General features: G+C 32.9%; 1 protein-coding gene and 1 pseudogene across 1 annotated transcript in view; one reads left to right on the top strand and one right to left on the bottom strand.

Annotated features, from left to right (window-relative positions):
- Window positions 1–24,007: 24,007 nt before the first annotated feature.
- Window positions 24,008–122,343, top strand: LOC146993197 (uncharacterized; annotated as a pseudogene).
- A 19,174-nt stretch (window positions 122,344–141,517) lies between these two features.
- The window catches only part of LOC146993196 (uncharacterized), a 3,819-nt gene continuing 1,157 nt past the window's right edge, over window positions 141,518–144,179 (bottom strand). Inside the window, exons 1-2 of the mRNA XM_085808166.1 lie at window positions 144,069–144,179; window positions 141,518–142,614 (exon numbers count right to left, since the gene is read on the bottom strand). The exon at window positions 144,069–144,179 is cut by the window's right edge and continues 1,157 nt beyond it. Of these exons, the coding sequence (XP_085664292.1) occupies window positions 144,089–144,179 (91 nt within the window). The 3' untranslated portion in view covers window positions 141,518–142,614; window positions 144,069–144,088. The remainder of the gene's footprint in view (window positions 142,615–144,068) is intronic.

Genomic DNA, 144,179 nt, shown 5'->3' with positions numbered 1-144,179 from the left:
TATCTGTTACTTTAAACAATTTCCATCGACTGAAAATGAAGTCCAAAAATTCTTACAAATCTCAAAAGGAAACGATGCCAAAGAATTTTCACATATGGAAGACAGAGAAGTCAAACAATGAATCAGAAAATTACAAAAGAAGAAATGGGGTCTTATAAAACCCCTTGATAATAAAAGCGCTCATTATGAAGAAGAGCTTTTAACTGAAGATAAGATGAATTGTTAAATAACACAAAAGCAATGTCTGATTTAGCGGAGAATGACCCAATTAAGGAAGAAACAGGACACTTGGAAACATGTGCTCTTTACAGCGACACCCATACAGTTGCATCAATCATTCTTATAAGCAAAAGACATCAGCTTTCTCAAAAAATAATTCTGTCATGCATTTGCCAAGAGAACGGAAAGAAGTCCAAAAGAAACTTTCAGAGTGCTTTGCAAAACAAAGTTGAAAGTTAATCTGCAGAATTTTACTTCGATAATAATAAAACATCTGATTTTATTTCAAAACGAATTTTTATTTGTGGAATCAATTTTAAATAGATCTTCGCAATTAGGTTCATAAAACTTCCCAATATGCCAAAATAGTTGAGATTAAGGGGAAAATATTATAAAGTGTGCTTAAAACAACTAATAAAAACACATTTTGAGCAGCCTTAACAGAAGATAATTTGGCCCCACTAACTTTCTTTATGAGTACTCATTAAATTTTTATTTACATTTCTTTTTTGTTCAACATTTAACTTTCAATGGTTTTAAGAGAAACAGCACTTCATAGAGAGAATCTAAATTCGGAAAAAACTGAAACAAAATTGGTTTATACACAGGAAGTGCAATTACACTGACCTGTTGGGAAGAGAAGACCCCATTAGGCAAGGAAAATATTAGGCCAGACAGAGAGGAAAATGCTTAGCCTCCTCCTCGTAATTGTAATATTTAATAATTTGTAAATGGTAACATTTAATATTTAGTAACTTGTAATTAACAATACTTTGGATACAGATTTGAAAAATAGAACTATGCTGGTATTGCAGTTCTCTGTGATTATACATTCTAAGATTGTAAATAAATAGTTTCTAAAAGGTAAAAGTGTACCCTCAATTGCTTTAATTGATTAATTTTATATGGTGTCAGGAGTGTTTTGCTTTCATAATGGAAAGTTTAAAACCACCAGAGCTGATGAAATTTGATGGAAATCTAGCTTGGAATTGGCAGAGATGGCTGCAATCATTTGAAATATATGAAGTAGCTAGTGAATTACATAATAAAGAAGAGAAGGTAAGAGTTAATACTTTTCTTCATGTAATAGGAATTTGTGGTCTTGAAATATATAATACATTTCCTATAGAAGAGGGTAAAGAAATTAAAGTAAGTGAAATTAAAACAAAATTTACGGAATATTGTATTCCTAAGAAAAATATTACATATGAAAGACATTTATTCTTTACTAGAAATCAAACCGCGTCAGAAACCATAGATGAATACGTAACTGACCTTCGAAATAAAGCTAGAACATGCGAGTTTGCACAATTAACGGATAGTTTAATAAAGGATAAAATTGTTTGTGGTATTAAAGATGATATAGTGAGAGCAAGATTGTTACATGAAACAGAATTAACATTAGAAAAAGCTCTTGATATATGCAGATCTGCTGAAATAAGTACACATCAAATGAAAATCGTAAAAGATGAGGAAACTGCTGTAAACTTAGTGAAAAAGAAACTAAGTAAACATAATAAGAATAATTAAGACACAATAACATGCCGAATAAATACTAATTCAGAAGTCAAACAACAAAAATCAGCATTATACCTACAAAATTTTCACAGGACTAGTTTCGATGGTTTTACCGAACCATCATCTTCAGCTGCAAAACCGCAAATGAACAAGATAGGAAATAATGATTAGATAAGATAAGAAAGCCTGGACATGAATAAGCAAGTGGCGCCATCTGTTGGCGAAACCAGAACTAAAACATAATTTCTCTAAAAGCCGAAGGCAAATTTGGATTGGAATTAGGATCGTTAACTAGAACAGAAAGATTTTTATGAATGTGAAATGCCTCTAGAAAATCCAGTTCTCCAATGGAAGATGCCCTTTGAATAATTTTGGCAGCAGAAAAATTGAAAGTGTGACTTTCGGACCAACAATGTTGAGCAACAGAAGACCTCTGTGTTTCCTTTTTTCTAACATATGCCTCATGTTCCTTGACGCGAAATTTTAAGGCTCTCTTAGTTTGGCCAATGTAAATTAAACCACACTGGCAAGGAATCCTATAAATACCCCAGGAATTCATATCCGGAATGGGGTCCTTGAGTATAGAAGTTGGAATTTTATTGATGGGAGAAAAAACAACCCGAAAGTTAAATTTCTGCAAAATATGTGCAACTTTATAGCTAATTGATGGAAAGAAGGGAATGACAACAGAATTTTTATAATCTCCTAAAATAAGAGTGTGGCTTTTAGTGTGTTGAGATGAGAATTTTTTAACTGCTTGATTAATAATGTTGGGTGAAAAGCCCCTGTCAATAGCTATTGCTTTTAAATAATTTAGTTCTTCATCAAGGGCTAGTATGGAGGAGCAAACTTGAAGAGCACGGAAAACATAGGAATAAAATGAAGCTAACTTTTGTTTAGTCGGATGACATGATTTAAAGTGTGGTGGAAGGCAAACCGATGAAGGTTTACGGTAAACTGTAGTACTGAAGTTGGATGTGTTACGTGTGACCAGAATGTCGAGAAACGGAAGAGAACTGCAAGTCTCAAGTTCAAAAGTGAACTGAATAGCAGGATCAATAGAATTCATTGTTGAAAGAACTTTATTTAAATCATCTTTATTACCTTCAAACAGGGTAAAAGTATCGTCTACGTAGCGGAACCATGCCGGGAAGTTTAAAGTTGGCCAAAAAGCTGGCCACTAGGCTATTTGATAAATTAAAAATAAAAATAGAGTTCTTAAAACTATTGCCTATTTGAATAATGCTTATAATTTTCAGCAAAATCATATGCAAATTTTAAAATATTTTAAATGCATTTTTAAACATTTCTTGAAGACCAATTTCCTGTATTATGAGTTAACATTCTTCTTGACGTCTTGTGTAATTCAAGTGTGAAGAATCACAATATTAAAATAATATCACTCCTAAATTTTTAAAAAGCAAATCTTTCAATAAACTAATAATATGTTTTTAATTTTTTAAATTGATTTTCCAAATTGACAAAGACATCAAAGTTGTGTCAGCTAAATTGTTCTAGTATCGTATGGCAAATTAAACTTCCATATGGAAAATATATGTAACTTTTTTTTTTACTTTCCATTTTTATAATTTTTAAATGAGAATTATTTTAAGGTTTTCCAAAAACTTTTTGCTTTAATGTAATGTTATTTGAAAAGAAGTTAACTTTTTAAACTTTATTAATTTTAGACGAAATTTTAAAAGTGCTATTTTCAAGACTAATACCAACGTTGGTTGATTACAAACGTATACTAATAAGATTGGTAACATTTTACATTTATAGTATAATCGCAAAAAATCATATACTGCAAATACCTACACAAAAATTACTTTGCGAATAATCTAAATTTATGCCAAAACTGTACAATTCTTTTCTTCCCGTTACTTCTAATTTAATACAATTCTAATAATAATAGTAATAATATTAACGTATCACTAGCATTACAAGAGAAAAATAAAGCAATAGGCAACATCAGATGCCTTTCCTGTTAGATTATGTTGAGTCATCAGCACTTTCATTTCAGTAATGTTTTTCTGATGATATTAAACGACCTAAACAAGTAAAAGGATTTAAATAATTCCATTACTTGGCTAACAGAAGTTTCACGATATACTTTCACGAAAGCTCAATTTTAATATGCTATGAAATCTTATGAGTTTTATTTTCTGATATTTAAGAACTAAGTCCTTCAGTGAAATTAAAAACCAGATTATCGATACTAAAATAACTTTCATTACCTCAAAAAATTAACAATTCTGCATTAACATACTGTCAATATCTCTTCCGTCTTTTAACGATACCATTTCACGGAGCTTCCTTTCTGGCATGGCGTCAACCGAGAGACAAATTCATGCCAAATATGTTCGCCACAGTTGCCAGAAAAACACAGTGGAGCTTCCTTCATTTAACGCAGGCCGGGCTTTGTAAGTGTTGACAGAGGCTGTGTCTATCCGTACGACGTCGGACGTTTAGCTGAAACATGGTAAAAATGCTAAACGTACGACTAGTTGCGCAGAGACACTTTCGTGATTTCTGCGCGTTCCGACCAGTCGTAAAGAGATGTTTATTTACATTTGTGTTGATTATCGGAAGGGTGAATTGCTTATCCGTGTAGGGCTAGAATGTCAAGAAAAAGTTACTTTTTATTTCGTTTGATGACTAATTACTATCATTCTTTGATAGATATCTAAAACATTATACAAAATAAAGAACTTTAAATATATCTGAATATTATTTCTTGTTTTAAATTGCTAATGTTTGATCATTTTATACTGATGCGGAGTTTACACAAATAATGAAAATTTCTTGAAATTCTTATCAACAGATTTAAATAAATCATGCATGCAAACAGTAAAATCACATTCTTATGAAACGAAATTGAAAAATCGTCATAAAACCTTGTGTAACTTTTCTGTCATGCGTAGCTAAATATTTCTATAAAATTGCATACAGAAGCATTTATATACATGAAGAGTGTGTTCAGGAGATTAATTCAGAAATGTATGTGCATATGCTTGTATGTACGGATGTAGGTGTTCATGTAGCATATGTATATGTGTGTACATACGTTTGTGTGTGTGCACAGATATACATGCATACATACATTTTTGAGTCTGGTCTCCAAAAGTCAAGCTGAAAAAGAATGTAAACAAACCACCCAGCTCCTAAAAAAAAAAAAAAAAAAAAAAAAAAAAAAAAAAGTTTAGATATTTTTTATTATAATTTTGGTTTCTACTGCAAATTTTTGTATGTGGGTTTGTTTTAAACTCTTAGAAGTACTCAAATTTTAATATAAAGACGTGAAAATTTTTGACCTTTTGATAGTGTACCTGATGATCTATTAAAAACACAATTGACTCTCTTCTATTTAATATTGAAAAGAAGGAGGGGGATATGTACAAAATTATAATAAAGATAATTCGAAGGTATTTTTTATAAATATATGTGACTGATTACACACTCTGAAAATAGAAAAAATAATCGCTTACAAATGACTTATGCAGTATTTGTTTTATTATCATATCCTACCCCCATAAGCTAAAAAATAAAACTTTATACAGGAAAGTCATTTTACCTCCAAATATATTTTATGGTATTGAAGTATGATAACAGATGATTGTTTTTGTTAGAAAAATTATAATGTTATGAATATTTTCTAAAAAAATATTTTCCTGAAAATAATTATACATTATATTCAAGCATATTTATATATTAATATATATATATTATATTCAAGTAATAGATGACATATTTATATATTCTATTTAAGAAATAAATGGCAGCACTATGTCTTGTCGTTAACTTTATCAAAAGAACTTATAGGTTCAAAGTACCTAATTTCTAGTATAAGAACTGTACTTCGAATGTCCTTTTCTTTCCCCCCCCCCTTTTTTTTTTTTTTTTTTTCTGTAAGAGTTTTGCTTTATACTATTTACAGATGACATCTAAAAATGCTTGGCCTATCCAAATATCTAAATATGGAAGTGTGAAATAATGCAATATATTTGTATGTATATAGAGTAAAATATTAGTAAATTCTACATAAGTACATTATTATTCTAAGATAATGTATTTAAAAATATTCAGTTTAATGCAAATATGTGAATCAATTTATACATATAAATTTTAAGTGTATGACTTCTGTTGGATGTTTTAAGTAAACAATCAAAAAAATTAACCTTTTTATCAACTTATCTTGCACATATATACATTATTACTTTTTTTCCTATAAGAATAAACTTAATCTAATATAATAATCTAAAAATAAATAATACACAACATCTATTAAGGCAAACCATTTTTAATACAGTAACAAATAATACAAGCAATATAATTTAATACTTTCAGTCGTCAGAGAATGAAGTGAGGTTTGTGAAGCTATTTAATGAACAAATATGAAAACAATTTTTGATGTTTCTAAAATACAAGTTCTAAAAGAATTAAAATATGTACATGAGATAAATGCCGCTCTTTTTGTTTTAACCCCTTTGAATAAATTTTAACCAATTTGATACTTTTTGTACTTCTTTTCAAAACCTTGAAATACTCGTATATAAGAAACTGATTTCAGGACCAACACATTTCAAGAAATATTGCTAACTGCAATGAATCAGCACACATGTATGACTTCATCAGAACCATCAGAATGTCTTGTATTACCTTTATTTATTTATTTAAAGTTACTAATGGATTTATATGTAGAAGAGCTGAGATTTCTAATACAGTTACCACACAGGCATTTTTAATGATCTTTTCACTAATGATTTAAAATCTATATATATTTTTTGATTATTATTCAAATGAAAAGTTTTTGTTTATTTGTTTCCAAAATAACAGCTACTTCCTAGTTCAATTATTATTTTTTTAAACTGGTTTGTCTGGTGAATTTTTTTTTTTTTTTTTTTTTTTTTTTTGTGAATACATTAGTTCTGTAATTTGTTGTTTTCAGTTTTTAATTTCTCTTTTGAAAAGTTTTCTGCAGTTTAACTTAATAGCCTTGAAACTTATGATCAACATTCAAAATCTAACTTCCATTTTAAATTTCATTGTTTACCTGGATTCATAACAAGTGTATTATTTTTAAATTATTCAGACAACTTGACAATGAGTTCTGTGTCTTACATCTTCATAATGGTAGAAAATTTCATTGTACAGCCTATGTACATTTTAGTTTTGTCATGTCATGCCATTTGTGAAATATTCCTTCTCTCTGCTTAATTTTATTCCATATATAGAGATATTCAGTAAGTTTAAGCATAATAAATTTGTAGAAGATAAATCTCTAAAATTCCATTTTCAGTTTCCTATGCAGACTTAAATGCATTTAGTACAGCAATCAATTACGCATTGAATTCTAATATAAAAATATTTTTTATCACAGCCTTCAGATCATTCCTGAACATCATTCAAATCATCATCAGACTGCAGTATGAAATATACAAATATTTCTACTGTTTTTGAAACAAAAAAGAAATCATTTGATGACAAGGTCTGGTGAACATTGTGCATAAGCTGAAATTATCATTCCTGGAACAGCAATCTGGCAAATTTTAGTCTTGTGTGTTGCAAAGCGGAATTTTACTGCTGAGTTTGCTACACAGTTTTATAGTTAATAGGAATTGTATTATTACGTCAAAAAAATGTGAGAACTATCTGTCTAAGAGAAGATATGCCTTTTCAAAGGAACAATATAAGGGAAACTGGCTCTGATTCACTTTATACATGAGGAAAACAGCAAAATCTCCTCTGCAGCCAGCCTATTCCTCAAGATAAAACTCTGAGCGAATTACTAGCAATAAGCGGATTTACCTCTCGGCCGCTGGTGGGCCTAGTACAAGTTAAGTCAACAGGTTAGCGTAATAAACTTTTATCATGATATTATGTGACCTATAATCTATAAGCAATGCTCTTCATAAAAAATGTTAATTCTGTTTGCTTTCTGGATTCTGAACTTAGCTAGTATATGTGATCTATGCTCTATTCTCTTGTTTTGAGATCTGCTCATCAAAACAGAGCAACAGGTCAATTAAAGAAGGATATGCATGCAGTGCAATCATCTTCAGTACGATCTCAAGTCATAGTCATGTCTTTAATCCACCTAAAATCCAGTCCCAGTACTTTTCACTCTTTGAGCAAAAGTATAATTCCAGTTGGAGTCTAAATTAAGATGAGTTCCGGTATTTCAATTTTTCTACCGAACTATTTTCATTAATTAAATTGAATTATCTAATTTTATTTATTAATTTACATTAAAAAAAATTTTTTTTTTCTTTATTTTTATCTTTGCTGACGACCTTTCATAGTCCTTCTTCTTTTAGAAATTAAGTACTGACCACAATGCATTGAGGCACAAAATTGAACAGGCACTCATATAATCCTATGGCAAACATTCCACACTTGCTAGATAATGTGTTTCACATTGAGGACATCGAAGCAACTGAGCCTACGCAGACCAGATAGAGCTTAGGTCACATTATTTTGATCACGGCAAAGCACGCAAGGGCTTTCTGCCTAAGAACAGGGATGCTTTTGTGGAGCACTTTTTAAAGGTTTGATTTGGTTTGTTTGATTTTAGAAAAGCACTTGAGAGCTATTTGTCTAAGAAGAACAAAGATTCTTGATGGCTTCATGATGGACGTTTCGAAGAAAACTAGCTGGCATTCACATTGCACAAGTGAAAACATCAAAAACTCCCATGCGACCAGCCTGTTCGCTGGAATTTCAAACCATACGAACTAACAGTATTCACCAAACCAATTTTACTGGTAGGTTTATGCTCAATAGGGGATATATTCGTGGATCAGGTACGTCGTGTAAGTGTCAGTAAATAACGTAGCCAGTCTTCGGCAATAAGCTATGAGTGGCGTTCATTATCCTACTGAAATATCGTACTTGGATTCTTTGTCAGGTATTGGTGTATATTGGTAGAGACAGACAGATTTTGACATGTTAAGGTCTCATGTGCAAGCAGTAATTAGAATGGTGCAAAGCATAGTATAACATAGTCAACGTATTAGACAATGAGAAATGTTACAACACTGACTAAGAAAGGAATGCAAAGGATACAAAAGCAGATTCGAAGTACATCTGTATTCTGCTCAGATCAGAAGGTGAAGGCTCATATGATAAGGGTAACACAAATGCATTTATCACTAGGGGATATAATCCTACTTAATTGTGATGCAGCCTCTCTACTGTATATTCATGCTCTGTACGAGATCGTCCACGATTTTCTGAGAAATTATGTTCAATTCTTCTTGCAGGGCTGATTACAGCTATGAAAGCATTGAAAGGCACTGGCGACGGGCTGTCAAAAGTCCCTAGACCATACACCATATATTAAGCTGGAGCATACGACAGCCTTCAGAATGCCTACGCTAAGACAGGTGCTATATCTTTACTCCTTAACAAGCTAGCGACAGTTTGTATATCATGAGGTGTAGCACTATTGTTCGCGAAGAATCTTGGAAAAGATGCACGTGAGGAGAAGAACATTAGCACAACCGCATTCAGTATGAATTAATCTTCTTCAGATGTATGGAGCTTCATATAGCGACCAAGCATTTCACTTCCACAAACGAAAATTTGAGCACTTGCAAACTGTTTCCTTTCGATGATGTTAGAGGGACGACTGCGTAATCTCTGCTTTATCTAGATATTTAGACGTCCATAATGGCTAGATAATCTAAATATCGGAAGATTAAAGCTAATTGTAAGATTAAAGCTGTTATCTTATTCTTGAACCTGGATGATAATCCCTGATATAATATTGCAGCGGCTGCTCTATTGTACTAGAAACTGGATGACACCCCCAGCCCCTGTTTAGTCTTGCCAGCGACTGCTCCTATCATCATTAAAATTCAACTCCATTGCTGAGCTACTCAGTGGCGTAGCGAGGGAAGCTAGGGCCCCGAGCGCCGCCAAATGGTCTCCAAACAAGATTTTCATCATATCACTGTGTTCTTTTCGGGGATAGGGAGCGCCAAAAAGGTATTTTGCCCCGGGCGCCAGTAATGCTCGCTACTCCACCGGAGCTACTCAGATCTTTTGTTTGCAACACTACAGAAGACACTGCCTCCGACGAGAAGGCATCAAGGTCCGCAAAGCGATCAAAACACCATCAGATTGTTTCGTAGTGATATTAGTGGTATAGCTAGAGACGGTCAAGGGTGGACATCTATCCCTGGGCGTAATATCAAGGAAATACCAAACTGACGAAGTTTTAGAATGAAACAGTTTCCATACTTAGAAAACAGAAGGGTGTACGAAATCTGCAGTTGTCTTTAGGCACTGAAAACTCTAGCTAAGTCTTTAGCCATATTGGATGTCCAATCCGAGTGCATGCACCTTAGGATTTCACCCACCGTCACCACCACCAGATGATGGGGGTCATTAGCATAGATCTCCCATCATCTAAATATAGCTCTCCAGTGGCCGAGCGGTAAAGCCGATGAAATCGGGCCGGGGTTCGAATCCCGGCGAGCAGACTGGCTGCTAACTAAGCGTTTTCATGGTTTCCATATGTGTAGCCTATATACAGTCCAATATCCCTTAGAAAGTCTTTCACGAAGGCATCCCTTCCCTTAGACAGGTAACCCTCGAATGCTTTGCCATAACTAAATAAACTGAACCCAACTCATCATCTCTAAGAGAAGTGGGATTAGGTTATCCACTTAAGAACTTAAGAACAGGGTTACAAGTTAAGTTCTGTTAAGTGGGGATTAGGTTACCACCTCCCCAACTGCCCTTTAAATGGGGAAGAATGTACGGAATTTTCTTTTTTCTTACCCCTTGCTTTCATAATGTAATTGGAAGCACTTCTGGATGGCAGTCTTTAAGCCCAGATTTCGAATCCGGGATAGGCCATTTCTAATATTTTTTTTTCGCTCCTAAATAAACCTAATACTATACATAACCATTCTATGGTGTTCTATACTCATCTACTGTAGCACAATCGCAAATAGAGCAGCTACCAGTGCTTTAATATCGAGATTAGCGTACATAGTGACTCTGCAATTGCAGTTTCGATGGTAATGGTTCAGAGGCACATGTTCTACTGTAGTGCGGATTAGGTCAACATAATCTATATACAATTGGCTCACAATCCTATAAATTTTAGAGATGTCTTTCTGGAGCTGTTTCCAAAGCTGAAGGGTGCTGACCATTCAAGAGATTTAAGGCGAATGATAAGACCTTTACCGAAGCTTTTAAGTTGGGTAAATCCAATGTCTACAAGATATTTTTTCTGATTACATACTTTTTGTTTTGTGTCATATGGGGATAAACTGTATACTAGTTTTTATGCCTGCTTTGAATCAGAAAATAATTTATATTTGCAGCACCACTATAGGGTTTGCAGTCATACCCTGTTACACGACACTTGAACCATCAGCATCTATGTTCACATATTGGTCAATTGTTTTATTAGTTACAGTTTATGTGCATCCATTTCTTTGCTGAGTTGTAGCTCGGGTTTTCAGCGCCCAGGGACAACTGAAGATTTCGCACCCCCTACTGCTTTCCAAGGAGGGAAAACATTTAATTCTAAAATGTCGTAACATCAGTGTGGCGCCCCTTGGATTCTGCGCCCGGGGACAGATGCCCCCTCTAGCTACGCGCCTGTTTCTTTGTCATACATGTATGTATTTTAATAAGAATCTTTTCTAAAAATAAAATTAGACTTGCATATATGCTTAGGCAAGCTAGTTTGCTATACGAAAAGAAAATAAAATTAAAAACCCTGATCCTTAGAACATTTCAACTTGCTGTTTACCCAAGTCACATATATTGCTATAGCACCAGAGGTAAAATAAAATTAAAAACCCTGTTCCTTAGAACATTTCAACTTGCTGTTTACCCAAGTCATATATATTGCTATAGCACCAGAGGTGAAATTTAAATCGACCACTTCATTTGAAAGTTATAAATGGACATTAGTATACTATGTTATCTTTTAGTACATGCTCAGCTGTTGAATTTTTAAGGCAAAGGTCCTGAGGGCTATCTGCTTAAAGGAAAAGATGCCATTCTTTGAGCACTTTTTGAATGAAACTGACTTGTATTCATATTAAACATAGGGAAAACTGTAAAAACAGAGATGTAGTTAACCCATTTGATAGAATTCAAACCTAAATTGTATCATCAGTATTCTGTGGTCTTATTTATTCGAGAACCGATACCGGTGGAATTCTTCTAAAGCAAGATTTTGGTTTATGTTTGTATATAGATATTACTTATGCAGTAGATCATTATCAGACATATAAAAATAGTGATATAAGTGAATGAAATTTAAAAAAAATAATAATAATTCCATTTTGCTACAAACTTCATACGCAGAAAACAAGAGAAATAATGCTTTGAATTTTGCTCATCAGAAAAGCATTAAATAATACAGCACTTTTTAATGAGCACAGTTAATTAGCATGTATATGTGTTTTATACAGTGAGCTGTTCTAAGAGATTTTTCATGGAATGGTCAGACTTTCTTAATTTCTCAATCAGATTAGCAGCATTGTTCATCTGACATGAGACAAACTTAAATTAAGCTATACATAATTTTTAAAACAGGGCACATAAATTTCTATATAATGGCTAACATAAATTATGTTTTATGTTAGCCATTATATAGAAAACTGGCTAAATAAACAGAAAATCTGTAAAACATACAGCCTCCTATTCCACAAACAAAAAAAAGGACAAATAATCTTAAAATAAAACTCAATGATTGCAGACTACAGTAATAACAATTTATTCAAAATGAATGTAGATGCAATATTTTACTTTCAAATATGTCAAGAAACTCGTAGTGATCATCCAGCTAATTAAGTTTGCTTTTAAAAAAGTGTGCATTGAAATAAAAAAAAAAAAAGGGGGGACAAGATCTTTTCATTATTAAAAACTGTTATGACTTAGAAGAAATCTAATCACATTACCATCCATTCACACCAATCACATAATCATCCAGCTAGTTTGAGAAAAATGGTTTGAGGTGATGAATGTATTTTGCTTTCATTAATTCTCCTGATATGAAACTCAGCCAGATCAGATTCGTGAATTTAATTGTAAAATATGGGTATTATTCAGAAGAAACTGTCATTGGTGAAGGGCTTGGGCATATTGTAGATGACAGTAGGAATCTGCTCAGGAGCTGGCCCATAGTTACGAATGGATAGAGGACTAATGTCAGTTTCAAAAATATGTCTATTAATTAATCATGTGAGGGAGGTTTGTTGCATTATGAAAAATGAGCACTATTAATGAACAAACAACTTAAGATACTTAACAGTAATTTATCATCACACACATCACAAAAAAGAAATGCATCTCTTTGAGTGTGCATATTACATGCCTTGGATATTTAAAAAAAAAAAAAAAAAAAAAAAACAAAGAAAGTATATTTTATTTAGTATTATAATATATTATTCTTTTTCTTATTTTTATGTTAAATGATAATTCTTAAATAGATAAGAATGAATGCATTTATAAAAACAGTCATCTCAATCTTCATAATAAATGACACCTAAAGGTTTTCCCAAAATTTAATACAGTTATTCTACATACATGTTGATTTGGCATTCATAATTGTTATGGCCAAACAATTATAATGCAAATAACAGAAGAAAAAAAAATCAAAATACAAAATGCATTTTAAGTGAGAACAGGCCACATCATACCAAAATAATTTGTCCTGAAATTCCAATCATAAGCACAAATATACAAGCATAAAATAAAAAAATATATATATATATATTGTTCCGACATCAAATACAATACTGCTTAGTACTTAACATTTTATTCAGGGTTAAATTAAAACATGAAAATTCTCAACATTAGAGATACAGAAAATACATTTAAAATGTATATGATATAGTATACAATCCCAGCATGCACAATTTAACAATTAAATTTGACTTCATTTATACGTATTTTTCAAATCATGAGAAACAGTTTTTGACTGTTTTTTGTGATGAAACACTAGAAGATATTTTCCAAGAAGGGATGCTTTAAGGTAAACTGGCTTGCATTCATATTACATGCAAAAAAATCATGACAACGCCTACGCAGGCTGTCCATTCAGCAGGATTCAAGATATTAGTGTTCAGCTTCTCATCAGATTGTCCACTGGCACACAACAGCCTCTTGTAATATATTATCTGCAAACATGAAATCCTTCTGTATTTATATGAAAAGAAAAAGTTATACATTCAATATTAATTACAAAACCCATTTTCATACATGCATACTGACAAATTATAAGTAATCCTCAACTCATAATGAGTATTGTTCAAAATGTTCCATCATAAGTTCAGACTGATGTAACTCAGGGTCTTAATAAAATTAGACCTTGGTATGTTTCATTATATTGTTATGAATAAGGCTTCTGTTTCACATGAAAATAGTTTAAGAACATATAAACTTATGTGACATTTATAAACAATTTATTCGCATACATTCACATGAATTTTATAAAATTAATACATATACATCCCTTTCATTACTTGATAAGAACAAAAATATATACAAAATTCTTTTAATTAAAATAATGGATGAGTAATTGTTACTCATTTGAAAGAATTATTGTAAAATACAACTTAGTGAAAAATTATTATTCTGGTATGATCAGAATCCTATAAAAACAATGCATGTATGCATAAGCTGTTTATATTTTTCTGTAAAATAAACATTTGATCTGGACAACTGCATACTTTTATTTCAAGATGCTTTTTTAGTTAGGACTACCTAATATACACTAATGTTTGTGAAAATCACAACCATGAAGGAATTATGCACTTTGAACCAAACTTACATGAAATGTAAAGTGAGTTAAGACATACAAATGATTAGAATTACAAAGGGATTATGCATGCATGAAATGAGAACTGGCAGTTGTAAAGGACTGTAAAGTTGTGCTGAAATCTGTTTATCATCCTCCGTCTGCAGTGAACATTTAATTTGTGCTCAGTATGCCTCGTCAACAGCGGAGGATGCCATACCAACAAGTTTCAACGAGGCCACATCGTCTGTATGCAAGAAGGTGGACTTTCATATCAAACAATCACAGCCCGCACACAGCACAATGCCACAGCAGTGATGCATGTTTGGATAAAATGGACAGCGAGAACCAAACAAGGTGAAATCCTGGCAATGGGGCACACAACAGCACAGGACGACAAATACCTCATCTGCATGGCTGTGATGGATTGTAGAGCATCCTCTCGTATGTTAGTACAATATTGGAGCACAGTTACAAGTGTTCGTCGCTGTCTGCTGCAACATGAACTGCATACAAGGGTTCCTCTACACAGGATTGCCCTGTCACTGAGTAACATATGCCTCCAACTTCAGTCAGCACTGCTACACAGTGGCGTGCTCTGTAGCAACAAGTTGCTTTCTCCAACAAATCTTGCTACGATCTTGAGTATAATGATGACAGAGTATGCATTATTCGATGCATTCTAGGCACTATATTTTAGGGGGGGGGGAAATGCCTGTGCACAAGCTTTCTTTAAGGTACAACAGGTTTTGCATCTTCCCCAGATATGTTGCTCAATCAGCATGCCTAGGATTTCATCGGTCAGCGACTCGCACGTACAGCTAGTGGGCACACACTGAAACTGTATCACATCAAGTCAAAGTCATTCCCCAGGATTACATTCAGAATCTATACAATTCAATGCCACGATGTGTACAGGCTCTCGCTCAGCATGACAGAAACCCAAAGTACTGATTTTCCAACTTTCGTTTTTTTTCCTTTGTAAATGTGATCGTTTACTTACTATCAGTAATATGCGGAATAAATTTCATTTATTTCCGACAATTCCTTCATGGTGTTGCATTTTTCACAAACATTAGTGTGTCTACAGCTTCCAGTGCCTGTTCAGCATCCTCTCGTATGTTACTGAAGAAAAATGACTAACTGAAGACAATTTTTAATCTCTATTGAAATGCCTGTAATGATTCATTGCTAAGCACAGAATCTTAAATAACACTTGTCACTCCTAGCGATGCCTCATTTCTGCCTCTAGTTCATCATCAGGAAACTCCATCAGCCTGCTGTGGAGGAAGCTCCACGTTTATAAAATCATTGCCATCATCTTCAAAAGGAAGAATTAAGAGGTTCTGGGAATCCCATATTATCTTTAAATACTTTCAAAGCTTTTCTCAAGCCTTTTCTTGTACAATGCAATCATAAAATGCTGGTTGAAATTCTACCCAGTATCGACTGTAATCTTCAAATGCGGCTTTATGAATTTGTGTCCATCATCTATAAAAATTACACTGACCCCCCCCCCCAAAAAAAAAAAAAAACATTATCTAATTTTCCAACCAAATTATCTTTCGGCTATGCCGAACTGGATGACGAAAGGGACAATTTTCAAAACCCGCACATTTCCAGGAAACCCATGTAGCTAGGTTACCATTTTTACCTACTACAAAGACAACGCCAAACAATAATCGATTATCGCTCAGATTGGGACCACGTGATCCTTCAGAAGCAGAACTTTCATCTGATTGGTTCATTTCTAACCGGGACAGAGTTTCAGCTGAGACATTTTTGGCGAGGTTTGAAGAAATATCACATAGCCGCTACATTGTTTCCGTAGCTAGGTGGGATTCTTTTTCTTTCTAAGAATCCTTCCATTTAAACCATTGCAACCAAAACCTTGTTTCTCAGGAAAATCCCATCTAGCAGGGACTGTTGCTAGAAGTAAATAACCGCTTTAATCAATACTCACTAATAATATAGTAAAATCACAATGACCAAAATTGGCCTCAATCCATTACGTCTAATCCGTTTTCAAAACACATGTTTCGTTTTTGTGATAAGAGGAGAGTGGAATGTGGAAATGAACATGAGCTCAGCATAAGAGCGTATAGGTAGTGATCACTTTAGGTTTTATACAAACGACATTCAGTGGATGAGTTGAATGTTGCCTTTTTCTCCCTCCGAGATAGCTAGATGGTGTTACTAGGTGGCTTAAAGTACAGTCAAAAGTCTTTAATCCGGAATGATCTATAATCCGGACCTCAAAGCTACAAACTTTCTGCACATGCTTAAACGCATCATGCATTTACGCATGCGTATATGCGTTTAATGTATAATGGACGGTATAAGCTAAGCTAAAATTATCTATTTCAGTTAATGTTGCAGATTGCGTTGTTCCTTAATCTTCTAATTGGATTCGGCTTATTATTTTTTGCAGACTGTTAGAGCAATTTTATAAAAAGTAAGCTTGAACTTTCGATTATGTCAAAAAGAGTTTCCGATTCCGGAGATATCAAAGGATTTACAAAGCGAAAGCATGTTTTGATGTCCATTAAACAAAAAGTGGAATTGCTGCAAAAAATGGTTAAAGGCATAAAGAAAGTGACAGAGAGGTGATTTGTTTCTCTAACCATTCCGAAATCTGTTTATCAATTTCGCGCTGCTCTGCGGGTGAGGGGTACGTCGCGGTGCGCAACGAACTGGAAGTTGACCTATCAGCACTATCCTCATCTTCAGGGCTGATGTTTTTATTTTATTCGGATTATAATTCCTCACTAAATGTAGTATTTCATCTCAATGTAGTCTTTGATATGATTTAAATCAAATTCATCATTATAAATATCACGAATACACATGAAATAGTTTTCTGGTTGCAATTTTCTAATTTCAACTATGCGTAATGTATGCGTGTAAAGAATGTGCATACATTATGCGCACTTTACGCATGCGTGCATTAAAAGAAATGTGTAATAAAGTAAACAAATAAATATTAAGCTTTTTTTTTTGTAAATTTTGATACCCTTTAGATCATAATTGCTCTTTATTTCATATTTTTAATTGGTTGATCTTTACATTATGGTAACTTGGCGATTTTTTGGCGAAAATTTGGCAACCAACTCTCCTACAGCAACCCTGTATTTTTTTTTCACCGCCGCCATTTTGTCTTCACGAAGTAAAGACATGTTTCTTTTCTTTTTATCTACTGAACACTTCTTCCAACAATCTACTAGCCGAATTACATTTATGCTAGAAATTTTATCAAACAAAACTGCTTAATCATGACAAATATTCACTGCAAAATTGGAAAAAAGTGCACAATACCATACTACTTACGCGTTTTTCAAAATAACACATACACATAAACCATGTACACGCCGACTTATTTTTACTTAAAAAAAATCCCAGAATTGCACAAAAATGGCATTGCGCACACTCTTCACTATATCCATGTACACTGCTTTTTTCTCATAAATTAGAAAAATTTCACGAAAATACATGACAATTTTCTCAATCTTTAAACCCGGTAAAAAGAACATATATGAAATTACCTGATCGCGAAAAAGTATTTACCCTTTACAAATATGAACATTTCCACATATAAAATAAATAAAATATCCAAAAACTTTTACCTCTAAATCATCTATTACATTATACACGTCACCAACGAATTCATACCACAAGCATTACAAATACTTAGCATCAAATATTTAAATTATTTCCATGCACGTTTATTTCAACTTAAACGTATACCAAATTCCTACAAACATAAAATTCACAAAATAACTATCATTTAAATCAATAAAATATAATTAAATTCAAAAACACTACTTAAAATATAAATGAGCACATACATTAAATTAATAAAAATTACCTTACAATCCTAATTACTTTAAACTAAATCATTGCTAATAACAATTTTCCCAATAATACCAAATTCCTTTCCACCTTACATTTAGAACAATGCATAAAAATAATATCCTCAAATAATTAAAAATACTAACTTACCTAATCTTCTTCAGAATCGTGATTACGTGGCGGATACACTTTTCTAATTCATTCAATAAAATTATTGAAAGATTTTTTCTGCGAATTTTTCCTCCATACTTCCTCCGCTATATAAAAAGCAAATTTCTCTTTATCACAATGCCTAAATACCCATTTCGAATTCACTTTAGTTAGGGCCATGGGATCCAAAAATTAAACAACACTGTTTCACACAACACAGAATAAAGCTAAATACAAAATTTCCACATTTTTTCCCGATTTCCGATTAAACAACCGTAATTCGTCCATTAATATCACATGACATATCCCATGATCTCTCATTTCCCTCACGCAAAATAATGCGTAATCGGAACTGAGTACTGCTCACATTATTACCAAAGTCCCAGGTAGTAACCTTTATCGCCTCCAAAATGTCGCCAAACTACCAGTTACCATATTGTAAAGATCATCCTTTTAATTTTATAATTTCTACATGCCATCTTAAGAGATTTAAACTGATGAGCTATAATACGGAAAAACCGATAATCCGGAATCGCCGAAGAGTCCAAGTTAAAGACTTTTGACTGTTTATGATAACCATATGAGCACCACAGCAAGGGCAAAAACCCCAATATTCGTAAGGATAGCGGGAAATCAAAATTTGTACCGGCGCCAGCTAAACCTCTCCTTAGTGGTACAGATCCCCTATTTAGTGAAATCGCTTCCGGACGAAAAAATCCCGGACTTAATATGACTTCGGAGCAGAAGCAAGGCCAGAAGCAAGCCCTCAAGCAAGCCCCGGCACTGCAACCTGCGCCACAGCCAGCACCACCGGCCCAGGCTTTAGCCCCAACTCCAGAGGACTACAGCTGCACCGATACCCTCCGTTGTGTATTCCAGATCTCTTCAGAGTTTGGAATAGAACATAAAACCCTACTGAAAGCTTTCAAAAATGCCCTGCCTCAGCTACGGACAGTCTCCACCGGACCTGAGAGAGCATTTTATATCTATGAAGCCTACGTTGGACTCCTCAACTAAAACATCAAGTTCAACGACTCAAACAGAGAAGAAGACCTCCTGATTTCGTTCTGGAATGCCAACGGAATAAAAAACAAGATCCACGAAGTCCGGGATTTTATCAATGAGCACCACATGGACCTCTTCCTCGTTCAGGAGACACATCTGGTTGAGGGACTTAGCGCGAACATCGCGAATTATTTCTGCTACCGTAATGATAGAGAGGTATGCATCAGTGACACTGTTCGTGCTAGTGGCGGTACTAGCATCTATGTAAAACGCTCTTTAAAGCATTCTAGAATACCCACGCCACCACTGGAGGCCCTAGAAGCGACAATTATCCAAATTCATATTCAAAATTCCCCCCCAATAGCAGTAGCGTCCTGCTACATGCCTCCGAGACAGGGACCTGCATTTCTCTCTGATCTCAGAAAATTAACTGGTGTTGCAAATAACCTGATTATCGCAGGAGATTTAAATGCCCGTCATAGAAGTTGGGATTGTGTCACTGCCAACAACTATGGCGATAAACTCAAAATTTGGGCTCAGGACGCCCGTATCCAAATTATAGCGCCGAACTCACCTACCCATTATCAGTTTCCTGGGGGGTTAGGTGCTCCATCCATTATTGATTTGGCCTTATTTAAAATATATACATTTTTCTAGTGTGAAATAAAAATGTTAAAAATCATCGAGCTAAGCTATCATCGTTTTATCTGCAGCAAGCCAAAAATGGCATCCATAGACGAAAGCCATAACCTGTACGCCAGACGCAGTCAAAAGCTCTGACCACTTCTAGCGTCAGGATGGCAGTACCCATTTTATTGTGCAGCGCGCTTCCGATGAATTCTGTGATTCTCACAAGTTGTGTTGTTATGGACAGTTCCTTACGGAATCCATTATGCACAATAATGCAGGCAAAATAAAAAATAATCAGCAGAATGTATTATTTCATAGGTATAGAACCTTACAGTGTGTTTTGATTTGATGCAACTTATTTTGAATTTTCGGGTTACTTAAATTAATTTATTCATTAATATATATAGAAACTTCTATGCATTTTATTAGGTGTATTTAAATGCCAACGGTTTTGAATATTGTTGTGAATTGTGACAGATGCATATAAATATGCTTAAATAGTTTTAAATTATGTGTATGTAGCTCACTGCATTAAATAACTCGTGTTACACATGGAAAAATGGCCATGCAACCAGCCTTTTCTCCAGGAAGTCAAACCACCAGTGTTCAGCTGATGAGCCTTGTCAATTACTTAGAATTTGAGCCTATTGTACTGTTAATATGGTACATGCCAGAAATACAATATCATTAATACACGGGATACATATAAATAATAAGAAGGACTAACAACACCGCAGAGTACAGAAAGCAACATAGAAGTCCACAATTCATTTGGCGAGCAAATTAAGTTGTATTATTATACTTAAGGCTATCAGTTCTGGATAATTTAGTTACAGTAATTTTGCAAAGATAGTAAAGCAGTTCCTTCAGCAATATTAATTTTCTAATTATTAAGGCTTTTTTCTTTCATATTATTTGAAAACAGAGTAATACAGAGCATGCATTTAAATGCAATCAAAATTTAGGAAATGTATGATTTAAGAATATAGAAACGTTTAAAAAACAAATATGCTAAAATTCTTGTAAAATATAAAATTTCATTTTCTATCTGTACTTATAATTTGTTATGATTTGTATTATGAATGAATAATATAACTTAAGCAAATATTTTATTTATTATAGTTTTAAAATTTGCATTCCATTACTATACAGTGCACCATGATATATTTCATACAAAATTTCCTTTATAAAATTAAGATCCATATTTACTAAGATTTTGTGGAATGTAGTGTTTAAAATTTATTACCAAATTTGACTTTCGCATTTAATTATATAAATTTACCTGCAGAATTATATTTTGCTAGTATCTACGAATGTAATCATTATGTCTGTGGGGATATTGTACACAGGTCATCATATTAAATAAACATCCACCCTTTTTCCATGTGTTCACAGAAAGCACGATGACAGTCAAATGACGTTAAGATAAACTGCATAATGTATTTATGAGTGTATTTATCTGTGTATGAATAATATTTTTCCACAACTAAACTGATAACTCTAATTTTTTTTCATTCATAGAATGGTTAAACTGAATATGCTAAATAAAATGTAACATTTAAGTTATAATATATACATATTTCTTTTTTGATACCAAAACAAACACATACAGCATTCAGTCCTATTAATATCTGCCCACCAGCGGCCGAGCGGTAAAGTCGCTGAACACTGGTAGTTCGGTCCGAGGTTTGAATCCCGCGAACGGGCTGGCTGCATGGGCGTTTTCGTGGTTTCCCCATGTGTAACGTGTATACGAGCCAAAAGGAAGGTCCCAAAAGACCAGGAAATATAGATATTGAAAAAATTAATGAAGAAACACCAAAAAACTCCCCAAATATGCAAAATCAACACACTCAGTCTACTCTCAGCCAATCACGTAAGGATCAAGGATCAAGGAAGTGCAATTTACGGAGTTCATAGGCAATTACGCCTTTACCTCCACATCTTCAAAGGAAATTAAATCATCCGAAAGAGGGGATTGTCAAATAGGGTAAAAATTTTGATAAGCCGAATGACTTGGAGTTAAGTGCCTTCACACTGAGTCAAAAAAAGGCAAAAAACTCAGAAGGTCTTAATTTTGCGCCGAAAAAGGGGCCAGAATAATTTAGATAGCGGCAGCCATAAAAATTTGACTAGAAAAATAAAAGGTGAAGTTTCCTTGAACCTTGATAATCATTTTTAGCATACGTCAGATGAAGAATACGCAGGGGAATTCCGATGCGCGTTCTTTGAGGTGGGAGTGAGGGGGAACCTGTTTACACATCGAAAAAGTAGTTCTGCCAGCGATCAGCTGGGAGGGAGAAGTTTCATTTTTGACCGCTATTCAGTGCGGTTTTTAAAGGCCAAAAAGGACGCTGTTAAGCGCCTAAGAAAGTTCCTTTTTAAAGGAAGAGAGAAGCTATAATTTCAAAATCTTTTACAGTTTTATTTCATTTGATAGGTTAAAGTATTTTAAATCAGTCCTATTTGACTGTGGTGTTTCTTATTAAAGAAACTTAAAGGGGGTTCCTCGAGTTAATGCCGTGTGCATTAAAGAACTTTAGAGGCGGGGGGGTTAAGGAACGAGAGGTAGTTATTCACGTGGCTATCAGTGTGCTCATATCTAGCCCGTTTAAATGGCAGAGCTGAATATTCCCTGTTAAGAACCGCTCTGGGTCTTTTCCGGGAAGAAGCAACAGCAGGATCGTATTCGGGTAGCATATGAAGCACAGGATTTGCAACACGTTGAATATTTTTGAAAATTTTTCCGAAAGTCGCTCTATATAGCGAATAATGGGCATAATTTTGAGGTCGTTATGAATCTCTTCGTTTCTTACAAACCACGGAGCTTTTAGAATTTGCCGAAGCATTTTAGATTGAAAAATTTGGACATGTTTTCTGTTAGTCAGTGCACAATGGCCCCATACGGGACACGCATACGTAAGAACCGGCCTAATCATTGATTTGTAGAGCAAGATTTTGTTATCAGTTGACAGGTCGCTATTACTAGCTAGAAGGGGACGTAGGGCGGTTTTGACAGCTGTCGCATCCGCTATGATTTTACGGATGTGAGGCTGCCAAGTTAATTTTGAGTCTAGTAAAACACCTAGATATTTGTAAGAAGAGACCCAAGGAATGGGTTTACCGAAGAGCATTAAATTAGGTAAACTTGGGATGTTTCTTCGGATGAACATAGTGGCAGCACATTTTGCGACATTGATTTTGATTTTATACAGACCGAGCCAGAGTTCTAAGGTCGAAAGGTAACTCTGCAATTGTGAGATTACCTGGAGGGTGTTGGAGTGTTGTGAAATGATGGCCGTATCGTCTGCGTATAGCGTAAGATCGATATTTGGGGCCTTAGGAATATCATTTACATAAAGGTTAAAGATTGCAGGGGCGAGGAGGCTACCTTGAGCCACCCCAGCATAGATTGGGCGGGGAGAGGAGAATTCGTGGTTAACTCGCACGCGGAAACTGCGTCCGGTCAAGTATGAGTTAATAATTTTAATGAGATGGACCGAAAAACCAAGCCACATGAACTTGTAAATAATCCCGTCATGCCGAGTCCTATCAAAGGCTTTGGCAACGTCCAGATAGATAATTCCAGTTTTCTCTCGCTTACGAAAGCCTTCATGAATGAATTCCACTACACGGAGTAACTGGTGTACCGTGGAGTGTTTAGGCAACACCTCCTTATAGAAGGAAGCCGGGACACTGAAGCGAGGGGAAGCTCTGACGTCACAGGTAGTCGTCTCTGACTCACCTCGCTCCTTCAAACAAAATCAAAGCCCCGTAGTTGAGCCAAGAGCGACGAACGTGGAGCGGTTATTTGCGTTAGCGACAGAGTTTTTATATTGTCTCGTGCTTTTATAATTTCCTACGATGCCTCATAAATGTGCTATAGCCACATGTCGTGGTAATTATAAAAACGGACCAAAAGTGGCTGTATTCAAGTTTCCAAATGAGACTGAACTCCGGATGAAATGGATAAGGAGTCTACGAAGAAAAGATGGCTTTCAACCTACTAAACATACCAGAGTAAGTTCAATTTTACTGCATTTTTTATGTTTTGTATCTTTACATTTTTTTATTACTTTTATTGATAGGTATGTGATGTTTATGCTTACCATATTAGATTTTGATCTGTGGGTAAGAAGTTTTATGTTTGAAAGATTTTAATCTTGCCTGTTTTAATCATTTCAAAAAAAAAATATTTTCCTTCAAAGTTTTATGAATGAAATAAAGTTTCATATAACAGGAATAATTCTAAATTTAGTAGTTACATAAATGCCAATAATTTGTAAATGCTTTCTAGTATACTGTGCAGGCAGATTCTGTAGTTATTCCAAATTTATCATAATTTATATGACAAGGAACTACTAAGTAATCATAATAGGTTTCATTTTAAAATTTTTGTAATGATATATGAAAGTTTGGTATGATGTATTTAAGGTAATTATTTGTATTTGGTAACCAGTGTTTGTTGTAAACAATTATCTCAAATATATAATTTTCTTTAAATGTAAATAAAGCTGTAATCATTATGATGAGCATTCCAGATTTTACAAATTACTTAAATTATACACGTAATTGAAATGATATTACTGGTTTTTTAATTCGTATTTATGTATCAAATTATTTATTTAAATCATAGGGCTTATTGACTTCTGTTACTAAATATTAACATGCATCTAACTTTTGTACTCACAACAAGTTGATTTTTGAATATTTTCTTTTATAGGTATGTGAATTACATTTTCGATCAGATGAAATAATACGAGAAATCGAAATGTATGATGAGAAATCAGCGAAGTTAATTAAAGCCCCAATTTCTAGGCCACGTTTGAAAAAAGGATGCATACCTTCTCAGTTCCCTGATGGCCCATCCTACATGTCATCAAATTCTGTATCGAGAATGTCACCAGAAAAGAAGAAAGCTCGTTTAGAAGAGAAATACCTGGAGAAAGCGATAGAAGAAAGTTTGAAAATGAAAGAACGGTATGATAATGAACGATCATTTGAAAGTTTAATTGAATTCAATAATTGCCTAGAACATCAGATTTTAGAAACATTTTGGACAACTGTACATACTGAAAATTCAACTATGTTACTTGATATTTTAAGTGACCCAGCTCCAGAAATTCAGAAATCGGTAGTAATAAATGAGGATTTAACAGTATGTGTTTATATTAAAAACATCGCTATAAAATCTATTGGTAAATTTGTTTTCCCTCTAAAAATTAGTAATGTAAATATGTTTCTAGAAGTACTAAAGGAAGTTGAAAGTCTGTCTCATAACTTACAAAATGAAGAATATATTAAGAATTCTATACAAATTGTGGATGATATGCTTTCAGAATTGAAAAGAGTGTTACCTGAAAAAGAAACTGAACTGAACTTCCTTTCAGAGCAAGTAAATAAACTAAATGTAAAGAAAGAGAAGTATCGATATACTCCAGATTTACTTATTTTTTGCAGTTTGTTAAACTCGATCTCACCGCATGCATACAAGTTTTTACGACATTCAGGTTACATTTCTATTCCCCATCCAGGTACTATTCGTAGAATTTGTTCAACGTTTTCTCTTAATCCTATTACTGAGCAATTTAATGATGACTTTTTAGGATATGTTAAACAAAGATGCAAGGATTTAGAAGAAAATGATAAAACTGTAATTATTATGATGGATGAAGTGCATTTAAATTCATGTTTCGATTTTAAAGGAGGAAATTTGTGTGGCATGGCCTACAACTGTGAAAAAGCTGCTACAAGTGCTTATGTTTTTATGATACGTAGCTTATTATCACCTTTCAAGGATGTGGCACATATATTACCAGTTAAATCATTAAATGCTGAGGATCTGTATCAATATCTTAAGAAAATTATAATTGGTTTAGAAAATATAGGTTATAGAATTGTGGCAGTTGTCTCTGACAATAATTCAATAAATAAAAAAGCCATGTCATTATTTTGTATGCCTCCAAAAATTAGTATTGTGTATAAAAACCCTGCAGACTTATCTCGGCCACTATTTTTTTTTTATTGACTCAGTGCACATCTTGAAGTGTGTCAGGAACAACTGGATAAATCAAAAAACTTCTGGGCAATGTTTATTTTATCCAAGTTTGGAAAATTTTTCCAAGGTCGAAACAGCGGCATTTGCATGCATAAAAAGTCTCCATTCATTAGAGGCAGGCAGAATTGTAAAATATAGTTATGGTTTGACTCTGAAAGCTCTGTATCCAACCAATTTGGAAAGACAAAATGTCAAGCTAGCATTACAAATATTTGACAGTCGTCTTGCAGAGGCAATAATGGTTATTGGTAAAGAAAATAGTATTTTAAATTACGAAACAACAGCTGAATTTATTAAAATTATATCTACATGGTGGTCAATAGTCAATGTCAAAAGTATCTTTAAAGGACACCATAAGATGAATGAGTATCAAAAGCCGTTAACTGTGCAAAATGATGATGTTAGATATATTTATTTAAATAAGTTACTTGAGTGGTTAGATCAGTGGAAACTTTTAGGCTGTTCTAGTGGTGGACTAACTAAGGAAACACATTTTGCATTAACACATACTAGCTATTCGTTGCTCGAAATGGCAAGGTATTGCATTGAAGAGCTAAAATTTGCTTACTTTTTACCAGGAAAAGTTCAGACAGATCTCCTAGAGAATAGATTCGGAAAATATAGACAGCTGGCTGGTTCACAACATAATATTTCTATAAGGCAAGTATATGAAACTGAAGCAAAATTAAGATTACAAAGTCTTCTGCCAACTGTTATTAAATCATCAAAGTATGGAGGAATTCCTATTTATCTAAATTGTAAAATCCTGTGTATTGAATCTCTGGAGCAAGAAAATATTGGATGCACTTTCTCAGGAAGAATAACTATTACAAATGAAGATATACAAAATGTTCAAAATGACATACCAATTTTAATGTATATAGCTGGTTACTGTAGTTATAAAGTTGTGAAACTATTAAGCTGTGATATTTGTAAAGGTAATCTAACTATTGATAAAGAATTAATTGTAGAAAATGAAGGACAGTCTTGGATAAAAAGATTTGATAGAGGACTTCTATATCCTCATCCTGATGTACTAAATTCAGTAATATATAATTATGTTGTTATTCAAAAACTTGTATCTGAAGAATTTGAGAATGAATTTTTATTTTCTGCAAATCAGAGGGATATAGCATGTAACTTAACTCTAGACATACTGATAGAAAATGACATTTTTTTAAATCTAGATGATTGCCCTAAAGCTCATGAGTCACAGAAAGTGTTAAAGCAGATTCTTTGGTCATCAACGAACACATTTTTAAATAATTATTGCAAATTAAAGAATGATACACTAAACCAGAAAAGCATTGCAAAAGAGCGCAAATTGAAAACTTTAAAGCATAAATAAAAATATAATGGGTGTTTAGCAATTAAACATTTAAAAAATGTAGGTTTTAATTCAAATGATGCTGTATTTCATAGACTAGTAAGTTTAGTAACTTTAATGCATGTAACAAGACACAAAAAATTAATTGCAAAGCCTAGTGATGTTAGTTCAGATTTATTTCTGTTGAAAAAATATTTTCGCATCTAACAGTTACTGTTACACATTATTGTGAATTCCTTATTATTTTTTTTCTACTCATGTATGCTGTCTGTTTAACCTTGAGATCACTTGAAAAGTAATAGTAACGAAAAATTCATTTCTATGCATCTATGTAAATAAGTGTCTGGGTTGTATTTAAAGTGGTCCTTATTATTAATGTGGATATCAAATTAGTGTTAACATATGGTAAGATTCTTTATCATTATAATTGACTTGAAATATTGAAAAATTCATTTCCTTGCCCTTAATTTGTTGTGTAAAAAAGTGTCTGCGTTATGTTTTTATGTGGCCACTACTTTTATCATTTGGGTATAATTTTGGTGTTAACATGATAAAATACTTTATCAAAGTAACAGTTATATGTTTCAAAATGCTTACAAAATGTTATGTATATAATAACTGCCACTGTTATACTGGTAATGGGTCATTATACTTTTGTTGATATGGACAGATATTGACTGTTTTACATTCAGATGACTTGAAATATTGAAGAAGGCATGTCCTTTTTTAATTTTTTTTTCGCGTAAAAAAGTGTCTCGGTTTGTGTTTTAGTGCGGCCGCTACTTTTATCATTTGGATATAAGTTTGGTGTTAACATATGGTAAAATGTTTCTCCTGATAAAAGTGATATGTTTCAGCATGGGTACAAAATGATATGTATATAATAACTGCCACTGTTATACTGGTAATGGGCCATTATACTTTTGTTGATATGGACAGATACTGACTGTTTAACATTCAGATGACTTGAAATATTGAAGAAGGCATTTCCTTGCCTTTAAATTGTCATTGCGTAAAAAGGTGTCTCGGTTTGTGTTTTAGCGCAGCCACTACTTTTATCATTTGGTTATAAGTTTGGTGTTGACATATGGTAAAATGCTTTCTCCTGATAAAAGTTATGTTTCAGCATGCTTACCGAATGATATGTATATAATAACTGCCACTGTTATACTGGTAATGGGTCATTATAATTTTGTTGATATGAACATATACTGACTGTTTTATATTTAGATGACTTGAAATATTGAAGAAGGCATGTCCTTTTTTTAATTTGTCATCGCGTAAAAAAGTATCTCGGTTTGTGTTTTAGTGCGGCCACTACTTTTATCATTTCGGTATAAGTTTGGTGTTGACATATGGTAAAATGCTTTCTCCTGATAAAAGTGATGTTTCAGCATGCTTACCGAATGATATGTATATAATAACTGCCGCTGTTATACTGGTAATGGGTCATTATAATTTTGTTGATATGAACATATACTGACTGTTTTATATTTAGATGACTTGAAATATTGAAGAAGGCATGTCCTTTTTACTTCCTTGTACGAAGTAAAAAGGAAGTATTGTAATCGCGAAAAGTTTCAGGCAGCATATTTCACCGAAAATATCCATTTTGACCGCTATCGAATGCAATTTAACGATGTTTTTGCACCATATCTGTACGTAAGGACAGAATAAAATACTCTTTTCCTTCAAAAAAATTATAAAACTGCTTAAAAAAACTTGAACTAAAATTAATTCTGAAGAGAATTTTTCGTGGCTTCTGTACGAACGTATGTACGTACGTACATATCTCACATAACTCAAAAACGAGTAGCCTCAGAACGTTGAAATTTTGTATATAGGACTGCTATAACATGTATATGTGCACCTCGTATTTTGGTTGCAATCGGCCACACCAAACGTATATAAATATATTTATATATATATCCACTCTATGACTTGAAATATTGAAGAAGGAATTTCCTTGCCTTTAATTTGTCATCGCATAAAAATGTGTCTGGGTTATGTTTTAAGTGGCCACTACTCTTATCATTTTGATATAATTTTTGTGTTAACATATGGTAAAATGTTTTATCGAGGTAACAGTTATATGTTTCCAGCATGATTAGAAAATTGTATGTTTATAATAGCTGCTGCTATTATACTGGGAATGGGTCATTATAATTTTGTTCATATGGACATGCACTGACTGTTTTATATTCAGAGCACTTGAAAGATGATAATATTGAAAAATTCATTTTCGTGCTGTTGAGTGTTTGCTGCATAAAATGGTATCTGGGTTGTATTTAAATGGCTACCACTTAATGTTTAGTAAGTGGTTATCATTTGGTGTTAACATACTGTAAAATGCTTTCTCATGATAAAAGTTGTGTTTCAGCATGCTTACAAGATGACAAGTTTATGGTAACTGCTGCTTTTATACTGAGAATGGGTCATTATAATTTATATTTTTTATATGGGCATGTACTGACTGTTTTACACTTAAAAATATTGAAAAATTCATTTCCTTGTCTTTAATTTGTTGTTGTGTAAAAAAGGGTCTATGTTGTGTCTTTAAGTGGCCATTACTTATATCATTTGAGTATAATTTTCATGTTACCATATGATAAATTACTTTATCAAGATAACAGTTATGTGTTTCAGCATGGCGACAAAATAACAGGTTTGTAATAACTCCTACTATTATTCTGGGAATTGGCTGAATAAAGGGTGTCTCTGATTAGGAGCACTCATTTCACAAACCTGTGATTTTCATGTGCATTTTGAAATTACCGGTGTCCCATAATTAAGACTGGTGGCTTTCTGGACAAATCATTTTGATATATTCTTTGCTTAAATTAAACAAGCCTGATAGCGAGTAACTTAGATCACGATTTTAGCTTGGAAAAATTACAACAAAATTGTGTTGCATGTAGTGACCAGATACTTTCAAATTGGATACTGGTGCATAGGTAAAACATTTTTATTATTTTCTATATTTGAAAGATTAACTGATAATCACTTCCCTTACACAACATCAATAAATGTTTTTACATATACTGGTGATGCTGACATCCATTTGCTGTTGAATGTATCTTTATATGCTTCATAAATAATAATAGCCATCGTATAAAATTTAATATCATTTGTGCACCTGAAGTGTTTTAAATGGTAATGGACGGTCTTCTCAAGTGTTTGCCCGATATTTATCCATATTATGGCAGTATCGTAATACATTTTGAAACTATTAATTGGCTGTTGTAAAAAGTTAATAACGGTGTTTGTAATTGCCAGACAAAATGGGTTGAAATTTAACGAATAGAAACTTGAACTTGCAGTATCAAAATTTAAATATTAAGGTCACATAGTCTCATCTTATTGTTTCTGATGAGACCCAATTAATATAGAAGCAGTTTTGAAATTTTCACAACTGTTAATAAATAAGAATTGATGAGATTTCTTAGTATGGCAATATGCTTAATGAGATTTCTGCTTCAATTTTTACAAGAAAGTTTGAATAATTTATTGATAAAAAGAGATCAGCTGGTTTTAACTTATTTGTATGTTATAACTTAGGTGTTGTGTTGTTATGCTGACTGCTTGCATAAAATTGTAAATAAAATTTTTTTATTTTTCACTTGTGAATCTTTATTTTCAAGTTCAGCTATATAACTAACACAATACAGTTAAGTACATATACAACTAATATTATTGGTTCTACAGATTTAAGCAATAATTTTAAATTGCACATTGAATTATTTGCTAAGCAAACCTCTGATATACTAATTTATTTGAAACTTGCAAGACACATAGCATATTATAGACAAAAATTTAGTGCATTTTTATACCATTTTCTTTTAAAGACAAATTACTCATTGGAAGAAAAATGAAATGATAAGTAATAGTTTGTATGCAGATAATTTGGGTTTTTTTCATAAATATTAGAAAAATATAAAGCAATTTTAAATTATGAGGGAAAAGTCAGAAATTCCTTTTTTGAGTTAGTATGGCTGATTTTTAACTTTTTAAATGCTGCTGTGAAACCTACAAGGAAGTATAATTCATTAAAGTCAAGAAATAAGAAACAAAAAATTCTTAAATTTATGTCAAATTTTATTGTGTTAAATTTTGAAGTAATTAAATTATTCATTATATATAATTGAATCTCTGAATAAAATCCCACCCAAGTATCTATATCAAATAGTGAAATCAACGTTAAGTACGGCACTAGCGCGCAGCCTGTTTTGTTTCGTTGCTCTCTCGGGGTTTCGACATAGACGACTACGCGTGACGTCACAATCCAGTGTCCCGGCTTCCTTCTATAAGGAGGTGTTGGTTTAGGTCGGAAGCCGAATTGTTCCGGGATTAGTAAATTTTGATCCCGACAGAATTCATTCAGGCGATTAAGTAAGACAAATTCATAGATCTTAGAGAGAGAAGATAACAGACTTATGGGTCTGTAATTGACGGGCAAGTTTAAATTTTGTCCCGGTTTTGGAATGTTGACGACTGCTGCAATTTTCCAGCAGTCGGGGAAATAGCTTCTCCTGAGCATTAAATTTATCAGTACCGTGATCCATACGATAAACATAGGGGGGAAATTTTTGATCATGCGATTCGAAATAGAATCCATGCCAGGTGCCTTGTCAGGTTTCAATTTATCTATGAAAACCATGACTTCAGTAGGGTCCGTTGGCCTGAGTTCAGTTGTGATAGGTTGTGTTAAAAAATCTTTAACCCGTGCTTGTATGCACCCCTGTGTAACCGGGCGGTTACAGTAGGAGTCGTGGTTTGGTGTGAATTGAGTTGCAAGGCTGTCAGCTATGACATTCGCCTTTTCTGAGTCAGTGTAGACCATCTATGCGCCATCGGCCGTTTGAAGGGGCGGAATGTATGTTTTATGTTTGCGTAATCGGGCGGCTGCGCGCCAAATCTATTTGTCTTCAGTCGTTAGGGACTCAATATATGTTTTCCACTCCGCTTGTTTTAATAAGCAGGTTTCGGTCCTTATCTCGTTCTGTATCTTGCGAAATTGGGCATGGATATTGGGATCTCGTGACCTTTGCCAAATTCTTCGCAAGTAATTTCGCTGCTTAATTTTGAATTTAGTCTCAGGTGGGAGCCTAGCACCTGGGTGTTTGCGTGGTTTTGAAGCCGCAGCTCTCGCTTCTTTCAGTAAAGACTCCAGACTTTTGATATGCCTGTCAAAGTCCGAATTGCTGGAAATTTTGATGGGAGGGAGTGAAGTTTTTCCAAAATAAATCTAAAGTCGTCCCAATTTGTTGAGACTTGCTCCTCTAATTTTGAGTATCGATTTTGAATATCTAGGGTTATCAAAACGGGGTACTGATCAGAGTCCAATTCCTGAATCACTTTTATCTCATACCGAAAAAATATATTATAAAAGGCAGCCAGATCAAGAACTGCAGGGGACCCTCTAACAGGGTAAAAAGTCGGGAGGGTAGGAGCTATGATCTGTACATGGTTACTCTGGCACCATGAATTTAGACTAATACCACACCTGTTCCTATTAGAACAAAACCATGCGGTATGGCGTGAATTTAGATCACCAGCAATTATTAGGTGATTTGAAATATTCAAAAGTTTATCAAAATCACTGACAGGAAAAGCTGGCCTTCCACGTGCTCTAGACAGTGGAGGTAGATAAGCTGAGACTATTGTCAGCGGGGAGGAATTTTGAAGGAAAATTTTGATGATTGTCGCTTCCAAAAAATTTAAATCAGGGGACGGTATCATGTGGTGCTTTAACGAACGCTTCACATAGATACAAGTGCCACCACAGGGATTTCTGCCCTGTGACACCCTGCCAGTACAATAAATGTCATAATTGCCAATTTTGGGAGTACTCCCTGTGGTAAGGTGAGTCTCTTGGACTAAAAACACGTCAATATCGTGCTCTACAACAAAATCACGAACTTCGTGAATTTTCGATGTTAATACATTGGCATTCCACGTGCAAATGGTCAGTTCTCTGGTGGTGTTTGAACTGTTATTCATAAAATTGAATTTTAAGCCGTTATTAGAGGTTCATCACTGAAAAACAGAAGACATGGGTCTAAAAAAGCCTAATTAGGTTGAAAGCTCAACATAGCTTTCATAGATATAAAATGCCCTCATTAAAGCATCTGCTTGCCTGAGTTTAGGCATTGCTTTTTTGAAGGCAAGGAGCAGAATATGCTTGTCTACCGCTGGGTCGCGGGAGATTTCAATTAAGCATTTTAGTGTAGATGAGAAGGCATCGTCGGAATCATTGCTACACTCTGCTGTGGCTGACACTGCTGGGGCTGCAGGGGCTTCTGCAGCCGGCAGTCTGTGATTCCTGGATTTGAATCCGTGCTCGGTGGTGTTCTTCACCATCTATGCATAAGATAGTGAACTGACGTTGCTTGGGGGAGCAGGCATGGGACGTCTTGTCTCAGCAGTTGCTGGGGGCTTAGAAGAACACTGCGGGGGCTGTCTGAGCAGCTGCCCTAGTCTTAGGCGCTGAATTTTTACCACGAGCCCGTTTGTTACCTGGGTAGCGGGGACAAGATTTATAAGAAGCAGGATGATCTCCACCGCAGTTGCAGCAAGTGGCAGGTACATCTAAGCCTTTGGTACACTCACGTGCCTAATGGGGTCCAGAGCATCTGACACAACGGATTGGAAGGGTGCAGAGTTCCGAAGAATGGAAAAAGCCCTGGCACCGAAAGCATTGAGTAGGGCCCTTGCGCCCGCGGTAATGCTCAATGCTGATCTCTGTGCCCCACATGTCAGTGACAGCAAACAGATGATCGAGGAAGGCGTGAGGGATGACTTGTAAATACACAAGTGGCATTGGGTGTCTGGAGCCAGGCTGAGTAAGCCGAACGATGCGATGCACTTTAAATCCCATCGCCTCAACCTCCTCCTTAATGTCCCCGACATCTGTTTCAACAGGGAGACCTCTGATGACAATTTTGACTGGCCGGTCCTGCTTGAGATCAAAAGTTTTGAACTGGATGCCGGCTTGCTTCATCCAGTGGGTGACCTCCCTGAACTCCAGCTCTGTTTGAACAAAAATTTTTAGATAGGGTCCAGTCAGGATACTCCGTAAATTAGGGGCAATTTCTCTCATGAAAGACACTTGTGTCTTCCAGTTCTTGCTGCTTTTGAGATGTATTGCCGGAATCTCAGACTGCGGTGGGGGGGATACGTTCCGTGCCTGCTCGGAATTAATTCCCTCAGTAGTACTTGCAGTAGCTATTTCTGCGTCATTGGTTTGATCGCTGATTAAGGAATTTTTAATTTTTTCGTACTTGTTAGTACTCCTCTCCTTTTTAGGCGTAGCATTTTTTGAACTGGTTAGCAATTTAGAATTTGGAATAGTAGCATTTGTTTCTTTAGCGTTTTGTGCCAAATCATCTATTGTGAGATCCACAATAGGCGCCTTCCCTTGCTTTCGAGCCGCGGGGGTGATAAACCCGTCAGAGTCGATTGTGTGCGTCTTTCGCTTCCGCGATCACGTCGACTGGACCGGTTTCCCCCGCACCTCGTGCGCGGGAATAGATGCCTCTTGCTTGCGAGGATCTTCTGTGGATTGAGCGGCAGCCATCTTGGCTAAGCGCTCGCTCTCCAAAATATTAAGAAATTCTTCTCTGGTCGAGGGAAGGTGGCAAATTGAGACATCTAAGATATTGGCAATGTCGTTGATTTTATGAAAAAGGGTCTTACCCGCTTGGTCCAGTTGCTCAATCCAGCTAAGTCCAGGGGCGAAGGCGTTCTTTTCATAAAGTTCTTCTGGCGCTGGATTGCCTCGAACTGTTGCTTGAGGTCATAAAATTGAATGATGAGTTGCATTCGTTCGTCATCTGGTGACGCAGATTGCACAGGGGAAGCCTGATCCCTAATATCACACATATTCGCATCAATAACATCATTATCGACATTAAAATTCCCCGAATTAAGCTGAGTTGGCGGGAGCTCGTCACACGAGCGACCGTCACTCTTGCCGTCCATCCTCGGAATCCACCAAATCACGTAATTTGGGCACTGCCCCGTACAACCAATCATATGGAGCGATTACCAAGAGCAACCCAAACACGGTTAACGACAGGAAATTCCTCAAGAAATCTATAAATAAGAAATCTATAATAACGATAAAGAAGCCCAATCCTCCAAAAATAAACGAAAATCAGTAAACAGAGACATAGAAAAACAATCCTTTGAAGAATTCACCGGGTTCATTACTGAAATTTACCAAATTTACCAGCAATACAAGCAGGCTTCTAACCCCGACTCCAGGCTCAAGATTGCAATGGCTCGCACTAAAGATATTCATCCAGATCGAGCATGAATAATTACCGCAGTGGCTAATCGCACCGACAGTGCGAATAGCTAACAGGCTATTCACACCACCTACTTTCGCGCATGCGCACAAGCAGCCCAGGTACCAGCATTTTACCGCAGTGGCTAATCGCACCGACGGTGCGAATAGCTAAAAGCCTATTTACACCACCTACGTTCGCGCATACGCACAATCAGCCCAGGTACCAACATTTTACGCCGATTTCCGTAAGGCAGGCGGTAGTGAGAACGAAGGTTGTTAACCCTAACTCAGCAATAGAAAGGTTTGTTAGTTGTTCACCAGCAAGAGAAAAATTTGCAAGTAATAATTATCAGTTACAAAGACGAAGTCAATCTATATACATGAAAATGTTCAGGAAATGATTAGATAAAATAGGGATTTAATGATGGTTCTGATTGCAAGCGAGGACAAGTAATTAGTTAAAATCTTTAGTGTATTGACAAAAAGGCTACAGAAATTACTTAAATTCTTTTATTTAACAGAGGAATTTTTATGCAAACTTAGACCTGTTCTTATAGTATAGGACTGTCAGAATTTATTATTCAGTAAGAAAACTTACTGAAAATGATAATATTCTTATATATTCAGCACTTCTTCAGTATCCACGCAGGTTTATAGGTTTAAATGCCATATTTCAAAATTAAAGTTATGAAATAAAGACTTACAAAATCTGATAAATCATTTGTGTGTGCAAATTTTTAAATCTAAATCTCTTACATTAAATTATAACTGTCTTTTAAATTACATCCCATTATTTATTTCAGTTTAATTGATTAATGTGTTTATACTAATATTTCAAAGTTCTTTGAAGTACTTTTTGTGTCCTGAAAATGCCAAGGAATTCCATAAAAAAAAATAAGCAGGCATACAGAATAATTCATTTAATATTTCATATAATCGCTTTTAACTTATTTCATGTCTAAATTTTCTACACAGAAATCCGCTGTCTAATTTTTAGTATCTTTTATCGGAAGAAATTTTTCAAAGAGGAATGAATTAAAGGCATGATTGAGCAAAACACATCTTTAAAGCTAAATGTATTCTAAGAAGTATAAAAAATGTCAGCACGATTTCCCCCCCCCCTTTAAATCAGTCATTTAAACTATTCAAACCGTTCAGGAAAAGGATAAACATTGCGAACATAAAAATCTCCCTTTTTTATATGTACTTTAATAAAAGGAAATGCGTTCCTTCTTTTTATAAGAAAAGGAACCCATTTTCCATTCTAAACTTTTGAAAGTCGCCAACGCTTAAAAAATGATAAACTACGCCAAGGTAGAAACCCGCCTTTTACAACTCAATGCGCATGCGTGCTTAATGTTGGTGCCAATAGCATCGGCCAATAATTACGCCCATACGGCTAATCCAAATACCATGCAACATATTAATTATGCCAAGTTTATAGTAATGGTATTAAAAATTAAAAATTGAAATTCAAAACTACATCAACCAGCACAGTCTGGATGTAATTTTATGAAGTGAAACCCACCTCAAATCAAATGACAAATTTAAAATTCCCAACTACAACATCTATAGATCTGACCGTCTTCATAATCGTAGTGGCGGTACAGCTATTCTCATGAAAAAATGTCTGAACAGTACCATCTTTCCCCTTCCCCTTATGAGCTTTGAAGCAAGTGTATCTATTTTGAACAGTGATAATAAAGAATAAATATCTCATCATTGCTGTTTATAAGCCACTCAACAATAGCCTCAACACTCAAGATCTTGACTATATTCTCAAGTTATCCAACTATTATTGCGGGGGACCTAAATTGTAAGGACGCTAACTGGAACTCCAGGCGAAATAATCCAGACGGAATTATTCTTAATAATTACATCATCAACAACCCTGATATCAACATTTATGGTCCAGATGAACCTACGCATCTTCATCAAATCTCAAATACTTCTGATGTATTAGACATCTTAATTACCTTCAATGTTCCTCAAATACCTTTTCTCCAAGTGGATAATGAACTTTCTTCAGATCACCTACCAGTACGCTTCACTTTGTATGGCTTAAAGCATGGTCTTCCGCCTATAAAGTGCCGCATTAATTGGGAAAACTATGCTTAACACCTTGAAGAAAACATATCTGCTACCACTAAAATGACTAATAAAAGCGAAATTCATGATGCCACAGTCTATCTTAGCAGTAAAATCAACGAAGCCATCAACCACGCCAAATTTATTCCAAAACAGACTAATTATACGGTCCCACAGAATATTAGACAGAAAATTACAGAGAAAAATAGACTAACAAAAATTTATCAACGTTCTCACTCCACCCAAGACAAAAGAAGATTTAATGCTGCCAATCGGAACCTCAGAAAACTTATCCAAGAGTACAGAAACAATTGCTGGGATAACTTCATTGAAAGTCTTTCGCACACCGACCATTCTGTGTGGAAAGTTGCTAAAGCTCTAGATATGATATTTTCTACTACTTTTCCTTATCTTTTTATCCGCGATTAAATTCGCATGTAGGTATGGCGGATAAAAACCGGTATTTTGATTTGTGATCTGACATCGTCCATCCAAAAATGGAGTTGCTTAGCTTTTGCGAAATGTTTGATTTTGTTCAAGGAGGCGTAAATTCTCGCTATATTACTGAAGCAGAGAGAATTTTAAAAAGCCCATCATTTGGTAAAGCACGGAATTTTACTTGAAAAACCCAGTGTACAAATTTTGACTTCCTATTGAAGGGTAAGTTCTATAGTGTAATGATCGCATGAAATCGACGGACATTTCATTGTTGGAAAAGGAAAAATATTTTTTTTTTTTTTTTTTTTTTTTAATTTCTTGTTCATGTAAAGGAGGAATTGCTGGCTGTTGTAAGCATTGTGTCGCTGTTTTGATTTTAACGTTCACTGAATGTAAGCAAATGATTTCATATGTATTTAACTTGGGATGTCCAGAAATTCTTTGCTGTCAAAAGTGTGTTTTTTTTCCATAAAATTTATTTTGAATCATTATATACTAAAAATATATTGATCTATATATGCGTTTATTGTATTATACATACATAATAGCACACATAATATATAGCATTATATGTTATACATTATATTATAATTTATACATAATATATAGCTATTTAGCTTAATTTCTAAAATTAGAAGTACCGGAGCCCTATGGAAGACCGTCAGCAAATAGGGAACAAGAGTAAATAAATAAAACGACTATTAAACTAATTAATAATTTTAAAATTCAATAGTCAATTATTATGAAATTAATTAATATCTACTTAATTATTGTTTATTAAATGCTATTTAATCAATAATTATATATAATTAATTACAATTTAATTGATAGCTATTAGATAATTAGTTAATTATTTATTGAAAGATTTAATAATTAAAGATTAAAGTAATTAAATATTTAAAATTAAATTAAATGTAAACAGATAAATTTCAATTTAATAAGCGATTTTTAATATAAATTTATTGCTAAAAATAAAATTTTCAAGATAGAATTCCTACTGAAATTGTTATTCAATTACATAAAAGCTGCAATTACAATATTTAATTGCAAGTGCAGCATCCTTCTTGTTTAGAGCTCTGGTGCACTCCGGCTGGAATTATGATTTTTTACAAAAACTAAGAAGCATCGGAGCCGGGATCCGGGGAGCTCCGGCCCAATATAAGCTCTGATCGTAGGGTGAAAAAACTTCTTTTATCATCACAAAAATTAAATATTATTAAAATAATATAAAGTAATAATTAAAATTTATAAAGTATAGCTGATGAAAATTCAGATAATGCTGAAAACAGGGCAAAAGAGAATGATGGTGTTAGCGTATGAGAGGGTGGAAACAAAAAATGAGGGAAATCTTGGTGAGAGAGAATGTTTTCTTTGACCGCGGCTCTTTGTTGATATAATTATAGCCATTAAACGGATGTGTGTCACGGGTAAAATGAGTCCTCAATCTGAATCCTAAGGATGAATGTAAAGTTACTGGTTACACTTTTCGCTCCCCATATTTGGTTACATTTGTGGATACTGTGACAAGACGATGTATAGAAGCAATGAGCCATTTATTGCAGTATTTCACTCTTATTGTACTCGTTGTCACTTTACGCACATTTAAGAACACAAATTTTCCTTCCTGCGAGCATAACTAACTCTAACCATCGATAACAATACACTAGATACGATAGCATGGCGAGAAATTTACGCGTTCCTACTCAAGTCCCCCAAATTTATTGCCATTCCTAAAGGGAAAGGTTTCCGAATACATGTTCACATTAGTTCGCATTTCTAGGGAAATTGAGTATTGCAAGATCTGCTTATTGTTAAACTAAAACGATAGGAATTCTACTTTTTTCCCCTTGAAATTGTAGTTCAGTTTTGTAAAATGAAGTACCGGACCTCATCTTAGGGCTCCGGTGCGCTCCAGCTAGAATTGTAAATTATTTTAAAAATTGAGAAGTACCGGAGCTGGGCTCTGATGCAATTTAAGCACTGGCTATTATATACATAATAGCACTACTTATCAGATGCAATTTTGAGAATATCAACAAGCAAAGCAGTTAAAAATGAAAAAAAGACACTTGTAAAAGAAATATTAGTGTTCTATATGTATTATAGAAGATACATGAAATGAATAATACCATTACCAAACACTTCAAAAAAAAAAAAAAGCACATTAAGTATTTTCTACCTCAGTACTCAGTACTATAAAGCAATCCTGCCATATAACGTGTAGTTAATTTTTGATTACATAATATTACAAGCATTTTCTTTAGATTTGTCCTACGAGTGGTTAAAACTGATAGTTCAATCTCAGCTCAAATCCGGGTGAACAAGCAGTGCAGTTTTTTTTTTTTTTTTTTCGAATACAAGCGAGTTTCCCCTATAAAGTTCTTCATAAAGCATTCTTCTTCAGGCTGATAACCAATGTGCTTAGTCATATTCAAAGACCCTAATCTAACCTTACCTTTCCTTTAGATTCCATATTCACATGTTATATCTTTATCTGTTAAGATTTGTTCATAATAGGATCACCAAGCTTCTACCAATCCAGCAGGAGCATACTCAAAACGTCAAATCCATGTGATTGATAACAAAATCGATGTTTTCACCTTGCAAACCTTTATAAATGTTCCAAATTTTCTTAAGGATTCTTAATAACCTTATTATTTAGAAATGCGTTTATTGTTGTTTTTATATTAACAAAAGCATTTAAATATAAAATATCAATTTTAAAAATAACTGAAGTTTTCTTTTAACCAGATTTGCTTTTCTAATGCTGTTTTTTATTAGTAACATTATGTCTGAACAAAAAATTTAAGAATAAGTCTATTAAAAAGGTCTGTGTGATAAGTCTATTAATGAATAACATTGTATGAACTTCATCATCTTTGAATATGAAACACTGAACTAACTCTTTGAATATGAAACATCCTAAATGAAAACACCGAGTCCATTTCAATCTAATACAAGAATAAATTATACATATCAAAATTCACAGTAAGAGCTTCTCCGTATTATATTACACAAAGATTAGAAACCAAGTCTCCACTTACAAAATCTTACACTGACATAATGGTCTTGTACTGAAACAGAATTATAGCAACATAGATGATATAAATTACATTATGCCAAAGAATTATTTAAATTTCCTGAATAAATTATAGCATTTAGAGTAAAGAAAGACACACAGAAAAAAATTTCAGATTTGTTGTAAAATTGGTGCCATGTCTTTATGCTATAATAACTTTACACATTATCTACACATATCTTTTCCTGTCAGTCAAGAAGATTGATGGAAATATTGTTCTTACAAAAATTATTCTGACATATATTTGGAGAAACATATATTTCTTTTTGAGTTACATGATCAACAGAAACTATACAGCTATAGCGTATAAAAAACTTTGAAAAATTATATATTGAAACTTGTTGAAATTTGGGGAAATTTATTTGGTTCGATAATCAGGAGGTAAAAGTGGTTTATTAAAAATTTCTCAGTGCTATAAGAAACCAACGAGAATTTATGAGTATGTTTCGATATCATGTTTATCCATTATTGGGGCTAACATACATTGTTATCAGTTTATGTTTGCCCAAAATGGTGGAAGGTTGAGTAAAAATATTAGGAGTTTGAAGATAATCATCAATATACCTTAATATCTTTGCAACAGAAATATAATACAAAAAAAAAAAAAATTATCAAATGAATTTTAGTATGCCATAACAGTTTCATGGGAAAATATAAGACACCTCTTAGATAAACAACTACAATCATTATATACAACAGCCATTTCATTTTAAAAAAAAAGGCATAAATTACATTAATCAGATAAAATTTGTTGTAAGAGCTTCATTATCTGGTTAAAATTCTTAAGCAAACAAGAAACCATTTCAAGTACCATAACATAATTTTCATAAGAGAATTCCATCCATCACAAAATATTAAAAGCACTTTGGTAGAAATTTGATCATTTAAAAAGTACAATTTCATATAATGCACATTTTTTATTCTTTATTCTTACGGAAAACATTGTATTTTGAAAGAAAGACGACGCTTTCTTTCTTATAAGTACATAGACTCCAGAATTCTAATAATTATAATAAAAAAGGCATTTGCCAGCAAAATAACGGTTAACTATAAAATCATAACCATTTGTATAATATAACCATTTGTATGTACTGTCTTTGGTCGCACGTGTACCAGGAATGCATAAAAAAAAAACCTAACACTTTTATAAAATGCTGAAACTAGGGGTTGGATAATCAGAAAATACTTAAATATTTAGTATTTGAATGAGGTTGATTGTGTATGCTTTATATAGCTTTGTCCAAAAACAATGTACTATTCGTATGTAACACAGAATAAAGTATACTAAATTACTGTTGACAATTTCAGTTTCTTGGTGCATATTTCATAGCTGATTATACACATGTAATATTAATGTGTGCCAGTTTTCAATCGAAAGCACTACACAAGGGCATCATCTACACCCTTAGGTATAGATGAGCCTGAGCAAGCTTTACTGTAATCAAATAAACCATAACCATTTTACCTTAGACTATTCATTTAACAACTGCGGCAAAATTTGGTACACTTCTGTTATCAGGACCGAATTCAGAAATGTATGTATGAATGCGTTCACATATGCACGTATATATGTACGTATGCATGTATGTTTGTATATAAACACACATATAAAAGTGCATACACACATACATACATTTCTGAATCCAGTCCCTATAACAGAAGAGTACATAGATTTTTCTATATAATAAAACATAAAATTTATGTGTGTATTTTTTTATAAGGAACAATATTTCTGACATGAACCAGCTGTCATCAACTAATGTCAAGAGCAAGTGAAAAACAAAAGAATAATTGTATAGAATTAAGATGTAATATATATTAAAAAAAATTTCTTTAGTGTAACTGTTCTTTTATTCATAGAATTTTATACTTGTATTTTCTTTTATTCAATCATTAACAGTTAGAAATGAATAGTGATTGGCTAAATATGGATATGTTCTTGTGTGTTTCATGCAGTTCTACTTCTGGTACTTACTCTGCGACATACTGAATTTAATTTTTATTTGGAAACTGATTAAATTAATTGTGATGGTGTGTGCTGAGAAATGGAATTTTGTGAAGAATATTTAAACTTGCCAATAAAAATAGGAATAATTTTAAAGTTTCTGTCAACATTTTTTATATTGTTATCAAATGTGACTTTAAAAAATTCTTTTTTTTTATAGTAAAATGTGAATTGCATTAAAAGGGTATGATTTTATTTTAATTCCTTTATGAAAATAATTAACCTAAAAGACACACAGATCTCATTAACATATGAAAAACATAATAGTTCTATAAGCAATTCAAATTATATATTGTGATATACAGTAAGACCCCGCTTAACGCAGGAGATACATTCCATCAAAATAGAGCGTAATGCGAAACAGCGCTAAACGAGGCTATCTTTACATGTAAATATTGGGGTTAGGGGAAGATGGCTAGGAAATTGGTTAGGTATTAAATTTAAAAAGTATGTTTTTTTAATAAAAATAAAACCAAACATTTATTTCTTAAAGCCCAAATTAATACCACATTATTATTTCTTGCAAAAATAAAAACAAAATATAAATAACAAAACGGATATTCTTAAAAAAAACAAATAAAATTCTAAGTCAGTCATATTTAGTTAGCCTTCCGCGTTTTCAGTGTTCTGCCTTTTTGTGACAAAAGCATCTAATGTTGTTTGCCTTTTTCTTTTGCGTTGTTCTCTTAAAAGTTCTTCATAAACGGATAGAGCATCTCTAACACCATGCCTTACTTTTGAGCTCCTGTCAAAATTCGGATCATTTTCAATGAATTGATCCATTATTTCAGTTATGGTAGACAAACTCCTTTTTACAAACGCCATCGAAAGTTCATTTTGCTCTTCTTCTGAATCACTGCTGTCAACATTTTTGTTTTCTTCTTGTTCAGTTAATTCCTTGAGCTCATCATTAGAAAGACTAGCCGCTGCTTCTTGAATTATTTCTTCGACATCTTCCACATTTACCCCTTCAAAATATGTCTGTACAATACCGCACCAAACAAGAAATACAAGTACACTCTTTTGGATATGTATTTGAAACCTATCGCTGCATAATATTTCGTGGAATCCCCGTATGCTGCGAGCGATTTCGTGGAATCCCCGGGTTGAAATAAAAGAGCGCTAAACCGAAACAGCGTTAAGCGGGGTCTTACTGTATTCTAAAAGCAAAATTATATAATACATAATGATATAAATTAAATACATATAATAAATATATAAAACTCTATAATGAATAATGATCATAACTGTATAATAAATGCGAACACACATTATATCACTGTGCTGTGAATGGAAGATTATTTAATTAGAAATTTACCTTTTATATATATTTGATAACATGAAACAGTAAAACATATAGATCACAAGAAGTTATGAAAATAGGTTATGCAACTTAAGAAACAACAAGTTCTATGAAATGCACTTTAAGTTACTGCAATATCATGAGACACCATAAATAACCATAAGACAATATCATATGACATACTACCAAGATAAGTATAATTTGTTCCTTCTTTTACATCAATAAGTTTTCTTTAAAAATTTAACCAGTGAATGCCAAAACAAACTTATTATCGGTGACTTTGATGCAAGGTCACACAAAGATAAACTCCATTTAGCAAATTTCTGAAACATTAAAGTCAAAAGTGTTAAATTACAACTGTTAAGAAAGCAATTGTCTGGCAAATTTTAATTCTTATATGAAAACTGAATTAAATTTCGAATAAGTGACTGGGCTTGTACAGTATTTTAGAAGATATTTCATGTTCATACACTGAAAATAAATTGCACTTTAATGAAAGAGCTGGAAATATAGTCTGCATGATGCATAAAATATGATCAAATCTATTTGTTAAATACTTAATGCTTACTTTCAGGAATGTAGCTAGAGGGTAACAGTTTTTATATATTATTCTGAAAAATAACTTAAGATTGATTTGCAACACTTGGTATAAATAAAGATATTTTTCACCAAAGAATTAATATTATTTTCAGACTTTTTACTGTCAAACTAAATGTAGAAGCTAGACGATTTGAATATTTCATCTAACCTCTTCATTTAATGACATAAATGTATTTTTAACAGAATTAATTTTTACTCAGGGAAAGAACATGTTGTCTAGCTGCCCGGGTTTCAGCCCAGCTTTAATACAGAAAGCCAAAACACATCAAATACAATTGAAAGATACAGCATTTTAAAATGTTGCAAAAATTTTAAATGCAATTTTGTGGAAGAGCTATTGCAATTAACTACATACTAAAACTTTGACCAAAAATTCAAGAAAAAAAAGATACTCCCTTTTCTTTCCAATGAACAAAAGTCATATACTAACATAGGGATGCTCAACTTATTGCTCTGAGATGTCCAATACCTAGAAATTCTATATATTGTAGAATAGAACCTGCGTCTGAAAACAGACGACAGGTAAAACATAATTCAAATACTTTACTTTTAGCCTGGAAGCAGGTGTTCTATATTAAACTGTCTTAATTCACATACAGAATTAGTGATATAATAGCTCAAAATATTGTAAGAATCAAACACGAATTATACAGTCAAAAGTCTTTAATCCGGACTCGTCGGGACTTCGGCGATTCCGAATTATCGATTTTTATGGATTATAGATCATCAGTTTAAATCTGGTAAGATGGCATGCAAAAATTATAAAATGAAAAATATGAAACCGTAATTTATGAAATAAAGAGCAATTATGATCTAAAGGGTATCAAAATTTACAAAAAAAAAAAAAAAAAAAGCTTAATATTTATTTGTTTACTTTATTAAACATTTCTTTCAACGCGCGCATGCGTAAAGCATACATTACGCATAGTCGAAAGTAGAAAATTGCAACCAGAAAACTATTTCATTTGTATTCATGATATTTATAATGACGAGGAATTTGATTTAAATCATATCAAAGACTGAGTACATCGAGATGAAATCTACATTATAAGCCGAATAAAATAAAAACATCTGCCCTGAAGATAAGGATAGTGCTGACAGATCAACTTACAGTTCATTGCGCGCCGTCTGTTTATCAACTGCGTTGCCGTACGCACAACACATGCCCAGAAAGTTTGTAGCTTTGAGGTCCGGATTATAGATCATTCCGGATTAACGACTTTTGACTATATTAACATTAAAAAAATCTATATACATTTATTAGTGTACGAGGATTGATCCTGAAATATTATAAGGTCACTTTCAAAGAAATGATAGAAACATTTCACTCGGGGAAGGGACATTCTCTCTGGCTGCCCGTGTTCCATCCCAGCTTCTGTAACATAAGTTTCATAGTAGAATTTTAAAATTCCAGGAAAGAAACTTACGAAGAAATTATTGAACATACCTGGTTCTATGATTTAGCCATTCTTACAGACATAATAACTAAATCTTAAACTTCAAGGAAGGGGGAGAACTAAAGTCTTTGAATTAACCCGTTCACGATGGGCAATTTACTATGCTAAGCCTAACTTAAAAAAAAAAAAAAAAAAAAAAGATAAATGAAATTCGTCTTCTAATTTTAGTTACATTATGAGAAGAACATTCAGGTAGTCGTCAGAATTAATTGTAAACCTTTATTATTATATTTTCCTTAAAGATTTTATAAAATACTCCTTCTAAAATAATATAATTTTGCCCTTTTCCCACAAATAAATATACATGGAAAAATATCCAAACAATCGCAAATTTTATTTAACACAACACACAATTAAAAAATATTAAAACCATGTTTCATAAAAATTCAACGAGCAAACAACGAAAAGTAAGCAATGTTTCAAAATGAGACAGTGTATGATATTCTTTGAAACATAGGTGTACACAAAGTCCAACCTTGCATTAGTCACAGAAATATAATATCTGCTGATATTTTACTCAGCAAATTTGACGCATTTAGCATTTGTATATGTTATACGGTCAGATAGAGCTTTCATATCGCCATTAAAAAAACTTTCACTAAGCGATACAAAATATTCCTCTCAATGCCGGAAAACTCAAAGAGTAATAAAAAAGTCTTTAATAATTGAACATCTACTTCACTATAACCGATAATAAAAAAAAGACAAATTGATAAATTAAATTAAAAGTATTCCAGAGCATCCAGAACATATTCATGTAGAAATCATCGACGACCAATGCTGACTTAGAATACCTAGGGAGGTGACGTCATCCCAACTTAGTACAGTGCGGAGCAGTCAAGACCAATGCGAGATAGCGTCCAGACGGGGGGGGGGACGAGCGGAGGCAATCAGATGGCTTGTAAATTCTCCAAGAGTTGGTGGAAACAGACGGTTTCCTTTGATGTTTAAGTTCCATGTAGCCAAGCTGATCATATTATCTAAAATAGCTGTGGATGTTGCGTGTGTATAGGACTGAAATGTTCATCATTACATGAATCCTGTGGACTGAGTTTAACTATCCTGACATCACTTGCAATATTAATTTTTACTTGACTTACCTTTATTACTTTTATATATTTCTTATTAGTAAAATAAAGCTTTTAATAATGTAATATCTGTGCTCTCCTCATATTACGAAAATAAATTCTACATTCATTTGTTTATATAAAATGACCCATTACACTCTAATGATAGAACCTCTACCTCACTATATCCCAAAAATAAAAATGGTACCTCAATGCAGGGAGAGCCCGTTTAAGAGACATTACATTGCTCAACACCCACCCACAAATCTCACTCGCATTCGGAAACAAAATACCAAAAATAAAAATCATTGCATAGGAATGAATGTAACCATACTTAACTTCCCATATATTTCCTCATAACAGGCATACAGCTACATCTAGCGGCTAAAAAGTCAAATGTGGTACACCCGGTCGATACAGTGAATTAAATGGCGATTCAAATATAACATACCCGGATTTGAGGTAATGTTCGCTGCTGATGCACATATGATCACACGCCTGTACTGAACGGGGTAAAGGGTATTATAAACTCATTTTAAAACAAAATTAATTTTGTGAAAATATTACACAAATTGAAGGAATATACATTTTTACTATAATGTAATCTACGATTTGTCACTTTGAAAATGTGGAGAGCTAAAGCGCGAAATAAAAGAAAACTGAAGCAAACATTTGGAAAATCTCATCGAGCTTAAATTAGTTTCTCAATTAGATGTTTTGAGTGTGTTTAAAGTTAAGCCAAATAACTTCCTAAATAAATTTTTATTTACGTTTCTTTTCAGATCAGAAAAATCATGAACTGTTAAAATTTTAAAAAGATAAATTTCTGCTTTCGATCTACTTAAAAATGTGAAAGAGGATTTTCAACAACAAACTTGTTAAAATCAATGTTCAGATACAGAATAACAAACAAACATCCAGACGACTGCATGGATTTAGCAATAACATCGCATGTACCAGAGGGAGAAAAAAAAAACTCTCAGAAGAAATGCAATGTTAAATTTCACATTAAAATATGATTTCCCTTTATTTAATTTTCATCTTGCTGAATTTTTTTGTAAATAATACAAAGAGTATACCTTTTCTTTAAGATATTATACCACACATTTTTATACTTTGTGTAATGCACTTATAACTGAATTATTAAAAGTGCAATATATAATTGCAGCTAGCCAAAATTTTATAAACTTAAAATTGGCTCCCATTCAGTTAAAGTTGTTAATAACTGCACCAAGGGAAGGAATGCAATTTTATTTCTTTGTCTGTATTTGGTTTCATTTTCATATAGAAAGAGTTAAAAATAGGTTACCTAGGTAACAAAATTTAAACACACATTTTCAGGAAAAATTACAGAATAACAGATTTTGTTTCCCTGAAGACACAACACCTCGCTATTCCAGCTATGATACAGACTGCATACTGTCATAGAGAAATTCCTTTCTTAAACAGGGAATTCATATACTTTAATCTGTTTTTACACAAGTACTGTTTATGACTAATCTATGGTCCAGGAGTAAAATACTTTATAGTACACCCATCTAAATTTTTATTATTTCCGGTCATCTGTATAGACTGTTTACCTATCACGACTAAACTCCCAATCTGGATTCCAAATTACTCATACCATTCTTAAAGTCATATTTCGTAGTCTATCATTTTTAATACGGCAGGTACTTGCTGAGCGCAGACTTAGCATGATTTCGCGTATAGCAGTACCTTAAAGGATCCCATTTTATTTGTCCACTGCTAGAATTTCATTCATACGTGGTGCAACATTCACCCATCAACACCGGAAAGAATTTATCTGCTACTTTAAACAATTTCCATCGACTGAAAATGAAGTCCGAAAAATCTTACAAATTTCAAAAGCAATCGATGCCGAAGAATTTTCACATATGGAAGACAGAGAAGTCAAACAATGAATCAGAAAATTACAAAAGAAGAATTGGGGTCTTATAAAACCCCTTGATAATAAAAGCGCTCATTATGAAGTAGAGCTTTTAACTGAAGATAAGATGAAGAAATTGTTAAATAACACAAAAAGCAATGTCTGATCTTCTAGCGGAGAATGACCCAATTAAGGAAGAAACAGGACACTGGGAAACATGTGCTTTTTACAGCAACACCCATACAGTTGCAACAATCATTCTTATAAGCAAAAGACATCAGCTTTCTCAAAAAATATTTCTGTCATGCATTTGCCAAGAGAACGGAAAGAAGTCCAAAAGAAACTTTCAGAGTGCTTTGCAAAACAAAGTGGAAAGTTATTCTGCAGAATTTTACTTCGATAATAATAAAATATCTCTGATTTGATTTCAAAACGAATTTTTATTTGTGAAATCAATTTTAAATAGATCTTCGCAAATAGGTTCATAAAACTTCCCAATATGCCAAAATAATTCAGATTAAGGGAAAAATTTAATAAAGTATGCTTAAAACAACTAAGAAAAAGCAGATTTTGAGCAGCCTTAACAGAAGACAATTTGGCCCCACTAACTTTCATTACGAGTACTCATTTAATTTTTATTTACATTTCTTTTTTGTTCAACATTTAACTTTCAATGGTTTTAAGAGAAACAGCACTTGATAGAGAGACTCTAAATTCGGAAAAAACTGAAAAAAAATTGGTTTATACACAGGCAGTGCAATTACACTGACCTGTTGGGAAGACAAGACACCGTTGGACAAGGAAAATATTAGGCCAGACAGAGAGGAAAATTCATAGCCTCCTCCTCGTAATGCGAAAGGAGGCCACTTGAGAAAATATTACATTACAGCAGTAATTTTGAAACCAATATGAAGCAACAGAACTCTAACGAATCTCAGACTTCTGATAATTATAGTGTGATTAACAGTTCAACCTCACTTCGAATATTAAAATACAATATAAAGAAAGCACCAAATCAAACACTTCAATATGGAATTCAACACCTAAGAAATTAATGCATAAATGCTACCCTAAGCATTAAAACATAATGTGAAGCGTTCACATAAAATAAATAACTAGTAAAAATCCAATATAAAGCAACATATGAAAAGGGAACTACAAATTATAACATTCAAGCATTTCTAGTGAAAGTAAAGTTAATATAAAACAAGAATTACCAGCCACAGATGTCTTTTTGCTCTGCACTATTTCTCCATTCTTTTTCTTTCATGATATGTTCTGCAATCCAAGAGTGCACAAAAATGATGACAAATTACACTAGAAGAGGCCAAGGATGGGGAAAGGAATCATTAGATTTTAACTACTTTGAAATTAAAGAATATCTATACACAAATAGAAATATCTAATATTGTTTCTTAATATATAAAACTTCGAAAGTAGCCTTCTTTGTTTTAAATTCCAGCAATGTGGTACATTGTTACTAAAATCATGATTGCAGTTGATAGAAAAGCAAATGATTTTCCTTATACGACAGAAGTACAGTAAGCGAAAGAGGTTTTTAATGTATGAGTACAACATGAACAATGAAAGAAAAAAAAATTATACAGTTATTACAGATACACAGAAAAAAAGGGAAAATGCACTTCGAGAAAAGTAAATAATTTTAGCGCAGGTACAAAAACGGCACCGAAAATCAATAACCAGGTAATTTTAAATGACAAATAAACAAAATAAACTTTAATGTTAGCTTTGAAGCAGGTGTTATATATAAAACTATCTTAATTCACACACAGAATTAGTGACATAACAGATCAAAAAAGAGTAAGAATCAAACTCGCAATATATTGACATTAAAAGAGCTATACATATATACTTTTATAGCTTTTTTTTTTTTTTTTTTTTTTTTAGAAAGGGCTCAAAAACACCATTCTAAAAACAGATTTCGGAAAACATCTTGGAAACAAAAGTCATAAACCATAAAATAAATATTTCATTCAGAATTTTAACGCAAGAACCGTTTCAAATTTTAAGTTCTTTACTTAGGTACACTCATCCAAGAGAGAGGACAGCTTAGTCCAATGTACAAGAAATTATCCTGTAATATTTACTTTAATGCACATCACTTTAATGCAATTATAGCAATATTTCACTCAGGGAAAGAACATATTGTCTAGCTGCCCGGGTTCGAGCCCAGCTTTAATACAGCAAGCCAAAACACATCAAATGCCATTGAATGATATACCATTTTGAAATGTTGCAAAAAATTTAAATAAAATTTCGTGAATGAGCTATTGCAATTACATATATCCTAAAATTTTGACCAAAAATTCAACAAAACTAAGATACTCTTTTTTTCTTTCGAAGGACTCAAAGTCATATACTAATGTAGGGATGCTCAACTTATTGTACTATAAAACCTAAACATAGGAATGAAATTTTGTCAGCTATGTGAGATGTCCAATACCGAGAAATTCCATAAATTGTAGATTAGAACGTACCTCTCGAAACACACAAAAGGTAAAACACAATTCAAATACTTTACTTTTAGTCTTGAAGCAGATGTTCTATATTAAACTGTCTTAGCTCACATACAGAATTAGTAATATAATAGCTCAAAATGTTGTAAGAACCAAACACGCATTATATAAACATTAAAAAAAAATCTACATACATTTATTAGTGTTACGAGGGTTTATTCTGAAATATTATAATGTCACTTTCAGTGAAATGATAGAAATTTTCACTCAGGGAAGGGACATTCTGTCTGGCTGCCTGGGTTCCATCCCAACTTCTGTTACAAAAGTTTCATAGAAGAATTTTAAAAATCTAGAAACGAAACTTATGAAGAAATTATTGTCATAATTGGTTCTATGATTTAGTCATTCTTACAGACATAATAACTAAAATCTTCAACTTGAGGGGGGGAGAACTAAACTAAAGTTTTTGAATTTAAGGGTATTTTAAATTAATTTTAAATCAGAATTAATTTTGTAAAAATATTACACTAATATAAGGAATATACATTTTTACCATAATGCAATGTACATTTTGCCACTTTGAAAATCTGGAGAACTAAAGCGTGAAATATAAGAAAACTGAAACAAACATTTGGAAAATCTCATCGAGCTTAAATTAGTTTCTGAATTAGATGTTTTGAGTGTATTTAAAATTAGGCCAACTACTACGTTCACTTCAAACCCATTACATAAGACTAGTATTTAAGAAAAATGGTAAAAGATTGCAAATATGTTAACAATTCTACTGATCTAGAAATAGAAATAATTGGTTTTCATCCTAATTAAGATGAAGAATATCACAAAAAGCCATTTGAATAGTGCTAGATCAGAAAAATCATAAACTGTTAAACTTTTAAAAAGATAAATTCCTGCTTTCGATCTACTTAAAAATGTGAAAGAGGATTTTCAACAACAAAATTGTTAAAATCAATGTTCAGATACAGTATAACAAACAAACATCCGGACGACTGCATGGATTTAGCAATAACATCGCATGTACCAGAGGGAGGAAAAAAAAATCTCAGAAGAAATGCAATACAGTCAAAAGTCGTTAATCTGGACTCGTCGGGACTTCGGCGATTCCGGATTATCGATTTTTCCGGATTATAAATCATCAGTTTAAATCTCGTATGATGGCATGCAGAAATTCTAAAATTAAAAATATGAAACCTTAATTTATGAAATAAAGAACCATTATAATCTAAAGGGTATCAAAATTTACAAAAAGAAAGGCTTAATATTTATTTGTTTACTTTATTAAACATTTCTTTCAATGTAAGTTGTTTTAAGTTGCTTCGTTTTATGTGATAATACTTTCTCTTTAATTCTATAAACAGACACAATTTCCTTGTTCAGTTACAAAGTTCCGCTGTTCAAGTCCCGTTAATTGTTGTGCCGAGAATACCTAAGAACTTGTCACTCGAAATTTTTTCGTTTTCACCAACCTCTCTGTCACATTCTTCATGTCTTTATCCATTTTTTGCAGCAATTCCACTTTTTGTTTGATGAACATCGAAACATACTTTCGTTTTGTACGATCCTTTGGGAGCTCCAAAATCGGAAATTTTATTTGACATAATCGAAAGTTCAAGTTTACTTTTATAAAATTGCTATTACAGTCTGCAAAAAATAATAATCCGGATCCAATTCGAAGATTAAGTAACAACGCAATCATCAACATTAACTGAAATAGATAACTAGATAATTTTAGATTATGCCGTCCGTTATGCATAAAACGCGCACGCGAAAACGTATTCTGCGCTTGCGCACACACATATGCGCAGTGGTAAAAGGTCTTACGCGAACGCGAAAACGCCTATGCGCATGTGTCAATGCGGCGCATGCGCAGAAAGTTTTTAGCTTTGAGGTTCGGATTATAGGTGTCCGAATTAACGACTTTTGACTGTATTAAATTTCACATTAAAATATGATTTCCCTGTATTTAATTTTCATCTTGCTGAATTTTTTTGTAAATAATACAAAGAGTATACCTTTTCTTTAAGATATTATACCACACATTTTTATACTTTGTGTAATGCACTTATAAGTGAATTATTAAAAGTGCAATATATAATTGCAGCTAGCCAAAATTTTATAAACTTAAAATTGGCTCCCATTCAGTTAAAGTTGTTAATAACTGCACCAAGGGAAGGAATGCAATTTTATTTCTTTGTCTGTATTTGGTTTCATTTTCATATAGAAAGAGTTAAAAATAGGTTACCTAGGTAACAAAATTTAAACACACATTTTCAGGAAAAATTACAGAATAACAGATTTTGTTTCCCTGAAGACAGAACAGCTCGCGATTCCAGCTATGATACAGACTGCATACTGTCATAGAGAAATTCCTTTCTTAAACAGGGAATTCATATACTTTAATCTGTTTTTACACAAGTACTGTTTATGACTAATCCATGGTCCAGGAGTAAATTACTTTATAGTACACCCATCTAAATTTTTATTATTTCCGGTCATCTGTATAGACTGTTTACCTATCACGACTAAACTCCCAATCTGGATTCCAAATTACTCATACCATTCTTAAAGTCATATTTCGTAGTCTATCATTTTTAATACGGCAGGTACTTGCTGAGCGCAGACTTAGCATGATTTCGCGTATAGCAGTACCTTAAAAGATCGCATTTTTTTTGTCCACTGCTAGAATTTCATTCATACGTGGTGCAACATTCATCCATCAACACCGGAAAGAATTTATCTGCTACTTTAAACAATTTCCATTGACTGAAAATGAAGTCAGAAAAATCTTACAAATTTCAAAAGCAATCGATGCTGAAGAATTTTCACATATGGAAGACAGAGAAGTCAAACAATGAATCAGAAAATTACAAAAGAAGAAATGGGGTCTTATAAAACCCCTTGATAATAAAAGCGCTCATTATGAAGAAGAGCTTTTAACTGAAGATAAGATGAAGGAATTGTTAAATAACACAAAAAGCAATGTCTGATCTTCTAGCGAAAAATTACCCAGTTCAAGAAAAAACATGTGCTCTTTACAGCGGCACGCATACAGTTGCATCAATCATTCTTATAAGCAAAAGACATCAGCTATCTCAAAAAATATTTCTGTCATGCATTTGCCAAGAGAACGGAAAGAAGTCCAAAAGAAACTTTCAGAGTGCTTCGCAAAACAAAGTGGAAAGTTATTCTGCAGAATTTTACTTCGATAATAATCAAACATCTCTGATTTGATTTCAAAACGAATTTTTATTTGTGAAATCAATTTTAAATAGATCTTCGCAAATAGGTTCATAAAACTTCCCAATATGCCAAAATAGTTCAGATTAAGGGAAAAATTTAATAAAGTATGCTTAAAACAACTAATAAAAAGCACATTTTGAGCAGCCTTAACAGAAGACAATTTGGCCCCACTAACTTTCATTACGAGTACTCATTTAATTTTTATTTACATTTCTTTTTTGTTCAACATTTAACTTTCAATGGTTTTAAGAGAAACAGCACTTGATAGAGAGACTCTAAATTCGGAAAAAACTGAAAAAAAATTGGTTTATACACAGGCAGTGCAATTACACTGACCTGTTGGGAAGACAAGACACCGTTGGACAAGGAAAATATTAGGCCAGACAGAGAGGAAAATTCATAGCCTCCTCCTCGTAATGCGAAAGGAGGACACTTGAGAAAATATTACATTACAGCAGTAATTTTGAAACCACTATGAAGCAACAGAACTCTAACGAATCTCAGACTTCTGATAATTATAGTGTGATTAACAGTTCAACCTCACTTCGAATATTAAAATACAATATAAAGAAAGCACCAAATCAAACACTTCAATATGGAATTCAACACCTAAGAAATTAATGCATAAATGCTACCCTAAGCATTAAAACATAATGTGAAGCGTTCACATAAAATAAATAACTAGTAAAAATCCAATATAAAGCAACATGTGAAAAGGGAACTACAAATTATAACATTCAAGCATTTCTAGTGAAAGTAAAGTTAATATAAAACAAGAATTACCAGCCACAGATGTCTTTTTGCTCTGCACTATTTCTCCATTCTTTTTCTTTCATGATATGTTCTGCAATCCAAGAGTGCACACAAATGATGACAAATTACACTAGAAGAGGCCAAGGATGGGGAAAGGAATCATTAGATTTTAACTACTTTGAAATTAAAGAATATCTATACACAAATAGAAATATCTAATATTGTTTCTTAATATATAAAACTTCGAAAGTAGCCTTCTTTGTTTTAAATTCCAGCAATGTGGTACATTGTTACTAAAATCATGATTGCAGTTGATAGAAAAGCAAATGATTTTCCTTATACGACAGAAGTACAGTAAGCGAAAGAGGTTTTTAATGTATGGGTACAACATGAACAATGAAAGAAAAAAAAATTATACAGTTATTACAGATACACAGAAAAAAACGGAAAATGCACTTCGAGAAAAGTAAATAATTTTAGCGCAGGTACAAAAACGGCACCGAAAATCAATAACCAGGTAATTTTAAATGACAAATAAACAAAATAAACTTTAATGTTAGCTTTGAAGCAGGTGTTATATATAAAACTATCTTAATTCACACACAGAATTAGTGACATAACAGATCAAAAAAGAGTAAGAATCAAACTCGCAATATATTGACATTAAAAGAGCTATACATATATACTTTTATAGCTTTTTTTTTTTTTTTTTTTTTTTTTAGAAAGGGCTCAAAAACACCATTCTAAAAACAGATTTCGAAAAACATCTTGGAAACAAAAGTCATAAACCATAAAATAAATATTTCATTCAGAATTTTAACGCAAGAACCGTTTCTAATTTTAAGTTCTTTACTTAGGTACACTCATCCAAGAGAGAGGACAGCTTAGTCCAATGTACAAGAAATTATCCTGTAATATTTACTTTAATGCACATCACTTTAATGCAATTATAGCAATATTTCACTCAGGGAAAGAACATATTGTCTAGCTGCCCGGGTTCGAGCCCAGCTTTAATACAGCAAGCCAAAACACATCAAATGCCATTGAATGATATACCATTTTGAAATGTTGCAAAAAATTTAAATAAAATTTCGTGAATGAGCTATTGCAATTACATATATACTAAAATTTTGACCAAAAATTCAACAAAACTAAGATACTCTTTTTTTCTTTCGAAGGACTCAAAGTCATATACTAATGTAGGGATGCTCAACTTATTGTACTATAAAACCTAAACATAGGAATGAAATTTTGTCAGCTATGTGAGATGTCCAATACCGAGAAATTCCATAAATTGTAGATTAGAACGTACCTCTCGAAACACACAAAAGGTAAAACACAATTCAAATACTTTACTTTTAGTCTTGAAGCAGATGTTCTATATTAAACTGTCTTAGCTCACATACAGAATTAGTAATATAATAGCTCAAAATGTTGTAAGAACCAAACACGCATTATATAAACATTAAAAAAAAAATCTACATACATTTATTAGTGTTACGAGGGTTTATTCTGAAATATTATAATGTCACTTTCAGTGAAATGATAGAAATTTTCACTCAGGGAAGGGACATTCTGTCTGGCTGCCTGGGTTCCATCCCAACTTCTGTTACAAAAGTTTCATAGAAGAATTTTAAAAATCTAGAAACGAAACTTATGAAGAAATTATTGTCATAATTGGTTCTATGATTTAGTCATTCTTACAGACATAATAACTAAAATCTTCAACTTGAGGGGGGGGGGAGAACTAAACTAAAGTTTTTGAATTTAAGGGTATTTTAAATTAATTTTAAATCAGAATTAATTTTGTAAAAATATTACACTAATATAAGGAATATACATTTTTACCATAATGCAATGTACATTTTGCCACTTTGAAAATCTGGAGAACTAAAGCGTGAAATATAAGAAAACTGAAACAAACATTTGGAAAATCTCATCGAGCTTAAATGAGTTTCTGAATTAGATGTTTTGAGTGTATTTAAAATTAGGCCAACTACTACGTTCACTTCAAACCCATTACATAAGACTAGTATTTAAGAAAAATGGTAAAAGATTGCAAATATGTTAACAATTCTACTGATCTAGAAATAGAAATAATTGGTTTTCATCCTAATTAAGATGAAGAATATCACAAAAAGCCATTTGAATAGTGCTAGATCAGAAAAATCATAAACTGTTAAACTTTTAAAAAGATAAATTCCTGCTTTCGATCTACTTAAAAATGTGAAAGAGGATTTTCAACAACAAAATTGTTAAAATCAATGTTCAGATACAGTATAACAAACAAACATCCGGACGACTGCATGGATTTAGCAATAACATCGCATGTACCAGAGGGAGGAAAAAAAAATCTCAGAAGAAATGCAATACAGTCAAAAGTCGTTAATCTGGACTCGTCGGGACTTCGGCGATTCCGGATTATCGATTTTTCCGGATTATAGATCATCAGTTTAAATCTCGTATGATGGCATGCAGAAATTCTAAAATTAAAAATATGAAAACTTAATTTATGAAATAAAGAACCATTATAATCTAAAGGGTATCAAAATTTACAAAAAGAAAGGCTTAATATTTATTTGTTTACTTTATTAAACATTTCTTTCAATGTAAGTTGTTTTAAGTTGCTTCGTTTTATGTGATAATACTTTCTCTTTAATTCTATAAACAGACACAATTTCCTTGTTCAGTTACAAAGTTCCGCTGTTCAAGTCCCGTTAATTGTTGTGCCGAGAATACCTAAGAACTTGTCACTCGAAATTTTTTCGTTTTCACCAACCTCTCTGTCTTATTCTTCATGTCTTTATCCATTTTTTGCAGCAATTCCACTTTTTGTTTGATGAACATCGAAACATACTTTCGTTTTGTACGATCCTTTGGGAGCTCCAAAATCGGAAATTCTATTTGACATAATCGAAAGTTCAAGTTTACTTTTATAAAATTGCTATTACAGTCTGCAAAAAATAATAATCCGGATCCAATTCGAAGATTAAGTAACAACGCAATCATCAACATTAACTGAAATAGATAACTAGATAATTTTAGATTATGCCGTCCGTTATGCATAAAACGCGCACGCGAAAACGTATTCTGCGCTTGCGCACACACATATGCGCAGTGGTAAAAGGTCTTACGCGAACGCGAAAACGCCTATGCGCATGTGTCAATGCGGCGCATGCGCAGAAAGTTTTTAGCTTTGAGGTTCGGATTATAGGTGTCCGAATTAACGACTTTTGACTGTATTAAATTTCACATTAAAATATGATTTCCCTGTATTTAATTTTCATCTTGCTGAATTTTTTTGTAAATAATACAAAGAGTATACCTTTTCTTTAAGATATTATACCCCACATTTTTATACTTTGTGTAATGCACTTATAACTGAAATATTAAAAGTGCAATATATAATTGCAGCTAGCCAAAATTTTATAAACTTAAAATTGGCTCCCATTCAGTTAAAGTTGTTAATAACTGCACCAAGGGAAGGAATGCAATTTTATTTCTTTGTCTGTATTTGGTTTCATTTTCATATAGAAAGAGTTAAAAATAGGTTACCTAGGTAACAAAATTTAAACACACATTTTCAGGAAAAATTACAGAATAACAGATTTTGTTTCCCTGAAGACAGAACAGCTCGCGATTCCAGCTATGATACAGACTGCATACTGTCATAGAGAAATTCCTTTCTTAAACAGGGAATTCATATACTTTAATCTGTTTTTACACAAGTACTGTTTATGACTAATCCATGGTCCAGGAGTAAATTACTTTATAGTACACCCATCTAAATTTTTATTATTTCCGGTCATCTGTATAGACTGTTTACCTATCACGACTAAACTCCCAATCTGGATTCCAAATTACTCATACCATTCTTAAAGTCATATTTCGTAGTCTATCATTTTTAATACGGCAGGTACTTGCTGAGCGCAGACTTAGCATGATTTCGCGTATAGCAGTACCTTAAAAGATCGCATTTTTTTTGTCCACTGCTAGAATTTCATTCATACGTGGTGCAACATTCATCCATCAACACCGGAAAGAATTTATCTGCTACTTTAAACAATTTCCATTGACTGAAAATGAAGTCAGAAAAATCTTACAAATTTCAAAAGCAATCGATGCTGAAGAATTTTCACATATGGAAGACAGAGAAGTCAAACAATGAATCAGAAAATTACAAAAGAAGAAATGGGGTCTTATAAAACCCCTTGATAATAAAAGCGCTCATTATGAAGAAGAGCTTTTAACTGAAGATAAGATGAAGGAATTGTTAAATAACACAAAAAGCAATGTCTGATCTTCTAGCGAAAAATTACCCAGTTCAAGAAAAAACATGTGCTCTTTACAGCGGCACGCATACAGTTGCATCAATCATTCTTATAAGCAAAAGACATCAGCTATCTCAAAAAATATTTCTGTCATGCATTTGCCAAGAGAACGGAAAGAAGTCCAAAAGAAACTTTCAGAGTGCTTCGCAAAACAAAGTGGAAAGTTATTCTGCAGAATTTTACTTCGATAATAATCAAACATCTCTGATTTGATTTCAAAACGAATTTTTATTTGTGAAATCAATTTTAAATAGATCTTCGCAAATAGGTTCATAAAACTTCCCAATATGCCAAAATAGTTCAGATTAAGGGAAAAATTTAATAAAGTATGCTTAAAACAACTAATAAAAAGCACATTTTGAGCAGCCTTAACAGAAGACAATTTGGCCGCACTAACTTTCATTACGAGTACTCATTTAATTTTTATTTACATTTCTTTTTTGTTCAACATTTAACTTTCAATGGTTTTAAGAGAAACAGCACTTGATAGAGAGACTCTAAATTCGGAAAAAACTGAAAAAAAATTGGTTTATACACAGGCAGTGCAATTACACTGACCTGTTGGGAAGACAAGACACCGTTGGACAAGGAAAATATTAGGCCAGACAGAGAGGAAAATTCATAGCCTCCTCCTCGTAATGCGAAAGGAGGACACTTGAGAAAATATTACATTACAGCAGTAATTTTGAAACCACTATGAAGCAACAGAACTCTAACGAATCTCAGACTTCTGATAATTATAGTGTGATTAACAGTTCAACCTCACTTCGAATATTAAAATACAATATAAAGAAAGCACCAAATCAAACACTTCAATATGGAATTCAACACCTAAGAAATTAATGCATAAATGCTACCCTAAGCATTAAAACATAATGTGAAGCGTTCACATAAAATAAATAACTAGTAAAAATCCAATATAAAGCAACATGTGAAAAGGGAACTACAAATTATAACATTCAAGCATTTCTAGTGAAAGTAAAGTTAATATAAAACAAGAATTACCAGCCACAGATGTCTTTTTGCTCTGCACTATTTCTCCATTCTTTTTCTTTCATGATATGTTCTGCAATCCAAGAGTGCACACAAATGATGACAAATTACACTAGAAGAGGCCAAGGATGGGGAAAGGAATCATTAGATTTTAACTACTTTGAAATTAAAGAATATCTATACACAAATAGAAATATCTAATATTGTTTCTTAATATATAAAACTTCGAAAGTAGCCTTCTTTGTTTTAAATTCCAGCAATGTGGTACATTGTTACTAAAATCATGATTGCAGTTGATAGAAAAGCAAATGATTTTCCTTATACGACAGAAGTACAGTAAGCGAAAGAGGTTTTTAATGTATGGGTACAACATGAACAATGAAAGAAAAAAAAATTATACAGTTATTACAGATACACAGAAAAAAACGGAAAATGCACTTCGAGAAAAGTAAATAATTTTAGCGCAGGTACAAAAACGGCACCGAAAATCAATAACCAGGTAATTTTAAATGACAAATAAACAAAATAAACTTTAATGTTAGCTTTGAAGCAGGTGTTATATATAAAACTATCTTAATTCACACACAGAATTAGTGACATAACAGATCAAAAAAGAGTAAGAATCAAACTCGCAATATATTGACATTAAAAGAGCTATACATATATACTTTTATAGCTTTTTTTTTTTTTTTTTTTTTTTAGAAAGGGCTCAAAAACACCATTCTAAAAACAGATTTCGAAAAACATCTTGGAAACAAAAGTCATAAACCATAAAATAAATATTTCATTCAGAATTTTAACGCAAGAACCGTTTCTAATTTTAAGTTCTTTACTTAGGTACACTCATCCAAGAGAGAGGACAGCTTAGTCCAATGTACAAGAAATTATCCTGTAATATTTACTTTAATGCACATCACTTTAATGCAATTATAGCAATATTTCACTCAGGGAAAGAACATATTGTCTAGCTGCCCGGGTTCGAGCCCAGCTTTAATACAGCAAGCCAAAACACATCAAATGCCATTGAATGATATACCATTTTGAAATGTTGCAAAAAATTTAAATAAAATTTCGTGAATGAGCTATTGCAATTACATATATACTAAAATTTTGACCAAAAATTCAACAAAACTAAGATACTCTTTTTTTCTTTCGAAGGACTCAAAGTCATATACTAATGTAGGGATGCTCAACTTATTGTACTATAAAACCTAAACATAGGAATGAAATTTTGTCAGCTATGTGAGATGTCCAATACCGAGAAATTCCATAAATTGTAGATTAGAACGTACCTCTCGAAACACACAAAAGGTAAAACACAATTCAAATACTTTACTTTTAGTCTTGAAGCAGATGTTCTATATTAAACTGTCTTAGCTCACATACAGAATTAGTAATATAATAGCTCAAAATGTTGTAAGAACCAAACACGCATTATATAAACATTAAAAAAAAAATCTACATACATTTATTAGTGTTACGAGGGTTTATTCTGAAATATTATAATGTCACTTTCAGTGAAATGATAGAAATTTTCACTCAGGGAAGGGACATTCTGTCTGGCTGCCTGGGTTCCATCCCAACTTCTGTTACAAAAGTTTCATAGAAGAATTTTAAAAATCTAGAAACGAAACTTATGAAGAAATTATTGTCATAATTGGTTCTATGATTTAGTCATTCTTACAGACATAATAACTAAAATCTTCAACTTGAGGGGGGGGGAGAACTAAACTAAAGTTTTTGAATTTAAGGGTATTTTAAATTAATTTTAAATCAGAATTAATTTTGTAAAAATATTACACTAATATAAGGAATATACATTTTTACCATAATGCAATGTACATTTTGCCACTTTGAAAATCTGGAGAACTAAAGCGTGAAATATAAGAAAACTGAAACAAACATTTGGAAAATCTCATCGAGCTTAAATGAGTTTCTGAATTAGATGTTTTGAGTGTATTTAAAATTAGGCCAACTACTACGTTCACTTCAAACCCATTACATAAGACTAGTATTTAAGAAAAATGGTAAAAGATTGCAAATATGTTAACAATTCTACTGATCTAGAAATAGAAATAATTGGTTTTCATCCTAATTAAGATGAAGAATATCACAAAAAGCCATTTGAATAGTGCTAGATCAGAAAAATCATAAACTGTTAAACTTTTAAAAAGATAAATTCCTGCTTTCGATCTACTTAAAAATGTGAAAGAGGATTTTCAACAACAAAATTGTTAAAATCAATGTTCAGATACAGTATAACAAACAAACATCCGGACGACTGCATGGATTTAGCAATAACATCGCATGTACCAGAGGGAGGAAAAAAAAATCTCAGAAGAAATGCAATACAGTCAAAAGTCGTTAATCTGGACTCGTCGGGACTTCGGCGATTCCGGATTATCGATTTTTCCGGATTATAGATCATCAGTTTAAATCTCGTATGATGGCATGCAGAAATTCTAAAATTAAAAATATGAAACCTTAATTTATGAAATAAAGAACCATTATAATCTAAAGGGTATCAAAATTTACAAAAAGAAAGGCTTAATATTTATTTGTTTACTTTATTAAACATTTCTTTCAATGTAAGTTGTTTTAAGTTGCTTCGTTTTATGTGATAATACTTTCTCTTTAATTCTATAAACAGACACAATTTCCTTGTTCAGTTACAAAGTTCCGCTGTTCAAGTCCCGTTAATTGTTGTGCCGAGAATACCTAAGAACTTGTCACTCGAAATTTTTTCGTTTTCACCAACCTCTCTGTCTTATTCTTCATGTCTTTATCCATTTTTTGCAGCAATTCCACTTTTTGTTTGATGAACATCGAAACATACTTTCGTTTTGTACGATCCTTTGGGAGCTCCAAAATCGGAAATTCTATTTGACATAATCGAAAGTTCAAGTTTACTTTTATAAAATTGCTATTACAGTCTGCAAAAAATAATAATCCGGATCCAATTCGAAGATTAAGTAACAACGCAATCATCAACATTAACTGAAATAGATAACTAGATAATTTTAGATTATGCCGTCCGTTATGCATAAAACGCGCACGCGAAAACGTATTCTGCGCTTGCGCACACACATATGCGCAGTGGTAAAAGGTCTTACGCGAACGCGAAAACGCCTATGCGCATGTGTCAATGCGGCGCATGCGCAGAAAGTTTTTAGCTTTGAGGTTCGGATTATAGGTGTCCGAATTAACGACTTTTGACTGTATTAAATTTCACATTAAAATATGATTTCCCTGTATTTAATTTTCATCTTGCTGAATTTTTTTGTAAATAATACAAAGAGTATACCTTTTCTTTAAGATATTATACCCCACATTTTTATACTTTGTGTAATGCACTTATAACTGAAATATTAAAAGTGCAATATATAATTGCAGCTAGCCAAAATTTTATAAACTTAAAATTGGCTCCCATTCAGTTAAAGTTGTTAATAACTGCACCAAGGGAAGGAATGCAATTTTATTTCTTTGTCTGTATTTGGTTTCATTTTCATATAGAAAGAGTTAAAAATAGGTTACCTAGGTAACAAAATTTAAACACACATTTTCAGGAAAAATTACAGAATAACAGATTTTGTTTCCCTGAAGACAGAACAGCTCGCGATTCCAGCTATGATACAGACTGCATACTGTCATAGAGAAATTCCTTTCTTAAACAGGGAATTCATATACTTTAATCTGTTTTTACACAAGTACTGTTTATGACTAATCCATGGTCCAGGAGTAAATTACTTTATAGTACACCCATCTAAATTTTTATTATTTCCGGTCATCTGTATAGACTGTTTACCTATCACGACTAAACTCCCAATCTGGATTCCAAATTACTCATACCATTCTTAAAGTCATATTTCGTAGTCTATCATTTTTAATACGGCAGGTACTTGCTGAGCGCAGACTTAGCATGATTTCGCGTATAGCAGTACCTTAAAAGATCGCATTTTTTTTGTCCACTGCTAGAATTTCATTCATACGTGGTGCAACATTCATCCATCAACACCGGAAAGAATTTATCTGCTACTTTAAACAATTTCCATTGACTGAAAATGAAGTCAGAAAAATCTTACAAATTTCAAAAGCAATCGATGCTGAAGAATTTTCACATATGGAAGACAGAGAAGTCAAACAATGAATCAGAAAATTACAAAAGAAGAAATGGGGTCTTATAAAACCCCTTGATAATAAAAGCGCTCATTATGAAGAAGAGCTTTTAACTGAAGATAAGATGAAGGAATTGTTAAATAACACAAAAAGCAATGTCTGATCTTCTAGCGAAAAATTACCCAGTTCAAGAAAAAACATGTGCTCTTTACAGCGGCACGCATACAGTTGCATCAATCATTCTTATAAGCAAAAGACATCAGCTATCTCAAAAAATATTTCTGTCATGCATTTGCCAAGAGAACGGAAAGAAGTCCAAAAGAAACTTTCAGAGTGCTTCGCAAAACAAACTGGAAAGTTATTCTGCAGAATTTTACTTCGATAATAATCAAACATCTCTGATTTGATTTCAAAACGAATTTTTATTTGTGAAATCAATTTTAAATAGATCTTCGCAAATAGGTTCATAAAACTTCCCAATATGCCAAAATAGTTCAGATTAAGGGAAAAATTTAATAAAGTATGCTTAAAACAACTAATAAAAAGCACATTTTGAGCAGCCTTAACAGAAGACAATTTGGCCCCACTAACTTTCATTACGAGTACTCATTTAATTTTTATTTACATTTCTTTTTTGTTCAACATTTAACTTTCAATGGTTTTAAGAGAAACAGCACTTGATAGAGAGACTCTAAATTCGGAAAAAACTGAAAAAAAATTGGTTTATACACAGGCAGTGCAATTACACTGACCTGTTGGGAAGACAAGACACCGTTGGACAAGGAAAATATTAGGCCAGACAGAGAGGAAAATTCATAGCCTCCTCCTCGTAATGCGAAAGGAGGACACTTGAGAAAATATTACATTACAGCAGTAATTTTGAAACCACTATGAAGCAACAGAACTCTAACGAATCTCAGACTTCTGATAATTATAGTGTGATTAACAGTTCAACCTCACTTCGAATATTAAAATACAATATAAAGAAAGCACCAAATCAAACACTTCAATATGGAATTCAACACCTAAGAAATTAATGCATAAATGCTACCCTAAGCATTAAAACATAATGTGAAGCGTTCACATAAAATAAATAACTAGTAAAAATCCAATATAAAGCAACATGTGAAAAGGGAACTACAAATTATAACATTCAAGCATTTCTAGTGAAAGTAAAGTTAATATAAAACAAGAATTACCAGCCACAGATGTCTTTTTGCTCTGCACTATTTCTCCATTCTTTTTCTTTCATGATATGTTCTGCAATCCAAGAGTGCACACAAATGATGACAAATTACACTAGAAGAGGCCAAGGATGGGGAAAGGAATCATTAGATTTTAACTACTTTGAAATTAAAGAATATCTATACACAAATAGAAATATCTAATATTGTTTCTTAATATATAAAACTTCGAAAGTAGCCTTCTTTGTTTTAAATTCCAGCAATGTGGTACATTGTTACTAAAATCATGATTGCAGTTGATAGAAAAGCAAATGATTTTCCTTATACGACAGAAGTACAGTAAGCGAAAGAGGTTTTTAATGTATGGGTACAACATGAACAATGAAAGAAAAAAAAATTATACAGTTATTACAGATACACAGAAAAAAACGGAAAATGCACTTCGAGAAAAGTAAATAATTTTAGCGCAGGTACAAAAACGGCACCGAAAATCAATAACCAGGTAATTTTAAATGACAAATAAACAAAATAAACTTTAATGTTAGCTTTGAAGCAGGTGTTATATATAAAACTATCTTAATTCACACACAGAATTAGTGACATAACAGATCAAAAAAGAGTAAGAATCAAACTCGCAATATATTGACATTAAAAGAGCTATACATATATACTTTTATAGCTTTTTTTTTTTTTTTTTTTTTTTTTAGAAAGGGCTCAAAAACACCATTCTAAAAACAGATTTCGAAAAACATCTTGGAAACAAAAGTCATAAACCATAAAATAAATATTTCATTCAGAATTTTAACGCAAGAACCGTTTCTAATTTTAAGTTCTTTACTTAGGTACACTCATCCAAGAGAGAGGACAGCTTAGTCCAATGTACAAGAAATTATCCTGTAATATTTACTTTAATGCACATCACTTTAATGCAATTATAGCAATATTTCACTCAGGGAAAGAACATATTGTCTAGCTGCCCGGGTTCGAGCCCAGCTTTAATACAGCAAGCCAAAACACATCAAATGCCATTGAATGATATACCATTTTGAAATGTTGCAAAAAATTTAAATAAAATTTCGTGAATGAGCTATTGCAATTACATATATACTAAAATTTTGACCAAAAATTCAACAAAACTAAGATACTCTTTTTTTCTTTCGAAGGACTCAAAGTCATATACTAATGTAGGGATGCTCAACTTATTGTACTATAAAACCTAAACATAGGAATGAAATTTTGTCAGCTATGTGAGATGTCCAATACCGAGAAATTCCATAAATTGTAGATTAGAACGTACCTCTCGAAACACACAAAAGGTAAAACACAATTCAAATACTTTACTTTTAGTCTTGAAGCAGATGTTCTATATTAAACTGTCTTAGCTCACATACAGAATTAGTAATATAATAGCTCAAAATGTTGTAAGAACCAAACACGCATTATATAAACATTAAAAAAAAAATCTACATACATTTATTAGTGTTACGAGGGTTTATTCTGAAATATTATAATGTCACTTTCAGTGAAATGATAGAAATTTTCACTCAGGGAAGGGACATTCTGTCTGGCTGCCTGGGTTCCATCCCAACTTCTGTTACAAAAGTTTCATAGAAGAATTTTAAAAATCTAGAAACGAAACTTATGAAGAAATTATTGTCATAATTGGTTCTATGATTTAGTCATTCTTACAGACATAATAACTAAAATCTTCAACTTGAGGGGGGGGGGAGAACTAAACTAAAGTTTTTGAATTTAAGGGTATTTTAAATTAATTTTAAATCAGAATTAATTTTGTAAAAATATTACACTAATATAAGGAATATACATTTTTACCATAATGCAATGTACATTTTGCCACTTTGAAAATCTGGAGAACTAAAGCGTGAAATATAAGAAAACTGAAACAAACATTTGGAAAATCTCATCGAGCTTAAATTAGTTTCTGAATTAGATGTTTTGAGTGTATTTAAAATTAGGCCAACTACTACGTTCACTTCAAACCCATTACATAAGACTAGTATTTAAGAAAAATGGTAAAAGATTGCAAATATGTTAACAATTCTACTGATCTAGAAATAGAAATAATTGGTTTTCATCCTAATTAAGATGAAGAATATCACAAAAAGCCATTTGAATAGTGCTAGATCAGAAAAATCATAAACTGTTAAACTTTTAAAAAGATAAATTCCTGCTTTCGATCTACTTAAAAATGTGAAAGAGGATTTTCAACAACAAAATTGTTAAAATCAATGTTCAGATACAGTATAACAAACAAACATCCGGACGACTGCATGGATTTAGCAATAACATCGCATGTACCAGAGGGAGGAAAAAAAAATCTCAGAAGAAATGCAATACAGTCAAAAGTCGTTAATCTGGACTCGTCGGGACTTCGGCGATTCCGGATTATCGATTTTTCCGGATTATAGATCATCAGTTTAAATCTCGTATGATGGCATGCAGAAATTCTAAAATTAAAAATATGAAACCTTAATTTATGAAATAAAGAACCATTATAATCTAAAGGGTATCAAAATTTACAAAAAGAAAGGCTTAATATTTATTTGTTTACTTTATTAAACATTTCTTTCAATGTAAGTTGTTTTAAGTTGCTTCGTTTTATGTGATAATACTTTCTCTTTAATTCTATAAACAGACACAATTTCCTTGTTCAGTTACAAAGTTCCGCTGTTCAAGTCCCGTTAATTGTTGTGCCGAGAATACCTAAGAACTTGTCACTCGAAATTTTTTCGTTTTCACCAACCTCTCTGTCTTATTCTTCATGTCTTTATCCATTTTTTGCAGCAATTCCACTTTTTGTTTGATGAACATCGAAACATACTTTCGTTTTGTACGATCCTTTGGGAGCTCCAAAATCGGAAATTCTATTTGACATAATCGAAAGTTCAAGTTTACTTTTATAAAATTGCTATTACAGTCTGCAAAAAATAATCCGGATCCAATTCGAAGATTAAGTAACAACGCAATCATCAACATTAACTGAAATAGATAACTAGATAATTTTAGATTATGCCGTCCGTTATGCATAAAACGCGCACGCGAAAACGTATTCTGCGCTTGCGCACACACATATGCGCAGTGGTAAAAGGTCTTACGCGAACGCGAAAACGCCTATGCGCATGTGTCAATGCGGCGCATGCGCAGAAAGTTTTTAGCTTTGAGGTTCGGATTATAGGTGTCCGAATTAACGACTTTTGACTGTATTAAATTTCACATTAAAATATGATTTCCCTGTATTTAATTTTCATCTTGCTGAATTTTTTTGTAAATAATACAAAGAGTATACCTTTTCTTTAAGATATTATACCCCACATTTTTATACTTTGTGTAATGCACTTATAACTGAAATATTAAAAGTGCAATATATAATTGCAGCTAGCCAAAATTTTATAAACTTAAAATTGGCTCCCATTCAGTTAAAGTTGTTAATAACTGCACCAAGGGAAGGAATGCAATTTTATTTCTTTGTCTGTATTTGGTTTCATTTTCATATAGAAAGAGTTAAAAATAGGTTACCTAGGTAACAAAATTTAAACACACATTTTCAGGAAAAATTACAGAATAACAGATTTTGTTTCCCTGAAGACAGAACAGCTCGCGATTCCAGCTATGATACAGACTGCATACTGTCATAGAGAAATTCCTTTCTTAAACAGGGAATTCATATACTTTAATCTGTTTTTACACAAGTACTGTTTATGACTAATCCATGGTCCAGGAGTAAATTACTTTATAGTACACCCATCTAAATTTTTATTATTTCCGGTCATCTGTATAGACTGTTTACCTATCACGACTAAACTCCCAATCTGGATTCCAAATTACTCATACCATTCTTAAAGTCATATTTCGTAGTCTATCATTTTTAATACGGCAGGTACTTGCTGAGCGCAGACTTAGCATGATTTCGCGTATAGCAGTACCTTAAAAGATCGCATTTTTTTTGTCCACTGCTAGAATTTCATTCATACGTGGTGCAACATTCATCCATCAACACCGGAAAGAATTTATCTGCTACTTTAAACAATTTCCATTGACTGAAAATGAAGTCAGAAAAATCTTACAAATTTCAAAAGCAATCGATGCTGAAGAATTTTCACATATGGAAGACAGAGAAGTCAAACAATGAATCAGAAAATTACAAAAGAAGAAATGGGGTCTTATAAAACCCCTTGATAATAAAAGCGCTCATTATGAAGAAGAGCTTTTAACTGAAGATAAGATGAAGGAATTGTTAAATAACACAAAAAGCAATGTCTGATCTTCTAGCGAAAAATTACCCAGTTCAAGAAAAAACATGTGCTCTTTACAGCGGCACGCATACAGTTGCATCAATCATTCTTATAAGCAAAAGACATCAGCTATCTCAAAAAATATTTCTGTCATGCATTTGCCAAGAGAACGGAAAGAAGTCCAAAAGAAACTTTCAGAGTGCTTCGCAAAACAAAGTGGAAAGTTATTCTGCAGAATTTTACTTCGATAATAATCAAACATCTCTGATTTGATTTCAAAACGAATTTTTATTTGTGAAATCAATTTTAAATAGATCTTCGCAAATAGGTTCATAAAACTTCCCAATATGCCAAAATAGTTCAGATTAAGGGAAAAATTTAATAAAGTATGCTTAAAACAACTAATAAAAAGCACATTTTGAGCAGCCTTAACAGAAGACAATTTGGCCGCACTAACTTTCATTACGAGTACTCATTTAATTTTTATTTACATTTCTTTTTTGTTCAACATTTAACTTTCAATGGTTTTAAGAGAAACAGCACTTGATAGAGAGACTCTAAATTCGGAAAAAACTGAAAAAAAATTGGTTTATACACAGGCAGTGCAATTACACTGACCTGTTGGGAAGACAAGACACCGTTGGACAAGGAAAATATTAGGCCAGACAGAGAGGAAAATTCATAGCCTCCTCCTCGTAATGCGAAAGGAGGACACTTGAGAAAATATTACATTACAGCAGTAATTTTGAAACCACTATGAAGCAACAGAACTCTAACGAATCTCAGACTTCTGATAATTATAGTGTGATTAACAGTTCAACCTCACTTCGAATATTAAAATACAATATAAAGAAAGCACCAAATCAAACACTTCAATATGGAATTCAACACCTAAGAAATTAATGCATAAATGCTACCCTAAGCATTAAAACATAATGTGAAGCGTTCACATAAAATAAATAACTAGTAAAAATCCAATATAAAGCAACATGTGAAAAGGGAACTACAAATTATAACATTCAAGCATTTCTAGTGAAAGTAAAGTTAATATAAAACAAGAATTACCAGCCACAGATGTCTTTTTGCTCTGCACTATTTCTCCATTCTTTTTCTTTCATGATATGTTCTGCAATCCAAGAGTGCACACAAATGATGACAAATTACACTAGAAGAGGCCAAGGATGGGGAAAGGAATCATTAGATTTTAACTACTTTGAAATTAAAGAATATCTATACACAAATAGAAATATCTAATATTGTTTCTTAATATATAAAACTTCGAAAGTAGCCTTCTTTGTTTTAAATTCCAGCAATGTGGTACATTGTTACTAAAATCATGATTGCAGTTGATAGAAAAGCAAATGATTTTCCTTATACGACAGAAGTACAGTAAGCGAAAGAGGTTTTTAATGTATGGGTACAACATGAACAATGAAAGAAAAAAAAATTATACAGTTATTACAGATACACAGAAAAAAACGGAAAATGCACTTCGAGAAAAGTAAATAATTTTAGCGCAGGTACAAAAACGGCACCGAAAATCAATAACCAGGTAATTTTAAATGACAAATAAACAAAATAAACTTTAATGTTAGCTTTGAAGCAGGTGTTATATATAAAACTATCTTAATTCACACACAGAATTAGTGACATAACAGATCAAAAAAGAGTAAGAATCAAACTCGCAATATATTGACATTAAAAGAGCTATACATATATACTTTTATAGCTTTTTTTTTTTTTTTTTTTTTTTTAGAAAGGGCTCAAAAACACCATTCTAAAAACAGATTTCGAAAAACATCTTGGAAACAAAAGTCATAAACCATAAAATAAATATTTCATTCAGAATTTTAACGCAAGAACCGTTTCTAATTTTAAGTTCTTTACTTAGGTACACTCATCCAAGAGAGAGGACAGCTTAGTCCAATGTACAAGAAATTATCCTGTAATATTTACTTTAATGCACATCACTTTAATGCAATTATAGCAATATTTCACTCAGGGAAAGAACATATTGTCTAGCTGCCCGGGTTCGAGCCCAGCTTTAATACAGCAAGCCAAAACACATCAAATGCCATTGAATGATATACCATTTTGAAATGTTGCAAAAAATTTAAATAAAATTTCGTGAATGAGCTATTGCAATTACATATATACTAAAATTTTGACCAAAAATTCAACAAAACTAAGATACTCTTTTTTTCTTTCGAAGGACTCAAAGTCATATACTAATGTAGGGATGCTCAACTTATTGTACTATAAAACCTAAACATAGGAATGAAATTTTGTCAGCTATGTGAGATGTCCAATACCGAGAAATTCCATAAATTGTAGATTAGAACGTACCTCTCGAAACACACAAAAGGTAAAACACAATTCAAATACTTTACTTTTAGTCTTGAAGCAGATGTTCTATATTAAACTGTCTTAGCTCACATACAGAATTAGTAATATAATAGCTCAAAATGTTGTAAGAACCAAACACGCATTATATAAACATTAAAAAAAAAATCTACATACATTTATTAGTGTTACGAGGGTTTATTCTGAAATATTATAATGTCACTTTCAGTGAAATGATAGAAATTTTCACTCAGGGAAGGGACATTCTGTCTGGCTGCCTGGGTTCCATCCCAACTTCTGTTACAAAAGTTTCATAGAAGAATTTTAAAAATCTAGAAACGAAACATATGAAGAAATTATTGTCATAATTGGTTCTATGATTTAGTCATTCTTACAGACATAATAACTAAAATCTTCAACTTGAGGGGGGGGGGAGAACTAAACTAAAGTTTTTGAATTTAAGGGTATTTTAAATTAATTTTAAATCAGAATTAATTTTGTAAAAATATTACACTAATATAAGGAATATACATTTTTACCATAATGCAATGTACATTTTGCCACTTTGAAAATCTGGAGAACTAAAGCGTGAAATATAAGAAAACTGAAACAAACATTTGGAAAATCTCATCGAGCTTAAATGAGTTTCTGAATTAGATGTTTTGAGTGTATTTAAAATTAGGCCAACTACTACGTTCACTTCAAACCCATTACATAAGACTAGTATTTAAGAAAAATGGTAAAAGATTGCAAATATGTTAACAATTCTACTGATCTAGAAATAGAAATAATTGGTTTTCATCCTAATTAAGATGAAGAATATCACAAAAAGCCATTTGAATAGTGCTAGATCAGAAAAATCATAAACTGTTAAACTTTTAAAAAGATAAATTCCTGCTTTCGATCTACTTAAAAATGTGAAAGAGGATTTTCAACAACAAAATTGTTAAAATCAATGTTCAGATACAGTATAACAAACAAACATCCGGACGACTGCATGGATTTAGCAATAACATCGCATGTACCAGAGGGAGGAAAAAAAATCTCAGAAGAAATGGAATACAGTCAAAAGTCGTTAATCTGGACTCGTCGGGACTTCGGCGATTCCGGATTATCGATTTTTCCGGATTATAGATCATCAGTTTAAATCTCGTATGATGGCATGCAGAAATTCTAAAATTAAAAATATGAAACCTTAATTTATGAAATAAAGAACCATTATAATCTAAAGGGTATCAAAATTTACAAAAAGAAAGGCTTAATATTTATTTGTTTACTTTATTAAACATTTCTTTCAATGTAAGTTGTTTTAAGTTGCTTCGTTTTATGTGATAATACTTTCTCTTTAATTCTATAAACAGACACAATTTCCTTGTTCAGTTACAAAGTTCCGCTGTTCAAGTCCCGTTAATTGTTGTGCCGAGAATACCTAAGAACTTGTCACTCGAATTTTTTTCGTTTTCACCAACCTCTCTGTCACATTCTTCATGTCTTTATCCATTTTTTGCAGCAATTCCACTTTTTGTTTGATGAACATCGAAACATACTTTCGTTTTGTACGATCCTTTGGGAGCTCCAAAATCGGAAATTCTATTTGACATAATCGAAAGTTCAAGTTTACTTTTATAAAATTGCTATTACAGTCTGCAAAAAATAATAATCCGGATCCAATTCGAAGATTAAGTAACAACGCAATCATCAACATTAACTGAAATAGATAACTAGATAATTTTAGATTATGCCGTCCGTTATGCATAAAACGCGCACGCGAAAACGTATTCTGCGCTTGCGCACACACATATGCGCAGTGGTAAAAGGTCTTACGCGAACGCTAAAACGCCTATGCGCATGTGTCAATGCGGCGCGTGCGCAGAAAGTTTTGAGCTTTGAGGTTCGGATTATAGGTGTCCGAATTAACGACTTTTGACTGTATTAAATTTCACATTAAAATATGATTTCCCTGTATTTAATTTTCATCTTGCTGAATTTTTTTGTAAATAATACAAAGAGTATACCTTTTCTTTAAGATATTATACCCCACATTTTTATACTTTGTGTAATGCACTTATAACTGAAATATTAAAAGTGCAATATATAATTGCAGCTAGCCAAAATTTTATAAACTTAAAATTGGCTCCCATTCAGTTAAAGTTGTTAATAACTGCACCAAGGGAAGGAATGCAATTTTATTTCTTTGTCTGTATTTGGTTTCATTTTCATATAGAAAGAGTTAAAAATAGGTTACCTAGGTAACAAAATTTAAACACACATTTTCAGGAAAAATTACAGAATAACAGATTTTGTTTCCCTGAAGACAGAACAGCTCGCGATTCCAGCTATGATACAGACTGCATACTGTCATAGAGAAATTCCTTTCTTAAACAGGGAATTCATATACTTTAATCTGTTTTTACACAAGTACTGTTTATGACTAATCCATGGTCCAGGAGTAAATTACTTTATAGTACACCCATCTAAATTTTTATTATTTCCGGTCATCTGTATAGACTGTTTACCTATCACGACTAAACTCCCAATCTGGATTCCAAATTACTCATACCATTCTTAAAGTCATATTTCGTAGTCTATCATTTTTAATACGGCAGGTACTTGCTGAGCGCAGACTTAGCATGATTTCGCGTATAGCAGTACCTTAAAAGATCGCATTTTTTTTGTCCACTGCTAGAATTTCATTCATACGTGGTGCAACATTCATCCATCAACACCGGAAAGAATTTATCTGCTACTTTAAACAATTTCCATTGACTGAAAATGAAGTCAGAAAAATCTTACAAATTTCAAAAGCAATCGATGCTGAAGAATTTTCACATATGGAAGACAGAGAAGTCAAACAATGAATCAGAAAATTACAAAAGAAGAAATGGGGTCTTATAAAACCCCTTGATAATAAAAGCGCTCATTATGAAGAAGAGCTTTTAACTGAAGATAAGATGAAGGAATTGTTAAATAACACAAAAAGCAATGTCTGATCTTCTAGCGAAAAATTACCCAGTTCAAGAAAAAACATGTGCTCTTTACAGCGGCACGCATACAGTTGCATCAATCATTCTTATAAGCAAAAGACATCAGCTATCTCAAAAAATATTTCTGTCATGCATTTGCCAAGAGAACGGAAAGAAGTCCAAAAGAAACTTTCAGAGTGCTTCGCAAAACAAAGTGGAAAGTTATTCTGCAGAATTTTACTTCGATAATAATCAAACATCTCTGATTTGATTTCAAAACGAATTTTTATTTGTGAAATCAATTTTAAATAGATCTTCGCAAATAGGTTCATAAAACTTCCCAATATGCCAAAATAGTTCAGATTAAGGGAAAAATTTAATAAAGTATGCTTAAAACAACTAATAAAAAGCACATTTTGAGCAGCCTTAACAGAAGACAATTTGGCCCCACTAACTTTCATTACGAGTACTCATTTAATTTTTATTTACATTTCTTTTTTGTTCAACATTTAACTTTCAATGGTTTTAAGAGAAACAGCACTTGATAGAGAGACTCTAAATTCGGAAAAAACTGAAAAAAAATTGGTTTATACACAGGCAGTGCAATTACACTGACCTGTTGGGAAGACAAGACACCGTTGGACAAGGAAAATATTAGGCCAGACAGAGAGGAAAATTCATAGCCTCCTCCTCGTAATGCGAAAGGAGGACACTTGAGAAAATATTACATTACAGCAGTAATTTTGAAACCACTATGAAGCAACAGAACTCTAACGAATCTCAGACTTCTGATAATTATAGTGTGATTAACAGTTCAACCTCACTTCGAATATTAAAATACAATATAAAGAAAGCACCAAATCAAACACTTCAATATGGAATTCAACACCTAAGAAATTAATGCATAAATGCTACCCTAAGCATTAAAACATAATGTGAAGCGTTCACATAAAATAAATAACTAGTAAAAATCCAATATAAAGCAACATGTGAAAAGGGAACTACAAATTATAACATTCAAGCATTTCTAGTGAAAGTAAAGTTAATATAAAACAAGAATTACCAGCCACAGATGTCTTTTTGCTCTGCACTATTTCTCCATTCTTTTTCTTTCATGATATGTTCTGCAATCCAAGAGTGCACACAAATGATGACAAATTACACTAGAAGAGGCCAAGGATGGGGAAAGGAATCATTAGATTTTAACTACTTTGAAATTAAAGAATATCTATACACAAATAGAAATATCTAATATTGTTTCTTAATATATAAAACTTCGAAAGTAGCCTTCTTTGTTTTAAATTCCAGCAATGTGGTACATTGTTACTAAAATCATGATTGCAGTTGATAGAAAAGCAAATGATTTTCCTTATACGACAGAAGTACAGTAAGCGAAAGAGGTTTTTAATGTATGGGTACAACATGAACAATGAAAGAAAAAAAAATTATACAGTTATTACAGATACACAGAAAAAAACGGAAAATGCACTTCGAGAAAAGTAAATAATTTTAGCGCAGGTACAAAAACGGCACCGAAAATCAATAACCAGGTAATTTTAAATGACAAATAAACAAAATAAACTTTAATGTTAGCTTTGAAGCAGGTGTTATATATAAAACTATCTTAATTCACACACAGAATTAGTGACATAACAGATCAAAAAAGAGTAAGAATCAAACTCGCAATATATTGACATTAAAAGAGCTATACATATATACTTTTATAGCTTTTTTTTTTTTTTTTTTATTATTTTTAAGAAAGGGCTCAAAAACACCATTCTACAAACAGATTTCGAAAAACATCTTGGAAACAAAAGTCATAAACCATAAAATAAATATTTCATTCAGAATTTTAACGCAAGAACCGTTTCTAATTTTAAGTTCTTTACTTAGGTACACTCATCCATGAGAGAGGACAGCTTAGTGCAATGTACAAGAAATTATACTGTAATATTACCACGTCACTTTAATGCAATTATAGCAATATTTCACTCAGGGAAAGAACATATTGTCTAGCTGCCCGGGTTCGAGCCCAGCTTTAATACAGCAAACCAAAACACATCAAATGCCACTGAATGATATACCATTTTGAAATGTTTCAAAAAATTTAAATAAAATTTCGTGAATGAGCTATTGCAATTACCTATATACTAAAATTTTGACCAAAAATTTAACAAAACTAAGATACTCTTTTTTCTTTCGAAGGAATCAAAGTCATATACTAATGGAGGGATGCTTAACTTATTGTACTATAAAACCTAAACATAGGAATGAAATTTTGTCAGCTATGTGAGATGTCCAATACCGAGAAATTCCATAAATTGTAGATTAGAACGTACCTCTCGAAACACACAAAAGGTAAAACACAATTCAAATACTTTACTTTTAGTCTTGAAGCAGATGTTCTATATTAAACTGTCTTAGCTCACATACAGAATTAGTAATATAATAGCTCAAAATGCTGTAAGAACCAAACACGCATTATATAAACATTAAAAAAAAAATCTACATACATTTATTAGTGTTACGAGGGTTTATTCTGAAATATTATAATGTCACTTTCAGTGAAATGATAGAAATTTTCACTCAGGGAAGGGACATTCTGTCTGGCTGCCTGGGTTCCATCCCAACTTCTGTTACAAAAGTTTCATAGAAGAATTTTAAAAATCTAGAAACGAAACTTATGAAGAAATTATTGTCATAATTGGTTCTATGATTTAGTCATTCTTACAGACATAATAACTAAAATCTTCAACTTGAGGGGGGGGGGAGAACTAAACTAAAGTTTTTGAATTTAAGGGTATTTTAAATTGATTTTAAATCAGAATTAATTTTGTAAAAATATTACACTAATATAAGGAATATACATTTTTACCATAATGCAATGTACATTTTGCCACTTTGAAAATCTGGAGAACTAAAGCGTGAAATATAAGAAAACTGAAACAAACATTTGGAAAATCTCATCGAGCTTAAATTAGTTTCTGAATTAGATGTTTTGAGTGTATTTAAAATTAGGCCAACTACTACGTTCACTTCAAACCCATTACATAAGACTAGTATTTAAGAAAAATGGTAAAAGATTGCAAATATGTTAACAATTCTACTGATCTAGAAATAGAAATAATTGGTTTTCATCCTAATTAAGATGAAGAATATCACAAAAAGCCATTTGAATAGTGCTAGATCAGAAAAATCATAAACTGTTAAACTTTTAAAAAGATAAATTCCTGCTTTCGATCTACTTAAAAATGTGAAAGAGGATTTTCAACAACAAAATTGTTAAAATCAATGTTCAGATACAGTATAACAAACAAACATCCGGACGACTGCATGGATTTAGCAATAACATCGCATGTACCAGAGGGAGGAAAAAAAAATCTCAGAAGAAATGGAATACAGTCAAAAGTCGTTAATCTGGACTCGTCGGGACTTCGGCGATTCCGGATTATCGATTTTTCCGGATTATAGATCATCATTTTAAATCTCGTATGATGGCATGCAGAAATTCTAAAATTAAAAATATGAAACCTTAATTTATGAAATAAAGAACCATTATAATCTAAAGGGTATCAAAATTTACAAAAAGAAAGGCTTAATATTTATTTGTTTACTTTATTAAACATTTCTTTCAATGTAAGTTGTTTTAAGTTGCTTCGTTTTATGTGATAATACTTTCTCTTTAATTCTATAAACAGACACAATTTCCTTGTTCAGTTACAAAGTTCCGCTGTTCAAGTCCCGTTAATTGTTGTGCCGAGAATACCTAAGAACTTGTCACTCGAATTTTTTTCGTTTTCACCAACCTCTCTGTCACATTCTTCATGTCTTTATCCATTTTTTGCAGCAATTCCACTTTTTGTTTGATGAACATCGAAACATACTTTCGTTTTGTACGATCCTTTGGGAGCTCCAAAATCGGAAATTCTATTTGACATAATCGAAAGTTCAAGTTTACTTTTATAAAATTGCTATTACAGTCTGCAAAAAATAATAATCCGGATCCAATTCGAAGATTAAGTAACAACGCAATCATCAACATTAACTGAAATAGATAACTAGATAATTTTAGATTATGCCGTCCGTTATGCATAAAACGCGCACGCGAAAACGTATTCTGCGCTTGCGCACACACATATGCGCAGTGGTAAAAGGTCTTACGCGAACGCGAAAACGCCTATGCGCATGTGTCAATGCGGCGCATGCGCAGAAAGTTTTTAGCTTTGAGGTTCGGATTATAGGTGTCCGAATTAACGACTTTTGACTGTATTAAATTTCACATTAAAATATGATTTCCCTGTATTTAATTTTCATCTTGCTGAATTTTTTTGTAAATAATACAAAGAGTATACCTTTTCTTTAAGATATTATACCCCACATTTTTATACTTTGTGTAATGCACTTATAACTGAAATATTAAAAGTGCAATATATAATTGCAGCTAGCCAAAATTTTATAAACTTAAAATTGGCTCCCATTCAGTTAAAGTTGTTAATAACTGCACCAAGGGAAGGAATGCAATTTTATTTCTTTGTCTGTATTTGGTTTCATTTTCATATAGAAAGAGTTAAAAATAGGTTACCTAGGTAACAAAATTTAAACACACATTTTCAGGAAAAATTACAGAATAACAGATTTTGTTTCCCTGAAGACAGAACAGCTCGCGATTCCAGCTATGATACAGACTGCATACTGTCATAGAGAAATTCCTTTCTTAAACAGGGAATTCATATACTTTAATCTGTTTTTACACAAGTACTGTTTATGACTAATCCATGGTCCAGGAGTAAATTACTTTATAGTACACCCATCTAAATTTTTATTATTTCCGGTCATCTGTATAGACTGTTTACCTATCACGACTAAACTCCCAATCTGGATTCCAAATTACTCATACCATTCTTAAAGTCATATTTCGTAGTCTATCATTTTTAATACGGCAGGTACTTGCTGAGCGCAGACTTAGCATGATTTCGCGTATAGCAGTACCTTAAAAGATCGCATTTTTTTTGTCCACTGCTAGAATTTCATTCATACGTGGTGCAACATTCATCCATCAACACCGGAAAGAATTTATCTGCTACTTTAAACAATTTCCATTGACTGAAAATGAAGTCAGAAAAATCTTACAAATTTCAAAAGCAATCGATGCTGAAGAATTTTCACATATGGAAGACAGAGAAGTCAAACAATGAATCAGAAAATTACAAAAGAAGAAATGGGGTCTTATAAAACCCCTTGATAATAAAAGCGCTCATTATGAAGAAGAGCTTTTAACTGAAGATAAGATGAAGGAATTGTTAAATAACACAAAAAGCAATGTCTGATCTTCTAGCGAAAAATTACCCAGTTCAAGAAGAAACATGTGCTCTTTACAGCGGCACGCATACAGTTGCATCAATCATTCTTATAAGCAAAAGACATCAGCTATCTCAAAAAATATTTCTGTCATGCATTTGCCAAGAGAACGGAAAGAAGTCCAAAAGAAACTTTCAGAGTGCTTCGCAAAACAAAGTGGAAAGTTATTCTGCAGAATTTTACTTCGATAATAATCAAACATCTCTGATTTGATTTCAAAACGAATTTTTATTTGTGAAATCAATTTTAAATAGATCTTCGCAAATAGGTTCATAAAACTTCCCAATATGCCAAAATAGTTCAGATTAAGGGAAAAATTTAATAAAGTATGCTTAAAACAACTAATAAAAAGCACATTTTGAGCAGCCTTAACAGAAGACAATTTGGCCCCACTAACTTTCATTACGAGTACTCATTTAATTTTTATTTACATTTCTTTTTTGTTCAACATTTAACTTTCAATGGTTTTAAGAGAAACAGCACTTGATAGAGAGACTCTAAATTCGGAAAAAACTGAAAAAAAATTGGTTTATACATAGGCAGTGCAATTACACTGACCTGTTGGGAAGACAAGACACCGTTGGACAAGGAAAATATTAGGCCAGACAGAGAGGAAAATTCATAGCCTCCTCCTCGTAATGCGAAAGGAGGACACTTGAGAAAATATTACATTACAGCAGTAATTTTGAAACCACTATGAAGCAACAGAACTCTAACGAATCTCAGACTTCTGATAATTATAGTGTGATTAACAGTTCAACCTCACTTCGAATATTAAAATACAATATAAAGAAAGCACCAAATCAAACACTTCAATATGGAATTCAACACCTAAGAAATTAATGCATAAATGCTACCCTAAGCATTAAAACATAATGTGAAGCGTTCACATAAAATAAATAACTAGTAAAAATCCAATATAAAGCAACATGTGAAAAGGGAACTACAAATTATAACATTCAAGCATTTCTAGTGAAAGTAAAGTTAATATAAAACAAGAATTACCAGCCACAGATGTCTTTTTGCTCTGCACTATTTCTCCATTCTTTTTCTTTCATGATATGTTCTGCAATCCAAGAGTGCACACAAATGATGACAAATTACACTAGAAGAGGCCAAGGATGGGGAAAGGAATCATTAGATTTTAACTACTTTGAAATTAAAGAATATCTATACACAAATAGAAATATCTAATATTGTTTCTTAATATATAAAACTTCGAAAGTAGCCTTCTTTGTTTTAAATTCCAGCAATGTGGTACATTGTTACTAAAATCATGATTGCAGTTGATAGAAAAGCAAATGATTTTCCTTATACGACAGAAGTACAGTAAGCGAAAGAGGTTTTTAATGTATGGGTACAACATGAACAATGAAAGAAAAAAAAATTATACAGTTATTACAGATACACAGAAAAAAAGGGAAAATGCACTTCGAGAAAAGTAAATAATTTTAGCGCAGGTACAAAAACGGCACCGAAAATCAATAACCAGGTAATTTTAAATGACAAATAAACAAAATAAACTTTAATGTTAGCTTTGAAGCAGGTGTTATATATAAAACTATCTTAATTCACACACAGAATTAGTGACATAACAGATCAAAAAAGAGTAAGAATCAAACTCGCAATATATTGACATTAAAAGAGCTATACATATATACTTTTATAGCTTTTTTTTTTTTTTTTTTTTTTTTTAGAAAGGGCTCAAAAACACCATTCTAAAAACAGATTTCGAAAAACATCTTGGAAACAAAAGTCATAAACCATAAAATAAATATTTCATTCAGAATTTTAACGCAAGAACCGTTTCTAATTTTAAGTTCTTTACTTAGGTACACTCATCCAAGAGAGAGGACAGCTTAGTCCAATGTACAAGAAATTATCCTGTAATATTTACTTTAATGCACATCACTTTAATGCAATTATAGCAATATTTCACTCAGGGAAAGAACATATTGTCTAGCTGCCCGGGTTCGAGCCCAGCTTTAATACAGCAAGCCAAAACACATCAAATGCCATTGAATGATATACCATTTTGAAATGTTGCAAAAAATTTAAATAAAATTTCGTGAATGAGCTATTGCAATTACATATATACTAAAATTTTGACCAAAAATTCAACAAAACTAAGATACTCTTTTTTTCTTTCGAAGGACTCAAAGTCATATACTAATGTAGGGATGCTCAACTTATTGTACTATAAAACCTAAACATAGGAATGAAATTTTGTCAGCTATGTGAGATGTCCAATACCGAGAAATTCCATAAATTGTAGATTAGAACGTACCTCTCGAAACACACAAAAGGTAAAACACAATTCAAATACTTTACTTTTAGTCTTGAAGCAGATGTTCTATATTAAACTGTCTTAGCTCACATACAGAATTAGTAATATAATAGCTCAAAATGTTGTAAGAACCAAACACGCATTATATAAACATTAAAAAAAAAATCTACATACATTTATTAGTGTTACGAGGGTTTATTCTGAAATATTATAATGTCACTTTCAGTGAAATGATAGAAATTTTCACTCAGGGAAGGGACATTCTGTCTGGCTGCCTGGGTTCCATCCCAACTTCTGTTACAAAAGTTTCATAGAAGAATTTTAAAAATCTAGAAACGAAACTTATGAAGAAATTATTGTCATAATTGGTTCTATGATTTAGTCATTCTTACAGACATAATAACTAAAATCTTCAACTTGAGGGGGGGGGGAGAACTAAACTAAAGTTTTTGAATTTAAGGGTATTTTAAATTAATTTTAAATCAGAATTAATTTTGTAAAAATATTACACTAATATAAGGAATATACATTTTTACCATAATGCAATGTACATTTTGCCACTTTGAAAATCTGGAGAACTAAAGCGTGAAATATAAGAAAACTGAAACAAACATTTGGAAAATCTCATCGAGCTTAAATTAGTTTCTGAATTAGATGTTTTGAGTGTATTTAAAATTAGGCCAACTACTACGTTCACTTCAAACCCATTACATAAGACTAGTATTTAAGAAAAATGGTAAAAGATTGCAAATATGTTAACAATTCTACTGATCTAGAAATAGAAATAATTGGTTTTCATCCTAATTAAGATGAAGAATATCACAAAAAGCCATTTGAATAGTGCTAGATCAGAAAAATCATAAACTGTTAAACTTTTAAAAAGATAAATTCCTGCTTTCGATCTACTTAAAAATGTGAAAGAGGATTTTCAACAACAAAATTGTTAAAATCAATGTTCAGATACAGTATAACAAACAAACATCCGGACGACTGCATGGATTTAGCAATAACATCGCATGTACCAGAGGGAGGAAAAAAAAATCTCAGAAGAAATGCAATACAGTCAAAAGTCGTTAATCTGGACTCGTCGGGACTTCGGCGATTCCGGATTATCGATTTTTCCGGATTATAGATCATCAGTTTAAATCTCGTATGATGGCATGCAGAAATTCTAAAATTAAAAATATGAAACCTTAATTTATGAAATAAAGAACCATTATAATCTAAAGGGTATCAAAATTTACAAAAAGAAAGGCTTAATATTTATTTGTTTACTTTATTAAACATTTCTTTCAATGTAAGTTGTTTTAAGTTGCTTCGTTTTATGTGATAATACTTTCTCTTTAATTCTATAAACAGACACAATTTCCTTGTTCAGTTACAAAGTTCCGCTGTTCAAGTCCCGTTAATTGTTGTGCCGAGAATACCTAAGAACTTGTCACTCGAAATTTTTTCGTTTTCACCAACCTCTCTGTCTTATTCTTCATGTCTTTATCCATTTTTTGCAGCAATTCCACTTTTTGTTTGATGAACATCGAAACATACTTTCGTTTTGTACGATCCTTTGGGAGCTCCAAAATCGGAAATTCTATTTGACATAATCGAAAGTTCAAGTTTACTTTTATAAAATTGCTATTACAGTCTGCAAAAAATAATAATCCGGATCCAATTCGAAGATTAAGTAACAACGCAATCATCAACATTAACTGAAATAGATAACTAGATAATTTTAGATTATGCCGTCCGTTATGCATAAAACGCGCACGCGAAAACGTATTCTGCGCTTGCGCACACACATATGCGCAGTGGTAAAAGGTCTTACGCGAACGCGAAAACGCCTATGCGCATGTGTCAATGCGGCGCATGCGCAGAAAGTTTTTAGCTTTGAGGTTCGGATTATAGGTGTCCGAATTAACGACTTTTGACTGTATTAAATTTCACATTAAAATATGATTTCCCTGTATTTAATTTTCATCTTGCTGAATTTTTTTGTAAATAATACAAAGAGTATACCTTTTCTTTAAGATATTATACCCCACATTTTTATACTTTGTGTAATGCACTTATAACTGAAATATTAAAAGTGCAATATATAATTGCAGCTAGCCAAAATTTTATAAACTTAAAATTGGCTCCCATTCAGTTAAAGTTGTTAATAACTGCACCAAGGGAAGGAATGCAATTTTATTTCTTTGTCTGTATTTGGTTTCATTTTCATATAGAAAGAGTTAAAAATAGGTTACCTAGGTAACAAAATTTAAACACACATTTTCAGGAAAAATTACAGAATAACAGATTTTGTTTCCCTGAAGACAGAACAGCTCGCGATTCCAGCTATGATACAGACTGCATACTGTCATAGAGAAATTCCTTTCTTAAACAGGGAATTCATATACTTTAATCTGTTTTTACACAAGTACTGTTTATGACTAATCCATGGTCCAGGAGTAAATTACTTTATAGTACACCCATCTAAATTTTTATTATTTCCGGTCATCTGTATAGACTGTTTACCTATCACGACTAAACTCCCAATCTGGATTCCAAATTACTCATACCATTCTTAAAGTCATATTTCGTAGTCTATCATTTTTAATACGGCAGGTACTTGCTGAGCGCAGACTTAGCATGATTTCGCGTATAGCAGTACCTTAAAAGATCGCATTTTTTTTGTCCACTGCTAGAATTTCATTCATACGTGGTGCAACATTCATCCATCAACACCGGAAAGAATTTATCTGCTACTTTAAACAATTTCCATTGACTGAAAATGAAGTCAGAAAAATCTTACAAATTTCAAAAGCAATCGATGCTGAAGAATTTTCACATATGGAAGACAGAGAAGTCAAACAATGAATCAGAAAATTACAAAAGAAGAAATGGGGTCTTATAAAACCCCTTGATAATAAAAGCGCTCATTATGAAGAAGAGCTTTTAACTGAAGATAAGATGAAGGAATTGTTAAATAACACAAAAAGCAATGTCTGATCTTCTAGCGAAAAATTACCCAGTTCAAGAAAAAACATGTGCTCTTTACAGCGGCACGCATACAGTTGCATCAATCATTCTTATAAGCAAAAGACATCAGCTATCTCAAAAAATATTTCTGTCATGCATTTGCCAAGACAACGGAAAGAAGTCCAAAAGAAACTTTCAGAGTGCTTCGCAAAACAAAGTGGAAAGTTATTCTGCAGAATTTTACTTCGATAATAATCAAACATCTCTGATTTGATTTCAAAACGAATTTTTATTTGTGAAATCAATTTTAAATAGATCTTCGCAAATAGGTTCATAAAACTTCCCAATATGCCAAAATAGTTCAGATTAAGGGAAAAATTTAATAAAGTATGCTTAAAACAACTAATAAAAAGCACATTTTGAGCAGCCTTAACAGAAGACAATTTGGCCCCACTAACTTTCATTACGAGTACTCATTTAATTTTTATTTACATTTCTTTTTTGTTCAACATTTAACTTTCAATGGTTTTAAGAGAAACAGCACTTGATAGAGAGACTCTAAATTCGGAAAAAACTGAAAAAAAATTGGTTTATACACAGGCAGTGCAATTACACTGACCTGTTGGGAAGACAAGACACCGTTGGACAAGGAAAATATTAGGCCAGACAGAGAGGAAAATTCATAGCCTCCTCCTCGTAATGCGAAAGGAGGACACTTGAGAAAATATTACATTACAGCAGTAATTTTGAAACCACTATGAAGCCACAGAACTCTAACGAATCTCAGACTTCTGATAATTATAGTGTGATTAACAGTTCAACCTCACTTCGAATATTAAAATACAATATAAAGAAAGCACCAAATCAAACACTTCAATATGGAATTCAACACCTAAGAAATTAATGCATAAATGCTACCCTAAGCATTAAAACATAATGTGAAGCGTTCACATAAAATAAATAACTAGTAAAAATCCAATATAAAGCAACATGTGAAAAGGGAACTACAAATTATAACATTCAAGCATTTCTAGTGAAAGTAAAGTTAATATAAAACAAGAATTACCAGCCACAGATGTCTTTTTGCTCTGCACTATTTCTCCATTCTTTTTCTTTCATGATATGTTCTGCAATCCAAGAGTGCACACAAATGATGACAAATTACACTAGAAGAGGCCAAGGATGGGGAAAGGAATCATTAGATTTTAACTACTTTGAAATTAAAGAATATCTATACACAAATAGAAATATCTAATATTGTTTCTTAATATATAAAACTTCGAAAGTAGCCTTCTTTGTTTTAAATTCCAGCAATGTGGTACATTGTTACTAAAATCATGATTGCAGTTGATAGAAAAGCAAATGATTTTCCTTATACGACAGAAGTACAGTAAGCGAAAGAGGTTTTTAATGTATGGGTACAACATGAACAATGAAAGAAAAAAAAAATTATACAGTTATTACAGATACACAGAAAAAAAGGGAAAATGCACTTCGAGAAAAGTAAATAATTTTAGCGCAGGTACAAAAACGGCAACGAAAATCAATAACCAGGTAATTTTAAATGACAAATAAACAAAATAAACTTTAATGTTAGCTTTGAAGCAGGTGTTATATATAAAACTATCTTAATTCACACACAGAATTAGTGACATAACAGATCAAAAAAGAGTAAGAATCAAACTCGCAATATATTGACATTAAAAGAGCTATACATATATACTTTTATAGCTTTTTTTTTTTTTTTTTTTTTTTTAGAAAGGGCTCAAAAACACCATTCTAAAAACAGATTTCGAAAAACATCTTGGAAACAAAAGTCATAAACCATAAAATAAATATTTCATTCAGAATTTTAACGCAAGAACCGTTTCTAATTTTAAGTTCTTTACTTAGGTACACTCATCCAAGAGAGAGGACAGCTTAGTCCAATGTACAAGAAATTATCCTGTAATATTTACTTTAATGCACATCACTTTAATGCAATTATAGCAATATTTCACTCAGGGAAAGAACATATTGTCTAGCTGCCCGGGTTCGAGCCCAGCTTTAATACAGCAAGCCAAAACACATCAAATGCCATTGAATGATATACCATTTTGAAATGTTGCAAAAAATTTAAATAAAATTTCGTGAATGAGCTATTGCAATTACATATATACTAAAATTTTGACCAAAAATTCAACAAAACTAAGATACTCTTTTTTTCTTTCGAAGGACTCAAAGTCATATACTAATGTAGGGATGCTCAACTTATTGTACTATAAAACCTAAACATAGGAATGAAATTTTGTCAGCTATGTGAGATGTCCAATACCGAGAAATTCCATAAATTGTAGATTAGAACGTACCTCTCGAAACACACAAAAGGTAAAACACAATTCAAATACTTTACTTTTAGTCTTGAAGCAGATGTTCTATATTAAACTGTCTTAGCTCACATACAGAATTAGTAATATAATAGCTCAAAATGTTGTAAGAACCAAACACGCATTATATAAACATTAAAAAAAAAATCTACATACATTTATTAGTGTTACGAGGGTTTATTCTGAAATATTATAATGTCACTTTCAGTGAAATGATAGAAATTTTCACTCAGGGAAGGGACATTCTGTCTGGCTGCCTGGGTTCCATCCCAACTTCTGTTACAAAAGTTTCATAGAAGAATTTTAAAAATCTAGAAACGAAACTTATGAAGAAATTATTGTCATAATTGGTTCTATGATTTAGTCATTCTTACAGACATAATAACTAAAATCTTCAACTTGAGGGGGGGGGAGAACTAAACTAAAGTTTTTGAATTTAAGGGTATTTTAAATTAATTTTAAATCAGAATTAATTTTGTAAAAATATTACACTAATATAAGGAATATACATTTTTACCATAATGCAATGTACATTTTGCCACTTTGAAAATCTGGAGAACTAAAGCGTGAAATATAAGAAAACTGAAACAAACATTTGGAAAATCTCATCGAGCTTAAATTAGTTTCTGAATTAGATGTTTTGAGTGTATTTAAAATTAGGCCAACTACTACGTTCACTTCAAACCCATTACATAAGACTAGTATTTAAGAAAAATGGTAAAAGATTGCAAATATGTTAACAATTCTACTGATCTAGAAATAGAAATAATTGGTTTTCATCCTAATTAAGATGAAGAATATCACAAAAAGCCATTTGAATAGTGCTAGATCAGAAAAATCATAAACTGTTAAACTTTTAAAAAGATAAATTCCTGCTTTCGATCTACTTAAAAATGTGAAAGAGGATTTTCAACAACAAAATTGTTAAAATCAATGTTCAGATACAGTATAACAAACAAACATCCGGACGACTGCATGGATTTAGCAATAACATCGCATGTACCAGAGGGAGGAAAAAAAAATCTCAGAAGAAATGCAATACAGTCAAAAGTCGTTAATCTGGACTCGTCGGGACTTCGGCGATTCCGGATTATCGATTTTTCCGGATTATAGATCATCAGTTTAAATCTCGTATGATGGCATGCAGAAATTCTAAAATTAAAAATATGAAACCTTAATTTATGAAATAAAGAACCATTATAATCTAAAGGGTATCAAAATTTACAAAAAGAAAGGCTTAATATTTATTTGTTTACTTTATTAAACATTTCTTTCAATGTAAGTTGTTTTAAGTTGCTTCGTTTTATGTGATAATACTTTCTCTTTAATTCTATAAACAGACACAATTTCCTTGTTCAGTTACAAAGTTCCGCTGTTCAAGTCCCGTTAATTGTTGTGCCGAGAATACCTAAGAACTTGTCACTCGAAATTTTTTCGTTTTCACCAACCTCTCTGTCTTATTCTTCATGTCTTTATCCATTTTTTGCAGCAATTCCACTTTTTGTTTGATGAACATCGAAACATACTTTCGTTTTGTACGATCCTTTGGGAGCTCCAAAATCGGAAATTCTATTTGACATAATCGAAAGTTCAAGTTTACTTTTATAAAATTGCTATTACAGTCTGCAAAAAATAATAATCCGGATCCAATTCGAAGATTAAGTAACAACGCAATCATCAACATTAACTGAAATAGATAACTAGATAATTTTAGATTATGCCGTCCGTTATGCATAAAACGCGCACGCGAAAACGTATTCTGCGCTTGCGCACACACATATGCGCAGTGGTAAAAGGTCTTACGCGAACGCGAAAACGCCTATGCGCATGTGTCAATGCGGCGCATGCGCAGAAAGTTTTTAGCTTTGAGGTTCGGATTATAGGTGTCCGAATTAACGACTTTTGACTGTATTAAATTTCACATTAAAATATGATTTCCCTGTATTTAATTTTCATCTTGCTGAATTTTTTTGTAAATAATACAAAGAGTATACCTTTTCTTTAAGATATTATACCCCACATTTTTATACTTTGTGTAATGCACTTATAACTGAAATATTAAAAGTGCAATATATAATTGCAGCTAGCCAAAATTTTATAAACTTAAAATTGGCTCCCATTCAGTTAAAGTTGTTAATAACTGCACCAAGGGAAGGAATGCAATTTTATTTCTTTGTCTGTATTTGGTTTCATTTTCATATAGAAAGAGTTAAAAATAGGTTACCTAGGTAACAAAATTTAAACACACATTTTCAGGAAAAATTACAGAATAACAGATTTTGTTTCCCTGAAGACAGAACAGCTCGCGATTCCAGCTATGATACAGACTGCATACTGTCATAGAGAAATTCCTTTCTTAAACAGGGAATTCATATACTTTAATCTGTTTTTACACAAGTACTGTTTATGACTAATCCATGGTCCAGGAGTAAATTACTTTATAGTACACCCATCTAAATTTTTATTATTTCCGGTCATCTGTATAGACTGTTTACCTATCACGACTAAACTCCCAATCTGGATTCCAAATTACTCATACCATTCTTAAAGTCATATTTCGTAGTCTATCATTTTTAATACGGCAGGTACTTGCTGAGCGCAGACTTAGCATGATTTCGCGTATAGCAGTACCTTAAAAGATCGCATTTTTTTTGTCCACTGCTAGAATTTCATTCATACGTGGTGCAACATTCATCCATCAACACCGGAAAGAATTTATCTGCTACTTTAAACAATTTCCATTGACTGAAAATGAAGTCAGAAAAATCTTACAAATTTCAAAAGCAATCGATGCTGAAGAATTTTCACATATGGAAGACAGAGAAGTCAAACAATGAATCAGAAAATTACAAAAGAAGAAATGGGGTCTTATAAAACCCCTTGATAATAAAAGCGCTCATTATGAAGAAGAGCTTTTAACTGAAGATAAGATGAAGGAATTGTTAAATAACACAAAAAGCAATGTCTGATCTTCTAGCGAAAAATTACCCAGTTCAAGAAAAAACATGTGCTCTTTACAGCGGCACGCATACAGTTGCATCAATCATTCTTATAAGCAAAAGACATCAGCTATCTCAAAAAATATTTCTGTCATGCATTTGCCAAGACAACGGAAAGAAGTCCAAAAGAAACTTTCAGAGTGCTTCGCAAAACAAAGTGGAAAGTTATTCTGCAGAATTTTACTTCGATAATAATCAAACATCTCTGATTTGATTTCAAAACGAATTTTTATTTGTGAAATCAATTTTAAATAGATCTTCGCAAATAGGTTCATAAAACTTCCCAATATGCCAAAATAGTTCAGATTAAGGGAAAAATTTAATAAAGTATGCTTAAAACAACTAATAAAAAGCACATTTTGAGCAGCCTTAACAGAAGACAATTTGGCCCCACTAACTTTCATTACGAGTACTCATTTAATTTTTATTTACATTTCTTTTTTGTTCAACATTTAACTTTCAATGGTTTTAAGAGAAACAGCACTTGATAGAGAGACTCTAAATTCGGAAAAAACTGAAAAAAAATTGGTTTATACACAGGCAGTGCAATTACACTGACCTGTTGGGAAGACAAGACACCGTTGGACAAGGAAAATATTAGGCCAGACAGAGAGGAAAATTCATAGCCTCCTCCTCGTAATGCGAAAGGAGGACACTTGAGAAAATATTACATTACAGCAGTAATTTTGAAACCACTATGAAGCCACAGAACTCTAACGAATCTCAGACTTCTGATAATTATAGTGTGATTAACAGTTCAACCTCACTTCGAATATTAAAATACAATATAAAGAAAGCACCAAATCAAACACTTCAATATGGAATTCAACACCTAAGAAATTAATGCATAAATGCTACCCTAAGCATTAAAACATAATGTGAAGCGTTCACATAAAATAAATAACTAGTAAAAATCCAATATAAAGCAACATGTGAAAAGGGAACTACAAATTATAACATTCAAGCATTTCTAGTGAAAGTAAAGTTAATATAAAACAAGAATTACCAGCCACAGATGTCTTTTTGCTCTGCACTATTTCTCCATTCTTTTTCTTTCATGATATGTTCTGCAATCCAAGAGTGCACACAAATGATGACAAATTACACTAGAAGAGGCCAAGGATGGGGAAAGGAATCATTAGATTTTAACTACTTTGAAATTAAAGAATATCTATACACAAATAGAAATATCTAATATTGTTTCTTAATATATAAAACTTCGAAAGTAGCCTTCTTTGTTTTAAATTCCAGCAATGTGGTACATTGTTACTAAAATCATGATTGCAGTTGATAGAAAAGCAAATGATTTTCCTTATACGACAGAAGTACAGTAAGCGAAAGAGGTTTTTAATGTATGGGTACAACATGAACAATGAAAGAAAAAAAAAATTATACAGTTATTACAGATACACAGAAAAAAAGGGAAAATGCACTTCGAGAAAAGTAAATAATTTTAGCGCAGGTACAAAAACGGCAACGAAAATCAATAACCAGGTAATTTTAAATGACAAATAAACAAAATAAACTTTAATGTTAGCTTTGAAGCAGGTGTTATATATAAAACTATCTTAATTCACACACAGAATTAGTGACATAACAGATCAAAAAAGAGTAAGAATCAAACTCGCAATATATTGACATTAAAAGAGCTATACATATATACTTTTATAGCTTTTTTTTTTTTTTTTTTTTTTTTTAGAAAGGGCTCAAAAACACCATTCTAAAAACAGATTTCGAAAAACATCTTGGAAACAAAAGTCATAAACCATAAAATAAATATTTCATTCAGAATTTTAACGCAAGAACCGTTTCTAATTTTAAGTTCTTTACTTAGGTACACTCATCCAAGAGAGAGGACAGCTTAGTCCAATGTACAAGAAATTATCCTGTAATATTTACTTTAATGCACATCACTTTAATGCAATTATAGCAATATTTCACTCAGGGAAAGAACATATTGTCTAGCTGCCCGGGTTCGAGCCCAGCTTTAATACAGCAAGCCAAAACACATCAAATGCCATTGAATGATATACCATTTTGAAATGTTGCAAAAAATTTAAATAAAATTTCGTGAATGAGCTATTGCAATTACATATATACTAAAATTTTGACCAAAAATTCAACAAAACTAAGATACTCTTTTTTTCTTTCGAAGGACTCAAAGTCATATACTAATGTAGGGATGCTCAACTTATTGTACTATAAAACCTAAACATAGGAATGAAATTTTGTCAGCTATGTGAGATGTCCAATACCGAGAAATTCCATAAATTGTAGATTAGAACGTACCTCTCGAAACACACAAAAGGTAAAACACAATTCAAATACTTTACTTTTAGTCTTGAAGCAGATGTTCTATATTAAACTGTCTTAGCTCACATACAGAATTAGTAATATAATAGCTCAAAATGTTGTAAGAACCAAACACGCATTATATAAACATTAAAAAAAAAATCTACATACATTTATTAGTGTTACGAGGGTTTATTCTGAAATATTATAATGTCACTTTCAGTGAAATGATAGAAATTTTCACTCAGGGAAGGGACATTCTGTCTGGCTGCCTGGGTTCCATCCCAACTTCTGTTACAAAAGTTTCATAGAAGAATTTTAAAAATCTAGAAACGAAACTTATGAAGAAATTATTGTCATAATTGGTTCTATGATTTAGTCATTCTTACAGACATAATAACTAAAATCTTCAACTTGAGGGGGGGGGAGAACTAAACTAAAGTTTTTGAATTTAAGGGTATTTTAAATTAATTTTAAATCAGAATTAATTTTGTAAAAATATTACACTAATATAAGGAATATACATTTTTACCATAATGCAATGTACATTTTGCCACTTTGAAAATCTGGAGAACTAAAGCGTGAAATATAAGAAAACTGAAACAAACATTTGGAAAATCTCATCGAGCTTAAATTAGTTTCTGAATTAGATGTTTTGAGTGTATTTAAAATTAGGCCAACTACTACGTTCACTTCAAACCCATTACATAAGACTAGTATTTAAGAAAAATGGTAAAAGATTGCAAATATGTTAACAATTCTACTGATCTAGAAATAGAAATAATTGGTTTTCATCCTAATTAAGATGAAGAATATCACAAAAAGCCATTTGAATAGTGCTAGATCAGAAAAATCATAAACTGTTAAACTTTTAAAAAGATAAATTCCTGCTTTCGATCTACTTAAAAATGTGAAAGAGGATTTTCAACAACAAAATTGTTAAAATCAATGTTCAGATACAGTATAAAAAACAAACATCCGGACGACTGCATGGATTTAGCAATAACATCGCATGTACCAGAGGGAGGAAAAAAAAATCTCAGAAGAAATGCAATACAGTCAAAAGTCGTTAATCTGGACTCGTCGGGACTTCGGCGATTCCGGATTATCGATTTTTCCGGATTATAAATCATCAGTTTAAATCTCGTATGATGGCATGCAGAAATTCTAAAATTAAAAATATGAAACCTTAATTTATGAAATAAAGAACCATTATAATCTAAAGGGTATCAAAATTTACAAAAAGAAAGGCTTAATATTTATTTGTTTACTTTATTAAACATTTCTTTCAATGTAAGTTGTTTTAAGTTGCTTCGTTTTATGTGATAATACTTTCTCTTTAATTCTATAAACAGACACAATTTCCTTGTTCAGTTACAAAGTTCCGCTGTTCAAGTCCCGTTAATTGTTGTGCCGAGAATACCTAAGAACTTGTCACTCGAAATTTTTTCGTTTTCACCAACCTCTCTGTCTTATTCTTCATGTCTTTATCCATTTTTTGCAGCAATTCCACTTTTTGTTTGATGAACATCGAAACATACTTTCGTTTTGTACGATCCTTTGGGAGCTCCAAAATCGGAAATTCTATTTGACATAATCGAAAGTTCAAGTTTACTTTTATAAAATTGCTATTACAGTCTGCAAAAAATAATAATCCGGATCCAATTCGAAGATTAAGTAACAACGCAATCATCAACATTAACTGAAATAGATAACTAGATAATTTTAGATTATGCCGTCCGTTATGCATAAAACGCGCACGCGAAAACGTATTCTGCGCTTGCGCACACACATATGCGCAGTGGTAAAAGGTCTTACGCGAACGCGAAAACGCCTATGCGCATGTGTCAATGCGGCGCATGCGCAGAAAGTTTTTAGCTTTGAGGTTCGGATTATAGGTGTCCGAATTAACGACTTTTGACTGTATTAAATTTCACATTAAAATATGATTTCCCTGTATTTAATTTTCATCTTGCTGAATTTTTTTGTAAATAATACAAAGAGTATACCTTTTCTTTAAGATATTATACCCCACATTTTTATACTTTGTGTAATGCACTTATAACTGAAATATTAAAAGTGCAATATATAATTGCAGCTAGCCAAAATTTTATAAACTTAAAATTGGCTCCCATTCAGTTAAAGTTGTTAATAACTGCACCAAGGGAAGGAATGCAATTTTATTTCTTTGTCTGTATTTGGTTTCATTTTCATATAGAAAGAGTTAAAAATAGGTTACCTAGGTAACAAAATTTAAACACACATTTTCAGGAAAAATTACAGAATAACAGATTTTGTTTCCCTGAAGACAGAACAGCTCGCGATTCCAGCTATGATACAGACTGCATACTGTCATAGAGAAATTCCTTTCTTAAACAGGGAATTCATATACTTTAATCTGTTTTTACACAAGTACTGTTTATGACTAATCCATGGTCCAGGAGTAAATTACTTTATAGTACACCCATCTAAATTTTTATTATTTCCGGTCATCTGTATAGACTGTTTACCTATCACGACTAAACTCCCAATCTGGATTCCAAATTACTCATACCATTCTTAAAGTCATATTTCGTAGTCTATCATTTTTAATACGGCAGGTACTTGCTGAGCGCAGACTTAGCATGATTTCGCGTATAGCAGTACCTTAAAAGATCGCATTTTTTTTGTCCACTGCTAGAATTTCATTCATACGTGGTGCAACATTCATCCATCAACACCGGAAAGAATTTATCTGCTACTTTAAACAATTTCCATTGACTGAAAATGAAGTCAGAAAAATCTTACAAATTTCAAAAGCAATCGATGCTGAAGAATTTTCACATGTGGAAGACAGAGAAGTCAAACAATGAATCAGAAAATTACAAAAGAAGAAATGGGGTCTTATAAAACCCCTTGATAATAAAAGCGCTCATTATGAAGAAGAGCTTTTAACTGAAGATAAGATGAAGGAATTGTTAAATAACACAAAAAGCAATGTCTGATCTTCTAGCGAAAAATTACCCAGTTCAAGAAAAAACATGTGCTCTTTACAGCGGCACGCATACAGTTGCATCAATCATTCTTATAAGCAAAAGACATCAGCTATCTCAAAAAATATTTCTGTCATGCATTTGCCAAGACAACGGAAAGAAGTCCAAAAGAAACTTTCAGAGTGCTTCGCAAAACAAAGTGGAAAGTTATTCTGCAGAATTTTACTTCGATAATAATCAAACATCTCTGATTTGATTTCAAAACGAATTTTTATTTGTGAAATCAATTTTAAATAGATCTTCGCAAATAGGTTCATAAAACTTCCCAATATGCCAAAATAGTTCAGATTAAGGGAAAAATTTAATAAAGTATGCTTAAAACAACTAATAAAAAGCACATTTTGAGCAGCCTTAACAGAAGACAATTTGGCCCCACTAACTTTCATTACGAGTACTCATTTAATTTTTATTTACATTTCTTTTTTGTTCAACATTTAACTTTCAATGGTTTTAAGAGAAACAGCACTTGATAGAGAGACTCTAAATTCGGAAAAAACTGAAAAAAAATTGGTTTATACACAGGCAGTGCAATTACACTGACCTGTTGGGAAGACAAGACACCGTTGGACAAGGAAAATATTAGGCCAGACAGAGAGGAAAATTCATAGCCTCCTCCTCGTAATGCGAAAGGAGGACACTTGAGAAAATATTACATTACAGCAGTAATTTTGAAACCACTATGAAGCCACAGAACTCTAACGAATCTCAGACTTCTGATAATTATAGTGTGATTAACAGTTCAACCTCACTTCGAATATTAAAATACAATATAAAGAAAGCACCAAATCAAACACTTCAATATGGAATTCAACACCTAAGAAATTAATGCATAAATGCTACCCTAAGCATTAAAACATAATGTGAAGCGTTCACATAAAATAAATAACTAGTAAAAATCCAATATAAAGCAACATGTGAAAAGGGAACTACAAATTATAACATTCAAGCATTTCTAGTGAAAGTAAAGTTAATATAAAACAAGAATTACCAGCCACAGATGTCTTTTTGCTCTGCACTATTTCTCCATTCTTTTTCTTTCATGATATGTTCTGCAATCCAAGAGTGCACACAAATGATGACAAATTACACTAGAAGAGGCCAAGGATGGGGAAAGGAATCATTAGATTTTAACTACTTTGAAATTAAAGAATATCTATACACAAATAGAAATATCTAATATTGTTTCTTAATATATAAAACTTCGAAAGTAGCCTTCTTTGTTTTAAATTCCAGCAATGTGGTACATTGTTACTAAAATCATGATTGCAGTTGATAGAAAAGCAAATGATTTTCCTTATACGACAGAAGTACAGTAAGCGAAAGAGGTTTTTAATGTATGGGTACAACATGAACAATGAAAGAAAAAAAAATTATACAGTTATTACAGATACACAGAAAAAAAGGGAAAATGCACTTCGAGAAAAGTAAATAATTTTAGCGCAGGTACAAAAACGGCACCGAAAATCAATAACCAGGTAATTTTAAATGGCAAATAAACAAAATAAACTTTAATGTTAGCTTTGAAGCAGGTGTTATATATAAAACTATCTTAATTCACACACAGAATTAGTGACATAACAGATCAAAAAAGAGTAAGAATCAAACTCGCAATATATTGACATTAAAAGAGCTATACATATATACTTTTATAGCTTTTTTTTTTTTTTTTTTTTTTTTAGAAAGGGCTCAAAAACACCATTCTAAAAACAGATTTCGAAAAACATCTTGGAAACAAAAGTCATAAACCATAAAATAAATATTTCATTCAGAATTTTAACGCAAGAACCGTTTCTAATTTTAAGTTCTTTACTTAGGTACACTCATCCAAGAGAGAGGACAGCTTAGTCCAATGTACAAGAAATTATCCTGTAATATTTACTTTAATGCACATCACTTTAATGCAATTATAGCAATATTTCACTCAGGGAAAGAACATATTGTCTAGCTGCCCGGGTTCGAGCCCAGCTTTAATACAGCAAGCCAAAACACATCAAATGCCATTGAATGATATACCATTTTGAAATGTTGCAAAAAATTTAAATAAAATTTCGTGAATGAGCTATTGCAATTACATATATACTAAAATTTTGACCAAAAATTCAACAAAACTAAGATACTCTTTTTTTCTTTCGAAGGACTCAAAGTCATATACTAATGTAGGGATGCTCAACTTATTGTACTATAAAACCTAAACATAGGAATGAAATTTTGTCAGCTATGTGAGATGTCCAATACCGAGAAATTCCATAAATTGTAGATTAGAACGTACCTCTCGAAACACACAAAAGGTAAAACACAATTCAAATACTTTACTTTTAGTCTTGAAGCAGATGTTCTATATTAAACTGTCTTAGCTCACATACAGAATTAGTAATATAATAGCTCAAAATGTTGTAAGAACCAAACACGCATTATATAAACATTAAAAAAAAAATCTACATACATTTATTAGTGTTACGAGGGTTTATTCTGAAATATTATAATGTCACTTTCAGTGAAATGATAGAAATTTTCACTCAGGGAAGGGACATTCTGTCTGGCTGCCTGGGTTCCATCCCAACTTCTGTTACAAAAGTTTCATAGAAGAATTTTAAAAATCTAGAAACGAAACTTATGAAGAAATTATTGTCATAATTGGTTCTATGATTTAGTCATTCTTACAGACATAATAACTAAAATCTTCAACTTGAGGGGGGGGGGAGAACTAAACTAAAGTTTTTGAATTTAAGGGTATTTTAAATTAATTTTAAATCAGAATTAATTTTGTAAAAATATTACACTAATATAAGGAATATACATTTTTACCATAATGCAATGTACATTTTGCCACTTTGAAAATCTGGAGAACTAAAGCGTGAAATATAAGAAAACTGAAACAAACATTTGGAAAATCTCATCGAGCTTAAATTAGTTTCTGAATTAGATGTTTTGAGTGTATTTAAAATTAGGCCAACTACTACGTTCACTTCAAACCCATTACATAAGACTAGTATTTAAGAAAAATGGTAAAAGATTGCAAATATGTTAACAATTCTACTGATCTAGAAATAGAAATAATTGGTTTTCATCCTAATTAAGATGAAGAATATCACAAAAAGCCATTTGAATAGTGCTAGATCAGAAAAATCATAAACTGTTAAACTTTTAAAAAGATAAATTCCTGCTTTCGATCTACTTAAAAATGTGAAAGAGGATTTTCAACAACAAAATTGTTAAAATCAATGTTCAGATACAGTATAACAAACAAACATCCGGACGACTGCATGGATTTAGCAATAACATCGCATGTACCAGAGGGAGGAAAAAAAAATCTCAGAAGAAATGCAATACAGTCAAAAGTCGTTAATCTGGACTCGTCGGGACTTCGGCGATTCCGGATTATCGATTTTTCCGGATTATAGATCATCAGTTTAAATCTCGTATGATGGCATGCAGAAATTCTAAAATTAAAAATATGAAACCTTAATTTATGAAATAAAGAACCATTATAATCTAAAGGGTATCAAAATTTACAAAAAGAAAGGCTTAATATTTATTTGTTTACTTTATTAAACATTTCTTTCAATGTAAGTTGTTTTAAGTTGCTTCGTTTTATGTGATAATACTTTCTCTTTAATTCTATAAACAGACACAATTTCCTTGTTCAGTTACAAAGTTCCGCTGTTCAAGTCCCGTTAATTGTTGTGCCGAGAATACCTAAGAACTTGTCACTCGAATTTTTTTCGTTTTCACCAACCTCTCTGTCACATTCTTCATGTCTTTATCCATTTTTTGCAGCAATTCCACTTTTTGTTTGATGAACATCGAAACATACTTTCGTTTTGTACGATCCTTTGGGAGCTCCAAAATCGGAAATTCTATTTGACATAATCGAAAGTTCAAGTTTACTTTTATAAAATTGCTATTACAGTCTGCAAAAAATAATAATCCGGATCCAATTCGAAGATTAAGTAACAACGCAATCATCAACATTAACTGAAATAGATAACTAGATAATTTTAGATTATGCCGTCCGTTATGCATAAAACGCGCACGCGAAAACGTATTCTGCGCTTGCGCACACACATATGCGCAGTGGTAAAAGGTCTTACGCGAACGCGAAAACGCCTATGCGCATGTGTCAATGCGGCGCATGCGCAGAAAGTTTTTAGCTTTGAGGTTCGGATTATAGGTGTCCGAATTAACGACTTTTGACTGTATTAAATTTCACATTAAAATATGATTTCCCTGTATTTAATTTTCATCTTGCTGAATTTTTTTGTAAATAATACAAAGAGTATACCTTTTCTTTAAGATATTATACCCCACATTTTTATACTTTGTGTAATGCACTTATAACTGAAATATTAAAAGTGCAATATATAATTGCAGCTAGCCAAAATTTTATAAACTTAAAATTGGCTCCCATTCAGTTAAAGTTGTTAATAACTGCACCAAGGGAAGGAATGCAATTTTATTTCTTTGTCTGTATTTGGTTTCATTTTCATATAGAAAGAGTTAAAAATAGGTTACCTAGGTAACAAAATTTAAACACACATTTTCAGGAAAAATTACAGAATAACAGATTTTGTTTCCCTGAAGACAGAACAGCTCGCGATTCCAGCTATGATACAGACTGCATACTGTCATAGAGAAATTCCTTTCTTAAACAGGGAATTCATATACTTTAATCTGTTTTTACACAAGTACTGTTTATGACTAATCCATGGTCCAGGAGTAAATTACTTTATAGTACACCCATCTAAATTTTTATTATTTCCGGTCATCTGTATAGACTGTTTACCTATCACGACTAAACTCCCAATCTGGATTCCAAATTACTCATACCATTCTTAAAGTCATATTTCGTAGTCTATCATTTTTAATACGGCAGGTACTTGCTGAGCGCAGACTTAGCATGATTTCGCGTATAGCAGTACCTTAAAAGATCGCATTTTTTTTTGTCCACTGCTAGAATTTCATTCATACGTGGTGCAACATTCATCCATCAACACCGGAAAGAATTTATCTGCTACTTTAAACAATTTCCATTGACTGAAAATGAAGTCAGAAAAATCTTACAAATTTCAAAAGCAATCGATGCTGAAGAATTTTCACATATGGAAGACAGAGAAGTCAAACAATGAATCAGAAAATTACAAAAGAAGAAATGGGGTCTTATAAAACCCCTTGATAATAAAAGCGCTCATTATGAAGAAGAGCTTTTAACTGAAGATAAGATGAAGGAATTGTTAAATAACACAAAAAGCAATGTCTGATCTTCTAGCGAAAAATTACCCAGTTCAAGAAAAAACATGTGCTCTTTACAGCGGCACGCATACAGTTGCATCAATCATTCTTATAAGCAAAAGACATCAGCTATCTCAAAAAATATTTCTGTCATGCATTTGCCAAGAGAACGGAAAGAAGTCCAAAAGAAACTTTCAGAGTGCTTCGCAAAACAAAGTGGAAAGTTATTCTGCAGAATTTTACTTCGATAATAATCAAACATCTCTGATTTGATTTCAAAACGAATTTTTATTTGTGAAATCAATTTTAAATAGATCTTCGCAAATAGGTTCATGAAACTTCCCAATATGCCAAAATAGTTCAGATTAAGGGAAAAATTTAATAAAGTATGCTTAAAACAACTAATAAAAAGCACATTTTGAGCAGCCTTAACAGAAGACAATTTGGCCCCACTAACTTTCATTACGAGTACTCATTTAATTTTTATTTACATTTCTTTTTTGTTCAACATTTAACTTTCAATGGTTTTAAGAGAAACAGCACTTGATAGAGAGACTCTAAATTCGGAAAAAACTGAAAAAAAATTGGTTTATACACAGGCAGTGCAATTACACTGACCTGTTGGGAAGACAAGACACCGTTGGACAAGGAAAATATTAGGCCAGACAGAGAGGAAAATTCATAGCCTCCTCCTCGTAATGCGAAAGGAGGACACTTGAGAAAATATTACATTACAGCAGTAATTTTGAAACCACTATGAAGCCACAGAACTCTAACGAATCTCAGACTTCTGATAATTATAGTGTGATTAACAGTTCAACCTCACTTCGAATATTAAAATACAATATAAAGAAAGCACCAAATCAAACACTTCAATATGGAATTCAACACCTAAGAAATTAATGCATAAATGCTACCCTAAGCATTAAAACATAATGTGAAGCGTTCACATAAAATAAATAACTAGTAAAAATCCAATATAAAGCAACATGTGAAAAGGGAACTACAAATTATAACATTCAAGCATTTCTAGTGAAAGTAAAGTTAATATAAAACAAGAATTACCAGCCACAGATGTCTTTTTGCTCTGCACTATTTCTCCATTCTTTTTCTTTCATGATATGTTCTGCAATCCAAGAGTGCACACAAATGATGACAAATTACACTAGAAGAGGCCAAGGATGGGGAAAGGAATCATTAGATTTTAACTACTTTGAAATTAAAGAATATCTATACACAAATAGAAATATCTAATATTGTTTCTTAATATATAAAACTTCGAAAGTAGCCTTCTTTGTTTTAAATTCCAGCAATGTGGTACATTGTTACTAAAATCATGATTGCAGTTGATAGAAAAGCAAATGATTTTCCTTATACGACAGAAGTACAGTAAGCGAAAGAGGTTTTTAATGTATGGGTACAACATGAACAATGAAAGAAAAAAAAATTATACAGTTATTACAGATACACAGAAAAAAAGGGAAAATGCACTTCGAGAAAAGTAAATAATTTTAGCGCAGGTACAAAAACGGCACCGAAAATCAATAACCAGGTAATTTTAAATGGCAAATAAACAAAATAAACTTTAATGTTAGCTTTGAAGCAGGTGTTATATATAAAACTATCTTAATTCACACACAGAATTAGTGACATAACAGATCAAAAAAGAGTAAGAATCAAACTCGCAATATATTGACATTAAAAGAGCTATACATATATACTTTTATAGCTTTTTTTTTTTTTTTTTTTTTTTTAGAAAGGGCTCAAAAACACCATTCTAAAAACAGATTTCGAAAAACATCTTGGAAACAAAAGTCATAAACCATAAAATAAATATTTCATTCAGAATTTTAACGCAAGAACCGTTTCTAATTTTAAGTTCTTTACTTAGGTACACTCATCCAAGAGAGAGGACAGCTTAGTCCAATGTACAAGAAATTATCCTGTAATATTTACTTTAATGCACATCACTTTAATGCAATTATAGCAATATTTCACTCAGGGAAAGAACATATTGTCTAGCTGCCCGGGTTCGAGCCCAGCTTTAATACAGCAAGCCAAAACACATCAAATGCCATTGAATGATATACCATTTTGAAATGTTGCAAAAAATTTAAATAAAATTTCGTGAATGAGCTATTGCAATTACATATATACTAAAATTTTGACCAAAAATTCAACAAAACTAAGATACTCTTTTTTTCTTTCGAAGGACTCAAAGTCATATACTAATGTAGGGATGCTCAACTTATTGTACTATAAAACCTAAACATAGGAATGAAATTTTGTCAGCTATGTGAGATGTCCAATACCGAGAAATTCCATAAATTGTAGATTAGAACGTACCTCTCGAAACACACAAAAGGTAAAACACAATTCAAATACTTTACTTTTAGTCTTGAAGCAGATGTTCTATATTAAACTGTCTTAGCTCACATACAGAATTAGTAATATAATAGCTCAAAATGTTGTAAGAACCAAACACGCATTATATAAACATTAAAAAAAAAATCTACATACATTTATTAGTGTTACGAGGGTTTATTCTGAAATATTATAATGTCACTTTCAGTGAAATGATAGAAATTTTCACTCAGGGAAGGGACATTCTGTCTGGCTGCCTGGGTTCCATCCCAACTTCTGTTACAAAAGTTTCATAGAAGAATTTTAAAAATCTAGAAACGAAACTTATGAAGAAATTATTGTCATAATTGGTTCTATGATTTAGTCATTCTTACAGACATAATAACTAAAATCTTCAACTTGAGGGGGGGGAGAACTAAACTAAAGTTTTTGAATTTAAGGGTATTTTAAATTAATTTTAAATCAGAATTAATTTTGTAAAAATATTACACTAATATAAGGAATATACATTTTTACCATAATGCAATGTACATTTTGCCACTTTGAAAATCTGGAGAACTAAAGCGTGAAATATAAGAAAACTGAAACAAACATTTGGAAAATCTCATCGAGCTTAAATTAGTTTCTGAATTAGATGTTTTGAGTGTATTTAAAATTAGGCCAACTACTACGTTCACTTCAAACCCATTACATAAGACTAGTATTTAAGAAAAATGGTAAAAGATTGCAAATATGTTAACAATTCTACTGATCTAGAAATAGAAATAATTGGTTTTCATCCTAATTAAGATGAAGAATATCACAAAAAGCCATTTGAATAGTGCTAGATCAGAAAAATCATAAACTGTTAAACTTTTAAAAAGATAAATTCCTGCTTTCGATCTACTTAAAAATGTGAAAGAGGATTTTCAACAACAAAATTGTTAAAATCAATGTTCAGATACAGTATAACAAACAAACATCCGGACGACTGCATGGATTTAGCAATAACATCGCATGTACCAGAGGGAGGAAAAAAAAATCTCAGAAGAAATGCAATACAGTCAAAAGTCGTTAATCTGGACTCGTCGGGACTTCGGCGATTCCGGATTATCGATTTTTCCGGATTATAGATCATCAGTTTAAATCTCGTATGATGGCATGCAGAAATTCTAAAATTAAAAATATGAAACCTTAATTTATGAAATAAAGAACCATTATAATCTAAAGGGTATCAAAATTTACAAAAAGAAAGGCTTAATATTTATTTGTTTACTTTATTAAACATTTCTTTCAATGTAAGTTGTTTTAAGTTGCTTCGTTTTATGTGATAATACTTTCTCTTTAATTCTATAAACAGACACAATTTCCTTGTTCAGTTACAAAGTTCCGCTGTTCAAGTCCCGTTAATTGTTGTGCCGAGAATACCTAAGAACTTGTCACTCGAATTTTTTTCGTTTTCACCAACCTCTCTGTCACATTCTTCATGTCTTTATCCATTTTTTGCAGCAATTCCACTTTTTGTTTGATGAACATCGAAACATACTTTCGTTTTGTACGATCCTTTGGGAGCTCCAAAATCGGAAATTCTATTTGACATAATCGAAAGTTCAAGTTTACTTTTATAAAATTGCTATTACAGTCTGCAAAAAATAATAATCCGGATCCAATTCGAAGATTAAGTAACAACGCAATCATCAACATTAACTGAAATAGATAACTAGATAATTTTAGATTATGCCGTCCGTTATGCATAAAACGCGCACGCGAAAACGTATTCTGCGCTTGCGCACACACATATGCGCAGTGGTAAAAGGTCTTACGCGAACGCGAAAACGCCTATGCGCATGTGTCAATGCGGCGCATGCGCAGAAAGTTTTTAGCTTTGAGGTTCGGATTATAGGTGTCCGAATTAACGACTTTTGACTGTATTAAATTTCACATTAAAATATGATTTCCCTGTATTTAATTTTCATCTTGCTGAATTTTTTTGTAAATAATACAAAGAGTATACCTTTTCTTTAAGATATTATACCCCACATTTTTATACTTTGTGTAATGCACTTATAACTGAAATATTAAAAGTGCAATATATAATTGCAGCTAGCCAAAATTTTATAAACTTAAAATTGGCTCCCATTCAGTTAAAGTTGTTAATAACTGCACCAAGGGAAGGAATGCAATTTTATTTCTTTGTCTGTATTTGGTTTCATTTTCATATAGAAAGAGTTAAAAATAGGTTACCTAGGTAACAAAATTTAAACACACATTTTCAGGAAAAATTACAGAATAACAGATTTTGTTTCCCTGAAGACAGAACAGCTCGCGATTCCAGCTATGATACAGACTGCATACTGTCATAGAGAAATTCCTTTCTTAAACAGGGAATTCATATACTTTAATCTGTTTTTACACAAGTACTGTTTATGACTAATCCATGGTCCAGGAGTAAATTACTTTATAGTACACCCATCTAAATTTTTATTATTTCCGGTCATCTGTATAGACTGTTTACCTATCACGACTAAACTCCCAATCTGGATTCCAAATTACTCATACCATTCTTAAAGTCATATTTCGTAGTCTATCATTTTTAATACGGCAGGTACTTGCTGAGCGCAGACTTAGCATGATTTCGCGTATAGCAGTACCTTAAAAGATCGCATTTTTTTTTGTCCACTGCTAGAATTTCATTCATACGTGGTGCAACATTCATCCATCAACACCGGAAAGAATTTATCTGCTACTTTAAACAATTTCCATTGACTGAAAATGAAGTCAGAAAAATCTTACAAATTTCAAAAGCAATCGATGCTGAAGAATTTTCACATATGGAAGACAGAGAAGTCAAACAATGAATCAGAAAATTACAAAAGAAGAAATGGGGTCTTATAAAACCCCTTGATAATAAAAGCGCTCATTATGAAGAAGAGCTTTTAACTGAAGATAAGATGAAGGAATTGTTAAATAACACAAAAAGCAATGTCTGATCTTCTAGCGAAAAATTACCCAGTTCAAGAAAAAACATGTGCTCTTTACAGCGGCACGCATACAGTTGCATCAATCATTCTTATAAGCAAAAGACATCAGCTATCTCAAAAAATATTTCTGTCATGCATTTGCCAAGAGAACGGAAAGAAGTCCAAAAGAAACTTTCAGAGTGCTTCGCAAAACAAAGTGGAAAGTTATTCTGCAGAATTTTACTTCGATAATAATCAAACATCTCTGATTTGATTTCAAAACGAATTTTTATTTGTGAAATCAATTTTAAATAGATCTTCGCAAATAGGTTCATGAAACTTCCCAATATGCCAAAATAGTTCAGATTAAGGGAAAAATTTAATAAAGTATGCTTAAAACAACTAATAAAAAGCACATTTTGAGCAGCCTTAACAGAAGACAATTTGGCCCCACTAACTTTCATTACGAGTACTCATTTAATTTTTATTTACATTTCTTTTTTGTTCAACATTTAACTTTCAATGGTTTTAAGAGAAACAGCACTTGATAGAGAGACTCTAAATTCGGAAAAAACTGAAAAAAAATTGGTTTATACACAGGCAGTGCAATTACACTGACCTGTTGGGAAGACAAGACACCGTTGGACAAGGAAAATATTAGGCCAGACAGAGAGGAAAATTCATAGCCTCCTCCTCGTAATGCGAAAGGAGGACACTTGAGAAAATATTACATTACAGCAGTAATTTTGAAACCACTATGAAGCCACAGAACTCTAACGAATCTCAGACTTCTGATAATTATAGTGTGATTAACAGTTCAACCTCACTTCGAATATTAAAATACAATATAAAGAAAGCACCAAATCAAACACTTCAATATGGAATTCAACACCTAAGAAATTAATGCATAAATGCTACCCTAAGCATTAAAACATAATGTGAAGCGTTCACATAAAATAAATAACTAGTAAAAATCCAATATAAAGCAACATGTGAAAAGGGAACTACAAATTATAACATTCAAGCATTTCTAGTGAAAGTAAAGTTAATATAAAACAAGAATTACCAGCCACAGATGTCTTTTTGCTCTGCACTATTTCTCCATTCTTTTTCTTTCATGATATGTTCTGCAATCCAAGAGTGCACACAAATGATGACAAATTACACTAGAAGAGGCCAAGGATGGGGAAAGGAATCATTAGATTTTAACTACTTTGAAATTAAAGAATATCTATACACAAATAGAAATATCTAATATTGTTTCTTAATATATAAAACTTCGAAAGTAGCCTTCTTTGTTTTAAATTCCAGCAATGTGGTACATTGTTACTAAAATCATGATTGCAGTTGATAGAAAAGCAAATGATTTTCCTTATACGACAGAAGTACAGTAAGCGAAAGAGGTTTTTAATGTATGGGTACAACATGAACAATGAAAGAAAAAAAAATTATACAGTTATTACAGATACACAGAAAAAAAGGGAAAATGCACTTCGAGAAAAGTAAATAATTTTAGCGCAGGTACAAAAACGGCACCGAAAATCAATAACCAGGTAATTTTAAATGACAAATAAACAAAATAAACTTTAATGTTAGCTTTGAAGCAGGTGTTATATATAAAACTATCTTAATTCACACACAGAATTAGTGACATAACAGATCAAAAAAGAGTAAGAATCAAACTCGCAATATATTGACATTAAAAGAGCTATACATATATACTTTTATAGCTTTTTTTTTTTTTTTTTTTTTTTTTAGAAAGGGCTCAAAAACACCATTCTAAAAACAGATTTCGAAAAACATCTTGGAAACAAAAGTCATAAACCATAAAATAAATATTTCATTCAGAATTTTAACGCAAGAACCGTTTCTAATTTTAAGTTCTTTACTTAGGTACACTCATCCAAGAGAGAGGACAGCTTAGTCCAATGTACAAGAAATTATCCTGTAATATTTACTTTAATGCACATCACTTTAATGCAATTATAGCAATATTTCACTCAGGGAAAGAACATATTGTCTAGCTGCCCGGGTTCGAGCCCAGCTTTAATACAGCAAGCCAAAACACATCAAATGCCATTGAATGATATACCATTTTGAAATGTTGCAAAAAATTTAAATAAAATTTCGTGAATGAGCTATTGCAATTACATATATACTAAAATTTTGACCAAAAATTCAACAAAACTAAGATACTCTTTTTTTCTTTCGAAGGACTCAAAGTCATATACTAATGTAGGGATGCTCAACTTATTGTACTATAAAACCTAAACATAGGAATGAAATTTTGTCAGCTATGTGAGATGTCCAATACCGAGAAATTCCATAAATTGTAGATTAGAACGTACCTCTCGAAACACACAAAAGGTAAAACACAATTCAAATACTTTACTTTTAGTCTTGAAGCAGATGTTCTATATTAAACTGTCTTAGCTCACATACAGAATTAGTAATATAATAGCTCAAAATGTTGTAAGAACCAAACACGCATTATATAAACATTAAAAAAAAAATCTACATACATTTATTAGTGTTACGAGGGTTTATTCTGAAATATTATAATGTCACTTTCAGTGAAATGATAGAAATTTTCACTCAGGGAAGGGACATTCTGTCTGGCTGCCTGGGTTCCATCCCAACTTCTGTTACAAAAGTTTCATAGAAGAATTTTAAAAATCTAGAAACGAAACTTATGAAGAAATTATTGTCATAATTGGTTCTATGATTTAGTCATTCTTACAGACATAATAACTAAAATCTTCAACTTGAGGGGGGGGAAGAACTAAACTAAAGTTTTTGAATTTAAGGGTATTTTAAATTAATTTTAAATCAGAATTAATTTTGTAAAAATATTACACTAATATAAGGAATATACATTTTTACCATAATGCAATGTACATTTTGCCACTTTGAAAATCTGGAGAACTAAAGCGTGAAATATAAGAAAACTGAAACAAACATTTGGAAAATCTCATCGAGCTTAAATTAGTTTCTGAATTAGATGTTTTGAGTGTATTTAAAATTAGGCCAACTACTACGTTCACTTCAAACCCATTACATAAGACTAGTATTTAAGAAAAATGGTAAAAGATTGCAAATATGTTAACAATTCTACTGATCTAGAAATAGAAATAATTGGTTTTCATCCTAATTAAGATGAAGAATATCACAAAAAGCCATTTGAATAGTGCTAGATCAGAAAAATCATAAACTGTTAAACTTTTAAAAAGATAAATTCCTGCTTTCGATCTACTTAAAAATGTGAAAGAGGATTTTCAACAACAAAATTGTTAAAATCAATGTTCAGATACAGTATAACAAACAAACATCCGGACGACTGCATGGATTTAGCAATAACATCGCATGTACCAGAGGGAGGAAAAAAAAATCTCAGAAGAAATGGAATACAGTCAAAAGTCGTTAATCTGGACTCGTCGGGACTTCAGCGATTCCGGATTATCGATTTTTCCGGATTATAGATCATCAGTTTAAATCTCGTATGATGGCATGCAGAAATTCTAAAATTAAAAATATGAAACCTTAATTTATGAAATAAAGAACCATTATAATCTAAAGGGTATCAAAATTTACAAAAAGAAAGGCTTAATATTTATTTGTTTACTTTATTAAACATTTCTTTCAATGTAAGTTGTTTTAAGTTGCTTCGTTTTATGTGATAATACTTTCTCTTTAATTCTATAAACAGACACAATTTCCTTGTTCAGTTACAAAGTTTTGCTGTTCAAGTCCCGTTAATTGTTGTGCCGAGAATACCTAAGAACTTGTCACTCGAATTTTTTTCGTTTTCACCAACCTCTCTGTCACATTCTTCATGTCTTTATCCATTTTTTGCAGCAATTCCACTTTTTGTTTGATGAACATCGAAACATACTTTCGTTTTGTACGATCCTTTGGGAGCTCCAAAATCGGAAATTCTATTTGACATAATCGAAAGTTCAAGTTTACTTTTATAAAATTGCTATTACAGTCTGCAAAAAATAATAATCCGGATCCAATTCGAAGATTAAGTAACAACGCAATCATCAACATTAACTGAAATAGATAACTAGATAATTTTAGATTATGCCGTCCGTTATGCATAAAACGCGCACGCGAAAACGTATTCTGCGCTTGCGCACACACATATGCGCAGTGGTAAAAGGTCTTACGCGAACGCGAAAACGCCTATGCGCATGTGTCAATGCGGCGCATGCGCAGAAAGTTTTTAGCTTTGAGGTTCGGATTATAGGTGTCCGAATTAACGACTTTTGACTGTATTAAATTTCACATTAAAATATGATTTCCCTGTATTTAATTTTCATCTTGCTGAATTTTTTTGTAAATAATACAAAGAGTATACCTTTTCTTTAAGATATTATACCCCACATTTTTATACTTTGTGTAATGCACTTATAACTGAAATATTAAAAGTGCAATATATAATTGCAGCTAGCCAAAATTTTATAAACTTAAAATTGGCTCCCATTCAGTTAAAGTTGTTAATAACTGCACCAAGGGAAGGAATGCAATTTTATTTCTTTGTCTGTATTTGGTTTCATTTTCATATAGAAAGAGTTAAAAATAGGTTACCTAGGTAACAAAATTTAAACACACATTTTCAGGAAAAATTACAGAATAACAGATTTTGTTTCCCTGAAGACAGAACAGCTCGCGATTCCAGCTATGATACAGACTGCATACTGTCATAGAGAAATTCCTTTCTTAAACAGGGAATTCATATACTTTAATCTGTTTTTACACAAGTACTGTTTATGACTAATCCATGGTCCAGGAGTAAATTACTTTATAGTACACCCATCTAAATTTTTATTATTTCCGGTCATCTGTATAGACTGTTTACCTATCACGACTAAACTCCCAATCTGGATTCCAAATTACTCATACCATTCTTAAAGTCATATTTCGTAGTCTATCATTTTTAATACGGCAGGTACTTGCTGAGCGCAGACTTAGCATGATTTCGCGTATAGCAGTACCTTAAAAGATCGCATTTTTTTTGTCCACTGCTAGAATTTCATTCATACGTGGTGCAACATTCATCCATCAACACCGGAAAGAATTTATCTGCTACTTTAAACAATTTCCATTGACTGAAAATGAAGTCAGAAAAATCTTTCAAATTTCAAAAGCAATCGATGCTGAAGAATTTTCACATATGGAAGACAGAGAAGTCAAACAATGAATCAGAAAATTACAAAAGAAGAAATGGGGTCTTATAAAACCCCTTGATAATAAAAGCGCTCATTATGAAGAAGAGCTTTTAACTGAAGATAAGATGAAGGAATTGTTAAATAACACAAAAAGCAATGTCTGATCTTCTAGCGAAAAATTACCCAATTCAAGAAAAAACATGTGCTCTTTACAGCGGCACGCATACAGTTGCATCAATCATTCTTATAAGCAAAAGACATCAGCTATCTCAAAAAATATTTCTGTCATGCATTTGCCAAGAGAACGGAAAGAAGTCCAAAAGAAACTTTCAGAGTGCTTCGCAAAACAAAGTGGAAAGTTATTCTGCAGAATTTTACTTCGATAATAATCAAACATCTCTGATTTGATTTCAAAACGAATTTTTATTTGTGAAATCAATTTTAAATAGATCTTCGCAAATAGGTTCATAAAACTTCCCAATATGCCAAAATAGTTCAGATTAAGGGAAAAATTTAATAAAGTATGCTTAAAACAACTAATAAAAAGCACATTTTGAGCAGCCTTAACAGAAGACAATTTGGCCCCACTAACTTTCATTACGAGTACTCATTTAATTTTTATTTACATTTCTTTTTTGTTCAACATTTAACTTTCAATGGTTTTAAGAGAAACAGCACTTGATAGAGAGACTCTAAATTCGGAAAAAACTGAAACAAAATCGGTTTATACACAGGCAGAGTAATTACACTGACCTGTTGGGAAGAAAAGACCCCGTTAGACAAGGAAAATATTATGCCAGACAGAGAGGAAAATGCTTAGCCTCCTCCTCGTAATGCGAAAGCAGGCCACTTGGGAAAAAATTACACTACAGCAGTAATTTTGAAACCACTAAGAAGCAACAGAACTCTAACAAATCTCAGACTTCTCATAATTATAGTGTGATTAACAGTTCAACCTCACTTCGAATATTACAATACAATATAAAGAAAGAACCAATTCAGACACTTCAATATGGAATTCAAAACCTAAGAAATTAATGCATAGACGCTACCCTAAACATTAAAACATAATGTGAAGCGTTCACGTAAAATAAATAAGTAGTAAAACTCCAATATAAAGCAACATGTGAAAAGGGACCTACAAATTATAACATTCAAGCATTTCTAGTGAAAATAAAGTTAATATAAAACAAGAATTACCAGCCACAGATGTCTTTTTGCTCTGCACTATTTCTCCGTTCTTTTTCTTTCATGATATGTTCTGCAATCCAAGAGTGCACAAAAATGATGACAAATTACACTAGAAGAGGCCAAGGGGGGGGGGAAGGAATCATTAGATTTTAACTACTTTGAAACTAAAGAATATCTATAGACAAAGAGAAATATCTAATATTGTTTCTTAATATATAAAACTTCGAAAGTAGCCTTCTTTGTTTTAAATTCCAGCAATGTGCTACATTGTTACAAAAATCATGATTGCAGTCGATAGAAAAGCAAATGATTTTCCTAATACGACAGAAGTACAGTAAGCGAAAGAGGTTTTTAATGTATGGGTACAACATGAACAATGAAAGAAAAAAAAAATTACACAGTTATTACAGATACACAGAATAAAATGGATAATGATCTTCGAGAAAAGTAAATAATTTTAGCGCTGGTACAAAGATGGCACCGAAAGTCAATAAGCAGGTAATTTTAAATGACAAATAAACAAAATAAACTTTACTGTTAGCTTTGAAGCAGGTGTTATATATTAAACTATCTTAATTCACACACAGAATTTCTGACGTAACAGATAAAAAAAAGAGTAAGAATCAAACTCGCAATATATTGACATTAAAAAAAAGAGCTATACAAATATACTTCTTTTTTTTTTTTTTTTTTTTTTTTTTATTATTTTTAAGAAAGGGCTCAAAAACACCATTCTACAAACAGATTTCGAAAAACATCTTGGAAACAAAAGTCATAAACCATAAAATAAATATTTCATTCAGAATTTTAACGCAAGAACCGTTTCTAATTTTAAGTTCTTTACTTAGGTACACTCATCCATGAGAGAGGACAGCTTAGTGCAATGTACAAGAAATTATACTGTAATATTACCACGTCACTTTAATGCAATTATAGCAATATTTCACTCAGGGAAAGAACATATTGTCTAGCTGCCCGGGTTCGAGCCCAGCTTTAATACAGCAAACCAAAACACATCAAATGCCACTGAATGATATACCATTTTGAAATGTTTCAAAAAATTTAAATAAAATTTCGTGAATGAGCTATTGCAATTACCTATATACTAAAATTTTGACCAAAAATTTAACAAAACTAAGATACTCTTTTTTCTTTCGAAGGAATCAAAGTCATATACTAATGGAGGGATGCTTAACTTATTGTACTATGAAACCTAAACATAGGAATGAAATTTTGTCAGCTATGTGAGATGTCCAATACCGAGAAATTCCGTAAATTGTAGAATAGAACGCACGTCTCGAAACACACGAAAGGTAAAACACAATTCAAATACTTTACTTTTAGGCTTGAAGCAGGTGTTCTATATTAAACTGTCTTAACTCACATACAGAATTAGTAATATAATAGCTCAAAATATTGTAAGAACCAAACACGCATTATATCAACATTAAAAAAAAATCATATATTTATTAGTGTTACGAGGGTTTATTCTGAAGTATTATAATGTCACTTTCAGTGAAATGATAGAAATTTTCACTCAGGGAAGGGACATTCTGTCTGGCTGCCTGGGTTCCATTCCAGCTTCTGTTACAAAAGTTTGATAGAAGAATTTTAAGAATCCACAAACGAAACTCATCAAGAAATTATTGACCATAATTGGTTCTACGATTTAGTAATTCTTACAGACATAATAACTAATATCTTAAACTTGAGCAGGGAAGAGAACTAAAGTGTTTGAATTTACGGGTATTTTAAATTAATTTTAAATCAGAATTAATTTTGTAAAAATATTACACAAATATAAGGAATATACATTTTTACCATAATGCAATGTACATTTTGCCACTTTGAAAATCTGGAGAACTAAAGCGTGAAATATAAGAAAACTGAAACAAACATTTGGAAAATCTCATCGAGCTTAAATTAGTTTCTGAATTAGATGTTTTGAGTGTATTTAAAATTAGGCCAACTACTACGTTCACTTCAAACCCATTACATAAGACTAGTATTTAAGAAAAATGGTAAAAGATTGCAAATATGTTAACAATTCTACTGATCTAGAAATAGAAATAATTGGTTTTCATCCTAATTAAGATGAAGAATATCACAAAAAGCCATTTGAATAGTCCTAGATCAGAAAAATTATGAACTGTTAAACTTTAAAAAAGATAAATTCTTGCTTTCGATCTACTGAAAAATGTGAAAGAGGATTTTCAACAATAAACTTGTTAAAATCAATGTTCAGATACAGAATAACAAACATCCGGACGACTGCATGGATTTAGCAATAACATCGCATGTACTAGAGGGAGAAAAAAAAAACTCTCAGAAGAAATGCAAAGCTAAATTTCACATTAAAATATGATTTCCCTGTATTTAATTTTCATCTTGCTGAATTTTTTTGTAAATAATACAAAGAGTATACCTTTTCTTTAAGATATTATACCACACATTTTTATACTTTGTGTAATGCACTTATAACTGAAATATTAAAAGTGCAATATATAATTGCAGCTAGCCAAAATTTTATAAACTTAAAATTGGCTCCCATTAAGTTAAAGTTGTTAATAACTGCACCAAGGGAAGAAATGCAATTTTATTTCTTTGTCTGTATTTGGTTTCATTTTCATATAGAAAGAGTTAAAAATAGGTTACCTAGGTAACAAAATTTAAACACACATTTTCAGGAAAAATTACAGAATAACAGATTTTGTTTCCCTGAAGACAGAACAGCTCGCGATTCCAGCTACGATACAGACTGCACACTGTCTTAGAGAAATTCCTTTCTTAAACAGGGAATTCATATACTTTAATCTGTTTTTACACAAGTACTGTTTATGACTAATCCATGGTCCAGCAGTAAAATACATTATACTACACCCATCTTAATTTTTATTATTTCTGGTCATCTGTATAGACTGTTTACCTATCACGACTAAACTCCCAATCTGCATTCCACATAACTCATACGATTCTTCAAGTCATGTTTCGTAGTCTATCATTTTTAATACCGCCGGTACTTGCTGAGCGCAGAATTGTAAAGCGTGATTTCGTGTATAGCAGTACCTTAAAGGATCCCATTTAATTTGTCCACTGCTAGAATTTTATTCATACGTGGTGCTACATTCATCCATCAACACCGGAAATAATTTATCTGTTAGTTTAAACAATTTCCATCGACTGAAAATGAAGTCCAAAAATTCTTACAAATCTCAAAAGGAAACGATGCCAAAGAATTTTCACATATGGAAGACAGAGAATTCAAACAATGAATCAGAAAATTACAAAAGAAGAACTGGGGTCTTATAAAACCCCTTGATAATAAAAGTGCTCATTATGAAGAAGAGCTTTTAACTGAAGATAAGATGAAGGAATTGTTAAATAACACAAAAGCAATGTCTGATCTAGCGGAGAATGACCCAATTAAGGAAGAAACAGGACACTGGGAAACATGTGCTTTTTACAGCAACACCCATACAGTTGCATCAATCATTCTTATAAGCAAAAGACATCAGCTTTCTCAAAAAATAATTCTGTCATGCATTTGCCAAGAGAACGGAAAGAAGTCCAACAGAAACTTTCAGAGTGCTTTGCAAAACAAAGTTGAAAGTTAATCTGCAGAATTTTACTTCGATAATAATAAAACATCTCTGATTTTATTTCAAAACGAATTTTTATTTGTGGAATCAATTTTAAATAGATCTTCGCAAATAGGTTCATAAAACTTCACAATATGCCAAAATAGTTGAGATTAAGGGGAAAATATTATAAAGTGTGCTTAAAACAACTAATAAAAACACATTTTGAGCAGCCTTAACAGAAGATAATTTGGCCCCACTAACTTTCTTTATGAGTACTCATTAAATTTTTATTTACATTTCTTTTTTGTTCAACATTTAACTTTCAATGGTTTTAAGAGAAACAGCACTTCATAGAGAGAATCTAAATTCGGAAAAAACTGAAACAAAATTGGTTTATACACAGGAAGTGCAATTACACTGACCTGTTGGGAAGAGAAGACCCCATTAGGCAAGGAAAATATTAGGCCAGACAGAGAGGAAAATGCTTAGCCTCCTCCTCGTAATTGTAATATTTAATAATTTGTAAATGGTAACATTTAATATTTAGTAACTTGTAATTAACAATACTTTGGATACAGATTTGAAAAATAGAACTATGCTGGTATTGCAGTTCTCTGTGATTATACATTCTAAGATTGTAAATAAATAGTTTCTAAAAGGTAAAAGTGTACCCTCAATTGCTTTAATTGATTAATTTTATATGGTGTCAGGAGTGTTTTGCTTTCATAATGGAAAGTTTAAAACCACCAGAGCTGATGAAATTTGATGGAAATCTAGCTTGGAATTGGCAGAGATGGCTGCAATCATTTGAAATATATGAAGTAGCTAGTGAATTACATAATAAAGAAGGGAAGGTAAGAGTTAATACTTTTCTTCATGTAATAGGAATTTGTGGTCTTGAAATATATAATACATTTCCTATAGAAGAGGGTAAAGAAATTAAAGTAAGTGAAATTAAAACAAAATTTACGGAATATTGTATTCCTAAGAAAAATATTACATATGAAAGACATTTATTCTTTACTAGAAATCAAACCGCGTCAGAAACCATAGATGAATACGTAACTGACCTTCGAAATAAAGCTAGAACATGCGAGTTTGCACAATTAACGGATAGTTTAATAAAGGATAAAATTGTTTGTGGTATTAAAGATGATATAGTGAGAGCAAGATTGTTACATGAAACAGAATTAACATTAGAAAAAGCTCTTGATATATGCAGATCTGCTGAAATAAGTGCACATCAAATGAAAATCATAAAAGTTGAGGAAACTGCTGTAAACTTAGTGAAAAAGAAACGAAGTAAACATAATAAGAATACTTACAAAGAGGTAAATACCGATAAACAAAAGACAAAAATTTGTTCTAAATGTGGAACATCTCATGAGTATTGAATGTGTCCAGCATATGGAAAAATCTGTCATAAATGTAAAAAGGCAAATCATTTCGCGAGTCAGTGTAAAAGCAATATAATAAAAAATGAAGCAGTCAAGGTAAACAAAAAAGATAGACAAATTAAATTAATAAATCATGAATCTGAGGAAGAGTTAGAATTTTATGTTGGCACATTAAACCTTAATTCAGATAACAAGGAAGAGAAATGGACTGTTGACGTTAATGTAAATAAAAGTAAACTAAATTTGCAGTTAGATACTGGAGCAATGTGCAATGTTATTTCTAAAACCAAAGTGAAATTGCTAAATGTTCCGATACAGAAATCTGAAATTAAAAGATTAGTTACATTCTCTGGGAATAAAATGGATACTTTAGGAAAAGTAGTACTTAACTGCCAATATGGAAAAAATAATTATGTTGTGGAATTCCAAGTTATTGACAAATAAGTACCTTCGATATTAGGATTAAAATCATGTTTGCAACTAGGTTTGATTCAGAAAGTAATGTCTGTTTACACTGAAGACTTACTGGAGGAATACAAAGATGTATTTGAAGGCTTAGGTTGTTTGAATAGAGAATATAAAATCCAGTTAAAACAAGATGTAACACCAGTCATTCATCTTCCAAGAAAAATACCCATAGCTATACGTGATAAAGTTAAGAAAGAATTACAAAGAATGGAAAATTTAAATGTTATTGAGAAAGTAAGAGAACCAACTGAATGGGTAAATTCAATGGTCACAGTTGTCAAACCGAACAAAATAAGAATATGTTTAGATCCTAGAGATTTAAATAAAGCTATAAAACGAGAACATTATCCGATGTTAACCATTGACGAAGTTGTCACTAGAATGCCTAACGCAAAAATATTTCCTGTTTTAGATGCTAATAGTGCTTTTTCGCAAATCCAGCTTGACGAAGAAAGTAGTAATTTGTGTACATTCAATACACCTTTTGGCAGATACAAATTTAAAAGATTACCTTTTGGCATATGTTCAGCTCCAGAAATTTGCCAAAGAAAATTAAGCCAAATAATAGAAGATCTAGAAGGCGTTGAATGTATTATACATGATATCTTAATATGGGGATCTAATGAAAAGGAACATGAGCTACGACTTAAAAAAGTACTCCAGAGAGCACGAGAAAATAATTTGAAGTTCAATAAGGCTAAATGTAAAATAAAAGTTAATCGTGTGAATTATATAGGGCACGAGTTAAGTGAAAATGGACTAAAACCTGATTTTTTTAAAGTGGAAGCAATTGTTAAAATGCCAGAACCTACAGATGTGCCTTCGCTACAAAGATTTTTGGGAATGATTAATTATTTAGCGAAATTTATTCCTAACTTAAGTACTATTACTGCACCATTAAGACAGTTACTTGAGAAAAATGTCCTCTGGCACGGGCCTGAAAAGCATCAAAAAGCTTTCGAAACACTTAAAGAATTGATTGCAAAAGCACCCGTATTAAAATTCTATGATGTTAATAAGGATGTAACTCTTTCAGTAGATGCAAGTTCTGAAGGAATAGGTGCTGTTTTACTACAAGAAAACCAACCAATTGCTTATGCTTCCAGAGCTCTAACAAAAAGTCAGAAAAATTATGCTCAGATAGAAAAAGAGCTTTTAGCTATTACTTTTGGATGTTCTAAATTTCATCAATATATATATGGCAAACGTATTACAGTTGAAACTGATCATCGACCATTAGAAAGCATAACTAAGAAACCTCTTTTTAAAGCACCACAGCGATTGCAATGAATGCTGTTAAATTTACAAAAATATGATCTAGATGTACGATACAAAAAGGGGAAAGACTTATTAATAGCAGGCACTTTGAGTAGAGCAAATTTGAATACAACAGAAGATAATGATGAAGATACAGAAATTTGTACACTGATTCCAGCATCTGATGACAAAATTTATGCATTGAAGAAAGAAAGTGAATGTGATGCTACACTACAGTGCTTAAAGAAATATATTCTGAGAGGCTGGCCAGAAAGGAAACATCAGGTAGAACCTCAAGTCAAAGTATTTTGGGACTTTGTAAAGTATTTGGGATATATTTATTAACTGTAGATAGAGTTGACAATGGAAAATGACTTATTTTTCAAAGGAGGAAGGGTAATTATTCCTTTATCTATGCAAAAGGAAATGTTAAATTTAATTCATGAGGGTCATTTTGGTATAGAAAAATGTAAGAAAAGAGATAGAGATGTTTTGTTTCGGCCACTTATGAACAAGCAAATAGAAGATAAAATTTCAAAATGTTCTATATGTAATGAATACCAGAACAAAAACATAAGAGAGCCTATGATACCACATGAAATTCCCAATTTACCTTAGTTGCGACAGATTTATTTGAGATTAACAACGATGTATATTTATTAATTGTAGATTACTATTCCAACTTTTTTGAAATCTCCAAACTACCGGATACTCGAAGTCACACAGTGATCAGTTACATGAAATCTCATTTTGCAAGATACGGTATACCATTGATAGTGATATCTGATAATGGACCTCAGTTTGCAAGTAAAGAATTTTCAGAATTTGCAAAGAAATACCAATTTAAACATATAACAAGCAGTTCATACCATCAACAGTCGAACGGATTAGCAGAGCGTTCAGTACAAACGGCGAAGAAATTGTTAAAGAAAGCTCAAGCAGATCATGCTGATCCTTATTTAGTTTTGTTAGCTCATAGGAACACTCCAACAAATGAGATGCTAGGATCACCAGCTCAACGACTTATGAGTAGTCGTTGAGCTGGTGATCCTAGCATCTCATTTGTTGGAGAGACAACAAGAACAATTCTTCCTATATCTGAAGAATTACTTAAACCTCAAGTTGTGAGAAATGTAAAAGAAAAAAATCAACCAAGAAAGAACTCAACAGAAGTCATATTATGATCGTCATACAAAAACATTACCATCACTAAATAAAGGAGATTGTGTTCGGATATATCACGATAATCGCTGGAAACCAGCAGTTGTAGAAGAAGTGCATAAGACGCCTAGATCATATATACTTAGATCAGGTGGATCAGTATTGAGAAGAAATAGAAAAGATATTAGAGAAAACAGTTCAGCTGTTGATGAGAATATCAGAGGAACAGAACAAGGAGTTAATACACAGAAAACAGATGTAAAAGGATATGATTCCAGATATTCTCAAGGGCAAAGTTTAGAAGATCAACTACCAAACTCTGCTAACTCAGAAACAAGGAACGGTGAGCTAAGAACTAGAAGTGGGAGACTGATTAGAAAGCCGGCCAGGTATTTCGACTGATTTTAGACTATTAAAACTTTTGAACTCTTTAAAAAAACGGAAGATGTAATATTTAATAATTTGTAAATGGTAACATTTAATATTTAGTAACTTGTAATTGGCAACACTTTGCATACAGATTTGAAAAATAGAACTATGCTGGTATTTCAGTTCTCTGCGATTATACATTCTAAGATTGTAAATAAATAGTTTCTAAAAGCTAAAAGTGTACCCTCATAATTTTATAGTAATGCGAAAGGAGGCCACTTGGGAAAAAATTACACTACAGCAGTAATTTTGAAACCACTAAGAAGCAACAGAACTCTAACAAATCTCAGACTTCTGATAATTATAGTGTAATTAACAGTTCAACCTCACTACGAATATTACAATACAATATAAAGAAAGAACCAATTCAGACACTTCAATATGGAATTCAAAACTTAAGAAATTAATGCATAAATGCTACCCTAAACATTAAAACATAATGTGAAGCGTTCACGTAAAATAAATAAGTAGTAAAACTCCGATATAAAGCAACATGTGAAAACTGACCTACAAATTATAACATTCAAGCATTTCTAGTGAAAATAAAGTTAATATAAAACAAGAATTACCAGCCACAGATGTCTTTTTGCTCTGCACTATTTCTCCGTTCTTTTTCTTTCATGATATCATGTTCTGCAATCCAAGAGTGCACAAAAATGATGACAAATTACACTAGAAGAGGCCAAGAGGGGGGAAAAAAGGAATCATTAGATTTTAACTACTTTCAAATTAAAGAATAATTATACACAAAGAGAAATATCTAATATTGTTTCTATATATATAGAATTTCAAAAGTAGCCTTCTTTGTTTTAAATTCCAGCAATGTGCTACATTGTTACTAAAATCATGACTGCAGTCGATAGAAAAGCAAATGATTTTCCTAATACTACGAAGTACAGTAAGCGAATGGTGTTTTTAATATATGGGTACAACATGAACAATGAAAGAAAAACAAATTATACAGTTATTACGGATACACAGAATAAATGGGATAATGATCTTCAAGAAGAGTAAATAATTTCGGTGATGGTAGAAAGATGGCACCGAAAGACAATAAGCCGGTAATTTTAAATGACAAATAAACAAAATAAACTTTACTGTTATTTTTGAAGCAGGTGTTATATATTAAACTACCTAAATTCACACACACACAATTAGTGACACTTTGGAAAGTTATGTCACATAACTTAAAAGAAGTATTTCAATCAGAATTTTAACGTAAGAAACTTTTCTAATTTTAAGTTCTTTACCTAGGTACTCTCATGCATGAGAGGTGACAGCTTAGCCCAACGTACGAGGGTTTATCCTGAAATATTACCAGGTCACTTTCAACGAAATGACAGCAATATTTCACCGAGAAAAAGAACATGCATAGCTGACTGGATTCCACCCCGACTTAAATACAGCAAGCCAAAACAAATGTAATGCCGTTTTTCCAAGATGGAGTCGTCCGCTTTTTCCCAAAATGGCGTCCCAATTCAAAGAGAGGGAGAGGGGTAGGAGATTCTTTGGGCGTGGTGAGCGGTCATATCAAAGAATGTCTATGCAACAACAATACATATTTTTTGGTCATATCAAGGAGGTTAGAATAGAAGGCGGGAAGGTTCAACTCAAACGGTGAGGCTTGGCGGCCATGTTCCTGTTATCGCTGTGACTTTTGCAAGGAAGTCTGTAATTGGAATATTTTTATTTTTTTCTTTTCTTTTTGAAGCATGTCATCTTGTGTTGTATATGGATGCACAAAAAAATTTTTGAAAAAGATTCCTGGGATTACTTTTCACGCGTAAGTATTGATTTTCTTTTTTTTTATGTAATTTGAAAACTATGGTAAAAAAATATCACAATGTCATGTTTTTTTTTTCCAGATGTAAAAAAGGGACTTAATAATAATCAAAATATGTTAAATACATTTTAATGTTTCTGTTTATAGCTGGAATTTTTGTTCCTTAACACACAATGATGTATACTAGGATTTAAACTGTATAATTTGAACGTTTTAGGTAATTCGTTTGATAATTTTCATGAAAAATTAGACACCAATTGTTACTATTTTTATGGTTTTTAAAGGTATTAAATAAAGTAATGCTTTTCTTTATGTATTAATTATTATTCAATATAAAATTTTTGAACTGTTAAGAATATAATTTGTGCATTTGATCAAGATAAACTAACTTTTCTGTTGTTAAAATGTTTTTGCATTAATTTACAAATTTGTAGGCAGTATAGCAATAAAAGTAAGTAAAATATTTACACAACTGAACATGTGTAAAGATGTATCCAAAAATATAGGTATATTTCTCTAATTTAGCTTAATTCAAGGCAATTTCTTTCAGATTCTTAAATATGAAACGCGCATAAACTGAAATCACTGAATTCACATAAATCTGTTTTATTTTATTAATATTTATATTCTTGTTGTTATAAAATTTTTAGTTGTGAAAAGAGTTTAAAACTTTCATTTAAAAAAAAATGCAACCTGTGACTATTTTTTTAGATAATTATCCGCTATTAATTTCAGGTTAAATATATTTTAAATGATTCTTTAAAATTTTACAATACTGTGAATAAATCAGAAATATCACTTCTTAAAGGAAAAACTGGAAAGTACACCCAACAGGTTGCTAATAAAACCTAAACAAATTCTATTTTTAAAGGCTTTAATGTTATGCACATGCATTTAGATTTCGAACTATTTCTTAATGATTTTCTGTACGTAGTAAATTACGGGTATTATCATCTTTATAAGATATCATATATAAAATATGTAAAATTTCATTATAAATTTTACATATATTTAGTGGAAAATACATGCACGGAACAGCTTAAAAACACGTACTTTTCACTGACGTAATGCAATGTTTTGAAGTTACAAACATGGACGCCGCTTGTTCGGTGGAGTTTCATTTCCCGATAGTGGAGGAAACTGCGAACCCTCCTCCTTATATTCTAACCTCCTTGGGTCATATCCGTTCTCCAAGGTGATGCTGTCCTCTTTTCTCAAAATGGCGTCCCAATTCAAAGAGAGATAGTGACCATTTTTCAGTCTTTTCCAAGATGGGGAAAGAAGAAAACCTAGGATGGAATAATACGAGAGAGATAGAGAGAAAAAACGCCATCTTGTCATTTTCTGATAGGGTACCGGTAATCGAATACTTTTGTGACCGCCTGTACAGGAAATTGAGGAACAAGTGTTAAGAAGAAACGTTCGTTGACAAAACGTCAGATGCGCCGAGAATCTCAAATCCTTCCAGTGCCCTCAAACAGGTAAAGAATTTCCTGCGAAATGTGTCCTCTGTGGAGGAGGACATGCATCTTGCAGTAAGGAATGCCCCAAAAGACCAGGAAATATAAATATTGAAAAAATTAATGAAGAAACACCAAACAATTCCCCAAATATGCAAAATCACCAGACTCACTCTACTCTCAGCCAATCACGTAATCAAGGATCAAGGAAGTTAATTTACGGAGTGCGCTAGGCTAGGCCTTTAACTCCGCATCATCAGAGATAGAATAATTACATCAAAAGAGGGGTTCATCTAATAAGGGAAAATTTCGAAGCCTAATTATAAAAATAAAAGCTTTTCTGATAATGCCTTCCGCATGAGAAAAAAGGAAAACTCTTAGAAAGTCTTTAAATTAAATTTTGTGTTTAAAAAGGGCCAGGAATAAATTTTGAGAGAGGAGTCAACATTCAAAAAGCTTTGAAAAGAATAAAAAGGTGCAATACATTTCCTTGATTCTTGATATCAACAGCAAAATAAAATCCTTAGGACAATCCGGAGAGTTGGGCAAAAAGGGCTGGGGGCGAAACCCGTTGGGCGGGTTCTGGTAGCAGTTCAGTGTAATACACTGAAGCAGGAGAAGGAAATTATTGGTCGCTATTTAGTGCGACGTTAAAAGGTCCCCTTAGGGGGTCGAAAGCAACCCGTTTAGCGGGTGGAAAAGAAGCTTTTAAGAAGCTATTGAGAAATTAAGTGCAGTCGCGTGCGGCTGCGTAGATAAGTTGTCCCTTGTTAAAGAAACGTTAGAAGACTCTTCTTAAAGAGTTAAAGAACAGGGTTTCCCCGGTCAATGCCCTTACGCATTGTTAACGCGGGGGCGGTTGGGGTTTAGGAACGAGAGGAAAGCATCCACTTGGGCGTCTGTATTCCAATACCGACGCCGTTTAAAAGGTAGTTGAGCATAATCAGCTTGTAAGATTGCTCTGTCCCGCTTTTTAGAAGAGGAAACTGCAGGATCATATAACGGCAGGGTATGTAATACTGGATTTCCAACAAGATGGATGTTTTTGAAAAATCTTTCCGAAAGTCGCTGTATAAAGCGATTAATGGGCATAATTTTGAGGTTGTTATGAATGTCACCGTTCCTTATGAACCATGGAGCGTTTAATATCTGCCGTAAAAATTTTGATTGAAAAATTTGGACGTGTTTACGGTTATCAGAGCAGCTGAGCCCCTGATGGGACTCGCGTAAGTGAGAATAGGCCTTATGATAGATTTATAAAGCAAGATCTTGTTATCAAGTGACAGGTCGCTATTTTTAGCGAAAAAGGGGCGCAGATTGGCTTTGACAGCTTCCGCATTCGCAATAATTTTTTGAATGTGAAGTTGCCAAGTTAATTTTGAGTCTAGTAAAACACCAAGGTATTTGTAAGTTGTAACCCAGAGAATAGGTTCACCGAAGAAAATTAGATTATCTAAACGAGGGATGTTTCTTCGGATGAATAAAGTGGCAGCAAATTTAGCGACATTAATTTTGATTTTATACAGTCCGAGCCAGAGTTCTAAGGCTGAAAGGTAACTCTGTAATGTAGAGATTACCGTGGTGATGTTGTTATGTTGAGTTAGGATGGCCGTATCGTCTGCATGTAAAGCTAAATCGATACTAGGTGCCTTAGGCACGGCGTTGATATAGATATTGAAGAGCAGAGGTGAGACAAGACTGCCCTGAGGACATCCAGCATGGATCGGGCGGGGAGTGGAGAGTTCGTGGTTAACTCGTACGCGGAAGCTTCGTCCGGCTAAGTACGAGCTAATAATTTTAATGATGTGAGCCGGAAACCCAAGTCGCATGATCTTGTAAATAAGTCCGTCGTGCCAAACCCTGTCAAAGGCTTTAGCTATGTCACGTGTTAAGAAGAAACGTTCGTTGACAAAACGTCAGATGCGCTGAGAATCTCAAATCCTTCCAGTGCCATCAAACAGGTAAAGAATTTCCTGCGAAATGTGTCCTCTGTCAACACCGACTCTACTACAAGCCAGATGGCGGTTTTGTGACGTCACAAGTTGTGGTCATCGGGGATTTGATGCGTCGTCCGTTGTAACGAACGAAGCGTGCTTGTTGCTATTGCTATTTTACAGTGTCCTTTTGTTGACATATTTGTTGGTCGATTCCGACTTAATTTTGACAAATATGGGTGGATGTGTTGCATCAAATTGTTCCAATCATTCAAAAAATAAGTTTAGGACGTTTCGCCAAAGATGAAGAAAATGGATAATTAATTCTCGTCAAAATCAATGGATTCCGGTTTCAAAATGGCACGGTTTCTAATGGGCACGGTTAATAACCGGATGGCAATCACAGACACAGACAAGGCTGAACGCCTTGCTGACAGTCTACAGGAACAATTTTCACCAAATACTGGGCCTCTGTTCGATACCTGCACTCCGCATGGGCGAGAGGTCCAAATACAGGTTAATAATTTCCTAGACACAGCCCCTGATTCAGAAGAACCCATTAAAACAACAATGTCCGAGTTAGCATATATAATACGTGACTTAACCCCCAAAAAGGCACCCGGCCTGGATAATATTAACAATCGCATGATTAAAAACCTCCCAGTTAAAATCATATTTTACCTAGCATTTTTGTTTAATACTATGCTTAGGCTAAAATATTATCCTGATAGCTGGAAAAAAGCTTGCGTAATTCCTATTCTAAAACCTGCTTCGGACCCAAAAGTCCCTCAAAATTACAGGCCGATCAGCCTCCTGTCCTCTCTTAGTAAACTTTACGAAACAATATTGCTTAGACACCTGAAAGATTTCTGCCGAAACCGAAATATAATTATCCCACAACAATTCGGTTTTCGAGCTAAACACTCCACTCAGGCCCAGCTACTGAGAGTAGTGGAAATCATTCATACGCAATAGAATGCCAACCGCTATTGTTTATTTAGATGTAGCAAAGGCATTCGACAGGTGTTGGCACATCGGCATAATATACAAGCTCATGCGACTTGGACTTTCGGCTGACTTTGTGCGACTAATGCACTCCTACCTAAATAATCGACATTTCTGTGTCAAAGTTAAAAATTCTCTCTCTTCCCCCCGCCCTATCCTGGCTGGGGTCCCTCAGGGAGGAATAATTAGCGCGTATCTTTTTAACCTGTATGTCAACGACATTCCACAATTACCCACTGTCGATCTTGCACTTTATGCAGACGACACTGCCATTATTTCACAACACTCAACTCTTCACCACACTTTACATCATCTCCAGCAATACCTATCAGATTTAGAGTCCTGGCTCGTTGACTGGAAGATCAAAATTAATGTTGCAAAAAGTGCTGCCACCGTTTTCTTTTCCAGAAAAAGGAATGTTCACAGCCAACTCCAACCACTCAAGCTCTACAATGAAAATGTACCTTGGGTGGACTACTACAAATATCTCGGAGTTTATCTGGATGCAAAGCTAATCTGGGGCGTCCATATTTCATACGCAATAAGTAAAGCTAAAACCACCAGGAATCAACTAATGCAATTAATATCCAGAACCAGCCACCTATCTCTCCGTAACAAGCTTCTACTCTATACAAGCACCATCATGCCAATCCTGACTTACGCAGCACCTATCTGGGCCACAGCAGCTAATTCACATCTTAAGAAGATTCAAGTTTTCCAAAACGTCACGCTTCGCATCCTAACTAATGCTCACTGGTATGTACGCAATGAAGTACTACATTCTGACCTCAAAATTCTTCCCCTGGATGCTTATTTCAAGCACATTTCGGCAAAATTTTTCAATAGAATTGAACAGATTAGCAACCCGGTCTTGCATAACATTCCTGCCTACAATCCAGCTGAACCTAGTTCTGCTAAAAGACCTAGGGCTGTCATGGACAGGTCTTATAACATCTTCCCTAGGCGGCATAAAAGGGTTTGTTTGCTTGATCGGGGAACCTCATCTGGCTAAATGGCTCATGGGCCTAACCCAGCTACATTTAACTAAACATACCCCCAGACCTAATCTGGCATAGCTTTTCGCGAATCCATCACCGTGCTGCTATTTTTATTTAATACCCACTCTTGCCAAGACCTCTGCTGCCGGAAGAATGTAGAATCAAATGACATATAATTCTTTAAATATCTTAATCACTAAACTCTTAAATCTTTAAAAGCTTATTACTCTTTAAAATATTTTAATCCCTAAAAAACTAATACCTCAAATGTTAATATCCATCTGCTACTCAAAAATTATTAAATCATTTCTCCCTAGCTAAAGCTTCATCTCTGCAATACAAGCTGCATTTCTTACAATTTCACCCTTCGGTTCTTCGCTACTCAAACAGCAAGCGCTTTTTCGACTCTTTCGCCTTCTTCGGTCAATGACCTCGTCCCCCCACCCCGACCATCCCAAGGCTCTTAGCTAAAAGCTTGAATACAGTTACCTTACCTTTCCCGGCCCAAGGCCCAAGGCGTTTGACTTCCGGAGTACCTTTGCAACTTAATGCAATTACCTCCACAACATCGATAAGGAAACTGAGTTGGATAAGAATAAGCAATGGCTAAAGGAGAGATGAACAAACCATTAAGGGTTTATATAAAAGAAATGAATAAGGAGTCCGCATATGGGACGAGCAATTCTCTCTGCTTTCAACTTGTAATTTAAGATTGAAAGAGAGAAAGGAGTTAGTTGAGGCGAATTCCGGAACGCATTGCGTTTATGGAATCGGAAAGGTTGGAAGACAATCAGCCGGGAAACATAATTTTCCAGGGCTTGGGAAAGGTAATATTAGGTAATACGGACAGCCGCAGTGATAGCTAATGCCTTGGGGATGAGCGAGGGGGGGAAGAGTCTTACGACTAAAACTGAATCCAGGGAAGAAGGAGCGAAGAGGAGGGGGGAGAGTCTATTCAGGAAGGCGAAAAGTTCTCCGACCGCCCGTGGCGAGAGGAGAATAGGAGCAGCTACTGGAGCGGAAAAGAACCGTGAGGAAAGTTAACTGTGAAAAAGACGGAGAAATTATTAGATGAGGAATTAAAGTGACAGAAATAGAGCAAAGGAAGGGACTAAGGGGAATTAAAGAAGCGAAGATTTAAATTAAATTATTGAAGAAGGTTTTGTAGTGATGAAATGCAAGCTTGTGATACCTGTGCGAAAATAAAGAATTCATAAGTTGTATTAGGTAAGAGGGAGCACTGCAGGAATGATTATAGAGTAGCGTAGCTATTGCAATATTGTTTAAGTCTAAATTTTAATGGATTTAATAGTAGTTAAATAATTAAACTATTGCTGCTATTTTTTAATAATTTACTTTAATGTTAAAAGTCTGGTCCGTGATATGTGAAAACGTGAGGTCCTGATAAATGGGGGGAGGTCATGTTTAGTGGTACAGATGTGGGTCGCGGTAAACGAGGCCAGATTAGGTCTAGCGGGCAGTGATGTAAAAAAGAGAGTTAATTAAGGGTCGCCGGGTTAGGCCCGTGAAGTGCTGGTTAAAGTTTAGTTTTAAGAATTAGAAAGAATTCCTAGTCAAGTAAGCACCTCCGCTTAGGCTTCCTAGGAAAGATGTTAAATGTTCTATCAAGAACGCTCCTAGGTCGCTTAACAGAGCTAGGCTCTGCTGAATTATAAGCAGGAAGTGAGTGCAAGACTGGGTTTTCAATCTGAGATAGTCTATTGAAAAACTTTGCCGAATTTTGCCGAAAAAAGGCATCCAGGGGTAAAATTTTGAGGTCATTATGAAGCACTTCATTCCGGACGAAATAATGAGCATTGGTGAGTATGCGAAGCGTAACACTCTGGAATACTTGGAGTTTCTTTAGGTGACTGTTGGCTGCGGTTGACCAGATGATAGCTGCGTAGGTGAGGATGGGGAAGATGGTGCTGCGATAAAGTAGGATCTTGTTGCTGAGGGAGAGGTTGCTGGTACGGTTGATAAGTGACATTAGTTGAGTTCTGAGAGTTCGTGCTTTGGCTATTGTATAGTTGATATGAGTACTCCAGAGTAGCTTCGCATCCAGATAAACTCCGAGATATTTATAGGATTCCACCCAGGGTATCTCCTCATCAAATAACCTGAGTGGTTGGAGTTGACTATGGACATTCCTCTTTCTGGAAAAGAAAACGGTGGCGGCACTTTTTGCGACGTTGATTTTGATTTTCCAGGTAATGAGCCAGGACTCCAAGTCTGTTAAATAAAGTTGGAGGTGATTAAGAGTGGCGTTAAGTGTTGGGTGCTGAGAAATGATGGCTGTGTCGTCTGCGTAAAGGGCTAGATCGACACTTGGTGATTGTGGTATGTCATTTACATACAAGTTGAAGAGCGTAGCGCTAAGAATTCCTCCCTGAGGCACCCCCGCCAGGATAGGGCGAGGAGAAGAGACAGAATATTTTACTTTAACAGAAAAGGTGCGATTATTGAGGTAAGAGTGCATGATGTGCACAAAATTAGCCGAAATTTCAAGTCGCATGAGCTTGAATAAAATTCCGATATGCCAACATCTGTCGAAAGCCTTTGCTACGTCTAAATAGACAATAGTTGTGGGCTTTCCACTGCGAGATCCTGTGTGAATGATTTCTACTACCCTCAGTAGCTGGGTCTGAGTTGAGTGTTTTGCGCGAAAGCCGAATTGTTGAGGAATAATGATATTTCGACTTCGGCAGAAATCATTCAGGTATCTAAGCAGTATAGCTTCGTAGATTTTACTAAGTGAAGACAGAAGGCTGATCGGTCTATAATTTTGAGGGACCTTAGGGTCCATGCCAGGTTTTAGAATAGGAATGACTAAAGCATTCTTCCAGCTAGTAGGATAATATTTTAACCTTAGCATTGAGTTAATCAAAACTGCTAGGTAAAATATGAATTTAATAGGCAAATTTTTAATCATGCGATTAGAAATCCTATCAAGGCCGGGGGCTTTTGCAGGGGTGAGATTTTTGACAATTGCAGAAATCTCAGTCATGGTTGTGGTGATGGGTTCCTCAGAGTGTGTATCTGAGGAGAGAAATTCTTCAACTTGGTGTTGGACTTCATGCGTGTGCGGTGCACAGGTATCGAACATGGGTCCAGTGTTTAATGAGAATTGTGTTTGAAGACTGTCCGCTATGCGTTCAGCCTTCTCAGTGTCTGTTAATGCCATCCGGTCATTGACCGTGCCCATTAGGGGGGGAATGTCATGTTTAGGTTTGCGTAGCCGTGCGCTAGCGACCCAAAGGCTATTGTCAGAAGTCTTTAAGGACTTAAGGTAATTTGAGTATTTATCATCTGCAAATTTTTTAATGTCAGACTTGATCTCATTCTGGATTCTTCGCAGTTGCACTCGAATGGATTCTAAACGGGTGTTTTGCCAATCTCTGCGAAGACGGTTTTTAATTTTGATTTTATTCTTAATGAAGTCAGGTAATTTATAGTGATTAGGTCTGAATTTGGGTTTGGAAGCAGCTGTGAACGCACTTCCCAGGGTTTGGTTTAGCCTGTCAAGGGCTAAGTCAACCTCCTGATTATCGTTAATTTTGATAGGGGGGAGAATACCATTTTCCAAAACATACCGAAAGTTGTCCCAGTTAGTCGAGACTTGCGCCGGTAAATTTTGATTGATTTTGGTTGTTTTAAGGGTGAGGTGAACCGGGTAATGGTCAGAGGACAATTCCGGAATCACTTTGATCGAATAATCTAATGGGATATTTTTAAATAAGGCCAAATCAATAATGGAAGGAGCACCTAACCCCCCAGGAAACTGGTAATGGGTAGGTGAGTTCGGCGCTATAATTTGGATTCGGGCGTCCTGAGCCCAAATTTTGAGTTTATCGCCATAATTGTTGGCAGTGACACAATCCCAACTTTTATGACGGGCATTTAAATCTCCTGCGATAATCAGGTTATTTGCAACACCACTTAATTTTCTGAGATCAGAGAGAAATGCCGGTCCCTGTCTCGGATGCATGTAGCAGGACGCTACTGCTATTGGGGGGGAATTTTGAATATGAATTTGGATAATTGTCGCTTCTAGGGCCTCCAGTGGTGGCGTGGGTATTCTAGAATGCTTCAATGAGCGTTTTACATAGATGCTAGTACCGCCACTAGCACGAACAGTGTCACTGATGCATACCTCTCTATCATTTCGGTAGCAGAAATAATTCGCGATGTTCGCGCTAAGTCCCTCAACCAGATGTGTCTCCTGAACGAGGAAGAGGTCCATGTGGTGCTCATTAATAAAATCCCGGACTTCGTGGATCTTGTTTTTTATTCCGTTGGCATTCCAGAACGAGATCAGGAGGTTTCCTTCTCTGTTGGGGCTGTTGAACTTGATGCTTTAGTTGAGGAGTCCAACGTAGGCTTCATAAATGAAAAATGCTCTCTCAGGTCCGGTGGAGACTGTCCGTAGCTGAGGCAGGGCATTTTTGAAGGCTTTCAGTAGGGTTTTATGGTCTATTCCAAACTCTGAAGAGATCTGGAATACACAACGGAGGGTATCGGTGCAGCTGTAGTCCTCTGGAGTTGGGGCTAAAGCCTGGGCCGGTGGTGCTGGCTGTGGCGCAGGTTGCAGTGCCGGGGCTTGCTTGAGGGCTTGCTTCTGGCCTTGCTTCTGCTCCGAAGTCATATTAAGTCCGGGATTTTTTCGTCCGGAAGCGATTTCACTAAATAGGGGATCTGTACCACTAAGGAGAGGTTTAGCTGGCGCCGGTATAAATTTTGATTTCCCGCTATCCTTACGCATATTGGGGTTTTTGCCCTTGTTCATGGGATTCCTGGGACAGTGGAACCAGTTGGCCGCATGCTGACCAAGGCAGTTCGCACATGTGTTTGGTTCCTCAGGGTCTTTGGTACACTGGTACGCAAAATGCGGGCCAGCGCACCGCAGGCATTTGATGGGGAGAGTGCACACTGCTGAACTGTGGAAGTATCCTTGGCAGCGCCAACACTGACTGGGTCCCTTTTTTCCATGGTGTTTTTCCACTTTTATTTCGACTCCGAACATGAGAGTCTCCTCGAAGATGTCGTAAACATTCAACGAGCTGTTCAATTGAATTAAGAACAAGGGCATTGGATAACGGGATTTATGCCGATGCAGTTGCGTGACACTTATCACCGAATAGCCAAGAAGCTGAAGTTCGGCTTTGATTTTTTCGGGCTTTGCATTACTTGGCAGTCCCCTTAACATGGCCTTTACAGGGCGATCTTGCTTGAGGTTGAATGATTTATACTCGGCCCCCTGGTTATTTAAAATTTGGGCGACCGAGCGGTAATCATTCTCGTTTTGCATCTCTATTCGGAGATATTTGCTTTTCATGCGGCATATGGCTGTTGGAACTTCCGACTGCACAAGTGAAGTGAGGAATTCAAAGTCTTTAGGGTCGACGAAAAAATAGGGAATTCTCTTTTTCGACCCTTCGGACGAGCTATTGCTTGGGGGGGGGGAGTACCGGTTTCAGCGCTCTCCTCGTTGATCTGAATGACTGGTTGCCTAGGCAACGAGCTTTGCTCTGTGGGTTGGGTGGGGGGAAGATCGTCAGAGTTTTCGCTCCAAAATGGAGGCAGGCTATTGTTATCGGCATTACGTGCGATGAGATGGCGGGGTGGCTGTTGAAAGCCATCTTTATCCACTTTCCTGATTTTTTTGTTTTTGGGCGAGGTAGGAGTAATTTCTCGTTTACTGATGGTTAATTTTTCTAATTTCTGGCTATTGCTAGCAATGATTTTGTCGGCTTGTAATTTTGCCGGTTTTAGGAGGTATTTTTTGACTGGGGAGTTTTTCCCGACATTTTTGTCCTGGTCGCTGACTTTAACGTCAGTTTTAGAATTATTACTAGTAGTTTTAGTGACATTTACCAGCTTTTGGATGCATTCCTCCTCTGTAGGAGGGATGCTGAATAGAGGCAAGTTTAGGCGCTTGGCAAGAGAGGTTAAGGAAGAGAGAGTTACCTGCGACTCTTGCTTGATGCACTTGAGGTCAAAGGAAGCACATGGCGTCGATCTTCTGGCTCTCGATAGATGCTGTTCTAGTTCTGTGAACCTGGTCTTTAGCAGATATAGTTGCTTAATATGAATTAGAAGGTTCTCAGGATTTACATCAATTCCATTGTTGTCCGAAGAGACAGGGAGTGTTGATTCAGATGCTGCTGTCGTATCCATAGGATCAGCGGTTGGGGTTCGTGAAGTGCCGGCCATTTCTTCCGGCTTCTCGTTCGCGTTGTTGCTAGGTGAGAAGCTCTCGAACGTGCGTCCGTCACTCATGGTGGCTACCCTGCGAATACCTTTCCCGGGGCCCGGTTTTCCGCGCCTCTCTCCATCAGCTGTTTCGTTTCCATGGCAACCATTCACGCTCAGCGTGCTGGCTGCCTCTCCTATTGTATCTGAGAACAAGCAGTTGACTCGCGACGGGGGGCTAAACACCCTCCATTGTGATCAATCCTTGCTCTTTCCTCCTGTGTCCAAACAAGAGGACTCTTATCGAATCTTGACTTTTTGCTTAACTGCTTCTTTCACAAACTTTAGCTACTGCTTTCTCTTAATCATTCCAATTTTCTGAACGAAGATGTGGAGGTAATTGCATTTAATTGCAAAGGTACTCCTTAATTCAAACGCCTTGGTCCTTGTTCCTTAGAGGGTCGAAAGCAACCCGTTTAGCGGGTGGAAAAGAAGCTTTTAAGAAGCTATTGAGAAATTAAGTGCAGTCGCGTGCGGCTGCGTAGATAAGTTGTCCCTTGTTAAAGAAACGTTAGAAGACTCTTCTTAAAGAGTTAAAGAACAGGGTTTCCCCGGTCAATGCCCTTACGCATTGTTAACGCGGGGGCGGTTGGGGTTTAGGAACGAGAGGAAAGCATCCACTTGGGCGTCTGTATTCCAATACCGACGCCGTTTAAAAGGTAGTTGAGCATAATCAGCTTGTAAGATTGCTCTGTCCCGCTTTTTAGAAGAGGAAACTGCAGGATCATATAACGGCAGGGTATGTAATACTGGATTTCCAACAAGATGGATGTTTTTGAAAAATCTTTCCGAAAGTCGCTGTATAAAGCGATTAATGGGCATAATTTTGAGGTCGTTATGAATGTCACCGTTCCTTATGAACCATGGAGCGTTTAATATCTGCCGTAAAAATTTTGATTGAAAAATTTGGACGTGTTTACGGTTATCAGAGCAGCTGAGCCCCAGATGGGACTCGCGTAAGTGAGAATAGGCCTTATGATAGATTTATAAAGCAAGATCTTGTTATCAAGTGACAGGTAGCTATTTTTAGCGAAAAAGGGGCGCAGGTTGGCTTTGACAGCTTCCGCATTCGCAATAATTTTTTGAATGTGAAGTTGCCAAGTTAATTTTGAGTCTAGTAAAACACCAAGGTATTTGTAAGTTGTAACCCAGAGAATAGGTTCACCGAAGAAAATTAGATTATCTAAACGAGGGATGTTTCTTCGGATGAATAAAGTGGCAGCAAATTTAGCGACATTAATTTTGATTTTATACAGTCCGAGCCAGAGTTCTAAGGCTGAAAGGTAACTCTGTAATGTAGAGATTACCGTGGTGATGTTGTTATGTTGAGTTAGGATGGCCGTATCGTCTGCATGTAAAGCTAAATCGATACTAGGTGCCTTAGGCACGGCGTTGATATAGATATTGAAGAGCAGAGGTGAGACAAGACTGCCCTGAGGACATCCAGCATGGATCGGGCGGGGAGTGGAGAGTTCGTGGTTAACTCGTACGCGGAAGCTTCGTCCGGCTAAGTACGAGCTAATAATTTTAATGATGTGAGCCGGAAACCCAAGTCGCATGAGCTTGTAAATAAGTCCGTCATGCCAAACCCTGTCAAAGGCTTTAGCTATGTCACGTGTTAAGAAGAAACGTTCGTTGACAAAACGTCAGATTCGCCGAGAATCTCAAATCCTTCCAGTGCCATCAAACAGGTAAAGAATTTCCTGCGAAATGTGTCCTCTGTCAACACCGACTCTACTACAAGCCAGATGGCGGTTTTGTGACGTCACAAGTTGTGGTCATCGGGGATTTGATGCGTCGTCCGTTGTAACGAACGAAGCGTGCTTGTTGCTATTGCTATTTTACAGTGTCCTTTTGTTGACATATTTGTTGGTCGATTCCGACTTAATTTTGACAAATATGGGTGGATGTGTTGCATCAAATTGTTCCAATCATTCAAAAAATAAGTTTAGGACGTTTCGCCAAAGATGAAGAAAATGGATAATTAATTCTCGTCAAAATCAATGGATTCCGGTTTCAAAAGCATGTTTTTGAGGTAAGTTCAGAATCGAATTTTCTCATAGAATGTTAGAATAAATTACCCTTCGTATTTCTTTAAAACGTGCATTTTCGTTTAACTATCATTTATTAATGATCAAATGATTTTATAAATACAAAATAAACTGCGGAATGTGTGTGTGTTTGTGCAGTAAATTATAGCCGATACTGTTTGTGATGTTTCTTTTATTATCGTTTGTAAAATTGTACACTACATTTCATGTAAATTTTGTGCTTGGTTAGAAATGTGATATGACTTTTCGTGTTTCAATTTTACTCTACGATTGGTAATTTAAAGTCGCATGCTATATTTTGATGTATTGTCACCAAACCTGTTGGTTTGCACCTTTGTTAAAAATTGGATACATAGTTACGATCTAAATTATAAATTATTTAGGTTTTTCGTTATATTAAAATAAATAAATTGTGTATTTGTCTAGGCATTTTGAAGAAGTATTAATTTAAATATTCTATGCATCATTTTGATCCTATTATCATGCTTTTATGTTATAGTAAACCTTCATGTTGTATTTCTAACTATAGTTACTTTAAATTTATTTTCAATGTGTGAACAGGAAATATGTTTTAATTAGCAGTATTAATTAATTAATTTTGCAAATTTAGGGGGGATTTAAAAGTCCTCCTGAAATTTTTAAATTATGCTTTCTATGTGAAAAAATAATCCAAAATTTTCAAGACAAAATAATATGTGGAAATATAACTATGGACGAAGAATTTATAAATATGCAAAATCAGATGAGGTAAATATTCCCTCCTGTTACAATATCAAAACAAAGATCATAAAATGTTTGATTGTACATGGAATTTTTTTTTTTTTTTTCAAGAGGCTTATTCAAAATAAAAAGCAGCATGAGGAAAGTTTTGAAGCTCCTGCTTTTAAAAGGAAGAAACTAAATTAGAATCTGAATCGACAGTTTAAGAAGTTTTTACTGTTCAGTTCTGTCTGTGAAAAAGTACATTAGTTATTGCTGAAAAATTGTTGCTTATCTCTTAGAACAATAGTTATACCCACGAGTAGCTGAATGGTTAAGGTTACTAAATGCTAAGAGTACATTTTCTGTTCTTTTTCTAAACATGCTGTCTGCATGGTTTTTTTTTTTTTAGTTTTTTTTTGCGTATAAAGTGAATACAAGCCAGTTCTCATTAGAAAGTCCTTCACCATGAGCAGATAGCACTTTTGAGCTTTGTGATAGTCAACTAACCAAACTGTTATGAATATTAGATAATAAGCTTAACATTGGTGAACATCTTTCTCGTAAATTTGACATGGAATATCTCTTGGTCTGCTAAATCAAATTTACTTTTGTGTGACCTTAAATCAGAGGCACCAATCGTGAATCTGTTTTGGCGTGTTTTAAGAATTATAAATGAAAAATTTATTGCTACTGTGGAAGAATGCTCAACTAATGTTTACCTTACTAATCAATTCTTATAGTATTGTAATGGCTTGCTCTGTTGCAAATTATTCGCTAACCAGAAACTTTCAGTACTGCATTTCCTTTAATTGTGTTTTTGTTTATGCCCTTTCAGTTATAATTCTTATAATCATAGGGATAATAAAAGTATTTAATTACTTTATATTTAAGAAATAATTAAGTTTTTTTTATTTATGGTAATATTTTGCACAGATTATAAAGTAAACATTTCACAAAAGAGAGCATATATTTTCGGGAATATTGTTTAAAGTAAAAATGATATCAGTTTTTAAACATTATATATATATATTAAGAAAATAAAATCAGGCTCTAGTGTAGAATTGGGTGCCCCTTTGATTAGCGACATTTTTTTTTTTTTTTTTTTTTTTTTTTTAATTTTGGCAGTGAAACCTTGCTTCAGGTTACCATGATAGTTTTAACTTTGTTTTAGCTTCCTTATTTAAATGAAAATAGATTGATGTGTACATGGACAAATTTAAGGCAGTGCACAATGCCTAGTTTGTGCAATTCTAGGATGCTTTTTTAAGTGAAAACATATCGATGTGTACATGGACACAGAGTTCGTGCAATTCTTTTTTTTCCTTTTACTTATTACATGCTCCGCCTTTAGGCACTACAGGAAAAGGAGGAATGCCCCGTGGAGGTCTTGCTAAAATCCTAGTATACGGTGCAGCCTTGGTGCAATTTTGAAAATTATCGCCAACATCAAAATGACCTGTTTAACTATTCATCGTATATGTCCCGTTTACTGCTCATCATAAAGTGGGCAAAAGTAGCCAAATCCCTTGTGCACCAGATACTAGGATTAAACTTTTTAAAATCCTAGTATACGGTGCAGCCTTGGTGCGATTTTGAAACTTATCGCCAACACCAAAAATGACCCAAAGAACGTCTATGTATATACTATACACTATATACATAGTATATGCTATGTATAACTATATATATTCTTTGAATGACGCGTTTACTACTCATCATATATGTCCCGTTTTTACTGCTCATCATAAAGTCGCCAAAAGTAGCCAAATCCTGTGTGCACCGGATACTAGGATTAAACCGAGGTCTTTTTAAGGTAAACTGGCTCATATCCAAGTTACACATGGGGAAAGCCACGAAAACGCCCATGCAGCCAGCCCATTTGCCGGGATTCGAACCCTGGACCGAACTACCAGTGTTCAGCGGCTTTTACCGCTTGCCCACTGGTGGGCTTGTGCGATTCTTTGACTTCTTATTTTGGTTTTGTATAGCGGCCATTTTGAAATTGTGCCTTCCTGACGCCAATCTTGGTGTCAAAAAAGAATCGCCAAAATACAAGGGATACCCAATTGTAAACTTTTACCTAAAATCACTACTCATCATGACACCAAATTTTTTAAAATGAATTTAGATCAAGACTATGCAAATTGTAAACAAAAACCAATGCACGTATAAAGAATTCTTTATTTGATTGCAGTCTTAATGTGACATGTCAGAACACTTTTCATATTTTACATTTTATTTATTCATTAAAAATTATTATGCATTCAAGTTTGTTTTCATTTTAAACTTAGTTTTGAAAAGGCATAATAAATTATTTTCCAGAATATAATATCTGTTGTAATGTCCATAGATGGATTTATATTAAAATATAAAATTTTATTTGTTAGAAAATAATACAAATTTTCATAAATTCAACTGCTAAAGAAAAATACACAACAGTACATTTATAACAAATTTTATTACAGCATCTTTACACATATCATTATAACTGAAATCCGACACAATTTATTCTGCGTTGACACAAAAGAAATACAATGCAAGAATATAAAACTCGATCATTATAAGAAATGAACATTCGTAATATGAATCATTTATTATCTTCATAATAAATGGTTTTCTCTCCTTTTAATGCAATATTCAGGTATAGAATCCAGTACAGTTCTGTTATGGGGAAGCCATCGGCAAATTTTTTGCTAAACTCGCCAAGAGACTGGTTCATATGAAGTCGCCAATGTTTACTTCTAAAGTCATTAGAATGTTAACTTTTTTAAGAAAATGTAAAAGAATGTCTTTTCAAAATTGGCAATGAGAATGCAAATTCCAAAGATGTAATGGTCACTTGTATTTCAATCAACAGGCCTTCAACACAAGTTTCCCATATTCTATTATAAAATCTCTGGTTTCAATGATAAATGTAAGAGAATACATGTCAATATAGAATAATGACAATACACCAATGGCATTTTAGGGGAAAAAAAAAGTTTGCTTATTATCAATAATTAAATTTACAGTTATATGAAATAAAATAAACATACCCATTACATGCATCACAAGGTAATTTGTTTAAGAAATATTTTTCCATTCTTATGATACTCAGTTTCATAATATCCACAATTATCTGGGACATTTTTTTACTTCTTCAGCACATAAAGCTCTTGCAATAATCAAAGATCTTTCCATCTATTTTATAATACTGACGATTTGTTACACAAGACACCACACTGATAAGCACAAATGTATATTACCAAATGAAGAGTTTTTGTTGAAAATAAGGAGGATGAATTATTCCAATACTTATATTTGGAATTAAATCATGCACACAATCAAGTTCTAGATATTCCTTTGTTAATCATTTTCTTTATCATTCAGGACTGATCGATATTCTTGAACAGAGTGGTGTGACAATGGATATTGCACATATTTTTTAGTCCACAAAGCACCAATTCTTAACTTCAATAAACTAAGATATATCCTATGCATTTTTACACCTGAGAGCCATTTCATGATAAAAACACTCCTTTCTTCGTTATGAATACCTGAAACAAAGAAAGAAAAAACAGAACAAATTTATTTTTTAGTCTTAAATCATATATCATATAACTATTATACAGGTGAAATGTTATAAAGACCTATGTATATAACTTTGTAAAGACTTATAAATTAATATCATAATATATTTATAGAGCTTGGGTCAAAATTATTATTATGAAATATAATTATTGCTGTATGTCTCTTTTTCTTTTTAATAAACAACAAGGTGTTAGCCGAGGTTTCCAAGCCTCGTTACCAAAGTGTACGTGGTAGAGCCTTATCATGTCAGGAAAAGTGCAATGACAGAAAAGGATACCGGACGTCCCTTGCAGTCACACTTCATCATTCTTTATTTAATTATTTCAATAACTTTTCAAATTTTTAGTCTGTTTGCTTATTTTTCATGTTCCAAAACGAAAAGTCCCTAGGCCATTTCCAAGTCGTTTTCCAGTAGAAGCAGTCCGGCTAATTCTATCTTTGGATTTCTTAACAGTGAGATTTTTTATGGGGTGGGGTAGTTAGCCCCACACCCAACCCCCAACCTGGAGGACCAGTTCCCTGATATAATCCCCAGGGGCAGGGTGCCCGGCTATACCCCCAGACGCTGGGTACCCATTTTAGTCGCCTTTTACCACATGTATGAGCTACATTGGGACTATTCTTTCACACCCGGTCACCACACGGGTATATTAGTAGATTGATTTGTGCTTATTCACTGTGAATAATGTGAAGAGCAAATATTACTTGAGCTGAACATGTAGTACTATCCAGAAAGAGTCCATACAATTATTGCATAAATAGAAATATTAGAGTTAGATTGTGCAGAAAGAAGACATTATGGAATTTGTCTTTTTTCTACACTACTACACTATGCCATGTAATATGTTCTTTCTACACTACTACACTATGCCATGTAATTGCAGGATACAAAATCTTAAATAATGATGAACATTTTAAGAAACACAATTGAAATACAAAATAGAAACTTTGGGAACTTGAGAAGTAACTGAGTATAAAGAAAATTTTAAATAATATAAAATCTTCAGTAATGCCAAAAACTTGGTTAAATAACTAAATAAGCAAAGAATAATATCTACAAGTCCAGAATAAATTATGATATTTAGCATTTAAATGTATAATAAATATGCTTCTTAAATCTCAGCTGCTCAGCAACGATGACACGTAGATATTTAGCAAAGGCGCTTGTAAATACAATATAGAAATTTCAGGACCTTGAGAAGTAACTTAGTATAAAGCAAATTAAAAATTATATAAAATCTTGAGTAATATTAAAAACTTGGTTAAATAAGCAAAGAATAATATATACAAGTCCAAAATAAATTTTGGCATAAAGCAATTTAAATGTATAACAAACATGCTTCTTAAATCTCAGCTGCTCACCAAAGATGACACGTAGATATTTAGCAAAGATGCAGTTTGAGAGAACTTTAAAATTTACTTTTAAAGACAGCATCAATGTTACTTTGCAAGTGTCTGAAGTTTTCTTTTTTTTTCTTTATTGGACTTAATATCGTCATTTTTCCTATTGCAAAGATTCTTGAGCATGATA

This window comes from Stegodyphus dumicola, chromosome X1 (assembly GCF_044657685.1).
Source record: "Stegodyphus dumicola isolate Sdum_Otavi_A_Nest chromosome X1, ASM4465768v1".
In the NCBI taxonomy this organism is placed as follows: Eukaryota; Metazoa; Arthropoda; class Arachnida; order Araneae; family Eresidae; genus Stegodyphus; species Stegodyphus dumicola.
This window is presented reverse-complemented; position numbering and strand designations above follow the sequence as displayed.